The 144,179-nt window shown below is 34.9% G+C and overlaps 7 protein-coding genes across 9 annotated transcripts in view; 2 read left to right on the top strand and 5 right to left on the bottom strand.

Moving 5' to 3' along the window:
- Positions 1 to 9,305: 9,305 nt before the first annotated feature.
- LOC140014635 (uncharacterized) lies at positions 9,306 to 11,103 on the bottom strand. The gene is made up of 6 exons (XM_072065714.1): positions 11,043 to 11,103; positions 10,682 to 10,952; positions 10,447 to 10,571; positions 10,233 to 10,365; positions 9,616 to 9,708; positions 9,306 to 9,567 (listed from the first exon to the last, which is right to left on the bottom strand). The coding sequence occupies exons 1-6, from the start codon at positions 11,101 to 11,103 to the stop codon at positions 9,306 to 9,308; spliced, it is 945 nt and encodes a 314-aa protein (XP_071921815.1).
- Positions 11,104 to 26,957: 15,854 nt separating this feature from the next.
- LOC113709633 (anthocyanidin 3-O-glucosyltransferase 2-like) lies at positions 26,958 to 28,808 on the bottom strand. Its single transcript, XM_027232428.2, has one exon. It carries the CDS (start codon positions 28,683 to 28,685, stop codon positions 27,252 to 27,254), a length of 1,434 nt encoding a protein of 477 aa, XP_027088229.1. The 5' UTR covers positions 28,686 to 28,808; the 3' UTR covers positions 26,958 to 27,251.
- Positions 28,809 to 59,722: 30,914 nt separating this feature from the next.
- LOC113709934 (uncharacterized) lies at positions 59,723 to 63,191 on the bottom strand. The gene is made up of 4 exons (XM_027232777.2): positions 62,502 to 63,191; positions 61,778 to 62,419; positions 60,908 to 61,141; positions 59,723 to 60,793 (listed from the first exon to the last, which is right to left on the bottom strand). Exons 1-4 carry the CDS (start codon positions 63,189 to 63,191, stop codon positions 59,723 to 59,725), a joined length of 2,637 nt encoding a protein of 878 aa, XP_027088578.2.
- Positions 63,192 to 106,042: 42,851 nt separating this feature from the next.
- Positions 106,043 to 114,714, top strand: LOC113710373 (mediator of RNA polymerase II transcription subunit 19a). 3 transcript variants are annotated; one of them, XM_027233332.2, is made up of 4 exons: positions 106,043 to 106,182; positions 106,957 to 107,032; positions 113,640 to 113,929; positions 114,374 to 114,714. In XM_027233332.2, the coding sequence occupies exons 2-4, from the start codon at positions 107,002 to 107,004 to the stop codon at positions 114,506 to 114,508; spliced, it is 456 nt and encodes a 151-aa protein (XP_027089133.1). In that variant the 5' UTR covers positions 106,043 to 106,182; positions 106,957 to 107,001; the 3' UTR covers positions 114,509 to 114,714. The 3 variants fall into 3 exon arrangements, with proteins under 3 accessions (XP_027089133.1, XP_071921952.1, XP_027089134.1); XM_072065851.1 differs by having other exon boundaries at positions 114,013 to 114,412; XM_027233333.2 differs by having other exon boundaries at positions 106,112 to 106,243.
- A 201-nt stretch (positions 114,715 to 114,915) lies between these two features.
- On the bottom strand, positions 114,916 to 116,827 carry LOC113710372 (phospholipase A1-Igamma1, chloroplastic). Its single transcript, XM_027233331.2, has one exon. It carries the CDS (start codon positions 116,707 to 116,709, stop codon positions 115,159 to 115,161), a length of 1,551 nt encoding a protein of 516 aa, XP_027089132.1. The 5' UTR covers positions 116,710 to 116,827; the 3' UTR covers positions 114,916 to 115,158.
- A 7,300-nt stretch (positions 116,828 to 124,127) lies between these two features.
- Positions 124,128 to 130,217, bottom strand: LOC113709603 (CSC1-like protein ERD4). The gene is made up of 6 exons (XM_027232404.2): positions 129,585 to 130,217; positions 127,701 to 127,849; positions 127,264 to 127,539; positions 126,145 to 126,989; positions 125,205 to 125,460; positions 124,128 to 124,808 (listed from the first exon to the last, which is right to left on the bottom strand). Exons 1-6 carry the CDS (start codon positions 129,853 to 129,855, stop codon positions 124,431 to 124,433), a joined length of 2,175 nt encoding a protein of 724 aa, XP_027088205.1. The 5' UTR covers positions 129,856 to 130,217; the 3' UTR covers positions 124,128 to 124,430.
- A 10,050-nt stretch (positions 130,218 to 140,267) lies between these two features.
- Positions 140,268 to 144,179, top strand: part of LOC140014521 (uncharacterized) — a 4,970-nt gene continuing 1,058 nt past the window's right edge. The window contains exons 1-14 of the mRNA XM_072065460.1: positions 140,268 to 140,362; positions 140,464 to 140,550; positions 140,650 to 140,700; positions 140,878 to 140,997; positions 141,094 to 141,156; positions 141,257 to 141,319; positions 141,401 to 141,478; positions 141,963 to 142,025; positions 142,480 to 142,564; positions 142,730 to 142,777; positions 143,252 to 143,306; positions 143,427 to 143,529; positions 143,679 to 143,704; positions 143,795 to 143,857. Of these exons, the coding sequence (XP_071921561.1) occupies positions 141,274 to 141,319; positions 141,401 to 141,478; positions 141,963 to 142,025; positions 142,480 to 142,564; positions 142,730 to 142,777; positions 143,252 to 143,306; positions 143,427 to 143,529; positions 143,679 to 143,704; positions 143,795 to 143,833 (543 nt within the window). The 5' untranslated portion in view covers positions 140,268 to 140,362; positions 140,464 to 140,550; positions 140,650 to 140,700; ... (1 more) ...; positions 141,094 to 141,156; positions 141,257 to 141,273 and the 3' untranslated portion in view covers positions 143,834 to 143,857. The remainder of the gene's footprint in view (positions 140,363 to 140,463; positions 140,551 to 140,649; positions 140,701 to 140,877; positions 140,998 to 141,093; positions 141,157 to 141,256; positions 141,320 to 141,400; positions 141,479 to 141,962; positions 142,026 to 142,479; positions 142,565 to 142,729; positions 142,778 to 143,251; positions 143,307 to 143,426; positions 143,530 to 143,678; positions 143,705 to 143,794; positions 143,858 to 144,179) is intronic.

Here is a 144,179-nt window from a genome sequence, read left to right as displayed (position 1 = left end):
ATTACTGCAAACTCAAAGTGTCCATATCTCGAGTTAAAAGTAGTCTTTGGTATATCTTTCTCCAAAATCCTCAATTGATAGTAATCCTGTCTCAAATCCAACTTCAAGAATACTACCGCCCCTTGCAATTGGGCAAACAATTCATCAATGTGGGGCAACGGGTACATATTTTTAACGGTGACATCATTCAAACCTCGGTAATCTATGCACAACCTTAAACTCCCATCTTTCTTCTTAACAAATAAGACCGGGGCTCCCCACGGTGAATCACTTTCTTTTATAAAACTCCGTTCCAACAAGTCCTGCAATTGTAACTTCAATTCTTTCAACTCAGCTGGAGCTATTTTATATGGCATTTTAGAGATGGGTGCTACTCCTGGAGTCACATCAATCTTAAAAGTTATTTTCCTTTCCGGGGGTAAAGAGTCTAACTCTTCAGGAAGGACATCTGGGTACTTTTTCACTACAGGCATGTCCTCCAGATTCACTTTATCACTAGGGGTGTTGATTAGAAAAATCAAGTATCCCTGAAATCCTTCACTTAACATTTTCCTATCTCGAATCCCTGAGATAAGTGCAGATGAATCTAATCTACCCCTTACATCCAATTTCAGGATTGCCTCTCTCGGAATACACAATTCTACTATTTTCGTCTTACAGTTCAACTGGGTATTGTAACGGGCTAACCAGTCCATTCCTAAGATCACATCATATCCCTTAATCGCTAAGCCTATCAAATCGCCTAGTAGTTTCTGTTCTCCAACCCAGATCTCACAATCTCTGTATACCAAGTTAGCGATTAGACTTTGGTCCCCAGTAGGCATCCTAACATCCAAGTCATAAGGTAACTTAATTGGTTTCAAGTCTATTCTACTCATGAAATTAGGATTTACAAAAGAATGAGTCGCACCTGGATCAATTAAAACCTAACTAAGTGATGAAAAATAGGAATTGTACCTTCAACCACCTCAGTCGCATCAGGAACCTGTTGATGGTCCAGTGCATAAACCCTAGCCGGCACCTTTGGTCAGCCCCTCCAGCACTAGCATGCTTAGAAGTTGACTTTTCTGACCTTTGAGTGCTACCTCCTATCTTCATTTTATTTGGACAGTTCGCGAGTTGGTACTCGGTACTACCACAAACCAAACACTTCCCAGACTTTCTCCAACAATCATTCTCAGAGTGGTTGGGTTTACCACAGTATTCACAAGTGACTTGAGGGGTCATGGCCGAACCACTAGAAGGCACTCCCCTAACTCGAACCGGCTCACTACGACCTCCTCTGGATAAAACTCCCCTTGAAGCTCCAGGGGTCCTCACTCCTCCCATTCCTCTTTCCATTTTGGAAGGTTGTGTATTCTTACTAGCCTGTCTGGAAGTGTGACTAGAAAATTTCCTTTTTCTATTGTGAAAGTCCTTAACTTACATCCTCGCACTCTCAACCCTTTGCGCTTTCTCTAGAGTCTCAGTAAATGTAGAGATTTGGTCTACGGCCAAACCCTCCTGAATTTTCACATTAAGCCCCTGTACGAACCGTCTTATCCTTTTCAGTTCATTGATCACCAATTCAGGAGCGTACTTAGAAAGCTTAGTAAATTTTCCTTCATACTCTACTACACTAAAGGTTCCTTGTTTTAACTTGATGAATTCATTCTCCCTCTTCTCTTGGATTAAAGGTGAAAAAAATTTCTCATTAAATTTTCTCGTGAAATTCTCCCAAGTCCAAGGGGTTTGGGCTCTCTCCCACTTTTCCCTTATCACATCCCACCAAGCACGAGTCACTCCCTCAAATTGAAAAACAGCAAAATTCACTTGCCTATCTTCGGTATAGTCTAAGGCGGCGAATATGCTGGTCATCCTCTCCAACCAATTCTCCGCTACCTCAGGATCAGGTTTACCAATAAATTTAGGCGGGTTAAATTTCAAGAACCGCTCCAAGGCTCTATCCATCCCTCTATCCTGTCCCTCAACTTGGTTAAGTGGTCCAGGACCTTGTCTTTCAACCAAACATTCTAGGATATCAGTCATCCTATTAATGACAGTAGCCACTTGATTTCTCTCTATATTTTCTTGTCCCTGGGTCGGTCCAGTTGCCGATCCCTGGTCATCCCCATGAGGTTAGGCCTGTCTAGTCCCTTACCTACGGACTCGACCACTCCTTCGCCCTTCCATTATCCTGGTTGTGCCTAGTGCAAGAAATAAATCAATTATGCGGGAAAAATATCGAAAAAAAAGAATCAATCAAAAAACTTTGAAAATAACAATAATTTATATTCATTAACACTTCAAAGTTCATACAATTAGCGAGTCATGGGGGAGATCACAAAAATATAGCATGCAGGTGCCACAAGAATACCTTTAGTCACATACGACTAAAGTAAAATCAAGTAACTCAAAAGTAGGCCACACAGTCATACAAAATACAATGATTTCAGCACTAGCATCACCCCAGCTAATTCTAACTATACTAGGCAAAAGGGTCAATCACTCTGGACCTAGTCCACAGTAGGGCTACCAGGCAGAATCTCCTCCTCAGGATCCTCCTCCTGATCTGGACTCTGTATAATGTCCATCACCTTATCGACCAACCTACCAGTGTCTACTAGGATCCCAGAAGCCCAATCTCGGACCTCCTCACCTAACCTAGTAAGTCGAGCCCTAACCCTCTAGAGCTCATCACGGGTGACCTCAGCCGTAGCCACCTCACCAGTTAGTATCTCCTCAAGCTCAGCGATTCTCTCACCCTGATCACTAACCATCAGTCTCAGCTCGTCTACTTCCTCAAATAAATCTTGGTTGGTGTTCACCAATTGACGACGCTCGTCGTCCAGAGCTAGTACAAGGTGATTCGGGTAGGCAAACGTCAACCTACACGAACATCGAGGATACCTGTTAGAGGGTGAATAACGCACACGAGCTCCCCCACCTAGAGCTCGGTAATAAATAGGCCTAGGAGGCTCTATATGGCCGTTAACATGGCCATTCCCATTAGCTGCGGGGGTCCCGTTCCCATTCTCCATCCCTGCAAAATAATCACACTTTTCGGGTTATAAACTTAGTCACTAACTTGCTCAGATATCACTTAAGGTATGACTAAATCATCCTATCTCAAATCTTAAGGATAAGGTTTCTAGTATATCACCCAAATAGATCTCTAACCTAACGTTCTAATACCAACTGTGACGCCCCCACTTCTCCCTAAGGCAAACCAAAGGGTATCCGCGGAACGTCTGCTCTGCTCTCGCCAGGACTCAAGACAATTCGATTCAAGTTTAACGATATATAACAATTAATGCAAGTCTAATAAAGAAAAGTCGCTTCCATAACCGAATATCCAAATCTTACTCCCCCAGTTCAAAATACAACAGTTATCCAATTCTTACATCAAATTTTTAAAATATACAATAGCCAAAATGTCTAGTCAGTTCCATTGGAAATCCTAATACAAAAGTACATCCAAAAGGGTTCCTCCGAATCTCACTCCATGTCCATTCCTGTTAAGAAAAATAAATCTACGGGGTGAGCAATTGCTCGTGAAGCCAAGAAACACACATGCAGGAACGTTGTTCAAGTAACAATCCCAATTAACAGGAAAAATGATAATATTCGAGTAATTAACAATTCAAGTGAAATGTAAACGAAAACAATTCAAGGATATGTTAGCTCTTAGGAGCTAATTTTCACTAGTTTTGCCAATCTCATTCGTATACCTTCCTGTGATGATTCTCCGTCAACCGGGTCGATATTTTTCAATCCGTAGAACTCTACTTACTTCTCATGTCCATCCACCGTACACCGCACCGGACCCGCACGTCATTTATAAGGCGATACTCTACGAGTATGCCAAGCGAGATCTCTCCAATAGGTCAAACTTATCATGTTATTATTCTCATGACTCACTGAAGTTCCCGACCAAACAAGTGCCGGCTCGAGTTCCAAGGTCGGCCTATAAGTTTGGGCGTCTCCCATGTAACATTTGTGAGTCGAGGAGTTCACTCCAACGACGTATGCAGTCATAGCATACCATTTCATTTCATTCAGTCATTCAATCAGTTGTTTCATTTCAATCAAGTCATTCATGATTCATTCATTTCATTTCAATCAATTCAATCATGAGTCATTCATTTCAAATGAGAACGAGTGCGGTAAAGTACACACTCGACTCCATTTTCAAAATCTCCAATCATTAATAACAGTTAAACATGTATCAAATTCGCATACACTTGACACTCACCAATCAAAACAAAGAAGTAATGCCCACTTGAGGGTTCAAGCGTCCACCGTGAGATCCTCTTGAAGGTCCTCTTGAGTGCCTGAGCAATTAATAATGAACTATCACTTAGAAACCCCAATTATCACGGAAGATTGTACACCTGTACAATCTAGAAAATATCACGAAAATGAGCCTTAATTTTCTTGTAAATCGAGACTCAAAAGTGGGGTTTAAAAACACAAGAAAATTCTAATTTTCGTCTTTAAAATCATTGGACGGAAACAAGTAGGTATGAAATCGTACAAATCATTTTTCAAACGAGCGATCGAAGACGAACTTCGAAGAGCCACGTCACAATCCGGTCGAGAATTGGCCGGATATCCGGCCAGATTGTGGGCCGGATTCAAGGCAGTGAGGGATCCAAAATTTCCAACTTTCACTACCAATCCGGCCAACTATCCGGCCAGATTCTTTGAAAACTTTCCCACGCGAAAATTTTCTAAATTGGTCAAGAAATATCGAATTTGAGGGCATTTTTTGAAAAATCATAACTCACTCTCTGAAAGTCCAAAAGTGAAAAACTTGATACCGTTGGAAACAAATTTTAGAGTACTAAAAGTTCCTAGAAGATACTTTTCCATGATTCCAAATGAAAGACATTCAAATTTCAGCTTCAAGTTGCTGTTTTGGAATACGAAGACAGTTTCGAGGTTGGTTTTTGGCCAATTTTGGAAATTCGACAAAATTCACAGAATGTGAACTAGCCTCTAAAATTTGAAACTCTATTAGAGTTACAATCAAAGTTTAAAACACAATAAGCAGAACAAGAATCGGAGTTTTGAGCACCAAGATATAGCAGTTCAAAGTTGCTGAAATTTTCTCACTGAACAAGGGTTTTCTAGATTTAAAGCATGAACTTTAAGACTTTGGTTGAGCATCGAAATGGACTTAGAATGGCACCAAATTTGGTAATATTACCCTACCATATAAGGGTTATTCTTCTGTCAAATTTCATGCAAAAATTCGCACGGAAGGTCAGTTAACAAAGCCACTAAAGTTCCAAGAATTTTCAAGGCAAATCTGCCTTGCACTTCAGTTTTCCTTTTCTAACTTTTGGCCCAATGGAATCGACTTAAATCTGGTTCATTTATTAAGACAAGGTCTAAGAAACATCCAAAATATATTTGGTAGGTGGTTAACGCCAAGAATTTCAAAATAACAAGTCCCAATTCAAATTAAGGCATTCAACTAGCAAAAAAGAGGGTTTTCCATCACTAAGATAGTTTCGTAATTCGGCCACAACTCACTCAATTCAACTTGGAATTGAGCGTGGTTGATGGCTATGGAAACTACATTCATAAGGCTACAATTTCACAGAAGGAATCATTTTAAAATTCTGTCCATAACTGGCTCATATTCAAGCATTAATTCACAGTACTTAACAGACTCTCTAACACATCCGAGAAACAGGACAGGTAAATTTGAAAGGCTGGTACGGTTCACTCAAGTGGAATCAGGGGATGTATTTTATACCGTTAGAAAACTGGAAGTATCTAGTTTCTAATACTACAAACAGCACTCGATTTTGACATTGCAGTAAAAAGTTATTGTCATTTGAAATTCACTGCCAGAGCAACTCTGGACACGTTTTCCAGCCATGAAGAAATTTCGAAATCCAAACATTTACCCAACCAAATCAAGTGATTTTTGGTGAAAACTTTCCACACAACCTATACAACATATCTACATCAAAATCAAGACAATTTGACTACAAAAAAATTGCACCAAGAGGCGCGGCAAGGACAGGGCATATTCGGCACTCTTTCACAGTTGAGAAACAGAATAGGTGACTTTCATATTAAGAGTGAAAAATTGCACTTCCTTTGATTTTCTTTTCACTCTTTCAACTTAAATCCACTAGATTAACACTTAATCAACACAAATAACATCCAAACTCATCAAATCAGATCATCAAGTCCATTGTGGGATTTCATAGAGCCCACTCACATGATTTTCAACAATCCAAAGCTACGCACATGAAGCTACAAGCTTCTAAGTGTAATCTAACTTACAAAAGCTAAGATTCAAGGGTTGGATGATTAGCTAACTTCTTAGATGATAAACTCAGAAATTTTCGGTCCTTTGAGCTCCAAGAAAACCATGAGAATGAAGCTCCTCTCCTAGCCCAAGATGATCTCCAAGTTATTTGCAAGGTGTGGTAGGAATTTGAAGTGAAATGAGCAAGAGATGAAGTAAGATGATGAAGAGCTTTGGTCTTCTTCCTCCTATAGTGTTTCGGCTGCTATGAGAGAGAAAGCAGAGAGTGTTTTGTTGATGGTGAAGCTTCCTTGAGAAACTTAAGAGTTTGTGGCCAAAATTACTCCAAAAGTCAACTAGGAATAGTGCGCGTACGCGCGCGTTTCCTCTCGGGTTTTAAAAATAGTCTAAAAATAGTCCATCCATACTATTATTATTCACTCTTAATAGTCTAAAAATAAAGGTTTTAAATCCCTCAATTAATCGCGCGCGCGAAAACGCGAACTTCCGATTTGTGCGCGATAGAATGAAATTTCTAAGAAATTCTCACAACGATAGTATTACTAACTAAAACTAGAGTATTTAAACATAAAAATAACTATTTTAAAACTAATGTATGAGTCTTCAATCTCCAAGCTCACTGTACCCTCAAATCGATTATTACCTCCACACGCGCATTCACTATTTTCACTAACGAGCTTCCCAAAAATTAAATTTTGTAACAAGTCATTTTAAAAATACATGTAAGCCATAGTTCCATGTAATTGGGTCTAAGAAGGTTGGAATAAAATATTCGGAGCAAACGACCAATAAATATTTAAATAAGCTAGTAATAGGAGTTTAAAATAGGTAAATTTGCGAGTCCTCACAGCATCACTTTTCAATTTATCTTTTTTCGCCTTGGATTATCCAGTAGGAAATTTCTCAGTGACTAAATAGTTAACAATATTTGGATACTAAGGAGGGGGTGATTTAATAGAAAATAGTTGCTTTTCAATAAACGACTCCTTCAATGGAATATCCTCTTCAATGACCGGTATGCGACTCAAATGATCAGCCACCAAGTTTTTTGCTCCTTTCTTATCTTTTATTTCCAAGTCGAACTCTTGTAACAGTAGAATCCATCTTATCAGCCTTAATTTGGCCTCCTTTTTCATCAGCAAATACCGCAACGCTGCATGGTTAGAATAAATAATTACTTTAACTCCTAACAAATAAGGTCTAAATTTTTCTAAAACAAAAACGACAGCTAGAAGCTCTTTTCTATGGTAGAGTAGTTGAGTTGAGCTCTATTCAAAGCTCTTGAAGCATAATAAATTGCGTGAACAGCTTTTCCCACTCTCTGATCCAATACCGCCCCCACTGCATAATCCCTAGCGTCACACATGATCTCAAACGGGAGATCCCAGTTTGGAGGTTGAATAATGGGTGGAGTAGTTAAGTGCTCTTTCAACCTATTAAATGCCAATTTGCATTCGTCATCGAACACAAATGCCACGTCCTTTTGTAGGAGTCGGAACAGTGGTGCTCCAATTTTGGAGAAATCTTCGATAAAAATCTACATGTCCCAAAAAAGAATGCATTTCCTGCACACTTGCGGGTTAAGGTAAAGAAGATACAAGATCTATCTTGATTTTTTCGACTTCTATGCCCCTAAATGACACGACATGACCTAAAACTATTCATTGCTCAACCATAAACTGACACTTCTCCCAATTGAGTGCTAGATTAGTTTCGATGCATCTATTCAAAATTAAAATCAAATTATCGAGGCAATCATCAAAATTATCTCCATACACACTAAAATCATCCATGAACACCTCGGTTATCTTTTCTACATTCTCAAAGAAGATACTCACTATGCATCTTAGAAACGTGACGGGAGCGTTACATAGCCCAAAAGGCATCTTTCGATAAGCAAAGGTATCAAATGAGCATGTAAATGTTGCCTTCTCATGATCCTCTGGCGCTATCACTATTTAGAAGTAACTTGAAAAATCATCTCAAAAGCAATAATAAGCACACACAGACCAATCTTTCTATCATTTGATCTATAAAGGGAAGGAAAAAATTGTCTTTTTTGGTTACCGCATTTAGCTTATGGTAATCGATGCACTAGTGTCAACCCGTTGGTTCATAAATTGGAACGAACTCCCCCTCATGGTTCGCCTCCATCGTCACTCCCTCCTTCTTGGAGACCACTTGAACCGAACTCACCCACTGGCTGTCGGAGATGGCGAAAATTATGCCTACATCTAGGAGTTTGAATATCTCTTTCTTCACCACTTCTATCATCATTGGGTGCAGTCGTCTTTAAGGTTGCCTGACAAGCGTCGCATCATTTTCTAGCCTAATCCGGTGCATATACGCAGATTGACTGATTTCTTTTATATCGGCAATGATCCATCCAATGGCTTCCTTATAGTCCTTAAGCACCCGGATCAACTTATCTTCTTGACTAGGTAATAATCTTGCAGAGATTATCACAGGTAATGTCTCCTCATTACCCAAATACGCGTACTTCAAATGACTCGACAGAGGCTTTAACTTCACCTCAGGTGCCTGCACAACATAAGGTAATAGCTTTTGGTGTGTCTCAGGCACAAAAATATAAGCAAGCCCATACCTTACTGAAGTAGACATCAATAGCTGCAATACCTCAACCACACACTGCAACTCGTCATTCAACTCCACGTCACAAATTGTTTCCAACTTGAGGTGTTTGGTCAGGGTCACTTCTAACTCATCCCTGCCATTAAGTTCAAACACTTCCTGCATTATAGGGTCAATCACACTCACCGAAAAAATAGAATTAGACTCATGTAGGTATTTCAACGCATCAAAAATATTAAAGTGAGCAACTTTTCCATCAAATTCCATTGTTAGTGAACTCTTATTAACATCAATTTTGGTACTAGCAGTACTTAAGAAAGGTCGACCTAACAAAATAAGGAATGGATTTGGGGAGTGTTCGTCACCCTATCTAATACATAGAAATCAGCAGGAAAACTAACTCATTGATTTGTACTAGAACATCTTCAATTAGCCACTCAGGTTAGGCGTTAGTGCGATTAGCTAATTGAATTATAATGCCAGTTTCTTTTAGTGGTGCTAAATTTAAAGAAGCATAGATGGCATTTGGCATCACATTTATAGATGCTCCTAAATTTAGCATGGCATTTCTAATATTAGTGTTTCCTATCTTACAGGGGATAGTGAATATATCTGGATCTCCACATTTGGGTGAGAGTTTTCTTTGTAGCACTGTAGATACATTCTCCCCTACCACTATTCTCTCATCTCCCTTCAACTTTCTCCTGTTGATGCATAAATCCTTCAAAAATCTGGTATATTTTGGCACTTACTTGATTGCATCCAATAGAGGAATATTTATTTCAACCTTTTTGAACATCTCCAAGATTTCTTTCTCCTTGTCTGGTTTCCTTGGTTTCTCCAACCTATTAGGAAAAGGTGGAGTGTTAGATTTATTCTTAATAACAGAATTGAAAATTACCTTCTTAGTGTTTATATTTGCCCCTCCTTCTTCCTTAAGTTCTTCTCAATGTGCTCTTCGCTCTTATCTTTGGGAATCATTAACTTAGGTCTTTTAATCTCCTTCCAGCTCCTGAGGGTCATGACACTTACATTCCTTGGGTTAGCTTCAGGTTGAGACGGCAATTTTTCAAAAACATGAGATTCCAGACGATTGATTGCGGTTGTCATCTGACTCACATGGGTTTCCATATTTTGTATGCTTGACCTCGTCTCCTGTTGAAATTGAGCAGCACTTGTGGCCAGACTTTTGACCACATCTTCCAAAGAGCTTCCTGAATTAGAAGATAAAGGTTGAGACTTTGGCTGGTATTGGGGTTGGAACCCTTGTTGTCTATTTTGACCAAAGTTTTGCTATCGGTTCCCACCATAACTAAAGTTCGGGTGATCCCTCCAACTAAGATTGTAGGTGTTGGAATATGGATCCTACTGTCTCCATGGCGCGGGCATGTTGCCAACTATGCTGACTTGTTCAGCATTTTCCTCTTGGATCATTTGGCACATATCAGTGGAGTGTCCTATATTGGTATAGATCCCGCACACCTTGGTTTGCTGCTCATTTCCTACAGCCAATTGTCGAACAAAAGAGGTCATTTCAGATAATTGCTATTTAATTGATGAAATTTCTATCTCATTCACTCGACGAGTGGGAAGAGTATCTCGGGAGTCAAATTGTTGTGAATTTTTCACCATTCTCTCAATCAACTCCCACGCCTCTCCAGGAGTTTTGTTCACCAGTGCTCCACCACTCGCAGCATCAATAATATTCCTGTCAGACAAGTAAAGACTTTCGTAAAAATATTGAAAAATAATTGTTCACTTATATGATGTTGCGGGTATCTCGTGCACAGTTTGTTGAATCTCTCCCGGTACTCATACAAGGTCTCCCTTAGTTGCTGCTTAACACCACATATTTCCTTTCTCAAGCTTGCAACTCGGGAGGCTGGGAAATACTTCTTCAAGAACTTATTTTTCAGTTGCGCCCAAGTTATGATACTACCTGCTGGTAGATAGTATAGCCAATCTTTTGCTGAATCTTTAAGAGAAAAGGGAAACTCCCTCAACTTTATTAGTTTCTCAGTAACCCCAGGGGGCTTCATACTCGAGCATACTATATCAAATTCTTGTAGATGCTTGGGGGGCTCCTCACCTGAAAGACCATGGAAAGAAAGTAAGAGGTGAATTAATCCAAATTTTAATTCAAAATGAGTATTTTCATTTAAGTGCAAGAAAGTAATACATAGTGGCAGTTGAGTTAAATCAGGAACAGCCGACTCCCTCAATGTCCGATTGTTGGCCATAATAATTTCCTTCTCTTCAGAATCACTCGAATGATCACTTGAAGAATCCTCTGCGGATGCAACAAGTGACTATTCCTCTCTTTGTTCTCTAGTCTCCTTCCTTAGTTTATGTGCTGTCTTTTCTATTTCAGGAATATATACCAAATTTCCTGTACAAAAAGAATGAGGCATAAACTAGAAAATAAAAATGAACTCAAAAAGAAACAAATTAATCAAGCACTAATCCCGGATAACGGCGCCAAAAATTGACAAGTCGTCGAACCTATGCAATAATAAAACCTACATAACAAAAATATAAATTTTGTATATAGTGGTGAGTAGGGTCGAATCCACATGGATTGGAGATAATTTATTTCTTTCAGAGTCCAGAGTATGGGGGGTTTTTATAAAATTGAGAATAATTAAACAACTCAAACTAAAATAAATGAACGCCTGGTTAATAAAGCAATCCACAAAAGTAGGAGGAATTAAATCGATGGTAGACAAACTCCAGCCAAAGATACAACCTGGCAGACATAGTCCATTCATCCGATCATTGAGGCAAAGATGGTTTGTTCAATTCTTTAACAGGTGAGTTATAGTCGTCAACAAACTCTAGCGACCAACCTTTCCTTAGCTTATGGATGACCAAGACCGTAGGATTTAATTTTCCAGTTGCATTAAGAATTAGAAAAGTTTAACCCTAATCAATAACACACTAAGAGGGTTATTTAAATTAGATTGTACATTCCCCTAACTTGTATAAACGCTAGTTACCACTAATATTAATCGACCAAACAATTACGGATTTAGTTGATTAATTTGACAATAGATTATTAGGTCACTTCGAATATTGGGCTCTTGACATTCAGTTAACAAAATAATCTCGAGAAATTAAAAGAGAGAATGCACAAATATCAATAAATTAAAGGATTGAGTTGAGATTAGTTCGATCTCATAGATGTTCGGGACTGCGTCGTTGAGTTGGTCTTTGACTAGATTAGAAACTGAGCCACACCTCATAGAGAAATTTCCACGCGTATAAGTTGAATTCCTTGACATCAAATCTTTTCCCCTCATGATGTAATAATCGTTCGAATGAGAAAGTAAAGAGACTGAAGAAAAGCGGTCTGTTCCTCTCCTCCCTCTATCAAGAACCAAAAGAAAGATAATAACCTAATCTGTATGACTAGCCGCTAGTCTAGTCAGTTTCCTAACCGAATAAGGAAAACAAAAAGATAAGGCAACTTCTGAGATTTCCTTGTTTCTTGTTTCCTAATACTAGTAAACTACTAGTCAACAAAAGGGAAAGAATTGATTTGAGCACAACTTAGAGCCAGATTTGTCAATTTCTTAGCAGCTTCCCACGTGCACAATATCCTGAGAATCCGGTCTTTACAGCATGTTATCAAGAAAGCCTCCCTTTTTAGTATTTTTCTGCTCCACATCCTGTAATTAGATCCAAATACCAAATATAAGTATAATCCAACAATTAAAACAATATTTGGTAAGGATCAAAGGGAAATTAACCATAAATTTAATAATAAATTACACCCTATCAAACCCTAAATCATATACGATTGTATTCTTGTGTTTGGCTACATAATGAATTATATGTGACCTTCATTTGAGAGAGGTCAAAGCGGCAACCTGTTTGAGAGAACTTATCAGCTATTGTGTGGAAGACCTCACTCTTTAGGTTGCCATTGTTGATTCTATTAGCTCCCTTAAGTTCGAGCAAGTACTCTTCAAGGAAAATTGGGCTCGGCCTAGCCTCGATGAATCAACTTGATTTGCCATTGGTTTTTTTCTTTGTTATGACACATGTATTAGTATAAGTTGGTAAATGGCCTAATCATAGCTTGCCAAAGGAACCATGCATCTAGATTCACCCCATATGTAACAATTTTGGAACAATTGGAATGCAATTGTGCATAGGCTTTGTAAACAGCACATAGTTGGAAAAAGAGTAAGATAGGATGCATACCTTGAAGTAATTGCTAATGCAAAGCCATGAGTCGTTCTCTCCACACTCGAATCGGGCAGTGTGCAAAGGATCAGCAAGTATTAGTTTTCGATCTGTGTAAAAAACTAAGGTAATAAATCATCACTAACTTAAAAGGCCGACATGCATTATAGCAGGTAAGAGGCAACAATCGTAACCTCTAGAAATGAACTAAGTGCAAGAAGGCATAAACCTACCAATAAAGAGTGTTTACTTCTAAGTCAAAATACAGGGCATATTATATATACAATTCTCTAGTCGCATGAAACTCAATAAGGAATTAACCATTTGAAATAGCTTTGTCTTCACCACATTAATATAACCTTGCACATAACAATAGGATGAAGCAAGTATACACCCCTATTCAATACGACATTCCCTCTAAATTCAACATCTTTGTGTTTTTATTCATTTAATTGAAGTCAAACAGTGCAAATTACAAGAGTGTTATCATTGAGCAATTTTTACTCTATAATATCAAGATTTCACCTAAAAATGTCTAAACTTGACCACAAAGATTTTGTATTTCATTCCTCATATATAGAATAAATTAAAATACTGCACAGTCTTCTAATTATTTGAATGCAAGGGAAAAGAATTCAATTCATACATATGTAATTACTTAAGCATTTACGACTCAATGAATTAGTCCCTTGGAAAATTGTTGAAATATACAAAATTTTGGTAAGTATTGGTTCGAATCAATTTTGGTAAGTTGTACAATATTCTCCCCTTTTTTCATCGTGGGTACACAGATTTACTTTGCTTAATAGGCAGTCAAGAATCCAAGCATATGGTAAGTGAAGATATTGTATGTATTGGCTTGAAAAGTGTAGAATATCCGGTTAGTTAATGCTCTTAATCCTGTTTTCACTCAAAATAAGGACCTAATGTTCCAATAAAAGTTAACCACTTTCAAAATATCTTATTCTCCATTTCTTTAAAATCAAATGACGACTTCATCCCTAATATTTTGCCTTCTCTTTCTCTTCATCTTTGCAATTGGTAACTCCTTTAGTACTTTTTTCGACTCTTGAACAAACAAACAAACGAAACAATTGTTGTTGTAGAATTACAATGAAGGTAAAATTTACCAACGAAGGCTATTATCAGTCCATTATATTTAGGCTATTTCAGAAAATTGACACTCAAATCAGTAAAGCAATGAAGGCAATCTTCATCATTTTGACCCGTAAGCAATTTTTTTTTTAGATAGAATCATAAATTTGACCAATCCCTCCATTAATTATTAACTAAATGGAGTAATTCCCAATCACAAATTTTTTTCCTAAAAATTAGGCATAATCGGTGAACTTTTATGAGTAAGCCTAGTACTTCATTTTGTAAATTTTCCTCGGCCAAAGCAACTTGTAAGGTATGTGATAGTATGGCTGCAAATATTTTAGTTCCTGTGATTTTCACAAGCAAAGATACAAATTGCAACCATGAATTATCGTTAAAGATAGTCGAAATTGGAAAAGAATGCAACTAGTAAGGGGAGATTTCACAAATCTGGCACCTGAAATTAGCTGGGCCTTCGCAACTAAAAGAATGCAACTGGTAAGAAGAAGTTCCTGGTGTTGGAATGTATGCCCTAAAACAATGATTTTGTTTAATACATTTCTTATTATGTTTTATATTTTAATAACTTCTTCTTTATCTGTTAAATGCTAGATATAACTGATAAAGTCCTTAGAATACTTACTAATGTGATGGTGGTCACAAGTGTTGATGACTATGAGATATCAATTACATTTATAGTAATATTCTTAAATTTTCCTAGTCATAGTACTAATAAAATAGGACATCATTAGTATGGAAAGACTACTACACAATTAGTCTCTACTTAATGTAAGTAGTGGTTGTTCTCATCAACCATGGTATATAGATACCTAGAATAATGTGTAGATGATTTGTAAAGTACAAATGCATTGGAATGATCCCATTAGGATATCTATCTAGTGCCAATGATTGTATCTCTTGTGGTAAGTTATGTAAATGATCCGACGACTTGAGATCACCATAGTATCTTGAGTGTGAATCACTACATTTTGACTCTATTGCTTGTTACTCATTAAGAGTGACTTATAGAACAGAGATTGGGTGTAGTGTGAAGCACGAAAAGGTAATGAATGATCAAGATAGGATTCACCACTCCGATAGTAGGAGTTGATATCCGGATGGCCACTAATAGGAAATTTACCCTAAAAGGTCGACTACATTAGGTCAATTGAAGAATATCTTCAAGTTAACCTAATCTAGAGTTAATTCTAGAAACTAGTAAATTTAATTAGCCATTAAGGAATTGGCACTTATTCCTTATTCCTTGACTAATTGGATATCAGTGGTGAAAGGATAATAATTACATGGTAACTTCTCATGGAAAGGTTAGGTCAAAATTCCCTTGACTAATTCCGAGTACTTGGGTGGTCATTATGTGTTGCTAGACACCGCTCATGATTTATAATTATGAATTAATTAATTATTGTAATTAATGATAAAATAAAGTTGTTTATTTTATCTAATTCCTTTTGGGAATTATAAGTCATAATTATTGCCAACGTATTTGGAGCCTATTGGATCACACACATTAGAGTTTTGATTTTTGATTAAAATTATGTGTCCAAGTGAAGACTTGAAAATAAAGTATAAGATATTTTCGGGATTTAATTACAAAGAAAATAAATTCCAGACCTATTTGAATAGATAGGAGAAAATAGTTATCTCCTTTCTATCAGATAGCTGAAGGATAGAGTTTGTTATTGGATAAAAATCTATCTCTTCCTTTTTCTTTTTTTCTACGAATCTTCTCTCTATTAGAACGATGAAAAACCTATGACTCTCGAAAAGGGAAAAATAGGGTTTTGGCATGCATAGAGAGTGGAGGAAAAAAGGTGTGTAAGACATACATAGAGAGAAAATATAGACAAGGAAAAGTGAAAAGAAAGGCTGGTAACTTTCATCACTTTCACACATATATCGTAGAGACGATTCAGATATCACTCTCACGTGGATTTCGGTAGATGCAGGACATCTGGACTGCTCAAGGGGTTGTTCCTCTTCTCCATTTTGGCAGAGGAACGTCACGCGGATTAAGGTAATCCGTTTTTCCCTTTCTTCTTGAACCATACGCAAAATCTAGGGTGATCCTTGAGTGGGTTTTTGGGAAATTTTTTTTTAATTTTCGCTGTCTTTCTGTCCCAAAAACCTAACAGTGGTATTAGAGCTATCCCTAGTATTTTTCGTATGACTTTATGTGTTTTTTTGTTCATGGATTGATCTTGATTGTTGGATTTAAGAATATGCGATATTCTGGTTCAAATTTTTGGTGAGTTTTGTGTCTTTTATTAACCTATAAAACCTGGAAAAAGTTTAAGTTTTTGATGGTTAAAGATTGCACCAAAATTTGCTATTAGTTCTTTGATGCATTAGCCAAAAAATTCTTGAATGACTTGGCATGCTATAATCTGATTATAGCTTCATTATGGGTTTGATTTTATGGAGTTTTGCAGCTTCTTAGTAACCTTTAAAATCTGGAATAGTTGCAGGTTTCATCAGTTCATTATCTAATAGGAAATTGAAAGATTAATCATCACTTTGCTAGATACTTGCTATTCAAGCTGTCAAACGTGATAGTCAGGCTTTCCTTTTCTTTTTAAGATGAAACCAGACACTGAATCTCTGTTGATGATCTGCAAGAGTTGCTAGTCTCTTAGTTTTTATGAAAAGAAAAAAAATTGCAGCCAAAGTGCAGCAATTTTACTACTGCAATCTCTTGACTGTTGCAGCAAAACATTGCTACCGGCGATCTTTCAAGAGCTGCCACCAGCTGCCCCTGCTATGTGAGGCCATGGGAGGCTTCCTTGGTGGTGGTGGGAGGTTGCCATAGCTCTTGGTGGTTACTGGGTAAGCAAATCAAGAGTTTTAAGGCGCAAGAATGCATCAAAAGTGCAACAAGTTGCAGCAGCAACCTATGCAAAAAAAAATGCAGCAGGTCGCTGCAGTGGCTGAGAACCATCGTTGCCCGCGACCACTTGGAAGCTACTGCTGGGAACCGTTGCCACTGGTGGTCAGTGAAGAACCCAGTGGTGGTGGTTGGAGAGGTGGTGCTTTGTGGTGGTTGCCGGTGTTGCTAGAAAACAAATGCAAGAGTAGTTTAGGAAACTAATATTTTTGAAAATTCGAAGTTTTGAACTTTTGGAAATTTTTGAATTTGATTACAATTTTAATTGTTAAAATGTGTTATGGAATTTAATATTTCATGTTTTATTAGGTTGGGAATTAATTCAAAATTAATTTGATTAATTGGAATTATTTCCCCAATTATTTTCCTAATTTAGTTAGGAATAATGATGACCTAATAAGAGTATTTTTCACCAAAAATTTTTAGCATGTATTTAGTCCCCAAATTTGTTTGGGTGCTTGACAAATTAGATCCAAAAAATCCATGAATGAATTATTACTATATTTACATGCTTTCTTTAAAGTTGTTTAAATTGCAAGAATGCATGGTGGATGGTTGTGGATATAAAACCCAATTTGATTGTGGATTTATGATTGAATGGTTGTATTTATTTTAAATAGGGTCTGCGTACCCTGCCTCTCTTAATTTCTGGTTGTAATTTCTCTTCTTATCTAAGTCTCCCGAATATAACTCGGGGTTTCTTCTATACTATTTGTAATAAATATTAGATAGAATATAGATGTCTGCATACCCTGTCTCTCTTAATTTCTGGTTGTAATTTCTCTTCTCATCTAAGTCTCCCGAATATAACTCGGGGTTTCTTCTATACTATTTGTAATAAATATTAGATAGAATATAGATGACAGAAAATTGTATAAATAGCATAGAAATTGTAACTTGAAAATGAAGAAAATGAGCCATGCAACAAAGAGGGGATTTTCTCGTGGTTTTCGATTAAACCCTAGTCAACCACTAATTTCCCTAATGGCTGGGGAAATTAGTTTAGAAGTATCCACAACCATCCACATTTTAATTTCATACTTATATATGTTTTTGAAATGGTTATATGCATGTCTATTGATGAGACCAGCAAACAAATTTTTCAAAACTTTAATTACAAAATGTTTTGGAGAAGGAGACAAATCCCTCAAATACAATATTAAATCAATAATAAAAGTTGCCTTCCATCATTATAGTATAAAATCAGAGTAGTTATTAAGTGCTAGCTTGTTGGGATTCACCCAAGGCTGCCTTACTTACTAAATGTTTTTACTATGAGAAATGTTCTCAAGAATGATGAGTACGATTTAACTAAAATTATGGTTTGTTGGGATTCACTCAAGACCATTAATTTTAGAGGCAATGGTTGGGTTAATACATAAAGATGTAAAATCAAGAGTTGATACCTGACTGATCTAGAAATTACAATTAATTTGTAATTGGTAAAGTACCTGCCTTTCAAAATTATTTTTAATTTGTTGGGATTCACCCATGGTCAAAAAAAAATTGAGATGGGATTCTAGCCACTATGGATTTTAAGAAAATCCCGAGTCAATTTAAGAGGGTAATTGATTCGAAAAAAAATAGTGGAAATAAAATCATAATTTCAAAATTTTTATGATTTTATTAAACAAAATTTTTCTCTCTAACAAACTCTATTTCTGTTGTAGAATGAGTCACAATTTGAGCTTTCGTACCATTCTCACTGATTGTAAACTTAACGACACAAACTTTCTCGATTGGCATCGTAATGTCCTACTCGTTCTCACTCATGAAAAAATTGAATATGTGCTTGATAGGCCCATGCCCCAGGAACCTGAACCAAATGCTCCGGCTGCTGCTCGAAATGCTTACAAGAAGTATAAGGATGACAATAGGGAAGTTTCATGTATCATGGTAGCCTCCATGACTTCTCAACTTCAGCAGCAGCACATGAACATGGGGGCATATGATATTATACAACACCTGAGAGAATAGTTTGAATAACAATCAAGGACGGTGAGATATGATACCTCCAAAGAATTGTTCAGGTGCAAGATGGCAAAGGGAGCACCTGTTGCTCCACAAGTCTTAAAAATAATTGGGCTAATTGAAAAATTGGCCGAATTAGGCTTTAAGATGAACCAAGAGCTGAATGTTGATTTAGTGCTCCAATCTCTGCCAGATTCTTTTTCACAGTTTGTTATGAACTACCAGATGAATAATCTGCAACACACTTTGCCTCAATTGCTGAATGTGCTAAAAACTGCAAAGAAAGAAATAAAGAAAGGGAAGGGTCCCACTAATGTGCTTGTTGTTTCCTCCTCCAAGAAGAGGAAAAAGTAAGGAAAAGGGTTTAAGAAACCCATAAACAAGCCTGTCAAGAAGCCCAAGAAGGCCAAGGCAGACCAGTCTAAAGCAACCTGCTTCCATTGTGGACAAACTGGATATTGGAAGAGGAATTGCAAGGCATATCTGGAGAGCCTAAAGCAGAAGAAGCTTGCTGAAGCTTCATCACCTGGTACATATATGATTGAGATTAATGTATCTACTTCCGAATCAGACTCTTGGGTGTTAGATACCGGATGTGGTTCTCACATTTGCATATCTTTGCAGGGTCTAAAGGACAGTAGACAACTGGGGAAAGGTGAAATCACTCTACGTGTTGGCAATGGAGCAAAAGTTGCTGCTCTAGTTGTAGGGACTTATTATATTGCTTTAACCAGTGGACTGATTTTAGAATTATCAAATTATTATTATGTTCCAGCACTTACTACGAACATCATTCTATTTCCTGTTTGGATTTGAATGGGTTTAGGATAACCCAGGAGAATAAATGTTGTTCTTTCTTTAAAAATGATGTGTTTTATGGTTCTAGAAATTGGAATAATGGTTTATATATTCTAAATCTGGATAACCAAATTCTCAATGTGAATAAAAAGAGAACGAGATTAGATAAACTAAACAAGGCACTATAGACTTGGTTATGTAAATGAGAAACGCATTTCCAAAATTACACAAAGGTGGATACTTGGACTCATTTGAATATGAATCATATGATATATGTGAAGCTTGTTTACTTAGAAGAATGACAAAAATGCCCTTTACTGGAAAGAGAGAACGGGCTAGTGATTTACTTGGGCTAGTACATACTGATGTATGTGGTCCAATGTCAATTACAGCTAGAGGTGGATGTTCATACTTCATTACCTTCACAGATGATCATTCTAGATATGATTATGTGTATTAATGAAATACAAATCTGAATCTTTTGAAGAATTTAAAGAATTCAAAAATGAAGTAGAGAAACAAACAGGTAAAGGTGTTATGACACTACGATCCGATCGTGATGGAGAATACTTAAGTGATGAGTTTCGAGTTTATTTGAAGGATAATGGAATAGTTCCACAATAGACTCCTCCAGGTACACCACAGCTAAATGATGTGTCTGAAAGGAGAAACTAAATCCTATTAGATATGGTACAGTCCATGATGAGCCACTCGAGTGCCCCAAAATCGTTTTGGGATATGCATTGGATATTGCCTCCCATACTCTTAATCGAGTACCCACCAAGGTTGTTGACTCAACTCCATATGAAATATGGAAAGGGAAGAAACCAAATCTATCCTACATGAAAGTTTGGGGCTGCCCAGCTTATGTGAAGTTGGTAGAATCGGATAAACTTGATGCTAGATCTGATAAGTGTTTGTTTGTAGGGTATCCAAGAGAGTCTATAGGGTACTATTTCTACAACCCAATTGAGCAAAAGGTGTTTGTCTCAAAACATGTTATTTTTCTAGAAAGAGAGTTTATTCTAGAAAGAGACAGTGGGAGTAGAATAGATCTTGAAGAAATTCAAGATCATCAAACAAACATTGAGCAACCTGTTGAAGAACAACTTCAGCCACATAATGTTGGTGCGCATACAGAAGCTGTGGATATACAAGGGCCCCGTAGGTCAGTAAGGGTACGCTCAGCTCCCAAGAGATATGAATTTCTTATGAGTCAAAGCAATGATATACTAGTCATTCAAGATGACGAACCTACTACCTACCAAGAAGTGTTGGATAGTCCAGACTCCTCCAAATGGTTGGAAGCCATGAATTCCGAAATGAATTCCATGTACGACAACAAGGTATGGACCTTGGTTGATCCACCTGAAGGGATAAAACCTGTAGGGTGTAATGGGTCTTCAAAAAGAAGACAGACATGGAAGGAAATGTGATTATCTATAAAGCTAAACTGGTAGCCAAAGGCTACAAGCAGAAAGAGGGAATCGATTATGATGAAACTTTCTCACTAGTAGCAATGCTTAAGTCCATTCGGATATTGCTTGCAATTGTGGCATATCATGACTATGAGATTTGGCAGATGGATGTAAAAACTGCATTCTTTAATGGAAATTTGGAGGAAGATGTGTACATGACACAACCTGAAGGTTTTACATCTTCAAATCCTAGTCAAATATGTAAGCTACACAGGTCCATTTATGGACTTAAGCAAGCATTTAGGAGTTGGAACATCCGATTCAATGAGACAATCAAAGAGTTTGGATTTCTCAAGAATCCGGATGAACCTTGTGTATACAAGAATGCTAGTGGGAGTTCAATCGTTTTTCTTATACTATATGTGGATGACATATTAATAATGGGAAACGATATACCAATGTTACAATCCATAAAAGGCTGGTTGTCAAAGAACTTTTCCATGAAAGATTTAGGAGAAGCAACCTATATATTAGGCATTAAAATCTATAGAGATAGATATTAAAGGCTGCTTGGTCTTGCATAATCTACACACATAGATAAAGTGCTAAAGAGGTTTAGCATGGATCAGTCCAAGAAGGGCTTTGTACCTATGACTCATGGTATAAGCCTTTCTAAGAGAATGTGTCCTAAGACACAAGTTGAGACTAATAAAACGCATACTGTTCCATATGCTTCAACAATAGGATCAATTATGTATGCTATGTTGTGCACAAGACCTGATGTCTCATATGCTCTGAGTGTTACGAGCAGATGCCAGGCTAATCCAGGTGAGGGTCACTGGACAGCCGTTAAGAACATTCTTAAGTACTTGAGAAGGACTAAAGATTTGTTTTTAGTACATGGAAAAGGTGAGTTGGAGCTTAAGGGCTATTGATGCGAGTTTTCAGTCGGACAAAGATGACTATAAGTCGCAGTCAGGTTTCATTTTTACTCTTAATGGAGGTGTTGTATGTTGGAAAAGTTCTAAACAGGACACCACAGCAGATTATACAACAGAGGCTGAATACATTGCAGCCTCGGAAGCAGCTAAGGAAGCCGTTTGGATTAAAAAGTTCGTGACAGAACTTGGTGTGGTTCCAACCATTGTTGATCCAGTTACTATGTACTGTGATAACAATGGAGCTATTGCTCAAGCAAAGGAACCTAGGTTTCATCAGCGATCCAAACATGTACTTAGAAGATTTCACTTAATTAGAGAAATCATTGCCAGAAATGACGTAAAGGTAGAGAGAGTCCCCACAGAGAATAACATAGCTGATCCTCTCACTAAAGTTGAAACATGAAGGTCATGTATTATCATTTGGACTGAATGTCATGAATGAAATGTTTTAGTGCAAGTGGGAGATTGTTCGAATGTATGCCCTTAAACAATGATTTTGTTTAATACATTCCTTATTATGTTTTGTATTTTAATAATTTCTTCTTTATCTGTTAAATGCTAGATATAACTGATAAAGTCCTTAGAATACTTACTAATGTGATGGTGGTCACAAGTGTTGATGACTATGAGATATCAATCACATTTATAGTAATATTCTTAAATTTCCCTAGTCATAGTACTAATGAGATAGAACATCATTAGTATGGATAGACTAGTACACAATTAGTCTCTACTTAATGTAAGTAGTGGTTGTTCTCATCAACCATGGTATATAGATACCTAGAATAATGTGTAGATGATTTGTAAAGTACAAATGCATTGGAATGATCCGCTTAGAGATCCCATTAGGATATCTATCTAGTGCCAATGGTTGTATCTCTTGTGGTAAGTTATGTAAATGATCCTACGACTTGAGATCACCATAGTATCTTGAGTGTGAATCACTACATTTTGACTCTATTGCTTGTTACTCATTAAGAGTGACTTATAAAACAGAGATTGGGTGTAGTGTGAAGCACGGAAAGGTAATGAGTGATCAAGATGGGATTCACCACTCCGATAGTAGGAGTTGATATCCGGATGGCCACTAGTAGGAAATGAACCCTAAAAGGTCGACTACATTAGGTCAATTGAAGAATATCTTCAAGTTAACCTAATCTAGGGTTAATTCTGGAAACTAGTAAATTTAATTATCCATTAAGGAATTGGCACTTATTCCTTATTCATTGACTAATTGGATATCGGTGGTGAAAGGATAATAATTACATGGTAACTTCTCCTGGAAATGTTAGGTCAAAATTCCCTTGACTAATTCCGGGTACTTGGGTGGTCATAATGTGTTGTTAGACACCGCTCATGATTTATAATTATGAATTAATTAATTATTGTAATTAATGATAAAATAAAGTTGTTTATTTTATCTAATTCTTTTTGGGAATTATAAGTCATAATTATTGCCAATGTATTTGGAGCCTATTGGATCCCACGCATTAGAGTTTTGAATTTGGATTAAAATTATGTGTCCAAGTGAAGACTTGAAAATAAAGTATAAGATACTTTCGGGATTTAATTACAAAGAAAATAAATTCCAGACCTATTTGAGCATATAGGAGAAAATAGTTATCTCCTATCTACCAGATAGCTGAAGGATAGAGTTTGTTATTGGATAAAAAATCTATCTCTTCCTTTTTCTTTTTTCTACAAATCTTCTCTCTATTAGAAGGATGAAAAACCTATGACTCTCGAAAAGGGAAAAATAGGGTTTTGGTATACATAGAGAGTGGAGGAAAAAAGATGTGTAAGACATACATAGAGAGAAAATATAGACAAGGAAAAGTGAAAAGAAAGGCTAGCAACTTTCATCACTTTCACACATATATCGTAGAGACGATCCAGATATCACTCTCGCGTAGATTTTGGTAGAGGCAGAACATCTGGACTGTTCAAGGGGTTGTTCGTCTTCTCTAATTCGGCAGAGGATTGTCATGCGGATTAAGGTAATCCGTTTTTCCCTCTCTTCTTGAACCATACACAAAATCTAGGGTGATCCTTGAGTGGGTTTTTGGGAATTTTTTTTTAAATTTCCCGCTGCCTTTCTGTCCCAAAAACCTAACACCTGGGCAGAGCTTCGTGGAGGTGGGCAGTTTTTCTAAACCCATTCGTTTCGCCAAACGAGTTTTCTATTCTTCCTCGGACTTCTCCTTCGCCAGAGAATCAACCATCACTGTTACTCTAACAGCTTTTGCTTCCACCAGTTGTAGACAGTGTCGGTTCCCACTCCTTCCTACCGACAACCACTGCGTCTATTGGTCCCTCCTTCTCGGAATTATCCGGTCGGTCGATTTCCAAGTTCGGCAGCTAGGGCTTAATCCTTAGTGCAACAATAGCAGACAGAAAGATTGGGAGTGTTTTGCTATCTATGCTCAAAATAAAGTGGGAGACCAAAATGACATTGTTTCATTACTTGCTTCAACAGTGGCATACAAGAGTTTTTGAGGTTTTTGGGGTTCTTGTAGTTTAAGTTGTTAAAAAACTTGTAAAAAAAATACTTGGTAAAAAAACTCACTTACCAAACGAGATCCTTGGTATATCCATTAAGGCCTTGTTTGGCTCTAGGGATTCATTGAGGAAAGGAAAGTGTGAAAATGTTAATTCCTTGAAATCCCTAACCATTTCTTTTGTTTGGATGACAAATAAAAGTATTAGGGAAATGGAACAAGATTCAAAGGAAGTAATTCCTTTGAAGAAAATGGAAATGAAAAATAAAACTACAAAACACAATGCATTTCAACTAAGCAATAACCAATTACATTGAACATTCAACAATTTGGTCATTTGAGCATTTGGAAATTGAGTTACAGCTACAAAGATTTTGACTTTCTTAGTTGTTTTACCATCCCATACCAATTCTCTTACAAATTAATTTTCTAGACATCATATAAACATAAGAATTGGTATATACTCACGTACAAAAATGCATTCAGAGCAAAAATGCATTCACGTAGAAATTAATTTTCAAGATGGATGGACATACAAAAATAATTCAGTGCAAATACAGTAACGCTCAGCTTTTCAAATGCATTAATCACGTCTATTTTCTAAGTCCTTATTATTATTATTTTTTATCAAGCTCAGAAGAAGCACATGCAAATAGCAATGCCACTTGTGAAGACAAAGGAAGCTGGTTGGAGGAAGATTTGGTGCTGTCTGACTGGAGTTGGGTTGAAAAGATTAAATCAAAATACACTCTCAACAGCTCCCTGGACACTCTACGGGAACGTATATGCAGCCTACAAATCTCGTTTTACTGAATTCTTAGTAATGGTTAAAAATAGGAAAGAAATCTTCCCTTAATTAGTGAGCTTCATTTTTCGGGTATATAAGATTTCATTAATACCAAGAAAGGTATGGAATACAAGGGCATACCCCACAGCCATAAACCAATCGACAAAATCACAGATTTATCAAAAAAAAAAAAAAAAAATCACCCAATGGTAAACATCCAACACTAACAAGACTAAACATCCTACACAGTAAATAGACTCACTTATATAACATCCTCATCCACTACTAACAAATCATTGAGAAAACATAAGTTCTGGTAAAGTCTAATTCCTTTGCAGTTGCTTATTTAAGTTTGTTCTCTTGTCGTTCTGTAGGGAGGACAATTTACATCCTACCAATTCAAAGATCTCCTTATGAATAGTTACAGCATCTCTGGATTCATTCTTGCAAAGTCTGCAACTCCTCTCTCTCCAAATGCAATATACACTAGTGGCCAAAAGGACCTTGCGTTGAATCTTAGCTGAGGTAAGTCTCTTCAAATGCAATACACACTATTAGCCAAAAGGACCCTGCACTAAATCTTGGCTAAGGACTTACTTTTGAGGTTTTGTTCCAGCCCAAGAATTCAGATTTTCCCAATTGGTTTGAGGCCATTGTATGGAGCATTGGGATTTAAGGGACTCCCAAATACTATTACTAAATAACAAGTGATTATGGTCTTCAACTTGCGACTTGTGAAAAACACAGCTTATCCTTGAAACTAATCCCCAATTGAGCAGTCTATCTTGAGTCGACAATTTGTATAGAAAAGCCAACTAGAGAATGAAGGCATGCCTCAGAACAGTATTTACCCAAACAATATCAGCCCAAGGAGTAGGACAGTGACTCGTTGTCGAAAGCTCAAGATTTTTGAGATACGTTTAACAAGATAAAGGTTTTTTTTTTTCACTATTCTATTCAACTGCAACCCATTGCAAAGTCTGTGGAGAAGAATGTATCAATGATTCCACATTTGCACTTGTCTTATATTTAATTGAATTGAATTTGTTCATGTAATAATCTCCATTAACAACAATTTTAATTAGAGCTGTAAATCGAATTAAGCAACTTGGTACTCGACTTGAACCAAGTTCGTTCAAGATTGTTTGTTTAGGTATCAATCCAAACTCAAACATGATTTCAAACTCTGAATATATTAACGAACCAATCACGATCTTCACGTTGTCCGACTCAATATGTTTAGGAACATATAAGGCAAGTACATTTCATAAAAATATACTATAGTTTTCTTCTTTAACTCCACTTCATTCCTTCCCGTATATTGCTTATTTTATGAAATAGCAAGCATATAATACTTGAATCTCTTGAATAGGCATAATTGATTTTAATCACATTCCTAATTCATCGTAATAAATTTCTTGAATAGGTATAATCAACTTTAATCATATTCCTAATTCATCGTAATAGATTTCTTGAATATCATAGAGCAAAAATTAAGGGAAAAACACTAACAAATTAGTATGAAAATCTCTACATAATACAACATTCAAGTCAAGCCAACCTTTGGTTGTATGTGCTTGAATCGATACTTTGACAAGTCAAGCCAAGCTTTTAATGAACATGCATATGAAATTTCAAACCAAACTCGATTGATTTTTTTCAAAAAAATTATCAAATACAAACCAAATTTAAACATTTCTTTTAATCTTCAAATCATTTCTGAACATACCTCTGTCCGACTCATTAAGGCTTATTTTCAGCCCTAATTTTCATTGCGCCAATTAACCTCAAGACCTTGAACAAATATCTTGAATAATATTGTCCAAAGCCAAGTAAGATGATCCACCTTCCTTAGTGGTTAGTCTGCTTTTCTCGCTAAATTCTTTAACCCTCATCCTCACTTCATTCTCACAATCCATGATTTCCCTTATGCCTTTCTCTACTTGCTCGGCTTTCACAAGAGCTTGATTTTCCTTTTCTTGATTGTAGTCCAAACTAATTTCTACAGCAATTCCCAACTCTTTAACCAATTGGAACGCATTCAGCTGTTGCTCAGCTTCTATAGGCCAGGTGGCAATAGGCACCCCAAAAAAGATGCTCTCCAACATTGAATTCCAACCACAATGCGAAACAAATCCCCCAACAGCCGAATGTGATAGCACGGCCAATTGTGGAACCCAACCCACGACTTTTCCGATCGAAGCCGTTCGATCCAAGAACCCTTCGGGGAGCACAAGTTCAAGATTCTCATACTCCCTAGGAAATCCTCCTTTCTTTGTAGAGGGCCGCCTGAGAACCCATAGGAACCGATGACCACTTCTCTCAATACCATAAGCTATTTCTTGGACTTGGTCCAGATGGAAACTTCCCAAGCTGCCAAAACACAGAAAAACTACCGAGTTTTTAGGCTGACAATCCAGCCATTTCATCATTGATGAATAATCTTCACTAGATTGAGTCTGGATTTGGGAACTATTCAGAATAGGCCCAACAGGATAGATTGGTGGCAAGCTTGATTTACCATAATAAGAATTTAACGAAAATGAACTAATAGCATTAGATTCAAGATAACTGAAAGTGTTAACTATGATTCCTTTAGCCCTTCTGTAGTCACGGGTGCATTTCAAGAAGACGTTCGACCGGAATTCCTCCTTGGTTGCTAAAGTTGGGAGGACGCTGATTGGAACTGGTTTCGCAAAACTAGGGAGAACTAAATGGCTTTCCCCTTTAACCAGCTCAGATGTGTCCTGGTTTTGCTCGTCTTCAAGGGTTTGGAAATGAAACCTCAGACCAAGAAAAGCAGCACCAGAGGTGAAGAATAAGTAGGTAGGAACTCCAAGCTCGTCAGCAACATCAATCATGGTCATGTTAATCAAGTCAATCAAAAACCCGGATAATTTTTGAGTTTTTGAGGCTATTTCTCTCACATGAGGCTTCTGATATTCTAGGAGCTTAAGAATGAAGAAACGTCTGTGTGTGATGTTCCAATCAGAGGTGTCTTCTGGTGTTGAAAGGTGGTGGAAGTGGAGGCCTTCAACATTTGTGGCAGCGATGAGGGACTGAATTTTGGCTGTGCCATCGGGATCAATAGGCAGCTCCATGATCAGGGCTGTGATTGACAATTGATTGTTTCTTGCAAGCATGAGCTTGGCCAGCTCAAGAGCTTGTGTTAGGTGCCCCATTAGAGGTGAAACCATCATCATGAGCTTAAATTTCTCCATTTGCTAGTGGAGAAGAAGGTAAAGAGGGGTATGCAATTGTGGTTCTAGTGCGAGGAGGATGCACTCTGAAGTTAGTAAGTTCAGAGATTTTGCATAGAAGTTGCTTGTCAAAATTTGGATCTACACTAGTAATAGAGAGACTTCAAAAATTACCTTTGGTGGTCCCGTGTCTTGCAAAAACATGTGTTTGTATTTGTTCGGAGTAAGGTGATTCGCTGGGACGTTGGATCCAAAGGACAGTTCTGTTGGACCACATAACTTCCTGCCTACATAGTTTTTGGCCGTCTTATATTATTTCATAGAACCAACTCCCTCTAGAGGAGTTAGCCACTACATTAATTATAGAGTAGGAGATCAAGGGTTCAAACATTGTCTTCCATCAATGTGCCTCTATATGAGAATTGTTTTAAATTCATACGGGTGTGTGGTGCCCTTGGCTCAGTTGAACAACCCCCTAGAGTAGTCTCCCCCCTTCGGTATGAGTAAAAGTAGGTTAGATTAGTGTAAATGTGCCGTTAAGACAAAAAAAAAATATTATTTCATAGAAATGGAGTCAAATCAGGACATCAGAAATACATGGTTAATATCTTTACCAGCAGAGTTGTCTTTTTAAGAATCATATATTTGTGAATGGGCTTTTGTTGGCTTTGTAAATAACTCAATTTTGTACACTTTTTGTAATTAGTAGTGGAGTACGTACTTTGAACGTAAACATGATGTTTTTAGATTTTTTTAAATATTTTAATAAAGTCAATTGTTTAGAAAGAATAAATATAATTAAGACAAAAATGTGACATTTAATACTTATATTTTTCTACATATAAATATTTTTAACTTGGTTTGCTCTAACCAATAGCTATGCACAAGTAACAAAGGATTCTTTGTCCCTAAAGTACTTATTTTGTAATAACATCAATGTTCTTGTCTTTTTGTTAAATTTGGGTGACCTTAATGTTTTTTTTTTTTATGTCATTTGGGTGAAAATTTTTAGTTTTTTGAATAATTTGTTGTTCTTTAATTAGCTTTAGTGAGTTTTTTCTTTAGTTTTTTTCTATTAATGGTGGATTGTAATTGATCTATAGTGCTATTGCAATTATAACACCATTTAAATTATAGTGAAATTCTATTTCTTGCATTTGAATAGCTTAACTTTGTAGAGAAATGTTTCGATACGGTTAACCATCCAAGAAAGAAAGTAAATTGACTTTTACTGATCAAGTGATCATGTATTGTGTAATACAAATAGTGCTAGCATTGAGTCTTGGGGAGGGGAACTGAGCAAATTTAGGAGAGAAAGAGCTAATCTCTTATAAACTGCTCATTTTGTTTTCGAAGTGGAAATCCATTGTCAATTGGGATCCTCTATGCCACTACTCCGTACTAAATCCAGTACCAATCCCACTTATCACGTGATGGTAGAAGAAATTTAAATAAAAAACATATGACAAATTAAATAAATATGACACTTGACATAAATATAGAAGTGGCACTGAATTGTCACTGGAAAAGTGGCACTGAGGATCCCGTGTGATCCATTGTTGACAAACATTAAAATAATTTAAAGAGAAAAAAAGCTGGTAATATCCTAAAACCGCTCGTATTGTTCTCAAATTAGAACTGTAACTGAGAAATTTAAGTATTCTACAAAATTGGCATTTCATTAAAAAACTGGTTGAAGTCTTGGAAAGAACCCTAACCTGTCTAATAAATAAGAAAAATGCTTCTTCAAAAAACCCAAAATGATTAACAGCAGCCCATGACAAGCGTAAGCCCAAAATCCAAATGCACTTTGTTTTTGCTTTTCAAAAAAGTTTTGTTCAAATGCATTACTTCTGCATTTATTTTTTCTTAAACTTAGTTTGGTCCCAGTTACCATACCCCAAAAGATAGATTTCGAGTGTAGCAAGGGGTATCGGTTTCTAGTCATTGTGTAGATTGAGGTAGGGTACCTTAGAGCCAGTTGCACCATTAAGGTTTCACGGGCATATGACTGAATTAAACTCCATTCGTCAACAATGTGCTTTTAGGATAATAGAGTCGTTGTTTGTGCTTTGTGTTAGATTTTGTTTAAAAGATTAAAAAAATCAAAGAAAAGAAATAGAGAAACCCAATTATCTCTACAGATGAAATTTCAATTATGGAAATAAACAGTCAAACAAAAAAATGTATTTTATATGGATCAATATTTTGATTAAAAAGAACTCAATAATAAAATACAAAAAATTTTTTAGTATGCATTGTTATTCACTATGTTGGTGAATTTTATATGGATCAATATTTTGATTAAAAAGAACTCAATAATAAAATACAAAAAAATTTTTAGTATGCATTGTAATTCACTATGATTAAAAAGAACTCAATAATAAAATACAAAAAAATTTTTAGTATGCATTGTAATTCACTATGTTGGTGAATTTTATATGGATCAATATTTTGATTAAAAAGAACTCAATAATAAAATACAAAAAATTTTTTAGTATGCATTGTAATTCACTATGTTGGTGAATTTTATATTAGGGTTAATTACATTTAATCCCCTTAAGGTATACCCCATTTCTCAGTTTACCCCCTAACCTTTAATTTTGCTCACTTAACCCCCTATAGGACAAAATTACCCTTGCATTATTTTGACTTTTTATTTACCTTGTTTTCCTTTCTTTTATTTCTTTTTCTCTTTCTTCTTTATTTAATTCTTCCTCTTTCCCACAAAAATCTTCACCTTAATGATTGAAATTAAAAAAGAGGAATTGCAGAGATTTATATTCTCCTTAAATGATTAAAAAAATATTCAAATGACTTTCCTAAAATACAATTTTTTAGCCTTTCAATTCTTTTAATTTTGGGTTTTCCTCTTTCCTTTCTAGTTTCTCATTTTATTCTCAAGAAAATATCATAAGATGAAATTGTTTTCCTTTCTTTTATTTCTTTTTCTCTTTCTTCTCTCTTTCATCCTTCCCAATAGAAAATTCCATTTCAATGAAAATTTTTATTTTGAATTTGTAATTGCATATTTCTGGGTGAAGATTTAAAAGGCATCAAAAACTAATTTTGATTTTTTGTATGATGCCACGTGTCACAAATTTCAATTGATGATTATTAATCAGGTCACAATTTCATCTTAAGATATTTTTTTGGGAATAAAATGAGAAACTAGAAAGGAAAGAGGAAAATCCAAAATTAAAAGAATTGAAAGGCTAAAAAAAATGTATTTTAGGAAAGTGATTTGAACGTTTTTTTAATCATTTAAGGAAGAAGATAGATCTCTGTAATTCCTCTTTTTTAATTTCAATCATTAAGGTAAAGATTTTTGCGGGAAAGAGGAAGAATTAAATAAAGAAGAAAGAGAAAAAGAAATAAAAGAAAGGAAAACAAGGTAAATGAAAAGTCAAAATAATGCAAGGGCAATTTTGTCTTATAGGGGGTTAGGTGAGCAAAATTAAAGGTTAGGGGGTAAACTAAGTAATGGGGTATACGTTAAGGGGATTAAATGTGATTAACCCTTTATATTATCATTGATGACCATGCTTTATGATTATAAAGCTTATTTGATTAAAATATATTAAAGCTTATTTGATTACAAATTATAAATTGTTTAGGATTATTTATCATATAATAATCAAACTAATGAGGGACTTGGATATATTTTAATTCACTCTTAAAGTACTCTTTAAAATTGAATATTTGATTAAAAAAGAAAATTGATATTCGCACTCCCATTTTAGCTTCTTGCACTCCAATCTACCTACTAAATAATATGCCTCCAAGGAGTGCAAGTAGTAATTTATGAGTGCAAATATCACTTCCGAAAAAAATTGTTCTTTTGGCTTAATTCGCATTACTCAAAGGATCACTACATCTTTGTAACTGTTATTATGATTGACATTGATATATATTATATTCATTGATTGTAGTTTAATATTGGTAATTATTACAACAATATCAATATTCTTTTTACCTCTCCCTCCACCCTTCCTACAAACAATTGCTAGGCTTAGGATTCAAACGCTAAATGTACCAGCAATGAGAGCTCAAAGAACCTTCCCCCAACTACTGAGCCAACTCAAGTGGTTACAACAAAACCGATAGTAAAGTTCATTAAATATAGATTTTGTGGCAATTAAAATAAAAATTTTCTAGGATAAAATTCTGCCTACTTTTGCTCTCCATCTCCTATTATATCTTGTGTTAAAGGTTCTTACTCAATACCTGCAGGTTTAACGAATCTAATCAAACTGAACACCCTAGTGCTCAAGAATATTTGATTATTTTATTGAGTTTGAAATTGTGTTCAAGTCTGATTTTTTATCTATCAAAACAAACTCAAATGAGTTTTTATCAAACCGAACTCGAGTAGCTCGAGTTCTTTACCTATAAATTTCAATTTTATTCTTAACGAACCAAGCTTGAATTGAGTTTGAAAATTTATCAAATGTAAAATGCTAGTCAAGTTTGGTTTGATTTGTTGATGAACTAAACTCGAACAAACTTTTAATGAGTCAAGTTCAATTTGAGTATCGAATAATTTGATTCATCTTTTAGCTAATACCAACATATGCATACTAAAAAGGTGCTCTTAAGATTATTTTACTTGTATCCAAAAAATAAAAAGACTTGTGGTACTTCTTAGGAGACTCATGCTGCCAATTTATTATATTTTTTTCATGTTTGAAGTACCCTTCAAATTAGAATATTTTGTAAATAAAATTTTGTTCTTGATTTTTTTGGTCTATTTGACCATAACTCAGGAGAATATTTCATTTTTATAACTGCTAGCATAATTGATATTAATTAATAATTAAGTGCATTGCAATTTGTCCATTTATTGTAGAGGAGTATAATTTTGGCATCACAAGAACTAAGGTCAATTTTTGCTTAACTAAACTATAAGAAAATCTTGCCCCTGGAATTCTTGATGATCTAGGTAATTTATAAGTAGATAAATTTCTAATGAATTTGTCTAATCTATAAGTAGCTATATGGATCATTAATGAGGAGTATATTTTTTCTTAACTATAAATTTCAAGATCAATTTTTTCTTCTTTTTTTTCAATTTTTTTTGGCAAAACCCCGTACACAAGGATCTCATCCCTTTTGTTTTATTAATTAAACAAAAATAAAACTACAAAGAGTTCAGGATTGGGCATTATGCCCTGAATAAGCTAAAGAAAAAATAAAATAAGAAGTACTTACTCCCTTACAATTTGAGTTCGCACAAAAGGAAATGACCTACAATCTAAATTAAGGATAACTCTAATAGCCTGAGGCAGATCCTGTTCTTTTTTTTTTAAGTTTAATTCACCATAACTCAAGAAAATGTTTTTATTTTTGTAACTATTAGCATAATTGATATTAATTATTGATTAAACGCAATGAATTTGTTGTTCCTTTATTTGGTGTAGTTCACCACAACTCAAGGGAATATTTTGTTTTTATAACTAATAGCATAATTCAGATTAATTATTAAAGAAATGCAATGCAATTTGTGACAACCCCACCTTCCCCTAGAGCGTATCCAAGGGTTTGGCAGATCGTCTGCCCAACTCTCGCCAGAACTCAGTCACGTATCAAGAAATTTACGAATAAAAATCTCAATAATACAAGCGGTATCGAAAACAACCTTCAATATAGATACACTCATGGACCTCCAATGTCCACACAATCTACAATACAACCAAGAAGTCAAACTTGCAAAAATCAAACCAAACAAGCTGGCTAAACATCTATGAAGTACTCGCTCGAGCAACTAACAAACTTAGAAGAAATCGAGACCTTCCTCAATTCAACCTCTCATGTTCTCATCCCTGTAAGGAAAACAAATGGCATGGAATGAGCTAAAAGCCCAGTGAGGTTCCAAGTAACCAAGCAGGTAAAATAAGAGACAAGATAGCAAACCCAGACATCAAGAAACAAGTCAAACTCAAATAGATCATGATCTAGTATATAGTTAAGCAAGTAGCCAAATAGATCATGCAAAAGTGTACAGTAAAGAACATATTCATGGCAAAGGATATAGGTTGCTCTCAGGAACAAGTTCCACAGTAGCTTGATCAAGGTCCATTGACTTTGCCTGCTCGATTCGACCAACTAACCCTAGGTTGGACTTATAGTCCCAGATATACAGTAATTCAGGATATGACTTATAGCCCCAAGTATTCAGTAATCAGGAATGGAGTCGTTGTCTATTATCCAACGCTCACGCAGTAATAATTGGAGACGTTAGTTGTCACTTAACGTTCCGTATTCAGTAATATCAGTGTTCAAGTGATGAATTCCAGTCAAGAGTAAACGGGTTAGGAACTTTGTCCTTTACCCAAGATTTCCCAGCTTACCCAACCGCTCTGAGGCTGGTCTAAAACAAGAGATCCTACGAGGGCTCAGTTCAGCCGTTGCCGACCTACATTCACGCATACGCATGAGTAACCCTAGTTTCCACTTACCCAACATCTCGGATAAGGTCCAAGGCCCAATTCAACCACTACAAGAGAAATGTAGCCAGTCTACAATTCAACTGCTACAAGAAGAATGTAGCCGGTCTACTATTCAACCGCTACAAGAAGGATGTAGCCGGTCTACTATTCAACCGTCACAAGAGAAATGTAGCTGGTCTACAATTCAACCACTACAAGAGAAATGTAGCTGGTCTATAATTCAACCACTACAAGAGAAATGTAACTGGTCTACAATGCAATTACCACAAGAGAAATGCAGCCGGTCCACAGTTCAACCACCACAAGAGAAATGCAGCCGGTCTACAACCATGCACATAAACATGCAAGTCCACACGTAGGATCGATTAAGTCAAGTTCATGGAGGTCGAGCGCAAATAAGGCACATTCGCCTCGCCATAATCAAGTCACAAGTAATGTCCAGCAATTCACATTCTCCAGCATTCCAAGTATTTCAAGTCAATATACAAGTCACATACAAATCAAGTTACTTGCTCATGCATGAAGGAGATATCAAGTGTTTAGGCAAGTCAGGTCAATTGAGTGTTCATAAGAGCACACTCACCTAAACAGGTTCAAGTTACAAATAAGTTCAGCATATCATGTTTCAAGCATTTCAAGTATTTCAAGTCCAAACAGTTGAAAATCGGGTGGTTATGAAGCCTAATCAAACAAGAAGACTGAAGGAAAACTGCAGAAATTAGAAATTTTCTCACCAAATCCGGCCAAATATTGGCCGGATTCAAGACTGGATTGACAAGGAAGACTTAAAAGTTTGTGATGCTTACTGCCTCAAATTCGTCCGAAAATCCGGCTAGAAAGTGGCCGGATTCTGGCCAAATCTCGGTTATAATTAAATGGTCGCACATGCTTGAATAGAATATCAAAGTTTAATCGAGCTAGGTCAAGTGCGATAAAGTACACATTTGCCTATGAGACGATAAATCAAGTACCCAGCAACTTCTAGCAACAATGAGCATATAATATACAGTTGGAACACTCACCAATCAATTGCAACCCTTCACTTTAACCCTGGTTCATCCTCTTGAACTCTCTCGAGTCCTGTGGTCATATACTATATTAAAAGACTAGCAAGGCAAAGCCAAAATACATGAAGAACTTAAGGTTTCCAAAACTTCATTTCCTTTCATTTAAACCTCAATCCCACCCATAAACCAAACTCAAAATAGTTTACCAACTCCAATCCTAAAGTTGGAATTGAAAGTAGGAACAGTTCTAGGAAAATAGAATTTTTTCAATTTTACGCAATACTATTTGAAAAATCATATCTCAAGCTTCGTAAGTCCAAAATTTATAAACTTTATACTGTCAGAAAATAGACTCAAAGGGTTACAATTTCCTAGAAGACACCGTTGTAAGATTCAGTTCACAAGTTAGTCAAATTCTAGCCTCAATTTGCTGCTTCATCCAGTAGAAAGACAGAACAGGTATGCAAATACAGTCAACTTTGAAAAATCATAGATATTCATAGGAATTGAGAAAAATTATAAAATTCTCACGGTTGAAAGTACCCTAAATCTAGTTTTAAATGCAATAAACAGAACTCAATTTTGAATTTTCTACACCAAGATATAACAGATTTCCCAAAACTGCTCAAGGTTCCCTGCGGACAAATTTTCAGCAGCACTTCCTTTGTGTTTACCAATTTTTCCAGCCATTCAAGGCTTTATTCTCACCACAAAACAGCCTCAAATCAAGCATATACATACCAAACCATCAACTCACTAAATCAAAGCATATATATAGCATAAAACCATCACTTACTCATGCTAGAACATTAAACCCTAAGCTGAAATTCATAATCACAAGCTGGAATTTTCTTTAGGCAAGTCAACTAGCATATAAAAACTAGATATTTCACATAGCAAAGCTATCAAACCATGGCCAACCCTTAAGCATCATATATGGACAGAAATTTCACCATAAAAACTGAAAATTGCCATAACACTACTTCAAACCATGAAATTTTCTCATAAAACTACCAAATTTGAAACCCTAAACAACTAGTTGGCAATTATTTGAAGTAGAGGAAAGTTTCTTGCCAAAGTTACCTTGTAACCTCAAGAAAGATGGAAACTTAATGCTTCTTCCTCCAAAATCACTCCACCAACACCTTTAATCTTCCTTAGTGATCAACTTTTGCAGAGGAGTTTGCAAGATAGTTGGCTAAACTCAAGATTCAAGCAAGTTTGTGAGGCGAAAGATGAAGTTTCTTCTCTTATTTTCTCTCTCAAAATTTCGGCCAAGCAAGGAGCAAAATGAAGACATCTTTTGTCAAATTTGGTTTTAGTGAAGTTAAGTAAAGATTGGTCAAAGTCCAACTTCCAAGGGTTTCATAACACTTGGCTCTCCTAGAGTTTAATCTATCTCTTTGTCTTCCAAAACTAATCTCTCTAGCTAACCTCTAATTATCCCTTAGCACCTTAGAAAATGGCATCCCTTTATACAAAATTTCACCTAGTCATCAAAATTTATCGCACTTACCACACTAGCGGGTCTCGTGTCCATAATGCGATTCAAACTTAACATGAACTAACTTATATCAAGAAAATGATTTAAAAACTTGACTCACTTATAAAAATATCTAGGAAATTAAGGTAATAAAGTAAAGTAAAGAAAATGCGCTCAAAGAAATAAGATAAAATAAAGATAATTTTTGGATCCTCACAATTTGTCTATATACTAGTTAGGAGGGTAATTTTGATATCACAAAAGCTAAGATTAACTTTTTCTTACACTCTTAATTACCACAACTCACAATACTTTATTATAAGGGATAATTGCAGAAACCTCCCCTGAGGTTTCTGACATTTGCACTGACCTCCCCTGTGGTTTGAAAAATTACATTGACCTCCCCTGAGGTTACTAATCCTTTGCAAATTTAGTCCAAACGATTAAAATATTATTTTAGGGAGTAAAATTAGAATTTTGTACCAGATTTGCCCTTTGTGCTACATGTCCAATGAATGACAAAGTACTATAAATCAATTAACAATTAATAAACTTTAAGGAGTATAATTTATGGGCAAACACGCATTACTCATTTAAAAAATCGGATCTTTACGGGTATTTTACTTTCAAACATTTAATTTGTGATAAATATATCAATATTTGTAAGTAAAATTCAAAAAGTGTTACAGAATACTCTTGCAAAAAGGAAATCGGTAGGTTATTTATTTAATATAAATTAAATATTTTTTTAAAAAAAAAGAAATGACCCATAAAGTATTAATTTTTTATGGCTTTCATCTATTACATGAGTAAAGTATTCGCTCGTTATGTGCATTTTATTCATATAATTTATGTTAAATATATAAATGTTTGTAACTAAAATTGAAAAAGTGTTATATTAATATTTTTACGAAAGAGAGATTGGTAGGTTTTGTATTTAACAAAAATTAAATATTTGAAAGTAAATACAAATCTGTATTTGAGCGTAAATATTTGTATTAAATTAAATGTTTGAAAGTAAAATACCCGTAAAGAACCGGTACTTTAAATAGTTACCGGCTCTTTATGGGCAAACACGCATTACTCATTTAAAGTGTCGGCTTTTTACGGGTATTTTACTTTCAAACATTTAATTTATGATAAATATATCAATGTTTGTAAGTAAAATTCAAAAAGTGTTACAGTAATATTCTTGCAAAAAGGAAATCGGTAGGTTATTTATTTAATATAAATTAAATAATTTTTTTTTAAAAAAAGAAATGGCCCATAAAGTATTAATTCTTTATGGCTTTCATCCATTGCATGAGTAAAGTATTGGCTCTTTATGGGTATTTTATTTTGAATCATTTAATTTATGTTAAATACTTAAATGTTTGTAACTAAAATTGAAAAAGTGTTATATTAATATTTTTATGGAAGAGAGATTGGTAGTTTTTGTATTTAACAAAAATTAAATATTTGAAAGTAAATACAAATCAGTATTTGAGCCTAAATATTTGTATTAAATTAAATGTTTGAAAGTAAAATACCCATAAAGAGCCGGTACTTTAAATAGGTAATGTGTATTTGCCTATAAGCTATACTCCTTAATGTTTATTAATTGTTAATTGATTTGTAGTACTTTGCCATTCATTGGACATGTAGTACAAAGGAAAATTTTGGTAAAAAATTCTAATTTCACTCCCTAAAACAATATTTTAATCATTTGGACTGAATTTGCAAAGGATTAGTAACCTCAGGGGAGGTCAGTGTAATTTTTCAAACCATAGGGGAGGCCAGTGCAAATGTCAAAAACCTCAAGGGAGGTTTCTGCAATTATCCCTAAAATAAAAAATATATATAATTGAGCTCGCGAGCCAACGAGTTTAATGTTTTTGAACTCGAGTTCGACTTAATTAGCTCGAGCTTGACTCGAACTCAATATTGACCAAGCTCGAGTCGAGCTCGTACTCGAGCCGCTCGCGATCGGTTCGCAAGCGGTTCGATTCGTGAACACCTCTATTCAAACCTTACAACAGAACAAAAAAGAAAAAGAAAAAAAAAGAAGAAGAAAAGGGAGGGTTTGAGAGTGAAACCAGTAGCCCTACGATTACTTGATTGATATTCAAACCTATAACTTGGTATTTTACAAGTAGTCTCTTTCGTATCAGTTTCTCCGAAGCAAAAGAAACATATTCATTTATATTAAACCTGCAAGAGCAACTTCAGTTACTTTTTTGGGGAAGTTCAAAAACCATACACTACTTCTCTCAAGAGACAAAGCTAGTTTTGGTATAATATGAATAGGAACATTGTTTGATTTTTTTCATATGTGTAACTTTAACGAAACCAAAATCATGCAGCATGGATCAGATGCCATGGATAAGGTTACCAATTAAGTCAAGACCTAAACTTCTGGACAACATTTGAAGCATTTCCTTCCACAAAAAATTGAGTAATGCCAAGATTCCTTGCAAATTGAAGAGTTTGGAGAAATGCTATACATTCCACATGTTCAGCATTAAGAGATCCAAATATTTTCTCAGCCATCACTGGTTCCACTTGCCCCAAGTGGCTTCGTACAACCAGGCCTATACCTATAACTTTCTCAGAAAAACTTCCATCCACATTAATGTTTAGTAAATGGGATAATTGCAGAAACCTCCCCTGAGGTTTCTGACATTTGCACTGACCTCCCCTGTGGTTTGAAAAATTACACTGACCTCCCCTGAGATTACTAATTCTTTGCAAATTTAGTCCAAACGATTAAAATATTATTTTAGAGAGTGAAATTAGAATTTTGTACCAGATTTGCCCTTTGTGCTACATGTCCAATGAATGACAAAGTACTATAAATCAATTAACAATTAATAAACTTTAAGGAGTATAATTTATGGGCAAACACGCATTACTCATTTAAAATATCGGCTCTTTACGGGTATTTTACTTTCAAACATTTAATTTGTGATAAATATATCAATATTTGTACGTAAAATTCAAAAAGTGTTACAGAATACTCTTGCAAAAAGGAAATCGGTAGCTTATTTATTTAATATAAATTAAATATTTTTTTAAAAAAAGAAATGACCCATAAAGTATTAATTTTTTATGGCTTTCATCTATTACATGAATAAAGTATTCGCTCGTTATGTGCATTTTATTCATTTAATTTATGTTAAATATATAAATGTTTGTAACTAAAATTGAAAAAGTGTTATATTAATATTTTTACGAAAGAGAGATTGGTAGGTTTTGTATTTAACAAAAATTAAATATTTGAAAGTAAATACAAATCTGTATTTGAGCGTAAATATTTGTATTAAATTAAATGTTTGAAAGTGAAATACCCGTAAAGAACCGATACTTTAAATAGTTACCGGCTCTTTATGGGCAAACACGCATTACTCATTTAAAGTGTCGGCTTTTTACGGGTATTTTACTTTCAAACATTTAATTTATGATAAATATATCAATGTTTGTAAGTAAAATTCAAAAAGTGTTACAGTAATATTCTTGCAAAAAGGAAATCGGTAGGTTATTTATTTAATATAAATTAAATAATTTTTTAAAAAAAAAAAAGAAATGGCCCATAAAGTATTAATTCTTTATGGCTTTCATCCATTGCATGAGTAAAGTATTGGCTCTTTATGGGTATCTTATTTTGAATCATTTAATTTATGTTAAATACATAAATGTTTGTAACTAAAATTGAAAAAGTGTTATATTAATATTTTTATGGAAGAGAGATTGGTAGTTTTTGTATTTAACAAAAATTAAATATTTGAAAGTAAATACAAATCTGTATTTGAGCCTAAATATTTGTATTAAATTAAATGTTTGAAAGTAAAATACCCATAAAGAGCCGGTACTTTAAATAGGTAATGTGTATTTGCCTATAAGCTATACTCCTTAATGTTTATTAATTGTTAATTGATTTGTAGTACTTTGCCATTCATTGGACATGTAGTACAAAGGAAAAATTTGGTAAAAAATTCTAATTTCACTCCCTAAAACAATATTTTAATCATTTGGACTGAATTTGCAAAGGATTAGTAACCTCAGGGGAGGTCAGTGTAATTTTTCAAACCATAGGGGAGGTCAGTGCAAATGTCAGAAACCTCAAGGGAGGTTTCTGCAATTATCCCTTATTATAATAGATAGATAGATAGATAGATAATAGAAAAAAATAAGATACGAGAATACAGTTTTGTATTTCACACAGGATGCCAAAATTTAAAGAGTTGCTTATAACAAAGATAATAATGCTTGGTGTGAGGAGGATCTTATCCCTAATCTCAGGAGTAGTTGTGCTGGTCCAATCATTGCAACCATGGTCCCTTCATTTATAGAGAGTGAGCAAGTTGTCTCCTACAACTAAAGTTTATCGTTTATGGAGATCTCGGAATCAGAAAGTGTTTCAAAGCGTACGATAGTATTCAGATCACACTCCCCAGAAGATTGTGCCCGATATCAATTCAATGGTTACTAGTTGGATTGGTATTCCTAGGACCACACACAAGTGGGAGCTATGTTTGCAATGGAGCTTTGATCAGAAGATTTTTTTTTTCTTCGGTAGTGTATATTGTCAGTAGTATTTAGTTTTATTTCTGCATATGGATGGTTCTTTTGAACATTACATACGCTTCTATGCTGCCATCAATGTTTCATTTGTTCTTTCACAATATTTAGTAGGAATTATTCCTTCTTTTATACAACTTGAATCAGCTCCACTATCTATTAGAGCTACATGTGTTTCTTTGAAATCTTCTACAGTAATGGTTACTAAAGCATACCATAGAAGAACTAGGTATATCATCATAATAATCGTCTTCAGAACTTTGATCTTTTTCATTTATTAATAGGTTTATTAATTTATTTTTAATTTCTTCTTCATTAACACAGATTTCTGTAATTTTTTCCTTTAATCTACATTTGTTTGCTTTATGTCCTATTTTTCCACATTTGTAACAAACTATTTTTCTTTTAATAAATTTTCTCTTCTTTTCTGGTTTATCTTCTTTAGGTCTTTTATATTTTGTTTTCTTAGTATATTTTTTAATTTTCTTTTTGTATGCTGATGGTGATTTTATTCTTTTTATTCCAAATGCATCACAAAATGATCCTACTTCTTTTGTTTTAGAACCATATTTTATTTGTAATCTTAATTCTGAACATAACATTAATCCTTCTTTTTTGACAAATGCAAATAATTGTCCAAAAGTAATATTTTCAAATGAAATTACATCTGTTCCCATTTCTTTTTGTAAACTATCCATTATTCTTTGTGAAAATAAACTTGGTAATCCTGTTATGAATCTTTCTTTCCAAAATGAAGCATTACAATCTGGTCTTCTTAATACATTTGTTAAAAACATATCTTTATACCATCTAAAGTCTGATAATGTAGGACATCTTAAAGGATGAATCTACTTTTGATCCTTTCGGAGGACCATGCGGACAAGATCCAAATGACTTTTGAAAAAGATGTCGGCCACAAATAAAGGGTCGACTCAAAAGACAAATGAAATTCAAATGAAGATGAAATGAGAAGTCCCGAGCCTCTATAAATAGAATCAAAATTCAGAAGAAAGGCATCGGCGAATACTACGAGACTAGATCAGTGAAAAACTCTCCTTATTCTGTAATTCAACCAACCTCTTTTCAAGTTCAACCACTCTTTTGTATTCAAGCATCTTTTATATTCAATAAAGAAGATTCAAGGTTTTACAATACAAGCTTCCGTTGTCTACTCAATATTCTTGTAAGTTCATTTACATTAAATCTTATTACATTTCTATGCAATCATTCATAGATAGCAGCCTGGGTAGAAGTATTATGATGAAAGAAGAGAAAATTTATTAAAAGAAAAATAGTTTGTTACAAATGTGGAAAAATAGGACATAAAGCAAACAAATGTAGATTAAAGGAAAAAATTACAGAAATCTGTGTTAATGAAGAAGAAATTAAAAATAAATTAATAAACCTATTAATAAATGAAAAAGATCAAAGTTCTGAAGACGATTATTATGATGATATACCTAGTTCAGAAAGTGAAGAAAATTGTAATTGTATTCCAAAATATATAAATGTTATAACTAAAAAAGAAGATAAAGAATTTTTATTAGACATAATAGAAAAAATCGAAGATCCAGTAGCTAAGAAAGAATATTTAGAAAGATTAAAAAGTCTAATAATTCAAGAAGACAAAATGCCAAAGATAATAGAACCTTTTAGTATTTCAAAATTAATAGATAAATATCCAAATATAAATATAATGAAAAAAGAAACGACTAAAGATCTTCAAACAGAAATCAATAATCTTAAAACACAGATAAAACAATTACAACAAGAGATTATAGAATTAAAAACAAAGGCTTTGTTTGGATCTTCTGTTTTTGGAGTGTTTTTCAAAAACTAATTTTTCAAATACAATAAAAGTTGCAACAAAGTATTCTAAAAGATAATCTAAAAATTAGTTTAAATTTTTTTAAAATTTTACCAAATATCTCATAGTAAAGTGCCAATAAAAAATATTTCAAAATATTTTCTAAAAATATTTCAAAATATACTCTAAAAACTCTGCTACAACAAAAAGTTTTTCAAAAACACCCCAAAAAACAGCTAATCCAAACGGAGCAAAAAGATTTAGAAATAGAAGCAAAAATAACCTTAATAAATAATCAACCCTCAACTTCTAATTCCAAAACAGAAGAAATATGTATATCTGAAAAATCAGTAGATGAAGATCAATATTTAAATACAATAGAAAAAATGACATTTCAAAAATGGTATGCTTTAGTAACCATTACTGTAGAAGATTTCAAAGAAACACATGTAGCTCTAATAGATAGTGGAGCTGATTCAAGTTGTATAAAAGAAGGAATAATTCCTACTAAATATTGTGAAAGAACAAATGAAACATTGATGGCAGCAAATGGAGAAAATTTACAAGTAAAATATAAATTTACAAAAGGATCAATATGTAATAATGAATATTGTATAAGACATAATTTTATAATCGTAAAAAATATAAATCATGATATAATATTAGGAACACCTTTTTTAATTCAAATTTACCCATTTGCAGTAAACCATGAAGGAATTTCAATAAATATAATGGGAAAAACTATTATTTTTAAATTCTTAACTCCAATAAGACAAAGAGAATTACAGATATTACAAACATCTTCTATTTACAAAACGATAAATAGTATTACTAAAGTACAACAACAAATAAATTATATAAAAGAAGAAAAATCTTATTTAAGAATTGAAGAACAATTAAAAGAAGAAAGAATACAAAAAAGAATTTTAGAAATAGAAAAATTATTACAAAAAGAAATATGTGCTGATATTCCTAATGCTTTTTGGGATAGAAAACAACATATGGTAGAATTACCCTATGAAGCAGGATTTGATGAAAAAAATATTCCAACTAAAGCTAGACCAATACAAATGAATTTTGAATTATTAGAATTTTGTAAAAAAGAAATAAAAGCCCTAATAGATAAGAAATTAATAACCCCTTCAAAATCACCATGGAGTTGTGCTGCATTTTATGTTATGAATCAAGCAGAAAAAGAACGAGGAGTTCCAAGACTAGTAATAAATTATAAACCATTAAATAAAGTATTGCAATGGATTAGGTATCCAATTCCCAATAAAAAAGATTTGCTCAATAGATTATTTAAAGCAAAGATATTTTCAAAATTTGATTTAAAATCAGGATACTGGCAAATACTAATAATACCAAAAGATAGATATAAAACAGCATTCACAACACCCTTTGGACATTATGAATGGAATGTAATGCCATTTGGATTAAAAAATGCACCATCAGAATTTCAAAATATAATGAATGATATTTTTAATCCTTATAGTTCATTTAGTATAGTTTATATTGATGATGTATTAATATTTTCTGAAACACTAGAACAGCATTTTAAACATTTAAATATATTTTTAAAAATAGTCAAGAAAAATGGACTAGTAGTTTCTGCACCAAAAATGAAATTATTTCAAACAAAAATAAGATTTTTAGGACATAACATATACCAAGGAACAATAAAACCAATAAATAGAGCTTTAGAATTCACTACTAAATTTCCAGATGAAATAAAAGATAAAAATCAATTACAAAGATTTTTAGGATGCTTAAATTATATAGCAGATTTCTTCTCTAAATTAAGACAAGAATGTTCTATATTATTTAATAGATTAAAGAAAAATCCAAAGCCATGGACAGAAGAACATACTCAAAAAATAAAATATTTAAAAGAAAAAGTTAAATCTTTGCCATGTTTATGTTTACCACATCCTAAAGCATTCATGATAGTTGAAACAGATGCATCAGAATTAGGATATGGGGGAATATTAAAACAAAAATTAGAAGAGACAAAAGAAGAATTAGTTAGATTCCATTCAGGAACATGGTCAGATCCTCAAAAGAATTATTCAACAATTAAAAAAGAAATTTTATCAATAGTCTTATGTATATCAAAATTTCAGGATGATTTATACAATAAGAAATTTTTAATCAGAATAGATTGTAAATCTGCAAAAGAGATTTTACAAAAAGATGTTCAAAATATAGTTTCAAAACAAATATTTGCTAGATGGCAAGCTATTTTATCTGTTTTTGATTTTGAAATAGAATTCATCAAAGGAGAAAATAATTCATTACCAGATTTTCTTACTAGAGAATTTTTACAAGGACATGGATCAAGAAATGAGGAAGCAAAGAGCTGATCGAGAATATACAAATTATTTGAGAGCTCAAAGAGATTCTCCTAAACTCCAAAACAAAGAAAAGATTATCCAATCCAGAGGATACCAATATTTTGTTCAAACTAGCCAGGGTAGGCAAAGTATTCCAGCCTATCAAATTCCTAAACATGATACCATATATATTCAAAAAAGCCCTTATGCTACAATTACCCCACAAGAAAGAGCTTTTCTTATTCAGAGAGAGATTCAGAGAAATACTATCCGGATTCAAGTCCTGAGAAGAGTTGAAAGAAATGCAGAATTTATCCAACATTACAAACAACAAAATAAGCAATTATCTGACCAACTTAAAGATATTGTTTATTAATATTGCAGGAATATGGATTCAAAAGCAGGGAATTCCAGGCCAAAGACTCCTCAAGATTATGAGATGAGTCTAACTCCTGTAACTCAAAATAGATTCCAATTACTCTCAGACTTTCCAGCACTGACTTATAGTCAAGCTGCTTGTACTCCAACTTCTTCTCAAATAAAACCTCTTCAACAAATTCCAAAATCCACAGACAAATCCACTGAAAATACCTATTTCACTAAACCATTTACTCAACATATTACTCTAACCAGATTTCAAGAAATACCTTTATACTCTACACTCAGTCAAATAACCCAAAGAATATTTCCTCCAAAATGCTTCTGGCAACCAGATGATCCTTCAAAAAATTTGGATTATTATGAATTAATTCTCACAGATACTCAATCTGTAGAAATATTTCCTATTCCAGATAGAAAAAATCCAAATATAGTTAGCCATTCAAAATGTATAATAAAGAAAGTTTGTTCTCCAAATGAATGGACTTCTCTTTATTCCAAAAAATCCTTTTCAGTCAGATTTATTCCAGATGGATTCACATATCAAGATTACAAAATGGCATGGTATCGTGCTTTCCTTTTTAGACCATTCAACCATTCCTGGTTCTTCACATTCAAAGAAAGTTGCAGTAGAGAATTTCTAATTTGGTTCAATCATTGGTGAAAATGGTTTGGACCACAACCAGAAATTCTACCTCCAAACGTGCTCATGGGATTTCAAACCTATCTAAAAAGAGCAAAGGGGGAAGAATATACAAGACCAATTTTATTTCGTATGGAGTTCAAAGTTCCATGGATCTTTTGCTGGAGTTTCAAAATCCATCAAGAATTAGAAAAACCACTTCCAATGTCATTGGTCAGAGAATTTAAAATTAAATGGTGGACAGGATTCAATCAAGAATTTGGAGATCAAGTAAACGTCATCAGATTCTTGACCACAGGAGACAAACTCATGGTCCAATCATTGCAACCATGGTCCCTTCATTTATAGAGAGTGAGCAAGTTGTCTCCTACAACTAAAGTTTATCGTTTATGGAGATCTCGGAATCAGAAAGTGTTTCAAAGCGTACGATAGTATTCAGATCACACTCCCCAGAAGATTGTGCCCGATATCAATTCAATGGTTACTAGTTGGATTGGTATTCCTAGGACCACACACAAGTGGGAGCTATGTTTGCAATGGAGCTTTGATCAGAAGATTTTTTTTTTCTTCGGTAGTGTATATTGTCAGTAGTATTTAGTTTTATTTCTGCATATGGATGGTTCTTTTGAACATTACATACGCTTCTCCTCCATAAATAAAATGCTGGTTTAATGGAAAAACGAAAAAAAAAAATTGATGAGAATGCCACTATGAAATCCTCATATGATACGATTATATTAAGGTAAAATGAAACATGCACAATTGTTGTAATTTTTATCAGTTTATACACTCTTATTTATTGTGAGAAATTGGACTGGGACATGGTTTCAAACTCAATAACTCACATCTGAAAACGTTTCTCCTGGGACTTGCCTCGTTACTCTTCTGCTTTTGCCAGACAAAGGCTGGTGCTCTAATAGACACTCATTCAGCTTTCCAAGTCTAGTCTCTTTCCTAGTGAAATTATCTCATCTGCGTCAATGATACTTTGGCAGGTGGCTCTGCAGCCCATTTTCTCAAAACTTTATACATCTGAAAGCTGATTGTGAAAAAGTGACCGTTAAAAAATTGTAGCAACAGCTCCAGATGCACCAATATGTTGTTAAATTTCGTCGTTAAGACATAGTTTCATTTGACATGTAGTTGATATGCAACTGTACGTAATTAACAAAGGGTATCAAAATAATTAAATCTTGTAGTGAGTTGGATTGCAGGCTTAATCCTGAATACTTAAATAAAGCTGCATTAAGATTATCTTAGGCAAGTCTGGTAGCAATTCAAATTGGCATATAACCTCCCATCTTTCTTACAAGTAGTCTTTTTCTCCATTGACAGGCAAAACATGTACACTAAGGGGCAAACGCCGGCTTGAGCCAGCAAATTGAGAACAAGGACTCTGTGATAACGTATCTGTAAGAAAATCTATAGGTTAAAAAAAGAGATGAATCTTGCAACGTGATCTGCAAAATGCTGAAATGAGATTCAGCCATAAAAAAACTGAGAAAGGTAAACTACAAATTCTACTTTCTTTCAAGCTTTATGAGTTCCAGCCGGCTTCCCCCTATTTTACTCGGAAAATATCTACTTTGCTTCCATCAACACTATATTTAATCTTGTAACAAGCCACAAGATTCTTTTGGTTTCGGTTGCAGACTCGGAGACTAATTGTACATGCAAGATGTAGAGTATTTATGCTGAAAACAAATTGAGTTTGCAAGTGACAGATTGATTGTACCAAAAATACATCACGTTAATTCAATAAAAATTAGATGTTGTTATTAGGTTTACAAACATACACGATTCTACACGGATCTCACATTTCAATTTTCAGTGATGAAGGTAGGTTTTCCAAATGCTTTGTACGACATTCTCAATACTCATAGGATGATCCACCTTCCTCTATAGCTGCCTTGCATTTTTCAAACTCTTTGACCCTGTTTCTAACTTCATTCTTATCATCCATGAGTTCCCTAATTCCTTTCTCTAATTGTTGTACTCTTAACTATGGCTTGATCCTCCTTTGTATCATCATAATCCAAACTAGTTTCCACTGCCGCTCTTAACTCTCTCACCAATTGGAATGCATTTAGTTGTTGCTCAGCAAACAATGGCCATGTCGCGATCGGCATGCCGCACCATATGCTTTCCAGTATTGAGTTCCAACCACAATGCGAGACAAATCCACCCATAGCCGGATGTGACAACACAGCCAATTGTGGAACCCAACGGACTATTTTCCCTATTGAAGCCATTCGATCCAAGAATCCTTCGGGCAGAATATGTTCATGTTAGAATTATTTTCTAATTGGGACTTCTATTGATTATATTTGTTTTGTCAAAAACGGGTTAAATGAACATATGTAAAGCCCACTTCAGTATGATCCACTACAGTTGGGGTCTAGATCTGTTTCAATCATCTATTTGATATAATATGCAAGGTATATGGTATGCTATTTAAATTAGGATTACCTCTATAGAGGGTCTCACTAGAGTTATAAAAGCTTGGTCCTTCTCTCCTATTGATAATATTAGCATTGTGTTGCTAGAGTGGCTTGTCCCAGTGATAGCCATCATGCAAAACTTAGGAGACAGAAAGCGAGTCACCCATGCCAGGCAGATGAACCACAATGTGCCGATCAAACTTGTCACGCATCTCTCAATCTCTTGGTCTATCATCAGGGAATGACATATATTTATATTATAGTTGTATTCAAATATCTCTTATTAGGATTGTGAAAAATCCTACAAGTGGTACCAGAGCATCCAATATCAGATTTTGGATCATAAAGTTTAAAGTTGATGATTTGCAGTCTTTAAAGTTTATCCAAAGATTGCAAATATGTATGCTTTTCTGGCGTGCTGTGGGTATTAGATCTACCAGATCTATTGTTTCTAAACTCTGAATTTGTTGTACAAAGGAATTAAAGTTAGTGTTTTTGTTCTGAATCACTTTGTCGATTTAGTTTACATACCACAGATTTTTGCCTTCATTGTGGATTTATTTCCGATGTTGAATTACCGATACATGGCGTGATTGATCTAGTCAATTACATTGAAGGCCAAGGTAGTAACTAGTTACAAATTTGTTTTGTTGTCTTTGGTAAGATTCATGGTAATCAACTTGAGTAAAGATTCTTGGCCTTACTGACTCCACCTAAGGGATAACTTTGGCTGGAATGTTCAAGTAATATATGTAAATTAAGGCTGTCCATGATTGCTTCGTAGTTGTTGGATATTCCGGCTTTGTTTCCTTTTGAACTTTCGTATGTTGTGGTCCCATGCGTGAAGTCAATGACTCAATGTTTATGAAATTCAGCATTAATGTCACTCCGGCCCAACTTATGCTAAGCAATTCAAATGGAAAAGATAAAAGATTTGCTCAGTGCTTAGATTCCAATTAATATGTTTGGCTTTTCATGGAGTGTGAACTGGGTATAAAGTAAAATTGCAGTGAACCATTATGTGACCAAGTTCGTCTTACTAAACAAGGAAAATACATAGTTTTTCCTTGTTAATGTTTATGGACTAAAATTTACAAGAAAATATTCTCGATTTGAATGTTTGTTCCACGTGATTGATAAATGGGAAAATTTTTGGGTATAAAATATATGCAGTTCTATGGTTGTTTTGCATGCAAACAAGTTTGATAGCAGAATTTCGTAGTTTGCATAAGAAATCTAAATACTTATTGAAACTAGTTTGTGAACTAAAAATTGAATAATGTGGCTCAGTGTTTTTCAATATGCATCCTGCTATAGAATGTGATGCAAGATTAGAATTAGAAGGCAATTGTTTTGAGTCTACCGAATTCCCTTCTGTTTGACTACATGAGATTAGAGAATCATGAGATTGACATGGTATTGCAGTTGAGTTTCTCTTGTCGCGCCTCATTTTTGAAAATAAAAGAGAAATGAGTTTAAAAAAAATGATTTTTGATTTTTATAACATAAATAAAGAAAAAGGGCCTAAAATGGGATTTAGAAAATGCGACGGTTTGGGCCCGAAATTTAGTCTAAAAAGAGTTTTTAAGAAAAATAGGAATCGCCACTTAACATCGAGTTTAGGTGTACCAAATCACCCAAAAATATATTTTAAATAAAAAAATAAATAAAACCCTTTTAAATGACTCCAGAGTTTTGAAAATAAGAAAAAAGAGTTCAAGAGTTACATTTGAAGAAAGTGAAGTCAAAAATTTGATTTAAGGCACCCTTTCAACCTAACCAAAATTAGTTGCGAGGTTTAGTCGAAAATTTTTTCTAATCTAACCTATAAATTTATCACATTTGGATATTTCTATATGGATATAAATCTAGACCTAAGGGGTATCGAGAGGGACAAGATGTCTATTCAAAATTTAATTGGTGCAAATCACATTAATTATGATGCTCAAAAATGATTGTTTGAAGAGGTCACGAAAAATACGAAAGATAAGACTCAAAAAGGCAATCATGATATATAGTTAAATATACATGACCTAGAAGAGGGGAATGCAATATGACGAGTACAGGAAATTAAAATTCGTGACTCAATTTTTCTTCTTATAGAAGGGATGAAAACGTGCTAAGGCTAAAAAACCGTTCTCGTTCATTTCCCATATTTGGAGGGTGACTTTTCTAACCTAGTCAAACAAATGGGCTAATATATATCTAATTTCCTAAAATGAAATGCAATTCTAAATGAGATGATCCAAACATATAAAGAGTAAGGGAATAATAGTAAGGGAAGCATCATGCAAATAAAAATAACCTAAAAAAAATGCATGAGATGCAATAAATATCACGCGAAGGTATGAATCTAGCGCGAAAATGGGCTAAAAGATCTAGCATTGGATTAGCCTATTTTTACAAGTACTCACTAGAGTTGGAATAGTGAGAAATCGGAGAGAAAAGCCACAACTACCATTGGACTAGTATGGTGCCGTCATACATTTATTATTAATAAATATATAAAACATAATTAAGCAAATAAACTCATAACGCACATAGAGCACATAACACATCGGCATAATATCCAGATGCAAAACTCTAGAGAAAGTGAATAAACACATAAGTACACAAGCATGCAAGCAAATAAAAACTAACTATTACATTGGGAGCCCAACTATAATCTAAAAGAGGAATTTTAAAAATAATAAACTTATCTATTATATTTATCTAACTAATTACATTTTGGCAAAAATAAAATCTATCTATTACATGGTCTAACTAAATACATTTCTTGGGCACCTATCTATTACAATTTGGCATTTAAATGCCTCCCAAATCATCATCAAAATTAAATAAAATAAATGAAAACCTAAAATGAGTAAATAAAAGAAAAAGTACCCCAAAACATACAATCACATATAAAATCATATAGGAGCATATAAAAGAACTTAAAATAATAATAGAAGATACCTCCCTCAAAATAGTAGTTAAATGAGGTAGAACTTGCCCTATTTATACTCCAAAATCAACAAAATGGTCAAGACTCCAATTTAATTAACAATTTAAAAGAAAATATAAGCTTATAGCTAATTCATTTTATTATTATACAGAAATGTAAATAAACATAAAATCTCTAAAATTTACTAATTAAATACATTACATGAAGCATGATTAGTAATTAAAGAAGATAAACAAATTATACTTAAGAAGTCAAAGCTATTAGGGACCCAATTGCAAAATTTAAAAATTTTGTGGGTTTAAATTATGATTCTTACAAAGATTAGGGGGTCAAAATAAAAAAAATAAAGTTTAGGAATCAAATTACAATTAAATTAAGGATCTAATTAAAAGAATCCAAAATTTTAGGACCACAATGAAATTACTTAAAAGATCAAGCATCTAACTACAAATTCCATTTTTGGGTTCTTAAGGAAATAAGTCATTGGGCCATTTTATTCATTTTCTTGGGCCGAAACCTCCTTTGGCCCAAAGGAAAATCTAGAGAAAAAGGACGGGATGGTCCATTTTCTGGTTCAACCAAAAGCGTTAGGTTTTGGCTCCAAAACTCATGTCATAACCTAAATTAAAAAAAAAAAAACAAACAAACAAACCCATTGCCCCAAAGTCCAACAAATAACCCAAACCCATTTCCTAAATTGTTTTCAGAAACCCAAAACAAAAGAAAAGGAAATGTTTAACTAGGAATTTAAATCTAATAAAAATACTTAAGCCTTAATTATAACCTAAAATCTAGAAATAATTCACTCAAAACATATATAGGACACCTAAAGGAAAATCAATACTTGAAAAGGGGGAATTAATTCATTTTTCACAAATTTTTGGGCCTTAACACAATTGTTCAAGATGGGGGGCCAATTTGCAATTTTGGATTTTCTCCATGCAAGAACAATCGAAGCTTTCTGAACTTTTGGAAGTTCATCAAACCCAGAAACCATTCCCAAATGACTTCCAAAATTTCAGATCCAAAACACATAAGATTATGCAACCTCGTCATCAACACAAAATCGTATCACCCAAATGCAAGATTAAACACAAAAATCATGTAATGAGAATCTAAACTAGTGGCCGGCAACAAGAGTAGGGAAAACAGCAGCGAAAGGAAAAAACAATCAAGTGCAGCAAACTTCGATGGATTGGGTGAGAATCTAGGCTTATATGAAGAGGAAAGGAGTGAAATAAGCTACCTTTTAACGCTTTAGGGAGCTGAAGTAACGTGGCAAATCTCAAGCAAAACGAATCCAGATGTTGGAAGATAAAGAACAAGCTTCGTTGCATAAAGTTCAAGAGTTACGACTGCAGCGAGTTCAAGCTTTAATTCGAAGAGGTTGCAGCACTTTTTTTCAAAAATTTTCTAAATGAAACTTCTTCTACTAAGATCCTAGATTACCCATAAATCAAGATATCCCCCAACGAGGCTGTATAAAAAGAGAAAATCGAGCCGAAAGACAATGGGTCAGTCAACCTGTTTTTTTTTTTCAAAAAATTTCTGCAAAAACCCTCCTTTTTTTCTATCTCTTCTCTCTTTTTTCTCTTTTCTCCCACCTCAGATTCTTGTGCAGCCGACTTTTGCAACCCCCTCCTTGCCCTAAAGCTGCGTCTTTTTCTATTTAAATGAAATGGAAACCACAAAACCCTCACCTCAATGGTGAGGATGAGAGCTGGTTTTTGTTGGCTATTTCTTGGCCATTTGATGGCCTTTCTCCAGTAGATTCTTGATCATTCTTGTAGAGATGAGGTGGCTTCTTGTACTGGCAATGATTGGGAGGAAAGAAAAGGAGATAAAGGGAATTTGATGCCTCCAAATTCCAGCTCCTCCTCGTACCTTATTTCTAGTATGAATGGGAGCTGATGATGCCACGCGCGTGGGGAGAAACTTTTTTAAAAAAAAATCTTATTTTTTTTTGTTTTTCCTTTCTTTTCCTTTCTTTCTGATTTTTTTGTAAAAACAATCAAACAAAAATCAAATAAGATGAAATGATTTTTCTTAGAAAAAATAAAATAAAAATAAAAATAAAGATAAATAAATAATAAAATGATTTATCATAATTTTGGAGTCTACAACTTAGTTGGTGACTCCACTGGGGACTTTTAGTGAGTCCAAGCACTTGATTTAGTTGATTTTTTTCTTTTTCTAACATTTTTACATATCACATGGGAATATTTTAGGTTGCATTTTTCTTTTTCTTCTTCTTTTCCCTTTTTAGAATTGTTTGCATTTCATACATGTAATCGTTCCTCGTTATTCGTGTATGCAATGAATGATTTGTTTATTTATTTTCGTTTATTTACTTATGTATTATATCGCGCTTTGTATCTTGAGTAGGAGGTATAGTTACCCTAGAATCTCCATATATATTTAATAGTATTTAATCCCTTCCGTCGAAAGAAGCACTTCATACGTGCATGCATTACTTTTATCCTATTTTTATTTTTTCGTGGACGCCATCCCACATTTTCTTGTAGAATTAGGATTGATTTCCTTGAGTATGGGGATGGTGTGCCTTGCGTCCATAGCAGTACCTAGGGGATCATTCGAACCACCGACCAAAGGTCTTGGGATTGATGACCCTTCACCTCTTGGTCTGAAGTTTTGGAAATCTGAAACCTTATCGAATCTAGATGCATTAGTGAGTCTAACCTCATGCATCCATGTTAGAAGTCGCCTAGGATAGAGTCAACTTTACCCTATTTGAAACACTAGACACGAGGGGGGATTGACCCCTCTTTCTTTACTTTATATTTCTGTATTATTTTATTATTCCAACGTGTTATGTGTTATTTATCAATTGAACTAATCTCTCTTTGTTTTTTCTTCTCTTGCATTCACAAACCCTAGAAATAAGAGTCCTAACATGGTACTCGTTTAGGACAGACTATTTTTTGTACATAGCACATTTAAATTTTAGTTATTGCATTAATACTATGTATATGTTGCATATCATTTTAGACTTACCTCGACATCTAAATGGGGCACCTCTAGGTTATATTCCAATTATCGTATTGCATGTTTATTCGGTTTAATGAACTGTCATCATGCACCAACTATAGAGGCAATGCAGCATAGGGAATCTCATATTAGGGATAAGTTATCTTGTGTCTCGGATATGTAATCCAATGAAACTTGTATATTTATAACTTTATACTATCCTTAGGGGTAAAATCCAAAGGTAAGGTATTAAAAGTGAATTTCTGTTCAGATGGCTTGTGACAGCTCCACCTTCCCCTAAAGCGTACCAAAGGGGTTAGCGAACTGCCTGCCCAACTCTTGTCAGAACTAGTAAAACGGTTATACACAAACTAATACATCCCGAAATATATTAGCGCTCTTGAACAATTCAACAACCACGAAACGGAAAACGAAAATAAAAACTGAAGATGAATAGTGCATGCCACGTCACAATTCGGCTGGATTTTGGCCGGATTGGAGGCAGTAGCCAACTCAAAAATTTTTGAAATTTCCCCTGCATATCCGGCCAAATATCCGGCTGAAAACTGGCAGGATACTAGGCTAGATTCGATGAACAGTACCCGGCCAAAAAAATTTTCTTTCTTCGTTTAAATTCCGAACACGTCCGAAACTCTACCAAAACATATAAACTTTATCTAGTCACTAGAGATCATACATTCACAAGTATATATGCCACACCACATGAAGAAACGCTTTTATATATTCACACGTGAGTACGTTTACAAATCAAAAGTGTCATTGAAATGAGATACATTTAGGGTTCCAACTTTCGAGGAGCTATACAAAAGAACAAAAGAATATCAACTAACTCAACTCGCTTCCAAAATCATGGTTTTCAAAAGTTGATCCTGTAAGGAAAACAAAATTTACGAGGGGTGAACTTTCGCTTAATGAGGTACCAACAGGTTATATAGTCACGAATCACAGAAGTACACTTTAACAATCACATAAACCTTACTTAAATACCAAGGAACATCACATTTAAAGGATACGGATGGCACTCAAGTGCCAATTTCTCATCTTTGCATTACTTGATCTCAATTCGTTGACACTCCGCCAACATTCGAAGAAACGAACATGACCGTAGACTTCACTTTACACCAATTACCTTCTACCATACATTCCCCTTACCAGACCCAAACATCTCACAGAATCAGAAAGGGTAATACTCGAGTACACCATAAAGTCGAGGAGATAACACTCCACTCGACGAACAGTACCCCATGGTACGTTATCTCATCGACCAGGCCCTTGCCGGCTCGACTCGATTAACGACCAATGAGGTTTGAGCTCAGATATCACAGTAAAGTCGTTGGACACATGCTCCAAACGACACCAAACCATGTACAGGTAACAATTGCACAGTTATACAGTAAACAGTTATACAACTAAGAGAACGGGAGTGATAAAGTACACTCTCGTCTCAAAAACGTAATTCACAGTCATTCAGTCCAAAGATTCAAATACAACAACCATGTAAGCATCAAATCATACAACGGTACACTCACCCGTTCAAATAAAGCACGTTCACAAATTTCCATCCGACGTATGCCTCAGATCACCGGCACGCCCTATAAACAAGTAAGAAATAACAATTGAGACCCGAACACGAGTCGAATACCTATTCAAGGAACTACTAAAGCAAGACCAAAAATAACTAGAAAGGGAAATTAAGGAACATTTGGTGCTAAAAGCATAAACAACCCCAAAACATTTCATTTCTACCCAATTTCAATTCAAACTCAAAGGAACTCAATATCCTCAAATTTTGGATAGCATTTCCCCTTAATTTCATACTTTTCCATCCTACAAACAACCACCAACAACACATACAATTTATAGGCTGTTCAACACACTTAATAAATGTTACAATACCCTTCAATCTTAGCCACTTAAAGGCTCAACAACCAACCATAGCAAACCCTAAAACTGAAATTTGCCCTACAAGCGAAAATTTTCCACAAACAACCACAACTAACATACAAGAGTTTCATTTTACACCATATCAAACTACCATTCCATGTCCCAACAATAATCATCATATAAAATCAAAAAAATCATCAAAAATTCTAAAATTCATCAAACTCTACTTTAACCCATAAAATCTTCCACAAAATAACCTATTTAGCCACTATAACCCACTAATTAACCATTATTAAAGCAAAGAGAGAACTTTCTTATCCAGCTTACCTCAAAACTCAAGAAAGCTAGCAACTTAGGGCTTCCCTTTCAAAACCACTCCACCACCTTCTTGGATTCCTCCTAGCAAGGGATTTTTATGGAGTAATTTGATGTTTGGTTGGTTGATTCACAAGATTGAGCAAGAAATGGAAGGCAAAAGTTGAAGTTTCTCTCTTCTTTTCTGTCTAATGAAGCTCGGCCAAGAAGGGTTAAAATGAAGCAATGTTTTGGTCAAAATTAGTTGTAAGAAGGTAAAAATATCTTGGTCAAAAGTCCACCCTCGAATAGAAACGCGACACGTGACAGCTTTTATTTTATATCTATCCCCTTGTCTCTCCAAAGGTAATTATATCAAGATGATCTCTAATTATCTCCTAACACCTAGTAAATTACTCCCTTAATACAAAACTTAACTGAATCGTCGAAAATTTCACACTTAACGCACTAGCGGATTCCACATCCAAAATTCCCTACTATTGTCACATGAACTAACTTATACTAGAAAAATGATTTAAAAACTATATTTACTGATAAAAATATCTAGAAAATTTATATAGTAAAAGAAAATATAGAAAATGCATGCAAAGAAATAAAATAATGCCTAGAAATTAAGAAAAATTTCGGGTTCTCACACTCTCTCTCCCTTAAAGAATTTCGTCCTCGAAATTTCTTACCTTGATTCACAAATAACTCAGAGTATTTCTTTTGCATCTCTTCTTCCACCTCCCAAGTCGCCTCTTCTACCCCGTGGTTTCTCCACAAGATCTTTACTAATGGAATTTGCTTGTTTCTCAGCTCCTTAACCTTTCGGTCGAGTAACTGCACAGGTTTCTCCTCATAGGTGAGTGACTCATCTATCTCAATCTCCTCCGGTTGCAAAATATGAGTTGGATCGGAGTAATACTTTTTGAGCATCGAGACATGAAAGACGTCGTGAATCCTGGACAAACTTGATGGTAGCTCAAGTCGATATGCTACTTTTCCAACTCTTTGGAGAATCTTGAAGGGTCCTACGAATCGTGGTTGAAGTTTCTTTCCTCTACCCGCTGTGACACTTTGTAAGGGTGTAACCTTAAGGAAGACACGGTCTCCAGTTTCGAACTCCAAATCTTTCCTTCGGTTGTCCGCGTAGCTCTTTTGTCGGCTTTGAGCTGTTTGGAGTCTTTGACGTATTAAATTGACTTTTTCTTGTGTATCCTCCATCCATGGAATGGTTGTTGGATCTAGAACCTTCTTTTCGCCTATTTCATCCCAATAGATCGGTGATCGCCACTTCCTTCCGTAAAGCGCCTCGTATGGTGCCATTTGGATCGACGAGTGGTAACTATTATTGTAGGCAAACTCCACTAAGGTCATGTATTGGCCCCAACTATCCCAAAATCTAAGATGCAAGTCCTTAACATATCCTCAAGGGTTTGAATGGTTCGCTCAGATTGTCCATCTGTCTGGGGGTGATAAGTGGTACTTAGGTTGAGTTTGGTCCCCAAGGTTTCCTAAAATTTCTGCCAAAACCTAGACACGAAACGAGGATTCCTGTCTGAAACTATACTCACTGGAATTCCGTGCAATCTCACGATTTCATTCATATACAGCTGAGCCAACTTTTCCAGGGAATATTTCATGTTCACAGGCAAGAAATGGGCCGATTTGGTCAACCGATCAACGATCACCCAAACGGCATCATGTCCCTTTTGTGTCCTTGGCAAACCGGAGACAAAGTCCATCGTGATGTTCTCCCACTTCCATTCGGGTATCTCAAGAGGTTGCAGCAAATCAGAAGGTTTTTGATATTCAGCCTTAACTTGCTAGCAGACTAAACAGGATTGTACATATTGGGCAATTTTCCTCTTCATGTTATCCCACCAATACAACCTTCGCAGATCTTGGTACATCTTGTTACTTCCCAGGTGGATTGTATATTTCGATCGATGGGTTTCCTCCAAAATTTTCTTTTTTAAAGTTTCATCCTTAGGCACCACTACTCGGTTCCGATACCTCAAAATCCCTTTAGGACTCACATTGAAATCAGGTAATTCTCCCTTCTCTACATTTTCCTTCCACTTTTGTACCATCGGATCCTCCTCCTGAGTTTCTTTCATTCGACCTAGAATAGCAGATGTTACCCGGATATTCCCAAAGATCACCTTTTGATGTTCCAAATTAGGGTTCCACTCACTGACTGCTCCCAACATCTCCCATTCTTTGACCATTAGCCCAGCTATTTGAGCCTTCCGACTCAAGGCATTAGCTACTACATTCGCCTTCCCCGGATGGTAGTTAATCGTACAGTCGTAATCCTTTAAGAGTTCCATCCATCGTCGCTGCCTCATGTTCAGTTCCTTTTGGAAAAACAGGTACTTAAGGCTTTTATGGTCAGAATAAACCTCAAAGGTTACCCCGTACAGGTAGTGCCTCCACTTTTTCAGGGCAAAGACCACGGCTGCTAACTCCAAGTCGTGGGTGGGATAGTTTTGCTCGTGAGGTTTCAATTTTCTAGAAGTAAAAGATGTCACGTTCTTATTTTGCATCAACACGCACCCCAATCCTTCCCTTGAAGCATAAGTATAAACGGTGAAACTATCCTTACCATTGGACAAAGATAGAATAGGGGCCATGGTTAGCCTTCGTTTCAATTCTTGAAAACTACTCTCACACCTAGGGTCCCACAGAAAACGGCCATTCTTTTTCGTCAAATCAGTTAAAGGACTGGCAAGCTTGGAAAAATCCTTAATAAATCGACGGTAGTATCCAACCAGCCCTAGAAAGCCACGAACTTCAGTGGGAGTTTCTGGCCTCTTCCATTCAGTCACTGCCTCTACCTTTGCCGGATCAACCGTAATACCCTCCTTCGAAATCACATGCTCCAAAAAAGAAATCTTTTCCAGCCAAAATTCACACTTACTGAATTTAACATATAACTGATGATCTCTTAGGGTTTGTAAGACTAACTTCAAATGTTGCTCATGTTCCCCTCGGATTTTTGAATAGACCAAAATATCATCAATAAACACAACGACAAATCGGTCCAGGTAGAGTTTAAAAACCCGATGCATTAAGTCCATAAAAGCGGCAGGGATATTGGTCAATCCAAAGGACATGACGGTAAATTTAAAATGCCCATACCTAGAATTGAAGGCAGTCTTTGGTACATCCTCCTTCCGAATTAACAACTGATAGTACTCCTGTCGGAGGTCTAACTTCGAAAAGACTACCGCTCCTTGCAACTGGTCAAACAATTCATCAATATGGGACAGTGGGTATTTATTCTTAATGGTCACATTGTTTAACCCCCGATAGTCTATACACAATCTCAAGGTCCCATCTTTCTTCTTCACAAACAACACAGGGGCTCCCCAAGGAGATCCACTCTCACGGATAAACTCTCGTTCCAATAAATCTGGCAACTGTAACTTCAACTCCTTAAGTTCCGCAGATGCCATTCGATATGGGGTTTTAGAAATAGGTGACGTCCCCGGTAACAAATCAATCTTGAACTCTATCTCTCTATCCGGAGGTAAGGTTACTAACTCATCAGGGAATACATCCGGATATTCATTCACTACCAGTACATCCTCTACCATCAACTTATCGATGGGAGTGTTTATAAGAAAAGTTAGGAACCCTTGCGCCCCTCTACTCAGAAGTTTCCTAGCCCGAATACTCGAAATCAATGCAGATGAGGCTAGGCTACCCCTTATATCTAGCCTTAAAGTCGTCTCCCCCGGAATACGTAATTCTACCACTTTCCTCTTACAGTCAAGTTAGGTTTCATATTTAGCTAACCAGTCCATTCCCAAAATAACGTCATACCCCTGAATAGTTAAGCTTATAAGATTCCCCAATAGCTTCCTCTCTCCTACCCAAATTTCACAATCAGCATACATCATACTTGTGATCAAACATTGGTTTCCCTTAGGAGTACTAACTTCCAAGTCGTAAGGCAAGCTAACAGGTTTTATATCAATTCTGCACATAAAATCAGGGTTAACAAAGGAATGGGTGGCACCGAGGTCTATCAAAATCCTAACTAGACGATGGAAGACAGGGATCGTACCTTCCACGATCTCAGATGAGTCAGGGACTTGATGTTGTTCAAGGGAATATACCCGAGCTGGCACATTTGGTCTCGTCCCTTCCACCTTAGATTGCCCCGAGTTGGCCTTCGACGATTGCGGAGTTACTCTCGCCTCTCGAGGTAAAATTGGACAGCTTGCAATTTGATGCTCCGCACTCCCACAGCGCAAGCACTTCCTTTCCTTCCTCCAACAGTTGTCCTCCGTGTAGTTTGGTTTCCCACAAAATCCACAAGGACCCCGAGAAACAGAAGCTGAGCTCCTCTGTGAGTCACTCCTCTGTTGGTCTCGTCTAACTGGACCACCCCTGGTCGAGGTTCCTCTTGACATTCCCGAAAATCTTCCTCCTCCGGTCCCCCTTCCAACCTTGGAAGGATTACCTTTATCCCCTTGCCCAGAACTACTTCCAGGAAATCCCCGTTTCCTCACCTGGAAGTTTCTAACTTGAAGTCTTGCGTTTTCAACTCGCAATGTTTTCTACTGCCTCACTAGAAGTATTAATCTGGGTTACCGCCAGATCCTTTTGAATTTTCACATTTAACCCTTGGATAAATCGCCACACCCTCCTTTGTTCAGTTACAATAAGTTCAGGGGCAAACTTGGACAGTCTCGTAAATTGGTTCTCATACTCGGCCACCGTTTGAGTTCCCTGGCGAAACCTTATGAACTCGTCCTCCTTCTTTTCCTGAACCAAAGGCGGAAAGTACTTTGCATTGAATTCTCTCATGAAATTTACCCACGTTCTTGGTGTTTGTTCTCTTTTCCACTTCGTCCGTATCACATTCCACCAAGAACGAGCGGCCCTCTCCAATTGGAAGATAGCAAAAGTGACCTGCCTCTCCTCACTATAGTGTAAGACCGCAAATATATCTATCATTTTCTCCAACCACCTTTCGGCCATGTCTGGATCTAGCCCTCCCAGAAATTTTGGTGGGGAGAACTTTTGGAACCTTTCGAGAGCTCTGTCCTCACCCTCTAGATGATTGCCAGGGTTACCATGTTGATGAACAGGGGGTTGGCCCTGTTGTTCCACTACGTGGGCCAACAAGTCAGTCATTCGTTGAATAGCAGCGGCTACTTGGACATTAGGGTCAATTCTAGGCTCAGGATTTAGTTCAGGCATGGTTTCACGACTACCCCCTTCAGTCGCAGGTTGTCTAACTCCACGTCCACAGCCCGGACCACTACGAGTACCCTCCATCGATAATATCCAATCTAGGGTCGAAGCACAAGTATAATATTAAAGCAATATATAAACGTAAACAAATAACAAGAAATAAGCACCAAATAGAAGCATTTATACATATAACACATAGAGGTATCAAACAAGTCATACAGTAGCATACAAAAGTAATCCCATGACAGTAGCGGGGTCATCCCAAAAATACAATATACAAGGCTAGGTCAAAACACAAAAGCAGCTAACTAAGAGCTTCACTAACTATACCCCACATGGAATCAAAACATAACTCGAAGGAGCTCTAACCTAGTTCTCTATTGAGCCCACGGATTCTTCCCCATGGCTAGAACTATGTGCGTTCCCCTCTCCAGGTGCCCCAACACCCGGAGCCTCCACCTGTACGCTCGCCTCAAGCACCCCCTGAACTAGCATCTCACACTCGATAATGATGCCGCGAGACCGATCCCTAACTTCCCTAACCACATTCGTAAGACGGTTGTTGGCTACTTGGAGCTGCTCCCTAAGAGCATTCGTCCGCTCTTGCTCCATGGCTATGTCCCCCTGGAGCTCCTCACTCCGATCGGCTTGGATCCTCATGATGCCCTTCAGTCTAAGCATCTCAGTGTGATCCCTGGCGGCAGCACGTCTAAGCCTCTTTCTTTCATCTAGCACCGCTACAACAACATGGTCGACATAGGAATAGTTCTGGCAAAGACTACAACATCGAGTCCTACTAATGGTTTACCAAAGCCGGATCGGACCTCCAGCCCTCTCTTGATAATCGATGACGCGAAACCGCCTCCGTGACGGCTCACCTCCGCTCCCACAAGATCCGTCCATGACCTAGAAAGATACACATAGTTCACAGCTTAGACAAAATAACAACACCTAAGCACACCCTAACACAACTCCAAAGATTCTAAGGATCAAAGATACGGTTCGCCCAGGTTATTTCTAAACCTAGGCTCTGATACCAACTGTGACAGCCCCACCTTCCCCTAAGGCGTACCAAAGGGGTTAGCGAACTGCCTGCCCAACTCTCGCCAGGACTACTAAGACGGTTATACACAAACTAATACATCCCGAAATATATTAACGCTCTTAAACAATTCAACAACCACGAAACGGAAAACGAAAATCAAAACTGAAGATGAATAGTGCCTGCCAAGTCACAATTCGGCCGGATTGGAGGCAGTAGCCAACTCAAAAAAATTTTGAAATTTCCCCTGCATATCCGGCCAAAAACTAGCTTGATACTAGGCCGGATTCGATGAACAGTACCCGGCCAAAAATTTTTTCTTTCTTTGTTTAAATTCCGAACACGTCCGAAACTCTACCAAAACATATAAACTTTATCTAGTCACTAGAGATCATACGTTCACAAGTATATATGCCACACCACATGAAGAAACGCTTTTATATATTCACACGTGAGTACGTTTACAAATCAAAAGTGTCATTGAAATGAGATACATTTAGGGTTCCAACTTTCGAGGAGCTATACAAAAGAACAAAAGAATATCAACTAACTCAACTTGCTTCCAAAATCATGGTTTCCAAAAGTTGATCCTGTAAGGAAAACAAAATTTACGAGGGATGAGTTTTCGCTAATGAGGTAACAACAGGTTATATAGTCACTAATCACAGAAATACACTTTAACAATCACACAAACCTTACTTAAATACCAAGGAACATCACATTTAAAGGATACGGATGGCACTCAAGTGCCAATTTCCCATCTTTGCATTACTTGATCTCAACTCGTTGACACTCCGCCAATATTCGAAGAAACGAACATGATCGTAGACTTCACTTTACACCAATTACCTTCCATCATACATACCCCTTACCGGCCCCGAACACTTCACAGAATCAGAAAGGGTAATACTCGAGTATACCATAAAGTCGAGGAGATAACACTCCACTCGACGAACAGTACCCCATGGTATGTTATCTCATCGACCAGGCCCTTACCGGCTCGAATCGATTAACGACCAATGAGATTTGAGCTCAGATATCACAGCAAAGTCATTGGACACATGCTCCAAACGACACCAAATCATGTACAGGTAGCAATTGCACAGTCATACAGTAAACAGATATACAAATAAGAGGACAGGAGTGATATAGTACACTCTCGTCTCAAAAACGTAATTCACAGTCATTCAGTCCAAAGATTCAAATACAACAACCATGTAAGCATCAAATCATACAACGGTACACTCACCCGTTCAAATAAAGCACGTTCACAAATTTCCATCCGACGTATGCCTCAGATCACCGGCACGCCCTATAAACAAGTAAGAAATAACAATTAAGACCCGAACACGAGTCGAATACCTATTCAAGGAACTACTAAAGCAAGACCAAAAATAACTAGAAAGGAAAATTAAGGAACATTTGGTGCTAAAAGCATAAACAACCCCAAAACATTTCATTTCTACCCAATTTCAATTCAAACTCAAAGGAACTCAATATCCTCAAACTTTGGACAGCATTTCCCCTGAATTTCATACTTTTCCATCCTACAAACAACCACCAACAACACATACAATTTATAGGCTGTTCAACACACTTAATGAATGTTACAATACCCTTCAATCTTAGCCACTTAAAGGCTCAACAACCAACCATAGCAAACCCTAAAACTGAAATTTGCCCTACAAGCGGAAATTTTCCGCAAACAACCACAACTAACATACAAGAGCTTCATTTTACACCATATCAAACTACCATTCCATGTCCCAACAATAATCATCATATAAAATCAGAAAAATCACCAAAAATTCTAAAATTCATCAAACTCTACTTTAACCCATAAAATCTTCCACAAAATAACCTATTTAGGCACTATAACCCACTAATTAACCATTATTAAAGCAAAGAGAGAACTTTCTTATCCAACTTACCTCAAAACTCAAGAAAGCTAGCAACTTAGGGCTTCCCTTTCAAAACCACTCCACCACCTTCTGGGATTCCTCCTAGCAAGGGATTTTTATGGAGTAATTTGATGTTTGGTTGGTTGATTCACAAGATTGAGCAAGAAATGGAAGGCAAAAGTTGAAGTTTCTCTCTTCTTTTCTGTCTAATGAAGCTCGGCCAAGAAGGGTTAAAATGAAGCAATATTTTGGTCAAAATTAGTTGTAAGAAGGTAAAAATATCTTGGTCAAAAGTCCACCCTCGAATAGAAACGCGACACGTGTCACCTTTTATTTTGTACCTATCCTCTTGTCTCTCCAAAGGTAATTATATCAAGATGACCTCTAATTATCTCCTAACACCTAGTAAATTACTCCCTTAGTACAAAACTTAACCGAATGGTCGAAAATTTCACACTTAACGCACTAGCGGGTCCCACATCCAAAATTTCCTACTATTGTCACATGAACTAACTTATACTAGGAAAATGATTTAAAAACTATATTTACTGATAAAATTATGTAGAAAATTTATATAGTAAAAGAAAATAAAGAAAATGCACGCAAAAAAATAAAATAATGCCTAGAAATTAAGAAAAATTTCGAGTTCTCACATGGCTCCTTATAGAGTGCTAAATTAGATATCTCGAGAACTAACCGATTGAAAAAATAATATGTTGCATGAGGTGAAAAAATTGTTCAAGTATGTGGGATACTTGCCAAGTCTTCTCAACGTGTCCCCCAATGTTGCAATCATTCAAATTTTACTTAAGTATTGGGATCTAGAGGGTTCAGTCTTTCGATTTGAAGAATGTGAGCTGACACTGACTTTGAAAGAAATAGAAGGTCTATTGTAAGTACCAGAGAAAGGTCATCGTATGGTGTATTCAACCAGTGGAATGAGAGAGTAGTTTTGTAGATTTTTGGGATTGAGGCAAAATAGCATGGACCGACATCCGGATGCAAAGTCATGTCCGTTGGAATTTCTGTATAGATGATTTGGGAAAAGGGAATCTTATGAATAGTGCCGCGCCGATTTCTTCCTAAGTAAGGACCAATGGGAAGAGAAGCGTGTTCAAACATTTGAATTAGTTTTGATAAATCTGTTATTGTTCCCGCAAAGGTATGAAAAAGTCACGTTTTCAACTATCAACATGATTTAGAGTCTCTTTTTGGAAGTCAGCAAAAAGACGCTCACTTTGGTATCTATTATCATTGCCGACATCTTCACAACCGTTACTGAATGTCAAAGGAAAAGGAGGTTCTTCTATGCATCAAATTTGATACTCCAAATGTGGACAATAAAACATTTGGCGAAAAAAACACTCAAACCCTTGGGATCTTGTCTCCCAACAAAGAATTTGACCGAATCATACCGAGAAAGGTTCAAAAGGTATTACCGAATGGCATCTCCAAGTCAATTTGTTCAAGAGTTTGACAGCTTGACTCTGAATAAAGTACAATAGGTTTTGGATTGGACAAAAGTCAGGGATCCGACTTCCAAAACTACTTAGTACAATTTTATCCCTCTAAGAGGTACCAACAAGTTGGTCACTTATATTCTACAACGAGTCATGAGGCAATTTGAATATCCATAAAGAGTTCCGATGATACAAGAAATTGAGGATGTCAGATTCATGGTTTAGAAATTTGGGGGAATCTTCATGATTTACAGAACCTGCACTTGGATCAAGTGAACAAATTAAAACCTAAGGTCATTTTGGAATATGATGAATGGATCAAGTTGAAAATAGAACAACGAAAAGAGAAGTCACTGTCTACTCCTACAAGTTTTGAAGAATAGATAGAGAAGCTAAGAAAGGAACTAGAGGATTATCAATTACAGTTTATAATGGCCAACCATACCTTGAAAGATGCCACATCACAGTTAAAGAAAAGACAAGAAAAATTGAAAAGTTGGAGAAAGCATTGGATGTATTTGACAAAATTCGAGAAGAAATTCGGAAACTTAGTATAGAAAACCCTAGGGAGTCTCAGCGTAATAGTTTAGTAAGGCATGAGAATTTTGTAAAAATGGTTAGCCAAACCATCGATGAAGTTGTAAAAACTTATTGAACTTATCAGTGTTTTATGAGAATTTCTATTCTGATTTCTACATTCACTTATAGGTTTGAAATTGAGATTTTACCCTGAAGAAGTTGCATCATATTAGGCCAACTCTTGGAATAAAAAGGCTCCACTATAGGATATGCATCCGAATTATTTTGATATCTACTAACTCATATTTTTTCTTCTTTCTTTTCAAGCGGTTAATTGAGAACGATCTTCTAAATGGGTTTCTCTCCTAAATCCCCAAGTACTTTCAAACTTAACTACACGTAGAAATCCCATCATCATACGATCCCGCAGCAGAGTCTTGAGAAATCATGAAAACATGAGTTTTCATCTGGAGCCGTCAGAAAGATTCGCAATGATTTCCTCGTCAGACGCTGTAAATTTGGGGGCCCACTTAAGTGAGATGCTGAACAGATTCAATGAGTTAAGTGCGAAAATGGCAATGCAAAGGTGCATAATCGATCAACTTGTCTCAAACAATAGTGGCGGTGTCCAAAATGATCACATACCTGTTGACGATAATCAACACGAGTTAGAAAACCAATCACCTCACATGACACACATCCAAACCACCTTTGTCCCACCTTTTACAAATCCATTTGGGGGTACCTTTACTTACCCCATCGATAGTTTACTACACACATATTTGAACAGTATCTTAGTCAACCTGACTAGCAACCAAATTTCTCAAAATTACCCACAAATCAATCTGAACATCCCATCGAACCCTCAAGGACTCCATCACCCTGCCACAGAGTCATTTATGTTGGATGCCGCTTTTCAAGGGAAAGTAAAAATAGACAAATCCTCTGCTTCGATTGACAAGAATCTGTTGAAGAGGTTAGACCGATTTGATGAGTTTATGAAGAAAAGCCAAGGATTGAACAAGTAAATATGATGGAGTCGAAAATCCTAAAATGCATCTTAAAATATTTGCTAACAAATTTGGTAAACTTGTGGATGACGAAAACCTGCCGGTCCGATTGTTTCCTGAAAACTTGGAGGGCGACGCTCTGGATTGGTATTCTAATTTAAAACCTGAAGAGATGAAAATTTGGTTGGATCTATCTACAGCTTTCGTGAGGCAATGCGAGTACAATTGCGAGCTTGTGCCGACAACAACAATGCTTGATGGAACCAAGAGGAAACCATCAGAAGATCATAAGACATATGTTAAACGTTGGAGGAGGTTGGCCACTAAGATGGTGCCCTCAATGATTGAAGAGAAAATTATTTGCACCTTTATTAAGGCACATGATCCACCACATGATCCACCATATTTTGAGAAAAGTTTTTGCATGACTGGTAGTTCATTCGCATCTATCGTCAACAAACTCGAAGAATTCGATGAGTTTATGAAGGTGAAAAAAATTATTAATGTGTCAACTCTGAAGGTACAATTAGAGGCCCCGCAGAATCAAAATAATCCTAGAAAGAAACTTCAGTTCAAGAAAAAGGAAGGAGAAACTGCTTTTGTGTGGGATCAAGACCACTCTTTTAGATCAAAATTTCAAAACCACCTTACATACTCACCTCCTTGCCTATATTACTCAGACTCCCGACCTATTTATGATACCACTGTCAACTCTCCTCATCCCCGACCAAACTACACAAGTGCACCTGCACCACCTTTTCAAATTTCTCAACCAAACTTACAAACTCAACCCCGACCTCTTTACAATCCAAGACCCATTTTACCAAATAACCAAACCTATAACCATGCTCAAGCCAGTGGATCCCAAATCCAAAACTAGTTCCGAACCTTCACTAATCTAGATCGACCCCTCAATCAACTTACAAGCAACTTAAAAATGCTAGCAAGATTGGCGTTATACCTCTTAAGACCTATCCTAGAGGTGTTCCCATTGGTTATGATCCCCAAGCCATTTGGGCCTATCATTCTGAGAGTTCTGGTCACTTTACTATCAATTGTTGGATATTAAAGCATAAAATTCAAGACATGATTGACGCTGAAGATATAGTTTTAAGAAGAAGAGATGAACAAGGGTTGAATGTCAGTAAAAATCCTCTCCCTGAGTAAAAACCCTCATCACCAATAAGGAGGTTGAGGTGGGTTTGTCTCAATTGTTCGTCGGAACCACTTGCGAGGGTGAACCGTCGGAAGATATGGAGTTTCCAATAATTCCTGAAGGAGCCATGCAAAATTGGACAGCTGATTATCTTCCTTCTTGAAGGGAATTTCAGTAAATTTAAGGGATTGTCTCTGGTTGGAATCCGTATCTAGACGAAATCTTAGATCAGAACTACTTTGTCTTTAATTATTTGTTCCCGTTCAGTATTATGTTAATATGTGTTTTGTTTAAATGAAATCCCATTCCCACTGCACAGCTCTGGTGGGGATGCATTTTTAACTAACATTTTACTTTGCAAAATACTTGTCCTTGTTCAAGTGTCTATCTACTCTTTTAAATTCAATGAAATGAAAGATCTTTGTTCGTCTTTTCTACTTGTTCATTGTGCGCGTTTACTTTATTTTCAGATGGCCAAAAATAAAATCGTATGGCCCTTCAGATATTACCATTTTGAAATTCAATGATTGCAAACTCGATATCTCTCATCAATTTGAAATTATGAAATCCGAAATTTAAAACGGGAGTAATAGCGAGGAGGAACCTAAATCTATTTCAAAAATTCTTGAACAATATGAAGAAAAACCCAAAATCAAACTTAGAAGAGATAGAAATCATTAACATTAGCACTAAGATAGAGGTTGAGATCCCATCCTTATGCAATCTGAAGGAAACCCAGTTGGAAGAAGTTGAATGGATTAAGCAGCGACATGAACAGCTATCTCTGATTGATGAAATGCGATTAAATGCTATTTGTCACGAAAAATGCTATCAAGGGCGAATGGCTCGTACTTACAATAAGAAAGTCAAACCTCGCCTATTCGAAGAAGGAAGCAAGGTCCTGAAACGAATTCTTCCTATTCAAGAAGAAGTCAAAGGAAAATTTAATCTAAATTGGCAAAGACCTTTCATGGTTAAGAAAGTATTGCCCGGAGGGGCACTCATTCTCACGAAGATGAATGAACAAGTTTTTTCTCAACCAATCAATTCAAATATGTGCAAGAAGTTTTCATCCTGATTATATAAGTTTTCTTTTTGAGATACTGCATAAGGTGGACTAAAAGGCGGGCATTCTTCTTTTTCCTTTAAACATTTTACCCTTAGCCTTTCCCTTTGAACCTCCGGAATGATCTACTCTTTCGTTTGGTAACCCCTAAGGATCGTAAACCCCACACTGGGGCAGTTTTAAGTTTTCGTTTGGGAAAAAAAAAGGGGAGAATGAAAGCATACAAAAACAAATGAAGAATAGGAGAAAACCCAGTCAAGATTCAAACCAGGGCAAATTTTATAGGATGCGGTTCTAGAATTTTTTTTAAAACCCCTTAAAAGATTTGCTTTCAAGTCTTAACGCTTCTCAACACCCTACCTATCCCCATTACAAAAGTCAAAAAGATCCCGACTTCTGCCTTTAACAATATTTCTAATTGAAAATTTCTTAATCAAATGGCAAATGATATAAATACACTTTCACCAAATTTTACAAGGGAATGATTGTTTCACTGATGCCATCAATCTTGATTAGGGGTGGCAATTCGGGTCCAATCAGGTTGGCGGGTCGGGTCGGGTCTTGACCCGACCCGCCAAAAAATCTGTTGACTCGAACCCGACCCGTCAACCCGTGACGGGTCAGTATATTTGACACGAACCCGAAAATTTTGGGTTGGCGGGTTGACGGGTCGACCCGAAATGACCCGAAATTAATTTTAATTTATTAATTTATCACTGTAAATTCTAATAAAATCAATTTCTCACAAAATTAATTACATCATCAAGTAATAAAAATTTAAATAAATAATTTCAAATCAAATCCAAAATAAATTAAACACCGTAAAAGTGTTTTATTCCAAACCAAATATAAAATAAATTAAAATGAATTATATTATTTGTCTAAATATAATAATTTTAACTTCATACAAGGTAAATAAATTCATTTAGGATTAAGTAATTAATGCCTTTGAAAAAAAAGAATGATTTAGTTTAGTTAGATAAAATAATTTTTATGTTTATTAAATTATTTTTAATTTGTAAACTGGGTCATATCGGATCATATCAGGTCACCACGGGTTGACCCGAAATTGACCTGTTTTCTTTTCGGGTTCGACCCGATTCTGACCCGAACCCCAAAAACTTCAACCCAAACCCATTAATTTCGTGTTAGGTTCGTGTCGTGTTTTCGGGTCGTGTCAGAAATTGCCACCCCTAATCTTGATACATATTTTTGAATGGAAAAAGGCTGTCGTTAAAAGTTGTTCATTAGGTGAAAATTCGAAAGTGCGCCTTTTCAAAAAAAAAGAGAGAAAAAAATAAAGAAAAAACAAAAAAATAAAGAAAAAGAAAATAAATGGGCGGGAGCAACCGTAGTGAAATTCCGAAGGAGCACTAAGGTAGAGTTTTAAAGCACAAAGAGAGCCGTGAATGGAACAGAGAGTCAATTGTTGAATAGATGGTGACTATGATCATTTGGGTTTCTCTTCATACTGAAACTCTTTTGGTAACACTGAATTCCAGGAAACTCTTTTATGTTTATTTACATTTCTTTATAATAATAATAAAGTGAATTGGTTATAAGTTTATATTTTCTTTTAAATTGTTAATTAAATTGGAGCATTGATCATTTTGTTGATTTTGGAGTATAAATAGGGTAAGTTTTACCTCATTTAACCACTATTTCAAGGGAAGTACCTTCTATTATTATTTTAAATTCTTTTATGTGCTCCTATGTGATTTTATATGTGATTATGTGACGGCCCCACCTCCTCCTAGAGCGTACCCTAGGGTTTAGCGAGTCGCCTGCCCAACTCTCGCCAGGACTCACTCACTGATAGCTCAAGAAAAATAACGTACATCCATAGAAAATAAATAACACATCCACTTCAACTTAATATATACATTGATGCTCAAATCCAGATACAAAGTTTCTACACATCAAAATACTTCAAAGTGTTAACAATTCGAGTACAATCAACCCTAGTCGGGTATTAGCGTGAGTACAAATTCAAAATTCAAAACTAGACTACGCTAGTCTGTACCAGTCCCACTCCTCGCTCGTACCCCTGTAAGGAAAACAAATGACGTGGAATAAGTTAAAAGCCCAGTGAGGTTCCAAATAGCAAGTTGACCATTATTTAAACATGCAAGTATCACGTAGCAAAGTAATGAGCATGAAAAATTCATAAAAGTGAGCAATAACAATTCAAGTAACAAATCTCAAAAATGAGCGAGTGTAAAGTTTTCTTAATCATTCCAAAGTATAAGGATACAGATGACTCTCAGGAGCCAACTTCCCATTTGCATCACCAGAGCTTGATCAAGTAATAGTTGACTCTCCGTCAACTTTCAAGTAAGTAACCAATCCGGTAGAGCACCACTTAAACTTCTCTCCGTCCACCATCCAAACCCCCTACTGGGCCCAAAATCCTCAATAAACATTGGTGGTAATACTCGAGTATACCGATTAGTCGAGGAGATATCACTCCACTCAACAAAACAAAAGACCCAGGGTTCGTTACCCAATCGACCAAACTCTTGTCGGCTCGACTCGAGTAACTCGCCACAGGATTTCTGGAATTCCAGGAAGTGCGCACCATATACACAAATATATCAAATCTGATTGCAACAATAAACAAGTATATCTCATATTAGGGCAAGTACGATAAAGTACACTCTTGTCGGATCAAACAAATGACATATCATTAAATCACATTGGTCAAGTATTGAACACAAGTGTCCAGTTCAATCAGGTATTTGGAAGTACTCACCAAAGATCTAGTGCCTTTCAAAAGTCACGTTCAGGTCCAACACCCTGGTTGGAGTCCAAATCTGCGATAAAATATCATTTGCGAATGTAAAACTCTCTAGAGTTCGAAACATAGGAGTTTCGCTTCAAGAAAATCAAGTAAATGCAATTCGCTTAAGTAGTATTCACGATACTTATCAAATTCTGAAAAATTCATGCTCGCTCTTAAATGTGACAGCCCCACCTTCCCCTAAGACGAACCAATGGGTTCGGCGGACCGCCTGCCCAACTCTCGCCGGGACTCAGTCATACCTCAAGTAAAACCACAAGAACAAGGATAATAACAATCCAAAACTTAAAGTAAAACTTATATACATTTCTATCTCAAAAGGGAGTACAAACTCAAATATACAAAGGTTCTCAATTCTTCATACATCCAACCCGTGCCAAACGCTAGGGCTAGAATCATTACAAAAATCAAAAGAACTTGACTAAACTAGTCTATACAGATCTCTCGCCCTTGCTCGCATCCCCTGTTAAGGAAAACAAAACTAAAAGAATGAGTTAGAAGCTCAGTGAGGTTCCAGACATATAATCAAACAATAAGACCAATACATCAACCATAGATAACAAATAATTCAAGAAACATTTACAATATAAAGCGGTAATAACACATTCATTAAAAGGATACGTGCTCACATGGAGCAATTAATTAATTCATTCTCCTTTCATTTCCTTATTCCTCCAATCATTTGAAAATGCATTTTTGTAAGTAAAACCCTTCATTTACATTACCACTCGTTCATTCATTTCATTTCACCCCCTTCCGGACGTTGGCCGGACTCCATCCGACAACAATGTAATACTCGAGTATACCAAACATTCACCCAGGGTCACCAAATCGCCCGACCGAATCCGCTTCTGGCTCGAGTCGATCGGTAACGAAGGACAGGGCCCAGTTCAGCCAAAATGCTTACATTCATGCACAAGTAGCGTTGAAATCATTGAATCATTAAAAAGTTCACATTCTTTTAGGTCTAGTGCGGTAAAGTACACACTCGCCTAGTAAAACTCATTTTGGCAATCATTGAGAGTACTTAACACATTATCAAACCTCCACAACAAGCCATATAATCAATAGAAATACAACAAACTAGGAACACTCACCTATTTACGCAAAATAACGTCCAAAATATCTTTCCGGATAATACACTCAGTCACCGATGAAACCTAAGATCAAACAAGAGAGAATATTACAGTTCATCTAGCAAAATAATTAGGTGAAATCGAAGAAAATCCGACTATTTACGAGTAGAACGTATAAAGATGACTTTAAAAGTGAAAATAGGGCATTTGGATCTGAAGACGGAAATAACTAAGAGTGTCCCAAATCAAACACAAAACTAAACTCAAAAAGGTTGTAGAAAATTCCAACGGAAAACACTTGGACCGAAGACCAATCAGAATCCAGCTAGATAGGTTAAAGAAATATTATATAACAAGTAGATAGGCTCAAAATCCACATATATTCAAGTAGATATTATATAACAAGTGTCTTGATAAAAATCATGTGAAAAGGAGGACAAAATACCTTAATTTCACACTTAAAACCTCATGTGAAAGGAGTTTTCTCGTGGCCGAGAAAACTTTAACTCATACCTCTTTATTTTGGTAAGGAGTAAGTAAACATTTGAAGTTTCAAACTGAAGAGATATCATGTGTTAAAATGGTAAAACGGTCACGATATTCGCCAAGCGAAAATATATAAGTTCGAATAGAAAAGTAGCTCCTCGAATACCCTTCGAGAGAACCGATGTAGTTCTCATTGAAGTGCGTCCCACTCGACACAAAAATCACATTTCTAAATCCACTCTAACTTACTCAAATTACCAGAAAATAAACGGACAGCATTTTCCTTTAACCACTTCACTTTCACCCTACCATCAAATATCAATTCTCATAGCAATTAATTACAATTACATAGAATATATTGGAGGCTCTTAAACCCCCTTAAGTACAACCAATTGGAAGCTCAAGAACCAACCATGAGAAAGCCCCTAAATTAACCCTAAAACTAAAATTTCCGCACAACTGCTGAAATTTTCCGCAATAACCACAATTAATATGCACAAGTTTCATTTTATACCATATCAAACTATCATTCCAAAGCCAACCCATGATTATCATATAAAATCAGAAAAAACCCCAATAAATCAGAAATTGATCCAACTTTACTTAAAATCATGAAATCTTCTACAAAATAGCCTAACTAACCTCTAACAACCACCAATTAACCATTATTAAAGCAAGAGATACTTTCTTATTCTTATTCAACTTACCTCAAACTCTAGAAAGCTAGCAACTTATAGCTTCCCTTTCAAAAACAACTCCACCAAAACCTTTAATCCTCCGTAGCTAGCACTTGTACGGGGTAGTTTGTAATTCCACCGGTTAAAACTCAAGATTTGAGCAAAAATTGAAACTGGAAAATGAAGAGCTTTCTTGGTTTTTCTCTCAAGATAGCCGGTCAAGCAAGGAGCAAAAATGAAGATATTTCAGCCAAAAAGTAGAATAAGAAGGAAGAAAACAGCTGGTCAAACCTGGCTGCCGGACTTGCCACGTCACAATCCGGCCGGTTTCTGGCCAGATTTCCGGCCGGATTCCATGCAGGATTCAAGGCAGTGGCTGAACAAGTTTTTTTTTTTCAAATCCCTCAAGCAATCCGGCCAACAATCCGGCCAAGAACTGGCCGGATTTGCAGCCGGATTTGGTACAAAACATTTTCAGCAGAAATTTTCTTTCCAAGTTCACATGCCGCATTCGTCCGTACTTCCAACAAAGATATATATATAATCTCACACACATACACTTAATATACACCCCCACACGCTCACATTTATAATGAAAACCCTCCTTAGAAAACTTGGTTAACAAATTTTCATTTTGAAAGGGAAGTGAGCATAAACAAAAAAAAAATGCGGAGAATATGGGAATATTTTAGGGTTCTCACATTAAACCTTTGAAACTTTGAAGCAATTACACTTGAAATACCATTTGAGTCGAAGAAATTGAGAAAACATATTTCTATTAGTCGTAAATTTTATTTTCCCAAGGGTACAAGGTCGGCCAAGTTCTAACTTATATATCTTGATAAAAGACGATGCAAATATCTTAGATGGTTCAAGTGGTATTCGCTCTCAAGTCTTACTCGTGTCGCAAGTATATCTACCTAACCCTCGAGCGTAAATTTGGGCAGCACGCCCTTTGTATTTACCTATTTTCCAGCCATTTATGACTTCATTCTTTTCCTCAGTCAATCCCAAAGTCATACATAAAATCATCTCATTTCCATAGCCGTTCAATAGGCTCAAAGTCGTACAAGTACAAATTCAAGTTAGGAAAATGTCCGGAAATGAAATTTAAGTCAGAAAACAAAAGAAATATTTGCTGTCACTTAGCGGAACGGACACAACCGAAGCTACACTTATCGGATTGGGGTGTAATTTATACCGTTTCGAAGTTAAGACAAAGGCATACAAATTTAATGAAGACCACTTAGTCCAGTTCATAGTGTATCCAGGTCAAAATGTCAAATTACAGAACCAGAATCTCACATTCGAGCTAGTTAACCGCACTATGCGTAAACGACAATAACTCAGGCTACCAAAGTCCGATTAAGGCGTTTTCAGGGCCGTTGAAAAGCTAAGACATAGCACTACAACTTCTATGTTTCGGCCAAATGCTAATTCAGTATGGATTAGGGTGAACAGATGCGGTCAGATTGGTAAAATGTCAAAACTGGCCACAAAGCTCTACCTATGGCAGTCAGGGGTATTTTTGTCTTTTCACATGATACAGTGCTCGGATTGAGCTAAAATTTTACAACCAATTATAAAACATCATTCCCTACAACTTTCATGTTTTGTGCTAAGTCTAATTCGGCCTCCAACCGTTTCAAACAGAACCGGTCAGAACAGGGGAGGTGAAAAACTGAAATCTGGAATTTGGGGTTTCAAAGGGAAATCTCTTCATTTCTTGCTTAAATCACTACCACAACCTCTTATACAAGCTTACATATACCATATACCATCCAAACAATAGGAATTTCAAGTGAACCATTCAAAACCCTAAGTCAAAATTCATCACTACAATCATCCAAAATCACATGAATTAAGCATCACAAGCAAGATTACAAGTTACTACTCAACTTAGACAAGACTAAGGGAAATAAATGTGATGGTCAGCCCATATACCTCTCAAAAATGCTTATAACAGTTATCCATCACCTCCTCTTGTAAACCTCTTGCACACCAAGCATTCCAAGTGCTCAAAGAAGGATTTAATTGGTTTAGAATCTTATTTTTTTTCCACTCAAATGGTTCAAACTCAAGATGAATTGAAGCTGCTTTCTCTTGCTCTCTCTCTCTTATGCTCACGGCTGGTAGGAAGAAATGAGGAGCAATTGTGTGTTTTGTGATGATAAATATGGAGGAAAATTAGTTAGGCAAGAAGCCATGGATGGCCGCCACTTGTCGCCACCAAAATCCATCTCAATTTTTTTCTTTTCCTTGTATTTTTGGGTCAAAAATTTCGGCCAAGAGAGCTGAGGATGAGGGAGATATTTTGAAGCAATATCAAGGATATGTTATGGTAGGGAAGTGGTAGTCAAGTGGGGTGTTCAATCGGTAGTGAGCGATACCCGTCGGTTCGGGCCGATTTTTTTTAAATCGCGTATACTAGGGTTTTAACTTATAATTCACTAACTTATTATTATCACTTCTAATCACACACTTAATATCATCTAAAACTCACTCTTAATCACCAAATTTGATCCATACTCCGTACCGGATAGTCACACTACGAAAAGGCGTAAAAAATCCTAATTCGCGCTAACCTGAAAATGAAAAGAGAAACCCAAGATTTTATGTTCCTTTACACTTATTGTGGGATGATTGGGGAGTAAGGCTATTATAAAGTAATAATTTCCAAATAAAAGGGAATTTTAAGAAAAATATAAGAGATTTTACAAGTCCTCACAGATTACATGTTTTGGGGTGCTTTTTCTTTTATTTACTCATTTTATTCATTTTAGGTTTTTATTTATTTTATTTAATTTTGAAGATAATTTGGGAGGCATTTAAATCTCAAATTGTAATAGATAGGTGCCCAAAAAATGCATTTAGTTAGGCCATGTAATAGATAGATTTTATTTTTTGCCAAAATGTAATTAGTTAGATAAATGTAATAAATCGGTTTATTATTTTCAAATTTCCCATTTTAGATTGTCTTTAGAGCCCCCAATGTAATAGTTAGTTTTTATTTGCTTGCATGCTTGTGTGCTTGTGTATTTATGAGTTTATTTGTTTTAATTATATTTTATATACTTTATTTATTTATAATAAATACATGACGTCACCACACTAGTCCAATGTTAGTTGTGATTTTTTTCCACGATTTCTCACTAGTCCAACGCTAGTGAGGACTTATAAAAATGGGTTAGTCCAATGTTAGACCCTTTAGGCCGTTTTTCGTGCTAGATTCATACTTTTGCGTGACATTTATTGCATCTTATGCATTTTTTTGTTTTAGATTATTTTCATTTGTATGATATTTTCCCTACTATTATTCCCTTACCCCTTTATATGTTTGGACCATATCATTTAGAATTGCATTTCATTTTAGAAAATTAGAAATAGACTAGTCCATTTGCTTGATTAGATTAGAAAAGTCACCCTTTAAATATGGAAAATGAACGAGTATGGTTTCTTAATCTTAGCACGCTTTCATCCCCTCTATAAGAAGGAAAATTGAATCACGAATTTTAGTCTCTCATACCCGTCATGTTACATTCTCCTCTTCTAGGTCACGTATATTTAACTAGATATCATGATTGTCTTTTTGAGACTCATCTTTCGCATTTTTCGTAACCTCTTCAAAGAATCATTATTTAGCATCACAATTAATGTGAGTTACACCAATTAAATTTTGAAGAGACGAGACCATCCCTCTCGATACCCTTATGTCTAGATTTGCATCCATATAAAAACATTCAAATGTGATAAATTTATAGGTTAGATTAAGAAAAATTTTCGACTAAATTTTGCAACTTGCCTTGGTTAGGTTGAAAGGGTGCATTAAATCAAATCTTTGCCTTCCCTTTCATCAAATGTGACTCCCGAACTCTTTTCTCTTATTTTCAAAGATCTAAAGTCATTTAAAAGGGTTTTATTTATTTTTTCATTTAAAATATATTTTGGGTGACTTGGTACACCTAAATTCGATACCAAGTGGTGACTCCTATTTTCTTAAAAACCCTTTTTAGACTAAATTTTGGATCTAAACCGCCAGATTTTCTAAGTCCCATTTTATGCACTTTTTCTTTATTTATTTTATAAAAATAAAAAATCATTTTTCTAAACTCATTTCTCTTTTATTTTAAAAATGGGGCGCGACATCTCATATGTCAAATTCATTTTTCTCGTTAAAGTACAATTCTCATATGAAATTGTGATTAAGAGTTATGACCAAAATGAGCAAGTCAAGATGCATTCATTAGCATTATCTCAGTGCTATTATTCAATTGAATTTATTCCTAATTCAATGTATTGAGAGATAAATTAAGGTTGTGGATGCTTTTTGTGCTTAAGATTGACATATTCTATATGATGTCTTCTTAGAACTTCATGAATAAGGTGCAATTTATTTAAATTTGCTCTTCTATGAATGACATGAGAGAATTTATGTGCATAAAATCTTTGTCTCAATTAAATAATTCTTAAATTATAATGAATGGTATCATCGAAGTGACCTTTATTTATTTATAAAATTATTTAATAAGGGTCCTGAGATGTTCATGTTTTGAAGTTATATGTTAGTTTTCAACTTGGGTTTTTATTAAAAGTTGAAATTGTTACTTGAGATATGAACCTTTGGCATAATATTTGAGGTAGCCTTTTTTGTTCATGTATTTATAAAAATATGTCATATATTTTCTTTATCCAAGATTTCAATGGCATAAATAAAGATTTTAAGCAAATTAGACAAAGGATATTTAGCTTGAGCAAACAATTTTTAGTTTGCCAATGTCATAGTTAGATTTGTTATTCATTGACATAAAATATTAGCTCAATTGAATGATTTAATGGATTATTACAATTAGTACCATCGACGAGGCTATTGTTTTAATTGATAAAATTATTCGATAAGGATTCTGGGATGTTTGTCTTATAAAATTATTATCATAATTACCTGTCCAAAGGGGGTATTTATGCATATTAATTTTGGAAGGGTTAAGTGATCACCATGATACATTTATGGTCATATAATATTTATCTCATTTAAATGGTTTATTGAATTATTATAACTGGTACACCAGAATGGCCGTTTTCATAATTCATAAATTTATTTAATAAGGATCATGAGGTGTTTGTTTTTTATGATTGTATTATATGGTTATCTGCCTAAAGGTAATAATCATATATCAATTTTAAAAAGGTTGACTGTACAGTGAGTGACAGGTGTTGAGTCTGTGCAATAATAAATACCTACTCGAGAAAAATACAATTTTTGTATATAGGGTCAGCAAGGCTGAATCCACAGGGACTGAAAAAATTCGTTTCTTCTAAAGTTCAGAGTCTTGGGGAGATTTTTATAAAAATGAAAATAATTAAACAACTCGAATAAAATAAATGAGCAAATAAAACTAAATGACAATTTATTAGAATTGAATCAATAATATATAACTCTAGTCAAGAAATAACTTCGAAAATGGTTCACTTAATTGATCATTGATGCAATAGTAATTCCACTTATTAACTAATAAACAGGTTATAACTGCCAAACAGGTGATGACCATAGTTATTAAACCCGGTCCGGAAAGGAACCCGGTGAAGGAGGTGGGTCAACGAGTCACTGGTTCAACCAGTGGGTGAGTGGTTGAACCGGTGGGTCACTAAATATATTTAAATATTATATTTACATAATTTTTTAATAAGATAAATGATATAAATTGTAATAAATAATACCATAGCAAATATTCATTTAATTTAATTCACTATAGAATAATTAATTCATATAAGAATCAATAAAATATAAATTTATTTAGTAATGCACTAAACTTAAAGTGTAAAATTTTATCTATATTTAGTATAATTATCTAGCTTATTTATGAATTTTAAGTGCAAAAAATTATTAAAAACAATATTTATCTTTAAAATGAATTATATAATATGTTATTTTTGAAATCCATTTTATAACTTATAGAGTTTGGGGTGTCATAAGTTTTTATTAAAATATTTCAAATAAATTTGTTTTAGAGAAATAAAACAATAAAGATAGAATTGATAAAACATTCATATATTATAAGAAAGTTACCTCACCAACATCTCAACATATCAAGCTCGAGCTTAAAAAATAAAAAAATAATTATTTTTATTTTTATTTTTAAAAAATAAAAAATAATTATTTATTTTTAAAAATGAATAAAACAATAATTTTTTTAACAAATAATAAAATATTAGGGATATATATGTAATTTTACTATTAAAATAAAAATAAAAAATAAAAAATATATATATAATTGAGCTCGCGAGCCAACGAGTTTAATGTTTTTGAGTTCGAGCTCGAGCTCGAGATCTACTTAATTAGCTCGAGTCGAGCTCGTATTCGAGCGGCTCAATTCGCGAAACACCCCTAGCTTAAACGATCTACATGAAAACCCGGCCCGGTCCAATGATCGGTTCGCCGGGTTGACCGATCCGATCGCCGGGCCGGGTTTAATAACTATGGTGATGACAGTAAACTTCTTCTTACTTTATTGATAGTTAAGATACGACCGTTAGCCACTACCCTAATCAAGAAATAACCCTGGATACGACCTTAGAGTTGAATTTTTCAATTGCCTAAAAATTTAGAAAAGCCCTGTTCTAACTAAATAATACGCTACGAAAGTTATTTTAAATCAACCCATATATTCCCCTGACACAAAGCCAATCATGTTAGTTGCTACTAATTTAGAACAATTAAACAATTACGGATTTAATTGTCCTAATTGATTTTAGGTTATTGAATTAATCTAAATTCCAGACTCTAGATATCGAATAACATAACAACCATAAGAAAGTAAAGTAGGGAATATACGAATACCAGAAAATTAAAGAATTAAATAAAATTAATTCGATTTCACAATTTTAGATGAATCAAATCTCCGTTGTTCCTTGATTAGAAATAGAATTTTAGTTCATCTCCATTGAAGAAATCCCACGTGAATTAGTTGAATCCTTGACAAGAATATTTCCCCAAAAGTGAGGTATTGTTATTTGAAAAATGGAAAAGAAAAAGCAAAGAATGTCTTTTTCTTGAGTCTTGCGGCCAAAAAAAGAAAAGAATACCTACTGACTACTAACTAGTCTATTCGGCCCGAGAAAAAAGAAAAAATAAGCCAAAACGGTCTTGCATTTTTTCTATTTCCTACTACTAGTCAATTACTAGTATCAATTCAAATCAAATTGTTCCGACAAATCCCATCTTAACCAAAAATGAAAAGTCAACAATAATCATATCTGACTTTTGAGACTTCACTTCACAACTGGATATTACACGTCAACTCTCGAACTCCCCAGGACAAGCAGAGTTTTATTTTTGATGTGACCACGCCAAGCAGCAGGTTCAGTGAAGAACTCACGCCTTTTAATTACTTTTTATTTCAAATCTCTACAATCAACACAAATTATCAAAACTAAGTAGAATCTACCAATTAATGCGATATTTGGTCAAATAAAAGAGGGAAACAATCATAAAATTAATGACCAAATTACAATCTATCAATTTCTCCCACACCTAAACTATGCTTGTCCTCAAGCAAATCCAAACTTAGAAGCACAATCAAAATAGCAAGATTATGTAGTAATTCATACCCGTACCTGTACCCTATTGTCCCAACAAGTTCCCCAAAGTCAAAATACATTGAATTTTAACAATCCTCCCAAGAACTTTTAACAATGGCACTTGTCACTCACAAGAGTGTATAGGCATAATATATTCTCAAATCAATACTATGGAATGACTTTACCATAAGCTTGCTCAAATATCACATCTCCACCACCAATAGTAAATTAATTACAAGAATCGAAGGGACTTTTATAAGGTTATAATAGGGCTAGGGCAAAGGGCAAGCTATAAGGGTGAATCGAGGTGTAAACATGTCAAGGGGGTGTCAAGAATTCATCACATGAAAACTTTCTCAACTCAATCTTCCAATGTTTGGCAACCACTTTCATCAACTCGACAAGTGTAAATGCTTTTCAGCAATTTGCCTTTACTACTTCAACACTTACGCACAAAAGCACTTCATGGCATGCGTCTTTTTTTTTTTTTTTTGAACCATCATTTTTTTTCATTTCATTTTCAGCGTATGCAAACACATTTGGAACTACTTCACTTGTACAACTTGCTAACTTTATTCTATTGCCTAGCAATGATACACCCAATTTCATGCAATTCAATTTAGACATCCCTTTAACACAAGGTTCAAAAAGAAAGTCAAAACAAAAGGTCTTGGGGGTAACAATTGTGGTTATTAGAAAAAGAAAAGGGATAAAGGCTCAAATGGTAAACAAATGAGGGGCTGGTCCTTTAAGAAAGTTAAAAGGGATTAAATTCAAGATGCCCTTGTCACTTTCATGCATCAAATTCAACAAAAATGTGATCTCAACATGCATATAAAATGACAATACGCAGGCACGTCATAAAGTGAGAGTCTTATGATCATGATTTTGGGAAATTTCTTCCTAACACGTGACCAGAAGGCACGAGCATGTCATAAAAACTGGGAGTTTTCTACTCTTGCACCGTGAAATTTTTTCCTACACGCGACCAGAAAGCATGGGCACGTCATAAAGTGGAAAAGTTTTCTGATCATGATTTTGGAAAATTTCTTCCTAGCACGTGATCAGAAGACATGGACATAGCTTGTTGACCCCTTGACCCTTAAAATTCTGCACTTGTGAAAATGACGGACTCGTAAGTTAAGTGCAGACGTGCCTTTATTCAATTATAAAACACAAACATTAAATGGGCAAAACGAAACACAAATATAAAATGAAAAAAACACAATTGAAAAAATATCAACAAAGTTGGATTGCCTCCCAACAAGCACCTTTCTTTAACATCTTTGGTTAGACGTAGCTAAACGTCTTTAGTTTGTATAAGTTGGATCTTCAAGTTGCAACATCTCCACCTCTTCAACTGGAAATTCTTCATAATAAGGTTTGAGGTGATGCCCATTCACCACAAACTTCATGTCCATTTTCAAATTTTGAATTTTCATTGCGCCATAATGAAAAATATGAGTAACTACAAAATGACCAATCCAACGAGAACATAATTTACCTCAAAATAATTTAAATTTTAACTGATAGAGAAGAACTTTCTGACCAACCGCAAAGGTTCTTCTTGAAATTTGTTGGCCATGAAAAACTCTATTCCTCTCTTTATAAATCACGGCATTCTCATATGCTTCATTTCAGATTTTCTTTAATTCTTGTAATTGATGCTTCCTGTGAATTTCGGCCTCCTCAATGTCCATATTGCATTGCTTCACCGTCCAAAATGCTTTGTGCTCGAATTCCATTGGAAGATGGCATGACTTTCTGAATACCAACTTATAGGGAGACATATCTACAGACATCTTGTACGTGCTTCGATATGTCCAAAGTGTATCTTCTAACTTTTGGTTCCAATCCTTCCTATCAGGACGCACCATCTTCTCCAAGATAGACTTGATTTTCTTGTTGAAGACCTCTGTCTGGCCATTTCTCTGGGGGTGATAAGAGGTTGAGACCTTATGAAGGACACCATACTTCCTATGAAGTGCAGCTATCATCTTATTGCAGAAATGTGTCCCCCTATCGCTCACCATGGCTCTTGAAATTTCAAAACGTACAAAAGTATTGCACTTTATAAAATTTAAAACTACTTTTGAATCATTAGTTCGGGTGATTTTAACTTTCACCCATTTGGAAACATATTCTATTGTCAACAATATATAAAGAAAATCAAGTGATGTAGGAAAACGGTCCATAAAATCAATACTCCAAACGCCAAAAATTTTAACAAAAAATATGGGGGTTTATGGCATTTGATCTCTACGAAAAATATTACCTATTCTCTGACATCTATCACAAGATTTACAAAATAAGTATGCATTTTTGAACAGGAAAGGCTAGTAAAATCCATTTTGTAATAACCTGTGAGCCGTTTTTTTCGGTTCAAAATGATCTCCACATGCAAAAGTGTGACAAAAAGTCGGTATAGATTGAAATTCATTTTCACTTACACATCTTCTCATCACTTGATCCACACACCACTTCCATAGGTAAGAGTCGTCCCATGTAAAATATTTAGCGTCACTTTTCAACTTGTCCTTTTTCGCCTTGGACCACCCTGCAGGTAATTCATCAGTCACTAAATAATTAATAATATTAGCGTACCAAGGCAAAAGAGAATTAATTAAAAATAATTGCTTGTCAGAAATAGATTCCCTTAATGGAAATTCCTCCTCGACAACGGGTGTGCGACTCAAATGAACAGCCACTAGATTTTTTGCTTCTCTTTTATTTCTGATCTCTAGGTCGAACTCTTGTAGAAGCAATATCCACCTAATCAACCTTGGTTTTGCATCTTTCTTTGTTAGCAAGTAACGCAGAGTTGCATGATCAAAATATACGATAATTTTAGCACCTAATAAATATGACATAAATTTTTTTAAAACAAAAATAACAGTTAGGAGCTCTTTTTCGATGATAGAGTAATTAAGTTGAACTCCATTCAAGACCCTCGATGCATAGTAAATGGTGTGAGTAACTTGTCGCACTCTCTGATCCAGCATTGCTTCCACTGCATAGTCACTGGCATCGCACATGATCTTGAATAGGAGACTCCAATCAGGGGGTTGGATAATCGATTGTGAAGTTAGGAGTTCCTTCAACTTGTTAAACGCCATTTTTACACTCATCATTGAATTCAATGATCACACCTTTTTGTAAAAGTTTAAATAGAGGTGCTCCAATTTTTGAGAAGTTTTTGGTAAATCTGCGATAGAAACCTGCATGTACAAAAAAGAGCGTACTTCCCACATATTTGCAAGGTAAGGTAAAGCAGACACAATATCTACCTTGACCTTATCAATTTCGATACCTTTGGATAACACTACATGACCTAGAACTATCCCTTACTCAACCATAAAATGACATTTTTTTTCAATTGAGCACTAGGTTAGTTTCTATACATCTTGCCAAAATTAATTTAAAATTATCAAAAATATTACCATACATACTAAAATCATCCATGAACACCTCTATAATTTTCTCTACATATTCAGAAAATATATTTATCATATATCTCTGAAAAGTGACGAGAGTGTTACATAATCCGAAAGGCATTCGTATATAAGTAAAAGTTCCAAACGGGCACGTGAAGGTAGTTTTGTCCTGATCCTTCAGTACAATTGTGATCTGAAAGTAAGCTGAAGAATCATTCAAAAAATAATAATAAACTCGACATGCTAACCTTTCAATTATTTGATCAATAAAATGGAGAGGGAAGTGATTCTTTATTGTGATGGCATTTAGTCTCCGATAATCTGTACACTGACACCATCCGATGGGCTTTCGAACTGGAACTAGTTTACCCTCTTGCTTAGCTTGCACTATCACTCCAACTTTCTTCGGAACTATCTGCACTGGACTCGCCTATGGGCTATCTGATATTGCATATATAATCCTCACATCCAACAACTTGAGTATCTCCTATTTTACTATCTCCAATATCAAGGGGTTCAACCTCTTTTGAGTTTGTTTTATAGGTTGGGCACTTTTTTCGATCCTAATTTTGTGCATACACACACAAGAGTTGATCCCTTTAATATCAGCAATAGTTCACCCTATCACTTGCTTATGTTCTCTAAGAACCCAAATCAACTTATTTTCCTAGATTGATGATAATTTTATCGAAAAGATCACAAGATGAGTCTCCTTATCACAGAGATACGCGTATTTCAAGTGATTTGGCAGGAGTAATAATTTTTTGTGAGGTTCTGGCATAAAAATAGGTGCAAGTTCATATCTTGTTATTGTGGTTTCTAAAAATTGCAGTGCTCCGACCATGTGCTTTATATCATCACTTAACTTTATATTGTGAGTTGTTTCCAACTCAAGGTGTTTGGTTAAAACAACTTCTAACTCATCCCTACTATCAATTTCGAAAACTTCATGTACAACAGTATTAATGACATTCACAACAAAAAAAGAGTTAGAAGTAGAAGTAGAAAGATATTTCATGACCTCAAACAATTTTCATTTTTATCTAAGTCATATTCAAAAAGGGTCTACCTAATAGCAGAGGGGATGGGTCTGGGGAGCGATCATCATCCATATCAAGAATATAAAAATCAACTAAAACTATTAATTCATTAACCTTGACTGAAACATCTTCATTTAGCCCATCAGGGTATGCATTAGTTTGATCAGTTAATTGAATTATTATTTCAATTTCTTTCAATGGTCCTAGATTTAAAGACGCGTACATAGACTTTGACATGATGTTAATTGATGCTCCTAATCTAGCATGACATTTCTAACCAAGATACTTCCTATTTTATAGGAGATAGTAAACATATTTGGATCCCCGCATTTATGTGGGAATTTCTTTTGCAGAATTGCCAATACATTCTGCCTCACAACAACTCTCTCATCTCCTTTCAGTTTCCTTCTGTTGACGTACAAATCCTTCAAGAATTTGCATACTTCGGCACTTGTTTGATCGCGTTCAACAGGAGAATATTGATTTCCACCTTACAAAACATCTCTAGAATCTCTTTCTCCTTATTTTGCTTCTTCAATTTCTCTAACCTACTAGAAAAAAGGTGATGGATTAGATCTAACTTTAATTACAGAATCAGAAATTACCTCTGGGTTCGCGCTCCCTATGCCTTCCTCCTCAATCTCCTTTTAGATCCGCTCTTTATTCTTATCTTTTGGAGTCACGAGTTTGGATCCCTCAATTTCCTTTTCGCTTCTTAAAGTCATAGCACTTATATTCTTCGAGTTCACTTCGAGTTGAGATGGCAATTTTTTTCGAGCTTGAAATTTCAAACGGTTCATTGATATTGCCATCAAACTAATTTAATTCTATATATCCTGCATGTCAATCTCCGTCTTTTGCTGAAATTATATAATTTTAGCAGTTAATACTTTCATCATGTCTTCTAAAGACGGACCCAAATTGAAAAAAGAATGTCGTGATCAGGATTTGTATTGCTATTGGTACTCTTGCTATTTATTTGGCATGAAATTCTACTATCTGTTTCCTTCATAGCTGAGATTCGGATGGTCCTTCCAACTTAGGTTATAGATGTTGGAGTATGGATCATACTACTTTCTTGGAGCAGGCATCTGACCAGTCATGTTTACCTATTCAGCATTCTCCTTTTGAAGCATTGCACACATATCCGTAGAGTGTCCTACATTGGTACAGATCTGACACGGCTTGACTTCTGATGAGTTTCCTACGGCCAATTGTCTAACCAAAAATGTTAGTTCAGACAATTGCTATTAAATAGATAAAGTTTCTACCTCATTCACTCTACGTATTGGAACATCTTTTCGTGTACCAAATTGTTGTGAATTCTTGGTCATCCCCTCAATCAATTCCCATGCCTCTCGCGGGGTTTTGTTCACTAACGCCCTCCACTTGCAATATCAATAATTCTTCTATCTCCATAGAGTAAATCCTCGTAAAAGCACTGAATTAGTCATTGTTCACTTATCTAGTACTGAGGGCATCTAGTATACAACTTCTTAAATCTCTCCCAGTAGTCATGGAGAGACTCCTCTGGATGTTGTTTAATGCCACATATCTCCTTTCTCAGACTGGCAGCTTTGGATGCAGGAAAATATTTTTTCAGAAATTTCTTCTTTAACTGCACCCAGGTTGTGATACTACCTGCTGGCAGATAGTACAACCAATCTTTTGCTGAATCCTTGAGGAAAAAGGGAAACGCTCTCTTTTTTTTTTAACTAACATATTTTATTATAATGATAATGATCCTGAGGAGGGCATAAACCATACCTCATGCTATATATGTCTGCTAAAATTTTGATGCCCCTGTCTATCAGACCGACGTCGTATCCGAAAATATGGGTATGATAGCCTGTCGAGCTTATACTCTCCCCTAGCCAGTCTAGGTAACCCCTCCTGTCGCTCATATACACATGTCTCAAATTTTGACTTACTACACCCTTCCTTTGCCAGTATATCAGCAATCTTATTTGCTTCTCGATAGCAGTGTTGAAACTTCAAGACGTCAGACGAGAGCATTCGAATCTATTCTAACTTCCTACCAATTGACCACAGACACTGAAATTCGTTGTTCAGGATTCGTACCAGTACCATCGAGTCCGATTCAACCAATATCTGCTTGAAGCCCTGTTGGACACAAAGTTTTACCCCTACTAACAAGGCTCTGGCCTCAGCCTGCATATTAGTCCCCTTACCAAAACCAGCAGAGAAAGCGAAGATTAAACGCCCTAAGGAATCTCGTAGTATCCCCCCTCCTCCGAATATTCCTAGATTATCCTTCGAGCAATCGTCTGTATTAAGTTTTACCCAGCCTGATTGAGGCGATACCCAATGAACTTTTGCAATTTTAACAGCATCGCACCGTAGCTCCACCTGCCCCAAGAATTGTGGCCAGGACATAATCTCCTGTAGCTCACCGAACTTAATTGCATATGCGTCCTTCAGATCCTAAAAAATGGCCCGACACAACACCTGACAATCCACCTTCACTTCTTGAAAAAATGTTTCATTCCGTACCTTCCACAAGTGCAAGCAAATAAAAATAGGTAAGAGCCAAAAAATAAATTGTAGTCGTTCTGTACGTGCTGGCCTGAACCACCATTCGACTAACACTCCCCGAAGAAGATTTCCTGACTGGCGAACTCCACAATCCGAACCAAAGAACTGCCAAACCGTCCTAGCCAATTCCCCGTCCAAAAATACATGATCGATCGTTTCACACTTTGCATTTGCAGAACAAAAGCATTTGGAAGGCAATTGAATCTGGAACCTGGCCAAAACGTCATCTAGAGGAAGTATTCCCCTCAGCAACCGAAGCATAAAAAATAGACTCTTAGTGGAATCTGTGAATGCCAAATCTTGCTGCACATAAATGACGAATCTCTTACCTCCCAAACCTCCTGAAAGGCCGAACCGAGAGAAAAACTCCCCGAGGTAGAAGGAGACCAAATCATGACATCCGATATGTCTGCATCCAGAACCTCCATCTCCAAAATTGTTTGTACTATGTCCACTGGTAAACAGTATGGAGATTAAACAATTACAGTTGTGATTTCTGGTATGATAATTGGGTTGGATCTGGGGCGTTGTACTTAAAAGCTCCAAATACAAAGGGACGTGGGTTTTAGACAAATGCTACATAATAGGGGTTGGAATGGCAAGTTGTTGTCGCAAAAGGGAAATGCTCTCATTTTTATCTGTTCTTCAGTAATCCCAAGAGATTTCATACTTGTGCATACTACATCAAATTTCTGCAAGTGCTTAAGGGGTTCCTCACCAAGAAGACCATGAAAAAAAGATAAAAGATGAATTAGACCAGATTTTAATTCAAAAGGGGTATTATCATCTAAATTTAGAAAGGTAATGCATAATGGCTGCTGATTTAAGTCAGGGATAGCCAACTCCCTTAGGGTCCAAGTATTAGCCATGACGACTTCTTCATCTTCTTTAGAATCACTCGAGACGACACTCAAAGAATTCGTCGATTCGGCTTCTGAATCGAGCCTCTGGAATGCAGCAATTAACTTCTCCTCTCTGTGTTGTCTGATCTCCTTCCTTACTTTACGTGCAATTTTCTTTACTTCAAGATCGAAAATTAATTTGCCTGTACAAGAAGAACGCGACATAAACTAGAAAAATACCAAAAAAATCTAAATAAAATGAACTTGAAAAGAAACAAATTAATTAACACCAGTTCCCAACAACGGTACCAAAAAATTGACAGGTGTCGAACCTGTGCAATAATAAATATCTCCTCGAGAAAAATACAATTTTTATATATAGGGTAACAGGGTCGAATCTACAGGGATTGAAAAAATTCGTTTCTTCTAAAGTTTAGAGTCTCGGGGGATTTTTATAAAAATGAAAATAATTAAACAACTCGAATAAAATAAATGAGTAAATAAAACTAGATGATAATTTATTAGAATTGAATCAATAATATATAACTCTTACCAAGAAATAACTTCGAAAATAGTTTATTTAATTGATCATTGATGCAATAGTAATTCCACTTGTTAACTGATAAACAAGTTATAACTGCCAAACAAGTGATGACAGTCAATTTCTTCTTACTTTATCGATAGCTAAGGTACGACCATTAGCCACTGCCCTAATCAAGAAATAATCCTAAGTACGACCTTAGAGTTTAATTTTTCAATTGCCTTAAGAATTAAAGAAGCCCAATTCTAGTCAAATAACATGCTACAAGGGTTATTTTAAATTAGTCCATATATTCCCCTAACACAAATCCAATCATGCCAGTTACCACTAATTTAGAACAATTAAACAATTATGGATTTAATTGTCTTAATTAATTTTAGGTTATTGAATTAATCTAAATTTCGGACCCTGGATATTTGAATAACACAACAACCATAAGAAAGTAAAGCAGGGAATATACGAATATCAGAAAATTAAATGAATAAATAAAATTAATTCGATCTCACAATTTTAGATAAACCAAATCCTCTATTGTTCCTTAACTAGAAAGAGAATTTTAGTTCATCTCCGTTGAAGAAATTCCATGTGAATTAGTTGAATTCCTTGACATGAATATTTTCCAAAAGTGATATATTGTTATTCAAAGAACGGAAAAGAAAAAGCAAAGAACATTTTTTTCTTGTGTCTTGCAGCCGAAAAAAGAAAAGAATACCTACTGACTACTGACTAGTCTATTCGGCCCAAGAAGAAAGAAAAGATAAGGCAAAACAGTTTTGCCCTTTTTTTGTTTCCTATTACTAGTCAACTACTATTATCAATTCAAATCAAATTGTTCCAACAAATCCCATCTTAACCAAAAATGAAAAGTCAACAATAATCATCTAGTGAAACATCCATGATTCGACTTTTGAGAGTTCACTTCACAACTGGATATTACACGTCAACTCCCGAACTCCCCAGGATGAGCAGAGTTTTAATTTTGACTTAACCACACCGAGCAGCAAGTTCAGTGAAGAAATCACGCCTTTTAATTCCTTTTTACTCCAAATCTCTGCAACCAACACAAATTACCAAAAATAAATAGAATTCACCAATTAACGCAATATTTGGTAAAATAAAATAGGGAAACAATCATAAAAGTAATGACAAAATTGCAACCTATTAATGAGGGAAAATTATGATCTTGAAAGGGCCTATCTATTTGAAGTATATCAATTCTTCTAAAGTTGTCTCGCAGTTTCACTTGAGTGGAAGGTTTATACTATCTAGAGGGCACTCTTCATAAATATACTTGAACTCCTGCATGAATATTGCCATTAGTTATTCACGTCTTCTTGCACAAGTTGTGTGTTTATGTCTCCACACATAATTGTTTTAAAGTTTGCAATATTTGCGTGAACAATTGTTCAGCTGTTGATGATTTGTTTGGCAATATTGTTTTGAGGTGGAAAAGTAAAGCCGAGTATAGCACTTGACTTGGTTGATCTTGTTAGTATTATACTTCAAGTAAAGTTTTAAAGATTACAGTTTAATATAAAAAAAAAAAGGGCCTGTCGTAAGGGATAAATTAAAATATTAAGATTATGCAGAAATTTGTCCTTTAGCCTTTTTCAAATTATCATGGTAATTCAAACTGTTGATCAAAATTTTACTTGAATCCATTGATCAGCAATTTTGAGAATACGGAAGACCTAAAGTTACAGTTTCAATAGCATTAACAGACGGTGTTGTTTGTTAGATCATTGGGGAAGAACTTTTCTTATGACCATGTATAACTGCCAACCTTCTTGACAATTATAAAGTATAATTTTGTTAACCACCGAATTTAAAGGGGCCACTTTCTTTTAGTAATTTGGGGTTTAACTTTATGTTTATATTCAAGTGTCTATACTTTCAAATAAAAACAATTGTGATTGCCAAAAAATGAGCATAAAAATAAAAAAATAAAGTTTGTTTCTAGTGGAATGTTCCACAAGTGTGCTCCAACTTGCTTATTGTGATGCAATGGAGATTTATCTTGCTATATTGTATGGACAAACAACAGCAAAGAATTTTAAAAGTAAGCACATGAGAAATGTAAAACTGGTTCAGTGTTAACATAAATGATACATGTTTTGTAAAGCTCAAATATCATGATACATGTTTTGTAAAGCTCAAATATCATGCTACTACTATTACAAATGCAAAAAAAATTTCCACTGTTTCTTTTTCAAACAAGACACTATCATGTAAAAGCTTCCATCCTACAAAATTCATTACAAAACTTGTAAGAAATTCAAAGAAAATCTTGGGAGAGAAAGGGAAAAGATATTAAAGAAGAACTATCCCTGCTTAAGTTTTCATAACTCTTAAGACTAAATGCATAGCAATTGTTAGCTTACTATGATTGTAAATTTTACCGCAAGATTGAATCTATGGAAATGCAATTAAATGAAGAAATAAGCAAACCTATTAGCGCATCAAGACTATACTGTAGGCAACTTTCAGCAAATAAAATCACAAAGTAATACAAAAAAAGAAGAGGCATCGCCAATGAGAACCAATTCGATTCAACATAACAAAAAAGCAAAACCAATCTCTCCTTTAACATGACCTAGGACTATTAAGCTCTTAGGAAAGAAAGAGCGAGTACAAATAAAATTCAATTACAGCCAATGAGTTTAGAAACTTTAGCAACTTTTTGTCTTAAAGAAATAAAAAAATGTAAAGAATGTATAGGTGTTGCTCAGTTACTACTTTTATGCCATTGTAATATGTCATCGGACGTTCTCCAACCAATTCAGCAGCTAGAATTGTTATAAGCTTCTAAAGATCAACAAACTTTTTTCTACCTACATTGAAGAAAATAAAATTTCAATATTGAAACCTTCTCTTGTTAAAGGTGTTCAAAAAGTATACTTGGCCAGGACAAATGAAGATGGGTTATAGAACTACAAAATTTTGGCTAAATTTGCTTGATCTCTAACAAATTTCTTAAACCAAAAATATCTCTCTTTGTTAAACCATAATTAATCAAATAGTACATGACAAAGATAAGAAAATTTATTTTTGGAAAAGCAAAATACTATCAATTTTTTGTCAATGCAAGTGTATGTATTTGTTGCATAATTAATCAAATAAATAGGACCAAAGTAAGAAAGTTCATGCTTGAAAAGCAATATGCAACCAATTTCTGGTCAACATATCTAGTATTTCTTGTGTTTTTTCCCACTCTTATAGAATTAATAGGATCTAATTTGATGAAACTTAGTTAGTTTCGTATTTAATAGATTATTATGCTCTTTTTGTGGCGTGATTTCAAATTGGGAAGTAATACACATTGTATAATGAAAGGACATATAATTAATATACATATCAGAAGCTAAGAGTGAGGTTGAACAATTCTATCTAATGAGAAGGAAATTTTTTTAGTTAAAGAAGACTAATAAAGTATACAAATTCATTTGTCTTGTTGGGTAGCTTTCTTTAAAAAAAAAAAAAGACAAATTGGCGAATCTATGTAAGCCATGACTTATACCTACTTTATTTCTTAGACAACTAACTAATTCAATTATTTTTAGTTGGTCAATCAAAAGTTCTTATGAGAAAGGCTTTATGATATGTCAAGATCAAAAACCTAATATAAATTTATAAAGGCAAATTTGTGATCAGAAATAATAATAGTTAATCTTTTTTAAGATAAAATCATGATAATTAGACCTCTGAACAAACTAAATGCTGGAAAATGAGGTATTTTACACAATGTTCAATCAATTCTATATAGAAAGATATAACTTTTCAATTACAATCTTTCAAACCTTCCATATGATGGTTCATACTACGTAAATTGAAATGCATCTTATATAGTTACACTATCATTTTGCAATAATTCATAAAATTATAACATATGAAGTTGGAGGCTTACTTGATAATAATCTTTCTTGGGTTGTAAAGTACTAAATGGCTCCAGTTACTCTGAATCTATGAAATATTTGCAGCACATATTGATCCTATTCCATCATCTATCAAACTTCTCTTGTGGTACCTATTATATGTTGACATAGTATAAAGCAAGTTAGAAAATAGTACTCTCGCAACTGACTGTAGATTATAGTATCCTACAGCTATAGATGACATTTGCTTCTCCTTCATGTTTCATTTGTTAAAACTTGAAACAATGCATCTCTTTTTGGCTATAAGCCTTGGGGAAACAAAATCCAGTATTGTAACTTCCCAACTATTTGAAAAACATATAAGATGTAATGAGATAGTAAAAGGTGAAGGCAAAAAAATATTTTAATCAAGAGGGAAAAACAACTTTTCAATTTCTAAAGAACTATATAGAACTTGAATAAGAATTCAGAAAAAAAAAATTTTAATCAGAAGGGAAAAATGACTTTTCTATCTCTAAAAAACTATCTATGAATTTGAATAAGAATTCACATTAAAATTATTAGCAAAATACAGGAAAAATAAAGTTAACAGATCAAATGATAAAGTTTTTTACTTTTCCTTGCTTAGAAATAAAATATAGCAAACTAAAAGGCATACACTAAGTAAGAAAACACGATAAAATTTAAAGAGCATCTTGATATAATTTAAATAGTCAAGCACTCATTCTCTGATGGCACCAAGAAACTCAGGCGTCATTTGGATAGACAGAAAAGGGTAGAAAATAAAGTATATTGAAAGAAAGTATCTTCATTTCGTTCCTTTGGGAGTTATACCATGGAAAAGAAAAGAAATGAATGGATAAAAGCCCCTCTAATTGGTGAAAAATTTTCCGCCCAAAATTGGGAAGAAAAGGATGGAAACTTCATGGGTGCCAAAAGATATTTTCAATATGACAATTTTGTCCTTTAAAAGCTGATACAAAAGTTTATTATTCCTGATGTGTCCTAAAGCTAATTTGTAAAGGCATCGATGTAGAGCTCTTCGATCTCAGTCCTATACTTTCAACTAGTAACAAAATACAAAGGAGTTCACTTGGCTTTCGTTCTTCAGCCACAGTCCAATAACAAAAGGTATCTCTTTGGCTTAATCTCCTCTAGAGAATTGTAGGAAAAGTATTTCTTTTGTGTAGATTGTTGTTATTTATATTCTAAATTTTTAGTTCATTTTCTGTCATAAAATTCTTGTCAATGAACTCTTGATTTTTATATTATTGATCTATGATTATGTCCTGCATGGTTATGATACATGTAAGCATCGGTGGTGATACATGAATATGAAATTTGAATGCATACAATCTATTTGTTTATTTGCCTATAGTTGTTTTATTATAAAACCTAATAAAAGGATTGCAACTTTTGTTATTCTCCATGCCGATTTGATTTTTGCCATTCCTAATAATGTTGAATCTACAATGCTAATCGCTCTTTTTTAAACCAATGACCTTGCACGCAAAAGAACAATGTAGATTGTAAAATGATCAATCTAGAGTTCGTAAGCAGTATGCTAGCCTCTTTTATTGTAACAATGCATCTTTCTTTCAAGTGATTAAAAAGATTGTGATACTAGAAGTATTGCTTTGAATGAAGACTGATCATAAAAAACAAATTAGACCTAACAAGATAGTGGTCATATGACAATAGAATAAATCACATTTTGTCATGTTAGTTGATATCATTAGATCTCCTAGTCTATGGTAGTTCTCTTTATGGTCATAGAGGTGTCCTCGGTTGCCAGTTGAGACCAAAATGAAGACATGAAAAATCTAATGCCTGATCAACTTAATTTAGAGCAACGAAGAATTTTTCAATAAAGTTTGAGTAGACAAAATGGTATTTATATATCAATACCTTCGTTTATAAACATCTTTTATGTATTCGAAAATTGCATTATCCTGATTATTTATTGTAGATTATGTTAATGCTTTAAAAACATTACTATTAGAGAATACTTCTCTTTATATTGATGTTTAGAGTTTTGGCATTGTACCTGATAATGACTCCATAACTTTTGTAAATAAATAAAATCTGTTTTTTAATTATCCATTCATTCGTAAATTTAGTGTCCTAATAGAAACCTTTTTAGATGGATAAGGAACAAAAAGAAGTTGACGGAGAATATGACATTCAACAAAGGAAGCGACAATTAGTTGCTACTGAAATTGTTTGTTATGTAATAAAGATGATAATTGCTCGAAATCTAAGCCGTGCAAATTATTGTGGATCAATCCGTTGGATATTGGTCTGCACAATGTCATTTAGTATGAGATGAATTATTGATGCAACTTAGTACAAATGGATATTTGAATAAGGTTATCCGTATAGGGCAGAAACTTTTAGGTGCTTATGTGACTTATTGCAAACACATGGTAGTCTATAACCTACTCAAAGATCCATGGTGCAAGAATTACTTCATTTCACTTGAATTTGTTCAGGTGAACGATTCGATCAGCTATAGTATTAGAATTGTCATATCCTTCATGTGAAGTGTTTAACTATTATTTGCTTATATAGAATGCATGAACATAAAAAATCGATAGGCAATATTACTTTGTTGGACTTAATGATCTCATCAATGTTCTCAGGCCCTTGTTTTAGGCTATCTAAATAGGAAAAACAAATGGTAACAAAAGATTATCTATTGCCAAACAGAAATGCTCTAGCCTATGGCCCTATCCAAATAGGGAAAACAAATGGTGGCTTTAACTTGAATAACTTCAAAACTTTTTGTTGTATGACAGCTTCCATGAGTGCCTATGTAGAACTACTTAGCATGACATGTCCTATTGGTCATCTCACACCAATTTAAGTGCTACGGGGCCTAATTTCAGCTATTCATTTAGTTGTCCCTTATGTCTAGACATGAAGCATCTGATGAGATATGAAAGACCTAAAAATATCCATTGTATGGAAACTATATCTATGCCAGCTCTAGTTTCCCCTTTTTTAATCTTTTTTGTTTGATTTGGCTTATTTGGATAACAATGCTGATCCCATAAAGGCATGCGTATAGTGACACAAAAAAGTTTATCATGCTTGATGTATCAGAAATTTGTCTTGCACAATTTGGGAACTCAACTTGTTACTATTCATCTTGTGGGAATGTATATGCAACTGTTTTAGAAATTTGTCTTGCCCAAATTTACTATTTATTGGAACAAGAAAGCAAATCTTTGGACTTTGATTTAAAAATTGAAAGGTCAAATACATAAAGTTGTATTCTCGTAAGATCCTTTCTTTCCATATCTCTCCAACTCTCAAACAAGAGAAAGATGTTTCTTTTCTTTTCTTTCATTGAACTCCCACACGAAATGTACATTTTCCCCTTCTTTTCCTTTCTTTCCTAAGTTATCTTTTCTTCTGTTTTCACTTCCTTCATAAACTCCCAAACTAAGCCTAAAAGCCTTGAAGCAACCATGTTATTTGCAAAGGAAAAATTTCTTCGCACATATAAGGTGTTTTTTTTTCGGTTAAGCTCAGTGGATATTAACATTTCCATAACATCATCACTAAAAAGCAAGAAAATCATAAGGGCAGTACCTTAACCGGCATTGATCTATTAATTATTTTAAATTCTTGAACAGAATTTTTTTACACTGAAATCAGTTCAGTAGTCACAGGAATCAGTTGTAGCCTTATCTTTTATCTCTAGGTTGCTATCTTTGTAATTTTGTTTAAAGATTTTTTTGGATAGTGTCTTGGTAATTTTATGAGATTTATCTAATTAGGCAAATTAAAATTGTTAAGTCTTTGGATTTGTCCCAAAAAAACCTTCTTCTAATTTCTTGTGGCAAAATAATTGAATCTTGCACTTTCTTTAGTAATTCTTCGGTACTGAATTTTTGTAACCTTTTTTGGGGTTAACCTGAATTTTTGTAACCTTAATTTAATTTAAATTGCAATAGGTATAGTCTTGAAAATGTGAAAGAGACTTAACTTTTTATTAGAATGTACGTATAAATATTGTTAATAAAGCTACAAGATAGAGGTGATAACATGTCTTTAAAAGAAAGATACACAAAACCTCAAAAATTAGAATTGAATGCTACATAATAAGTAAAAATGCAGTTAATGCATAAATGATTTTTAACTTTCCAACAAAAAAAAAGCAAAAAATTGCTTGTCAAATAGCTTGCATACTAAAGAAAAAAATTCAAAACGTTGAAAAAGGAACTAAACATCAGAATTGCAAAATACCAATTTTGCATTTAAATTTAAGACAAACCTCACAAAAAGAGAACCAACTTGCAAGACCAAAATAAAGGAATGCTGAAAAAATAGTTAGAAAATAGCAATAATTATATCACAAAAGAAAGATAAACCTCTCCATGTTCAACAATAATTACTTGAAATAAATAGCAAGAAAATAATTTAGTGTAATTAGTTATAAAAAAAAAAGAAATTTGAAGGGGAAAAATGATGAAGAAAAAAGAGGGAGATAGAGGTGGCAAGAAGAAGAATGGAAGATGAAATAGGGTTTCTCGTTGAGAATAGTGATGTTTGTTTGACTTTTGACTAACCAAAGAAAATAAGGGAGTAAAAATTCAGCTAAAAAGGAAACTACCACTTGTTAGAAAAAAAGACCATACACATGGCCAAAATAGATGTTATAGTAGCCTTTCTTCCTTTTTATATACAAGGTAGAAAAATAGTTTGAAAATAGCAATAATTACCTCACCAAAGGAAGACAAACCTCCCCATGGTCAACAATAATTACCTAAAAAATAGCAATAAAATAATCTTACTGTAACTAGTTATAAAGAAGAAATTTGAAGGGGCAAAAAAGATGAAAAAAAAAAGAGGGAGATGGAGGTGGCAAGAGGAAGAATCGAAGATGAAGTGGGATTTCTCATTGAGAAGAGAAGTGTTTATTGATTTTAGGCTAACCAAAAAAAATAAAGGAGCAAAAATTGAACTAAAAAGGAAACTGCCACTTGTTAGAAAGATAAGCTATACACATGGCAAAAAAAAAAGCTTGTTACAGTAACTTCTTGTGACAGCCCCACCTTCCCCTAAGGCGAACCAAAGGGTTCGGCGGACTGTCTGTCCAACTCTCGCCAGGACTACGGAGTCGAATCACACAAACCCTAGAGTACGCATGATAGAAACCCAAGAAAACAAACCATCGGAGACTATTACATTGAAAACATGATTTCTAAACCATAAGGTACAATGATACTTCGATTAAATATTGTAACGAAAAGGAAAAGGGAAAACGAAAACAAAAAAAAATGAACAGTAACCGCCACGCACAATCCGGCCGGTTTCTGGCCGGATTGGAGGCAGTAGCTGATCCAAAATTTTTCAAAAAACCCCTGCTAATCCGGCCAGATATCTAGCCAGGAACTAACCGGATACTCGGCCGAATTCGATGAACAGTTCCCGCCAGAAAATTTTCTTTCTTCCCTCGTTCAAACGCCGCGCTCGTCCGATCTACCAACGGTTACATAGACGTTCACCAAAGTTATAAAAACATAACATCTCGAATGAATACAATTAAGAAACAAAGTTAAATACTTACTTACATATATTTACATTGAAGTCTTGAACAAATTAACTAAAGTACAAGCCAAAGTATTCTTTCTATTCAAAATACAATTAGGGTTTCGGTTGCGAAGGAGCTTAACAAAATCTCATATACATTAGCTCGACCCTTTTCCTCCAAAAACCATGAGTTCAAAGTTTGTTCCCTGTAAGGAAAACAAAGATAACGGGAAGGGGGTGAGCTTACGCTCAATGAGGTACCAAAAATAATAACAGTCAAGAACCAAGGAACTTCATGCTCAATTAATCACATAGGTGTACCAAATAAGGAGATGAGCAAACAACTTAGATAGAAAGGATACAGGTGGCTCTCAGGAGCCAAATCCCCGTTGCAGTACTTGATCCGACTACGTTGAGCCTCCGTCAACTTTCAAATAAGGAAACCAGTCCAGTAGAACACCACTTTAACGCCAAATCCTGTTCACCAATCATACCCCCTTACCGGGCCCGAACGCCAAACAAGAACGGAAATGGTAATACTCGAGTATACCGGAATCAAGAGTCTCAATACCCAAAGATTCCTAGAAATCATTCCCATGGCTTATCAATTTTCCTCGACCAAGCCCTTTGCTGGCTCAATTCAATTGACTACCAAGGAGGTTGAGCTCAGAGTTACCAGAAAGGTTGTTGGATACAACGTCCAAATGACATCAGATTAAGCATAGATAACAGAGTCAAATGTATACAGTGAATAGGCATATAGATAAGAGATCGAGTGTGATAAAGTACACCCTCGTCCCCAACAGAGTAAACAAAGAGTACAGTTATTCAAATCACCGATTGCATGTACAGCTACCAAGTTAAGCAATAATGAAGGGAGTGGTACACTCACCAGTTCAAACAAACAACTTCAAACGTTTCCTCCCGAAGTACTCGGATCACCGGCACGTCCTAAACCACCAAGGTAAAACAATTGAGACTCGATTACGAGTCATATGCCCAACCAAGTAAATTACCAATGCAACACAAGGGTATAGCTTTGGAGTGAAAAGGTAGTAGTTGGTCCTAAAAACATGAACGATCCAAAAACCCTTTGCTTCTACCCACAACCATACCTACAATGATGTACTAACTCCAAACTTAAGGTGCAAAATGAAAGTAAGAGTAATTCTAAGAAAACAGGATTTTTCAGTTTTGTACACCTCCATTTGAAAAATTATATCTCAAGATTCTTAAGTCCAAAATTGGTAAAATTTATACCGTTAGAAAATAGACACAAAGGGGTACAATTTCTCAGAAGACACATTTGTAAGATCCAGACCACAAGTTAGTCAAATTCGAGCCTCAAGTGGCTGCTTCATCCAGTGAAAGACAGAACAGGGTGCAATTTTCAGTTAACTTTGAAAAATCACCATAAATCGTACAAACAGAAACAGGGTCTGAAATTTTCACGGTTTGTAGTTCTATGAATCTAGTTTCAAACGCACAAACGAAACTCAATTTCGACATTTCTACATCAAGATATAGCAGATTTCCCGAGACTGCATAGAAGTTCCTACGAAAATTTTGACAGCACCTCCCTTGTTTTTCTTTACTTTTCCAACCTAACAATAACATCCAACCTCATCTTATTTCAGCCACAACTTCACATACAAATCATAAACCATTAAATACCCTTCATATCTCACCAAGTGAGAGCTCCAAAACCAACCACAAACAAGACCAAAGTAGAAACCCTAAAGCTGGAATTTTTGTACCCAAGCTGGAAATTTCATTAGGTAACTAGAACTAGCATATAAAAGCTCAATAATACACATCACAAAGCTATCAATCCATGGTAAATACTTAGGCATCAAATAAGGGCAGAAATTTCACTAGAAAATCTGAAATTTATCATTACACCACTTCCTTTACAAACTTTTTCCATAAAACTACACAACTTACAACTCTAAACCACTACTTACCAAATAATTGAAGTAAAAAGAAAGTTTTTAGTGAAATACCTTGAAACCTCAAGAAGAGTGATCGGTTAGTGCTTCCCTTACAAAAACAACTCCACCAACCCACTTAATCCTTCCTAGCAAGAAGTTTCTATGGAGAAATTTGAAATTTTAATGGTAGAAACTCAAGATTGAGCAAGAAAATGAAGTTGAGGTTGCAAGTTTCTCTTGTTCTTTTCCTCTAAGAGGTTCGGCCATAGCATGAAGAAAATGAGATGAATTTTGGTCAATTTTTGTGATTTAGTAATGGTAAAGAAACTTAGTCAAAGTCCATCTTCCAATAGTGTGGTGACACTTGGCTCCTTTTATGTTTTAAGCTTATCTTCTTTCTCGCAATGGTTAATCTATCTAGCTAACCTCTAATTGTCTCCTAGTATCTTGTAAAATAATATCACTTAATACAAAACTCCAACGAATTGTCAAAAATATATTGCATTTACCGCACTAGCGGGTCCCACGTCCATAATACGCTTCAAACTTAATATGAACTAACTTAACCTAGAAAAATGATTTAAAAACTCTACTCATTTATAAAATCTTTGGAAAAATCAAAATAATAGGGTATAGTGAAGAAAAATATATGCGAGGAAATAAAATAAAATAATATACACTAAGGAAAATTTACGGTCCTTACACTTCTCTTCCTTTTTATATACAAGGTAGATAGATACAATAAAAAGATAGTGCAAGTAATGTAGTAGCCCATCTCAATGTTTTAAAAACCGGACCGTTAATTAAACCGGTGAAGTGAAAGGATCGAGGTTCAACCGGTCGGACCGGTTCAACCTCGGTTCAATGAATTTTTTAAAAAATAATTTATATAAATATATATATGTACAAAATAAGACATGTAATGGACTAATTTAATATTTTATATGATGAAAAGTTTACTATTTTTTAATAACTTGGATTTTTAAAAATAAATTTTTTAAATTATAAGTTAAAACAAATAAATTTCATCTCAATTTCAATTATATCTAAATCCAACCCCAAAATATCACAATATTTTGAAATTATACAAAATTCATGTCTCTGAGAATTTAGATATTATGAATTTAAATTTAAATTTACGTTTTGGGATTTAGAGATTGCAATTTAAAAAAGAAAATTTGGAGTTCAAAGGAAATCAAGAAAATCGAAAATAGAAATGTAAACTTGATAAGAAACAAAAAATAAGATAAAAGTGAGTGGTTGTGGCATTAAATAATTTGAGTTAAAAAAATTTCTTTTTTAACTTTTTTCAATTTAATGGACAAAAACAAAATTAAAAGATGGAAGAAAACATCAATAAATTAAAAATAAAGAGGTTTGATTAAAAAGGGAGTGACAAAAGAAAAGAGGATAGAGAGAGAGAGAGAGAGAGTTGAAAATTAAAAAGAAAGAGCCATGAGGGGATGAGATTTTGTAAGAAAAATGGAAAAAAGAAATATGAGTGTTTGCTTTATATAAATAAGTTATCAAAAAAAACTAATAAGATGTGATGGTGCAACGGTTAATACATTGGTCTTTTATTACAAAGGTCTTGGGTTCGAATCTTGATTGTTGCATTTTGCAAAACTTAAAAAAAAAAAAAAAAAAAAAAAAGAGGGAGAGCTGAAAACCGGCGGTTTTCACGGTTCAACCGGTCTTTGACCGGTTTTCTAGTAAAGTCAACAATGTCATTGAACCGGACCGGTGCCATGGCCGGTTCGCGGTTCAACCGGTCGAACCGACCGATCCGGTCCGATTTTCAAAACATTGACTTTATGACAAGTGGTGAACCTCACCTTTAAGAAAGTTGTGTATTTTTAATTTTTTTCACTTTCACTGTCGTGTTGATGGCCAGCTTAATGATCTTCCATTTTTTTAACTAAAACCCACTCTATGTAAATTGTATGACCTGCACTTGCTTTTAAGCCTAGAATATTAAACCCATCTGGGTTGTTTGGTCTGATAATGTGATATTTTACAAAAATTATCCCACTAAATAGGTAATAATTCTTGGATCCAAAATACCAAATAGAATCAAGAGAATCTATTAGAAAGGTACCATAATACATATTAAGTCTAAATGTTTATGCATAATCATATTTGCAAAAAAATTCACAAAATAAGATGCTTACCTTTTCACCTCATTAGTTGTCATTATTTACATATAACGAGGATTAAAAAATCTTTTGTTATTTGTGTGATAATAATTAGTGGCTCACTTCATAGATAGAATATTTCTCCATAACAAACTTCAATAAATTTCTAGCTCTTTTTTTTGTTTCTATATGTCTGTTCATTATGTACCAAAAGAATTAAAATTTTTTAGCCAACTTCTTGGAGGGCCTAAGGTTATCAAAAACTAAGTTGGGGGCCAAATTCGGCAAAGGGCTAAAGTTCGGGCAGCACCATCGTTATTTGCCCATCCTGCAGAAGATGGCTCTTCAAGAAGCCCAAAAAAGCCCCAGTACAAAATCGCTCTGGTCATCTTTGGCCGGCCTTTGTTCTCCTCTGGTGACACATCCCTCTCTCTCTCTCTCTCTCTGTTTCTACTCTAACACGTTATTCAATCCATGTATGTGATAGATTGAAGATTTAAAAATGAAATCTTTTTTTCAATTTATTTCTTTACTACATTGCGAATTGCATTATGTGCTGTTTTACTAGGTTTTTGTTTTTTTGGGTTAAATCTTTGTCGGGATTGATTCAAGTGGCCAAATCTTCTCTGAAATACATTTTAGCATGTGCATTTGATTCGTATGCCGATTCTCATTTGCCTTTCGAGTATTTGTTTAAGGCTATATTCACCCAGAAGAATTTCCGCATTCCTAACAATTTTCTTATAAGTTTGTGTTCGTTTAAGTTTTGTAGATTTCCGGTGGTGTCCATTTGTTATAATTCTTGCGCAAAATTTCCCAATTGCTGATGTTTATTGGAATATCTTTGCTCTGTTTAGTATAATTACAGCAAAGACTGACGATGGTGTAATCTTGTGGGAAAATCACATAAAAAGAAAATAGTAGTGCGGTTAAAGTGGGTCCTTTTCACCACGTAAACAAACTGAACAAGGAATCAAGGACATCAGACCACCTTGAAGAGTCTTATTGTAGCTTCACCAAATTGTAATGCTTTTTTTTGTTTGCCATATATTCTTGGTTTTTGAAGTTGTTACTCGCGGTACGTAATATATTTCTGTAGTTAGTCGAAAAGTTCACCAACTCAATTCAATTTGATATAGGATAACGATTTGCATTTTCTCATATTTTCTTTGGTTGCTTTTTTCTGCAGTCTAAGGGTTGTTGAGGATCAACCCTCACACTTATCATAGAAGTGATGGATCTTGCAAAACCAATGTTTGGAAGAGGTAAGGTTTGCCGGACACTTTTGTGTTCTTTATTCAAATTATTTTCTCTTCCTCTGAAATCAAATTAAAGAAATGAAGTAGGGCATTCACAGGGATGCTGCTTCTTTGATTATTGACTTATCTGTATTAATGGATAGAGCATAATTAACACTATCCGAAGGAGCTTATAGTAACTGGAGTATGATTTCAACAGAAAAGGAAAAGAAAAATAAAACAAAAAAGTTTCACTGGCTTGATATGGAGTCATTGTAATTGGATAAATCGCTTATATTGGGTGGAATGGTTCACAAATTTTTCTGGTTTATGTACCCTTTCTTATGCATTGCTGCACAATGAAGTTACTCTGACTGATTATAAGTTGAGGGGATTTTATAATGTTGGTAACAAATGCAATATGATCTACTAAGAGAATCCAACTTTGGTGCACTGTAGTGGTTGTTGAGAATGCATGGTTGAATTTGGATGGCTCAATTTATGCTTTACAGTTTAGCCCAGAGGTAGTCCTATTCTGGTAGAGTTCTCTATTGTGGGGCTGAGATTGGTGTTAGATAATGTTATTAATGCTTTATGGCTCTCAGAATCCTCTCTCTGTGCCATTATCTAAAGAAAGGGTAACCTTGTTTGCACAGATTACTTTGTCTCAGTCTCCCTATTCCTCTCCTTTGTCTATATTTGAGATTAGGAAAAAAAACTACTATGATTTCAAAAGTTCTATTCTTACTTCTAAGTCAAACATTAATATAGCTAAAACTGAGGGGAGCTAATGAACTACGCAGAAGGATGTGTCTAAAGTATTGACCTCTATGCTTAGCTCGTGTCTCTGATGACAAATCATTGCAAGCTTCTTCACTAAATCATAGAGAACCTTCCTGCTGAAAAGCAAAGGAGACCATAGGCGCTTGATATAAATAAAAAAATTGGGAAGACAACAATGATCTATGGTAGAAGGGGAACTTGTATTTCCAAGAAATGTGATAAGTTGGTATTGTATGGTTGAAGCTAGTCTCAAATGTTAAGCCTCTAGGTTTTTCAGCTGTTTCAAGTATGTTTTATGCTAACTGCAATAGACTGTTCTTCTAAGGAGATGCCTGTGGGCATGATGTAGCTTGAGTTACCACGCAGACTTTAGAAAACACTTTCTTTTATGCATTTGGATGAAAAACCTGGTCCAACAGATTTGCTGATTGGTGCTCTTCACTTAAGGATTAATCTCATGGGACTGTCTGAGATGAAAAGTGGCTTTAATTTGCAAAGAACAGATCAATAGGCCTCGCCAAGTTTGGAGGAAGAGAACTTGAGGTGGCATAAGATGATCAGGAGCTTCTCTGATATCAAAGTAGTGAGATGTGGAGGTGATGTTTTAGGAGATTTACAAACAATTACCATGAAAAATAGCAACTTGTAACTCTAGAAGTCGGCAGTCAAGGACATCTAGAAGTTCAGCGAGACTAAAATTCCAAGTCAAATTCTTGATTATGTTGTCCTGCCTTTTAATACTTGCTCCACCTCTAACTTTGTCTTTGATTTGTTTTCTTGACTACATCTTATTGAAAAAAGCATGAATATATGACTGGAGAAGACAAGTATAGAATGGACTCGTCTTTGATCGCTATACACCTGAGCAAAATTGTTTGTCTGCAGCACCTGCTCCCTTAATTTTTTCCCACCTGTCCTAATTAAGGTGCCTCCTTTTCCACTACCATAGTTAAGAGAAACTCCTGTAGTCTATGCAGGTCATTCCGTCTAGTTGTCAAGTTTTCCTTCTCCTTTGCGATCAGTATGGCAGGCCATTAATAGTTGCTAAAGTTAAAGCTGCTTCTTCTGTGGCATTTATGGGTATTAGTAAGTTACCAGCTGTGTATGGGTGATTTGTCCATGCTTGAAAAGTATCCAGTACAAGAAATAGAAATTGTTTGGCTGTGGCATGTCAAATTGGATGCTTAAACACTAGTGACAAGTCCTAGGTGATATAGATAGTGGTTGCTAACCATTTGCCCTAGTCAATAAAAAATTTCAATTTGAAGTGCTGCAGATCCCATTAATATCTCATAAAAAGGAAAATCTTTCTTATTGTAGATGGAGATGGAGTCCAAATAAACCCTCACCTTTCTTGTTTTTGTGGGAAAATCATCTTCAAGAGTTTCTTGGAAAGCTTGCCCTGTGGACTTATATGTTTGAACAAGTCCAGAAATGGATTAGGGATTTGGAAATGTTTTAAGACAGTGTGTGTAGTGTTTGGATTACTTTTGGACCATATGAACAGAATAAAGGTTTTACTTCTTTCTTAGTTTTAGGCTATCATGTCTTGAAATAAAAAGCTGTAAGCAACAGAAGTAATGGAGGCTTAGTGGTTGATCATTAGTCTGCTTATCTATTGTGCACATTATTGTCATCTTTTATTCATTCATACATGTAATATGTCACTGTATATTAGAGCTTCACGATGGGAAGTTTGTCTCGTGAGGTTTAAACCAGTGATAAAGCAAGGCCAGAGTTCATGTTGATGTTTCTGATGTTGAAGCGATTATTCCGATGAAGTATTCAGCAGTAATGGCTCAAACATGGACGTACATATAGTCATGATCCTATCTGTGAATGCTTATTCATTTGGTTGTTCATAGTGGAGTATAACTCCTTATTTCATATGTATAACTATAAATCTTGCTCCCTGTTGTTTTGAGACCTTGCTTTCAATTGTGGAACACGGTAGAGGTTTGACGTTCATCTATGTGTTCAACTGTTAACATTCTCTCTTGAAGGATGAGGTAGAAATGGTTATTAATCTTTGTTTCTCACGTTGCATTTCAATGTTTCACTTTCCTGTTTGGAAGATTTATAAGACTTAAAAAGAAAAAAGATCTAGGCGGAATTAACATATAGTATTCGGAAACTCACTGTTTTCTTATGTTCAAGATGTTCGGATAATATTCTGGCTTAAGTATTTAAATTGTTCCTATATTTTATTATTTCAACATTTTCAAGTGTTCAATTGCTTCCTGAAAGCTCTTCGCTGCTGTAAAATGTCTACCAAGTTTTTCTATCATTGTGAAGCAGTGTATTGCTCTTTAGAGAGAATTTAATGTGTGTGAAATTTATTGACAAGGGGGCTCTCGCTTGATGCGCTAAATGGATTGATTAGCTGGCTCCATTGCTGGTTTATAAAGCATGACATTAGCTTGGGGAAACTACTTAATGCCGTTATTGCACTTCTGTGTCCTGCTAGTTTGTCATCTGCCATCTATGTCTAGATTAGCCCTCTTGTTCTTTGCACTTTAGCATTTGTTGTAAAGCCTTTCATATGCTGCTTCACAATCTGGAGAAGTGTGGTAAGCTTTGCATAGGTTCCTTAATTATTTTGCCATTCAGTTATGCATTATAGGTGAAGATAAGAAGCAGAGAGAGGAAATGAGTTTTGCTTTTGCTGTACAAAGAGATGTAAGGATGGAAATTCTTCACTTTTTGTGGATTGCGTCATGGAGGGATATATTTCCTACTCCATAATCTGGATTACCAAGGTTTATAGTGCAGATGACATGAATGGCTCAGATAGTTAATATATCTTTATCTCATGTTTTCTTTGTGGTATAGAACGAATTGGTAGATTTCTAAGTTAGGTGTACCATATAGGCAAAAAACACTTCTAGATGTTTTGAGTGTAACCTTGTTACTTTGTCAATTTTGTGTTTTGTTGGTTGAAGTGTGAATGTGTCCATGCATTGCCCTCTGGGACGTAATCATCTTGTTGCACAGATGTATGCCTTCGTTGCCTGGTTCTGGCACACAGGTTTATAAACATTTTACAAAACTTGCATGATTTTAGTTCTTTCAATTTCAGTGTGCAGTCAAGATAAGGTGAACCCAAGTACCACGTTCTTCGAGCTTGGCTTCAAAACGTATGCTGTTGAACTCCAGCTCAAGCTTTCTGAATTTAGATGAAGAAGCTACTTAAACAAATAAAGTACAATAGGTTCCATCTTCATTTTTTTTTTTTTTGGGGTCACTCTGAGATCATTCAACCATTTTAACTGGGTGAATCCTTCTATGGACCCAAAAAAGATTAACCTTAGTGACCACAATTAAAAAAGCCTTCCTATGCCTTTATTAATCAGAGTAATTAGCCTTAGTACGAGATAAGATTGTGTTATTGTGTGTCACTTCCCAATTCTTGACCAATGCTACAGTGCTGGGAGCCTACTTCTGCATTTGGAAGTGTCAAGAAGTTGCTTCCCATATATGCCATTGATAACGTTTTTAAGCTGAATGATGGATAGATGGTGAATAGGTGATGGGTATTCCTGCTTTGGAGGTTATTTGCAAAAGTTGTGAACTAAACTTTGGATTAAAGTGAGTGCAGTGGTTCAATGCATTAGTTTGGGCGGTCAATTTGTCCATGTTCTCTCCATTGTTTATTCATGGAGTATGAATATGGGTTAAAACAGTGTGTTGTGCATTTGTTACCAGATGAGTAGGGGGCATAAAAGTTGAGCACTGGAAGTCAGAAACTTGGTGTCTCGTATACGCAGATATTGACACATCACATGGGATGTGATGTCCATGGTCAATATAAATTTTGCTCTCTTTGTCTCTGTTATTATTGTTATGCTAGATGGCATTACATAAAACCTCTTATTCATTGTTTTTACTGTTTCTCCTGGATTTGCTGAATGATTTGTTGAAACTAATAACTTGTTGCAAAGCCTTGTGATAATATTGGATAGTAATCATCCTGGCAGTTATACTAAAAAATTGCTTTTCAATTGAATAGTCCCCGCCAATGAAATTCAAGTCCGTGTACTTTTTTCCCCCAAGAATTGTACCAATAGTAATAGATACATTTGGCTTCCTCTACAGAGGCCGATTTGAAAGTTGAGTTATAAAACTTGTGTGAAGTGATTATTATAATCTTGACCAAAAAAACTTAAATTATATGATGGGGGGAGAAAAAAAAGAAAGCAAATGCCGCTTCCAAGTCCCCTATCTTACCAATGTCACCTCATCCTGATCCTCCATGGAAGCCACCCTTCCCTCTAAGGTTGAAGAAACACTGGCTTCACTTTTGATAATGACTCAATTTCCAGCAGCAAGGTGTCAACTCATGGCTTCCTCATATTTTGCTCCACGTGGAATCTCCACCCCTTTATAGCTTTTGCTTGCACCACCTCAGAATCTCCACCAGTTCTGTCTCCCGTAGCCTCCAGCCCCAACATTCCAATATGTGCTTAGCTGCCCTTCATCTCTCACTATGGGCACATTTTGCCTCCATCCCTTTCACTATCAAAATAAAACAAAAGAAAGCGAACAAATAGCCTCCACTGGATAAGTAGCTCAACTAAGATCTCAGGCCTTATACTACATGCATATAAAGTAAGATCACTAGGTCATGAGCTTTCATCCTTGTCTGAATTTGCTTTGGTTTAAGCTACTTTAGGTGAATGTAGGCCAGGTAAGATCTCAGGTCTTATAAGCTCTATATGCATATAAAGCAAGATCAACGAGGTCACAAGTTTTCATCGTAGTTGAAGGTCAGTGAGTTTCCTGCAGTTTTTGTTCATCTGAGAGATTTCATTGTTTCCTTGTTCCCATAAAGGCTTCTGATACAGCTCAACGAGAAACTAAGTTTTCCTAATTTTCTAGCTTAATATTTCTTTTTACATATCTTCAGTTTCTATTTTTCTCTGAAGTTCCTGGGCAATTACCATGTATTTCTAAGTTTCAGCTCTTCTGGCTGACCTTTAGCAGTTTGTGTGCCTGTAAATCTGGTTATTCCCTGCAATAATCAGATTTAATGTCATAAATCATCTTAGTATGCCAGTTTAAGGTAATGTAAACAAAGGAAGTGATCAAGCTATGTGCACACTTGTTACAATGGTGCATTTTCTTGGTTCCAGGAGTGGGTGCAGAGCAGCTATATCTGCAACTTGATCCAAGAACACTTGGAAAAGAGCTGACTTCCTAAACTTTTGTACTTTTATATTAGCAAAGCTGCTAACTAATGGAAGCCAATCCTAATGTAAATTTTAGTATAGGGATCCTCTCCTCTATCTGAAAATAATATGTTTGAAGATCCTTACTCTGTACAGTTAGTATTATGACAGGTTGCTTTTTGTCTTTCATCTTGTTTAAATTTGCCTAAGATTTGTTTCTTTATATTTTTACATTTTGGTACATCGAAGGGGCAACGCCCTCTTTAATACTCTTTATAAAATGTGCACAAGCTATATTAGCTTGTAACAACTGTTATATAGCGTATGGTGGAATTCCAAATAGGAAAAGGGCTGTTATTCTTCTCTTAAGTTGGTAAGATGACTAAAACTATTTTTCCCGTGTCAAACTTAAAGTATGCCGCAATGTTACTTCTGTTCAGAAAAAATCTGCTATGCTCAATAATAAATTAGATTTACATTTTTTTTATGGTTCTGATGTCATACAGCTATATCTTGGCTTTTGTAGTACAAGTGAAACTCAGGAGTTCAAACTTTAGAAAAGTGGTTATAATGTTGATCTTGTGCTTTATTTCTTCCTTTTTCTGCCTCTCTAAATTCAATTTCCCCTCCTTCCTCCTTCCCTTCCTTACTTTCGTCCTTGATGTCTTGTTGCACACCTTCAGGACCTAGTGAACTTTGTGGGGCAGTTGATCTTATAAGTCGTTATAAACTTTGGCCCCATCATGATTATTTCTGTAAGAGGCCGCCACCTTTATCACTTTCTGAGTCTCCATACCTTAGTAATCTGGTCGGAGACCTACAGATTAGAAAAGGAGAAGGAATGGAACTTGGTCAGCTCTTGCAGGGTACATCCTGTACGGGAGATAGAAATGAGCACATGCATCGTTTTGACTTGGATATTCTTAGTGAGGCGTTTCAGATTAAGGAGACAACAGATTTCGACCTTGCCTATGTAATATATCTTTCACTGCATCTTCTTGATATTCATATCCTTACTTTCATGGTATGATGTTTATGTTGCTTTTATATGCCTAGTTGCCTGCACTACTGAATGTCATCTAAAGGATGGTAACCGCTCAGGTACGTGTGAAATTGCACTTTGGAAATCACTTTTCAAATGTCGCAGGCAAACTGAGCAAAAATAAATTCTTTTTCAAACCAACAAGATCTTTTGCTACGTATAATAGACCAGAACCCATCTCTGTTGAATACTATGACAAGTTGACTATCTATCACCTGTACTTGTTAAAGCTATTTTTCACTTGGAATCAAACGTAGACACAAGCTACATCACTCAACCCCAAACTCGTGCCAATTTGCTTGTGTAAGGCTCCTTGCACCAATGGTTATCCCAAAATTTCCAGTCTCATGATATATCTGTTTCTTCTATAAGCAGGTGGCAGCATCCAAGTTCAAATCCAAGGGTGTGAGAAAACATGAAAGACGCAAAGATATGCGTGCACAGAAGAAAAAGGACATTAAGAAGCCAAAAGGCTGTCACAATAGAACCAGCATTCAGAAAGAGGAATGACGAAATAGAATTGGGTTTGTGTTTTTCTGAAAGAGCAAGAAAACGGATTGGATAAAACTTTGCTTTTACGTTCCTACTCATCATCATCCATCATTGGAAAATTTGGGCTCTTTTTATTATCTGTTGGTTGAAGTTATATTTTGTGAAGCATATGATTACATATTGAAGTGCAAATTCCTTTTAATCTTAGGTAGCAAATTGTCTCATATGCGATTTTTGTCACCCCAAATCAAATGTGATCTAGTTGATTAAGAGCTGATGAGGACATCTGATGAACTACTTCTATAACCAATTAGGAAATGTACATAAATTCTTTGTTACAACTGCTCTGAAAGCCATACCCTTGAATTTGGCTGACTTTGAGCTTCTATTCCTGCAGTTCTTTACGAGACATTCCCATCCAGATATCTATACCAAAGAAATTTTTTGAGATATTCTCATTCCAGATATCTATGCCAAAGAATTTTCTGCTGAACATCGTTGCGCTGTTCTGGAGTTATTATACAATAGTATAAAGTTACAGCAGCATAATTAATGACTATTCAACTCTCTTTTTCTAAATACTTCTTTTCCTCTGCTCTGTTCACCTTAGAGCTACTTTATCTTAATCTATGGTCACATCTCTCTATTCAATATATGTAATTCAAACCTCAGGAAGCAAACAATGGTTCAAGTGCATAATGCGTTTGCATGTCAAATACATGGTTCTGGCTATGCAATTCCACAGTAGGTGATGGTATATCTTCAGGATCCCTTTTGGGCTTTACCCACCTCCCATGAGCATTGCATTCCAAACCTTTGTTGGCCAATTGATACCAACTGGGAGGAATTCTGAGTTCATCAATTAGCATATCACAAGCTTTGTTAACCAATGCTGCATCCCTTCTGGCATCAGATCGATATGTTGAGGTTGTGCTAAGGAATCCATCCACAAGATGAAGATATGTCTCAAGCATATGAAACCCCATCAGGTTGAACCCCCTTTTTAGGTAAGGTGAAGACCTGATATCAAGCTTCAATTCTACTCCAACATGTGTATAAATCCACTCTAAGGTCCCAGTCAAATCATCAAACCTTTGCAAGCTTTCATTAAAAACTATTCCAGGCATTCGAGGCACGAAATCTTGCCTTATTGTGACTCGTAAAGTCTTAACGCCCATTTGGTAAAGTTCATCTCTGAAAGCAATATTACCAACTCGAGGCGCACCAAAGGATATGACACTAACTGGGAGGCCTGGAAAGGAAGCTGCAGCCTCGTAGGCATTGAGGAGAGCCAATGCACCACCTAGACTGTGTCCAGTTATGGTAAGACTAACTTCTTCGCCCTTGCTTTTATAGAAATGCACGAGATTTCTCACTTCTTTCATGACTTGCTCCGATGCACTAGACTTGTTGTACCTAGTGAAATCAGACTTAGATGTGTAAATGCTAAGAAATCCATGTTCGACTTTGGCATCTCCCTCCCCTATAGGCTGCAGTTTTCGCTGAAAATCCTCGTACCACTCTGTTGCTGCTACAGTTCCACGCCAAGCCACCACAATGTCTCTTCTTCCAATTCTTTTAGACTCTTCATCATCACTTACAGCTACAAACCCCATCCAGTTTGAATCTTTGCTCCATGTATCGACCAACTGTGACCTCTCGAGCCATCGAGGCAAGTCTATCTGTGACATGGCATAAATGTATGCACTAACCTTATAGCCGCTCTTGCTAAGGCCTAACTTGTCAAAAATTTTATGACGATTATATCTACAGCTCCCGCAATACTCCGAGAAGGGATCAAAATCGAAAGCATCATACGTTGCTTGCGCGAATTCTCCGTATTTGATTATCTCCCTACGAAGCCATGGATGCAATGGATCAATGAGAGTATCCCATTCACTAGAACCATGGATTTCCTGCCATTTTTCTGATATGTCTTCCTTAGGTGACATGGTTGGTGTGTTTTGCATGTCTTCAAAGTTCACAAGATTGTTGTGTTTGTTGGAATGGCTAAGGCTCTTATGAATTGCTGTTTCAATCTGGAGCTGTAACGAACTTGACCATGATTCAGCTAGCCGAACTGCCCTGTTAGGAGGCTTTTGGCGTGGCCGGGCTTCAATCTTGAAATCTTGATAGGATTCAATTCTCAATGGAAGCCTGTAGGGGTTGGGAAGATTTGTAGCTGGGAGATTCTGATGAAGGCTGTGTATTGCTTTCATGGTTGCTCTGATGATTTGGTTCTTGATTGCCAAGCAGGTTTAAGTTCGGAGTTAGAAAGAGATTTTGAACTTTATATTTATTAGCAAAGATATTTATAGTAAGGCCTGTGGCAGGCAGGCAAGCTAATCTTACTCGGTGTGTCAATGAGAAAGGGCAGAAGTTTGGTCAAGACTTCCCAATTTTTATGGTTGAACTTTTCTCAAAGGAGATAAAGAGTCGTTCAAACTTTGAAAAGTAAAATACTAAAATATTTTGTTTCACATTGTTTAAATTAGTTTAAAAAGTTTTATGTCTATAACTTCTATCTAATATTCTATTTCAATCTAATCTTATTATCACTTTATACTTTCTCGTCATATGTAATTTCACGTGTAATGCTATTGTCGTATATTAGAATATATGTTATTGTTGTATATTGTAAACATTCACACAGTATATTCACACAGTATATTGTAAACATTTACGTTTATTCTTTGTTAGTTTTTTTTTTCTTTTTTTGAAGATACAACCACGATTGCAAAGTGATATCTTAAAACATGTTCCTTGCTCTTTTCAGCCGAATTATCAACAGAAGGGAACTTATGAATGAGAAAGAGATTTTAAAACTACTCTTTTCACGTTTCGCACGAAAATGTACCATTATGACTATTACTAAATAATAAAGAGTCACTTGGTCGCTCTAAATCTTTTCAACACTTCCAAAGTTAGATAATGGGCTTTGACTGCCGCGTGCGGACGAGTAGTCTACTGTTTGAATGACAACGGTCAAGAGCAGATCTCCTGCTGACGAAATTACTCCTTTTGGGTTTGAAATAGTCCCAAGTACGTAACCGACCGTACTTAAAATTCAAATATTATTCCACTTGCTTTAGAAATATGATTTTTAATTATCTTTTTCAAATATGTCAGTCACAAAAATTGCAACAGTATTATTTTAAATAAATTTTTTCAAATAATCTCCAAATGACACGTCATTTCGAGTTCACTATGCCGAAATACTACCTCAACCTATTGGAAATGAATCAAATTAGATCAAATTTTAGGCCGATGGGTTCGGTTTTAAATTTTGTTCCTGAACTCGAATGGTAGACAAACCTAAGATTTGAGGTTGAGTTCGATTTGCTCCTATGTTATGGGCTCGAATTCATTTAGAAAGCTCCAATTTTTTTCTTTTTAGTTTTAGTACTACTTTATAAATAATACATATATAATTTTTGTATATATCAAACTTTATTCTAGCCTTAATGAGTTGAATCTATATGAACTCTAACTTAATTCGCTAACTTTATCAAATCTTAAATATTATTGAAACTTGATTCGAACTCGTTAAACTCAAATTGAATTGAATCTTAACTATTGCTATTTCATTAAGGACTTGATTCGTTTATGCCTGGCCCCCAATAGTGTACTAAAATTTTTGGTCGTTTATGGGAGAATATTTACCCTTCTATTCTTAATTTAAAAACTATAAATTTTTAAATTACTTGCCAAATTATGCAAGTTGCCTTCTCATAGTTAACTTATACCTTCTTTAGGTGTGAAACTTGTTGCTGTGCCCTATTTTGTTTTGGTTCTAGCTGTGACTGTGAGTGGTTTGCTTGAAGTGTGTTTGTTGAATGATGAAGTGTGGAGTATTGAATATGCATGAGGTTAACCACTGAGCTGAGGGTCTTAAGTCCCTCCTTGGGTTGTAGGTGGGGGTTCAAATTTCACCTGCAGCAAAAAAAATTCAAGAATTGTGCCAAAGCAATTCCTTGATCTAGTAAAATCTGTGTACCTGCTAGTCTCAAATACAACCTCTTTCGGTTTCCCCTCTCCTGTAGTTTAGGATAAATAAATAATACAATAGTTGTCGTTTTCGGAAAAAAAAGAAAAATAATACGCATGAGGTTACACATGGTCATGTTGATGGGTAGGGTGCTGTGGTGTTGACGTTTTGGAAGGATTGGGTTTGGTGTTTTGGTTTGCATGGTGGACAGGAATACTTTAGTTAACGTGGAACATGTACAAAAATCGCTTTGAAATACAGTCTACAGAAACACCACATCAATCGACGTGCGTCAAGCTATTTTATGCAAGTACACACACTTTTCTATTGTTTGAATCTATCACATCTATGAAATTCTTTTAGACCTATACTATTCTATACTAGGAGGAGGGGACTTGAAAAGGCCTAAAAGTAATTCAAAGGGCACTGAACCATCACCGAATCAAACGGGTACACTACGCACTCATATAGATTTTTTCAAGTAAACCTGCATATTGTGGCAATTAGTGGAAGATAAGGTTTGAACCCTTGACCTCCCACCCCACCAACCCTTAATCCTTTGGTGCGGGCCACCAGCCTTTGGGCTGGTGATTCACATCTGTGAAAACCTCTTGGAATGCCAATTTATGGTAGTTGATTTCTCATGGTTAAGTTGTACCCTCCTTAGGTGTGAAATGTAATATTGCACTTGGTTGGCTAACTTTCTTTCAATCTGACAGAAAGAAGAAGTTCACCAGCTGAGGAGATTGATTTAACTATTCTCCGGGAGGGAGAAGATGTGAATTCTTCCTTGAATCAGAAGGCAATCTCTCGCACACAGCTAAAACTTTTCTATTAAAAAAAATTACAGCCATCTCTATCATCATCAATTGGAGCAATTGAAAGGGATAATTTCATAAACCTCACTTGAGATTTCTGATAATTGCAGCCACCTTCCTTTGAGATTTTAAAAATTACACTTACTTCCCTTAATAGTATGAAAAGATTATAATAATTTTGACAAGTTTACAATTCCTAAGTGGGTGTAAGAGAAAAAGAAAATCACATTTTACAAATATTTCTGTAATGCCCTGCACCTGCTAGACTGGCCTAATACCTTTTTTGAGTTGAAATCACAGGTTCAAAACGGTTAATTCCAAATTATTAGTAACCCGACGGGCCATACTTTATATACCTTCCTTTTTCCTCTTTTTCAGTCGATGTGGGACATTACACTCTCTCCACCTTTAGAACTTTGCATCATCGGAAAACCTATTACAATTCAACCATCCATATAGTCATGCACGGATTCTAGAGGTGATTCGTACGGGCTCTAGAGGTGACTCTCATCTAACGTGGCACTTAGTCCCATAGGTTCTAGAGATAACCCCCGTTGAACGTGACACTTAGTCCAACATAGCACTTAATCTTCCTTGCATAGTTGGAACTACACCACTTGGCCCCAATCTCACCCCACGTAGAAACCACGCGAGATTTGCTTTGATACCATTTGTAATGCCCCACACCCGCCAACTGGCCCAATACCTAATTGAATTAAAACCACGGGTTCAAAATGGTTAATTCAAAATTATTAGTGACTCGATAGGCTGGACGTTATACACATTTCCTTTCCCTCTTTCCCAATCAATATGGGACATTACAATTTTTTTATCCAAAAGCTCTAACCACGTCTCACCGTAACACATTATATCCAATTCATAAGTCATTTAAATGGACCTTTTTGCTTAGTTTTATAAATAGCATATTAGTTGGGATGCATTTGTTAAAAAAAAAAAAAAATTTCACAACTTACTTAGCAAAAGAAAAAAAGAAGTTCAAATATTAAAAAATGGTGTCTGGAAACATGGCCTAAATTTTTTGTTAAAAAATTAATTTCAAAAGATAAAATGAAATTTAATTGTATTAGGATTTCAAAAATATCACATAAGTGATATGTTGTACTAACATATATGTTTTTAGTCCAAATTATAAGTGATATATTCTACTAACTTTCATTATTCTTTTCTTTTACTCGAATTCTTTTCTTTCATTGTACTAACTTTCATTATAAGATTCAATACTTCCTCTACAATTTTTTTTATCCATAAGTAATTAGGACAATATGTTTAAAACTTAACATCATATACAATAAAAAAACTATTTTGAAAGAAAGCATAGACATAACAATAAGAAATAAGAGATAAGACCATTATAAATGAGTAGATTTAATGTGCAAAAAAATTTCAAAAAAAAATAGAAAAGTGCTATGCAGATTGGATCAGATATCTGTGGATCGCAAAAAATGATGTCTGAATGTAATCCTTATAACTTCTTGACTCGGATGTGATCCTTATAATAGGGTTCGTATCTAATCACTGGGTCAAGATGCACACCCGTACCGATAGGAGACTTTACCCTTAGTTGAGGACATTTCTTTAGGTGATTATGACTAGAAAGATTAGACAAAATTGAACTAACCCCACTTTACATCCCTCAACTTGTATAACTTTCTCATTTCGTATCCTAAATTTCAATTTTGAACATTTTACACCCTAAACTCTCAAGTTTGTTCAATTTAAATCTAATCAATGAATTAGCAAAATTAATGGCGTGAAAGACCCAACAAATCAATGATAACGTGCCAAAAGTGGTTAAAAGGTGCCACGGTATTGTAGCAAAATAAAACAATACATTATCATTAATTTACACCATTTTTTTATTTTGCTAATTTTGCTAATAATATTAGTGATTGAAGCCGTATAAATCAATGACAATATGTTACAAGTGGTTAAAAAAAGAGTTAAGGGGTCGCAATTAGAACAAAATAGTATATATCATTAATTTTACCGTCTTTTATCTCATTAATTTTGCGAACATAATTATTGTGTGGATTTAAATGGGACAAAGTTGAGTGTTTAGAGCATAAAGTGTTCAAAATTAGGAGTTTAGGGTGTAAAGTGTCTACGATTGAAAGGTTAAGATACAAATTGAGAAATGATAAAGTTTAAGGGTACAAAGTAGGTTTGGTCCAAAAATATTCCCAAACCACTGAATCCAGAATGGTATTTCAACAGTTTAATGCACGTTTCTTAGATTTGTATGTATGTAGCTCTAGACTTCGTCGTTTTTGTTTCAGCGTTCTTTAGTTTCTTACTAAGTGTAGTCAAGAAAATTTTTGTATATTATAAACTGCTCTTATTCTATACTCAGTAAAGAAAAAAAATATTTTCCTCATTACACCGAAATTTCTTCGCCTTTACTTTTGCCTTTAGTCTCTCTTTTAAGTTTCTTTCTTAGTGATAATTTTCTTTTCTCAAAATTCTCCACTGCAGTTGTGAGATAATTAACACAAAATGTCCAAACAAGCAATACCTTCAACTATAATGCGGTTTTATTCGTGTTAGTTGCATTGTGGAGCAAAATGCAGTCTCAGTTTGCCATGATTTTCAAATTTCTTTTGGCATAGGTATGGTGTCAGAATGAACAAAACGGGTAACAAAAAAAACTGTTATGGAAAACCGTGTCTGACCCTAATATATGTATATAGTAAAATGGGTAAAAATTGTATACGCGCGCAACATGATTTATTTAACCATGAGGGATCAAATTGATTAAGACTCCAAAGACGAGGAATTAAAATGGTGAGAGCTAAAATTCTATTTCCCATCATTGCGCAGCTTTTTTCCACCATATGAAAGATTAGGCGTAGCCGCATCTTGCAAGACAAGCTCATGTCCAAACTCAATCAACCCTGCACCTGACAAGAAATCTGGGCACTTAAGAAACGTTTTCTTTGTCATATGATCCTTATTTTTCATGTTTATTTGGACAGTGAATTATTTGCCAAAATTTGTTTTATTTGCTTACATCATCAACACTTTTTCCAATCACTTTTTTTTATCTCATCACATCAAAAAAAATATGCTACAATATTATTTTTTTTAAAAAAAATTATTCCAAATTATCTACTATCCAAAAATTATTTTCCTCAAGCTAAAACTTAATAAATTATTTTGTTCAATCCAGGGTTGGCAACATATATTATATCTGAGTGCTTTGAATAGGGGACAATACACTCTGATGGTTTATCTGTTAAAGCTTGAGTAGTCAAATGCCAGAGCTTTTATTTGTTACACCATCGAAAAAGAAAAATATTAATCGCACTCTATGCGAGAGCATCATATGATTTTTATGTTTATTAGATTATATGATAAAATAAATAGTGAGAGTACCATTATCATTTCCCATGGGATACAACATATATGGTCGCAAACTTGACAAGACCAATCACCTTAGGGGACAACTTACTTTGTTCTAGTTGGAGTAAATTGCATGCTTCCGCAGCTTTTTTTGTTACTTATTCTGGATTTACTTCTCTGCATGTGAGTTTTACGTAATGGTGATTTCACCTCTCTTTTTCTTTAGGGTTTCTTCCTGATTTTTTACATATATTATTTAATATCCTCTTTTGAAATTCTTGTCACAGAAGAAAGAAAAGTAGAAGATGATTGGCAACAACATATATCGGAAGGATTACAAATTGGTTAGGGGTCTTTTGTTACACACTAATGTGTAACACTCATGTTACACGCTCTCGTGCATAGATACGTGTCCTTTCTAAGATTTAAATCTAATTAAAGGTATTATTATGATAGTCTAAAAAGTACATATGTCAATCTATTAGAGTGTGTAACATAAGAAGTTAAGAGTCGTTTGTTACACGCTAATGTATAACACTCATATTATACACTTTTTTGCATAGATGCGTGTCCTTTCCCAGAATTAAATCTAATTAAAAATATTATTATAATACTCTAAAAGGTACATGTGTCAATCCATTAGAGTGTGTAACATGAAAAATTACACCATAACTTTTAATCTGTAACAGAAACCCATTCCCCTACGAACCATGAGATGGTCGGAATAGTTGATTATTTGATTGATTTGAGATTTTGGATGTTCATATTTGATATGGATGTTATCTCGTTTCTTCATTTTAATCACTGATTCGAGGAGCTGTGACGTAAAGATGAAGAGAGTGATTACTTCTTATCTTGAGTGTGGCTCATTAGTGCTTTGTAATTTGAGTACATTCAGGCGAAAAGACCATCTATTTTAGTTTGTTTTGTTTCTAATTTTGATGGTTTTCTGATCTATTTTTGTTTGGATCAACTAATACCCAATTAGCAATTGTTGGGTTTGGTCAATCTTCAGTTTTGGATGATAAGAGGGTAATTGATCGGATCCCCTTTTTCATGACATTATAATAAAGGCCACGGAAACAAAAATTTTCAACTTTTTTTAGAAAAAAATTTTCAAAATTTAATTGTGGCACAAAACGTTGGGTGTCATCAACTTTTATCATGGCACCTTGATTTTCTCTTGTGCTAATCCTGTAACAATGCCACAAAAGATTATGCATGGCATTTTTCTTATTTTACATGACATTTTTTCAGTGCCAACATCATAAACGGATGTGGATTTGAAATAGTGACAACTATGATTGACCACAAAGTTTAACTGAAAATCACTAAAACTAGAGTCCAATTACTTGGGATCACAATTTCAGACTCGTTAAAATAAATAAATAAATTCAAATACTAGAGTATATTGCAATCGAATAGACTCATTATACCCCTATAAATTGACTTAAAAAATTAAAATAAGTGATGCAGAAATCAGCAGCTTTAAAATTCAATCAACACAACATCTGAAATAGGTATTGGTTTCAATGTTCGTGGAAACTGACTTTTCCAGATCCATGGAGCTTTGTGTGAGAACTGAGAACATGTGGTAAAGATTTTCATAAAGCAACAAACAAGAAAAACCACTGGACTCTAATCAGCAGTTCATTAAACAAGAAAATATACACACAGCAAATTCACTAGACGCTCTCTACACTAAATGATAAAACAAGTGGATGAGTATTGGACACACAATTTACACAATCCACTGAGAATTGACTACTGTGGATCAAAGAGTGGAACCTGTTCTTGAAACTTGAGATAATGCATCTTCAAACTGATCGTCTTCCGATTTCTCGGCACTCAGACTTGGTGGAATGAAAGATCTGAAGACAGATTCCATGTTAGGAACTTCCTTCAATTCTTTGCAAGCAACCTCGAGGGCAGTCGACTGGAAGGATCTATAGAACTTTTTGTCACAAACGACGCAAAAAATGATTGATATTATTGGAAGAGGAATGAGCAGCACAGTATAGGGGAACTTCTTGACTCCAAGGAAGCCGAACATTGTAACTTGATACAAAACCAAGGCACCCATGATACGTATGAATATGTGAGGCCACATCCTCCCATAGCTCTCAAATGATGGAACATATACTTTAAGAACCTATGTCAAAGAAATTTGGCAAGAATAAGTTTAAACTTACCTGTGAAAATGGTCAAGTCCAATATATGCATGCATTCCTTAGATTAATTACTGAATGAAAACATTTTAAGTCTCAACTATATAAAAACTTCAGCTAATCTCCCACAAATACAATTAAATTGCAAGTTGACAAACCATCATTATCTTAATTCAGACACTAATCAAGATTAATGTATGAAATAATAAGCTTAAATGATTTTCCATGAAACAACCGATCTCAATTCATATGGTATAATAAAGGATAAAAACTATCCATTTGCCTAGCAAAAAACATTTGGAAGTAAAGTCACTTTCAGACACAGTTCAGTTCAGAAAACCTTTTAAAAATGAGAGCTCACAGTTAGAAGTAACAATTACCTGATTCCGTAGAAGGAGCCATCCCAAACCAAAGTACACGACTCCAAATGGAATGATTATAGGAGCTATGACAGAATAGCAAAACACAAGAGTAACAATCAGCATGTCACTAGGAAATCGAGTAGCGTATCCAAGATCTCCAGGAGCCCAAGCTTCTTTAACTTCAGCTTCAGTCTTACACAAGTACTTTTTCTTCAGATGGAATATTATCAATGGAACTATCTGGGAAAGCTCAAGCCCATAACCAACAAAGAACCTGAGAGCAACATGATTGTTTGAAATCAGTTAAACATAAACTTCTCGGACAGGAAAGGAAAAATTGTTTATCCACAAGTAAACACATCAACAGGATTATCCATGTAAATGCAGAACTTGTTCATCTATTGCATCCTTACAGGTTAAAATTAAAAGTACTCACGGGCCAGGATAAAAGAGGAGAACACAGACAAGGTCATAGAACTGGAACACCAATAAGCAATAATAAAACTATCTAGTAAAATTTGGGTCCATAAGAACGGGTCATTCCAAATGTATTGCCCTGAGAACAAATATTGGTTTGGCCAGATAACACGCAGCAACAAATTCATGCCCACCCAAAGTTAAGGGAGGATGCACTCAGTCGACTAGGTCTGCATAGGATAATGATCCATAGTAAGACACAAATTTACGAATGTTCAAAACATTCCAAACAATAGATAATTTCATGCAAGCCCAACATGCAGAAAACAAAAATGATATATGTCCAAAACGAAGAGTTACTGGAGGCATGTAGGAATAGGGGAGCAAAAATAGTGCCCAACACTGAGACCATTAGTGATAACTAACTCTCAAACTACAGGTGCACGCTAAAAAAAGAAAAAAGAAAAAGAGAAAACAAGATTCATGTAAGAAAGAAGACAACGCTGCCCAATAAGCAAAGGAAAAAGGAAGCTGCTCTTACTTCAATGCCACAAAAGTCAAGAAGAAAGTTGCACTCTTTGGAAGGCTAGTTGCTAACAGAGGAACAATACTATTTGGATCCTTCTCAATCTGCTTAAACGTACCAAAAAGGGAAGAACCCACTGTAACACCAATAAACACGTTGAGCACTGTAAAGTAAAAGTACTTCCCGGATGCAGCTCTTGTAACATGGCTTTCTGAAGGGATGCCCTCCGTCTTGGATAGAAACAAAAGAAACTTTGGTAGCAAAGCCAGGAATATGATGAGTGCAAGCTGAGGCAAGTAGGCCTCTAACACCGTACTAACCACCTTCTGCTTCACAATTGGTTTTGTAAATGGGAGAAGTTTCTCCAAATTTTCCAGAGTTGTAAATGCGGAAACAAACCCAATAGGAATCATATAAAAGAATATGGTCAAGAACACAATAATGTACACAAAATACTGACGGATTTCTCTCTCATAGTACTTCTTAGGCAGATTAGTCCATATTAGCTGGCGTGGTTCAGGAGCATCCAAGACTGTCCATGTATCCACCATTTGAGCATGTAGACTCTGTGATGCAGAAGCTGCGGTTACCCTGCTGGTGAAGAAAACCAGAGCTGAAGGTTGCTGTTTCTCTCTGAGAGTGACCTTTTGTTCAGCTTCTAATTTTGGAATTAATTCATTGATCTTCTCATTGTAATATTCTATTGAGTCTACTTTTTTACCAATTAGACCAAGAAAGCCAATTCTATTCGTTGGTCTTGTCCCTTCAGGATTTCCATTCTTCTTTGACTCTGCAAATATGGCCTCTGCACGAGCAAGCTTCTTTTTGTAACCTTCCAGCTCTTCATAAATTTTGTTAACCTGAAGAAGTCAAGATCATGAGATAAAAGGAAACTCAAACCAGTGTAGAGTCAGAAGCCATAACACAGTAATTATCAGGTAAATAATCACTAGTATTTTGGATAATAAAACTATAGCAGCCTATATCTACTGCCATTTGTAATTTTTTGCTTGTTTCTATTCTGTTTGACCCCTGTTCGCTAAAATCTTTCAGTTAAATAGCCAAAGGGATTAAAAACTAATAGAAATTACCCAAATAACCATCAAAACAGAAAAAACCAATAACACAATTCACCTTCTTGTTATTTGTGACCACCATGGATCGATAAAAAGTCTCTGGGTAGATTGCTTTAAAGTATGAGTCAACCTGTTCTTTCCTGGTTTGTCCATCAGGAGGTGGAGGTATGTCTCTTACCACAATAGCAAATTGCTCAGCTTTCACCTCGGGAGACTCCAGAGCTGCTGCTCGTAAATCAGAAACATGATTGTATGCTTTCCATAAGAGGCAATATGCAACAATAGAAACCAAATATATAGCTATCACAAATGCCCACAATCGAGGACTGTTTGCCTGAACCAATGAAAAGTAGGACAAAAAACACATCAAAAGCTGAAAAACCAAATATCACATTCATTTATCCCTTCATAAGCAAGGACAGGAAAAACCATCATTAGAATCTAATTATTGTTATCTCCCCAAGAGAAACTACACATAAATTTACTCCCACTTACTCCAATGTGGCCCATGGACAGCTTGTCAAGATCATTAAAGGCCCCTTGGCTGGTTTCATTAACAATTAAGTGCAAGCTATGATCTGTTGCCGTAACTGGTAGCAGCACTGGTAAAAGCACAAGGCCAGACAGAACCAATATTCCCAATACTGCAAATCCAAAACAAAATGTTTAAACTGAGGGCTTAGCAATTTAGTTAATTTTAGCTAACTGCAGAAGAAAATGCTTGTTTCACATAAACAAGAAACTCTTAAACAGCATAAAGAATTTTTACAGCCTAGTGCTAACATTATGGCTTGTTAAAAGGAAAAGGTTACACCTTTTTCTTGTTGATTTCTCAATATTTTCTTCTCCAAATTTGTTAAACAGGAGTCCATCAACGTGTTTCACTTTTGTAAACTCCATTCAACATCCAGACCCAGATAAAACCATGCTTTTGAAATGGCAAAACACCATGGGATATAGAAAAAGATGGACAAAAATGATGACACATTTGTGACCTGACAACTACTAAATTATCCAGCCAATTTTGATGAAAGCTTATAGCGGCATATCCAGAACTCAGGTGAATGAAATATGTTACCTGACAACAAGCCAGTTTAGTTACTTAGTCATTTGGCATCGTCTCCCTACCTTTCCATGATATCTTATGTGAGGAACTTCTAATCTGTCAAGACTTCTCATCATTTGTTCTTCATGATTGATATGCTCGAAGTATAATCCCCTTTTCTTTCCCCTTTTATTCAAAAACAGAGGAGTGAAATTCCACTTTCCATTGAACTAATCATCTTTTGTCCCCCATAAATCTACGTTCTTTCAAGTAATCATTGATCTTTGAAAGTATATATATTCTGATTTTCTAGGAAATTTGACTTGTTTCACTCATAAAGCTAAACCAATTTGAAAACTGAAAGCAAAATTTTTGACCAAAGCAAACCTTAGGTTGTACAACCATTCAACACAATTTACTGCAGATATATTGTGGGAGATCACATCCATTTTAAAATTCAGCATCCTAATGTACAATCATTTTTCTTCAGTTACCAATAGATGATTGGGACTGGCATTACATAACAAAAAAAATAAAAGCAAACAACGGATGTTTTTGTTTAAAAGAGAAGGTCAACTCAACTTGAGGCATCTTATTAGTACTTATATGTAAGATATCAAGAAATAGCATTGTCTTAAAGCTTACACTAAGAAATTTCAAATCACTTAAGGCCTGTATGGAACTTGATATTTGCTAACAGAAAGAAAGATGGATAAAAACACAATAAATCTTTGGTTTTACAGTTCAAAAAAATAGAGAGATGAATTGCAAGCATAACGAGTACAAAAATCAGGTGATATATCAAGCAAGAATTATCTTAATCTTCTTTCCTTTTTGTGGGTGGAAAGAATTATTTTAGTTTTCAAAACAGTTTATAACTACTGTAATTAAAACTTAAAGTACTGTGAGAGTGGCTAAAATTATCGGATAAAAAACAAAGCCAGTGTCTTACCAAAACTTGAATCTAATAAATTAAACTGAAAATGCCGCAACTTTACTGAATAAAATGATGAAATCACTAGCAAATTCTTATTATACATAATTTCAGATTATGGACTCCACTAACAAAGTCACAGATCCTAAAAAGGTGGTTAAGTTGGCTTCAGTCAAAAGCTGATCCATTAATCATTTCCCCACACTATTTGCACCAAATCCACCAAAAATACAAACTTTTTTTAGAAAAAAAAAAATGATAGCCATGTGAGAATTAAATTATTAAACAAGTAGTAATACCAACACAAAAGTTGAGCAATATGCTGCATAAATATGACAATATCACAAGAGAAAAATTGGAAATAAACAAAAAAAAAAGAGAGAGAAGTATTATTCCATACCAGTACTCATGAAAACAAAGTAGACAGCAGAATCAACACCAGACATTCTAATCACATCAGCTTCAGTTGAAGACAAGGCCTCCCGGATCCATGTAAACGGGTTACGGGTCCTCTTGCTACCCTCAAACGGATCCAAACCTTTGAGGATCCTGTTGGGATAATAGACCACATAATTTGCAGGCTTTCTTGAGAGCCAGGTGAACAAGAACATGAGCACCACAAATATCACGAAAGAAGTCCCTAAGGACGTCAGAAAGGCCCTAAACTCCATCCGGCCTCCTCAGAAATTTTAGTCTGTTTTCACCCCTGTTTCAGTTACCAGAGACTCTGTTCTTGTTCTGTTGATGTTTTGGAGGGAGGTTTGGTTTCTTGCCGTTTTGGGGTCGTAGAGTGGGGAGTCTAGAGGAGGTTAATGGGCATTGAAAGCAAGAAAAGTAACCGTTAGGAGTAATGGAAGAGGAAAGGACTGAAGGAAACAGGAGGTAGTTGAGTTTCTTGAGGGGTTGCTAACATGTCTGTGGAGGAAAGAAAGAAAATATCTGGATTACAGTTTGAAAATGATTGTGGAACAGTGAGATTTGTCTTAGTTGGTGCTGGGCAGTGGCCAGTGGGGTACTTAGAGGAGTCCGACTTATTCTGATTTTATAGAATTTAACAGAACACTTTTTTTTATAGAAAAAACTCATGCTATTTACACAACCGTAGAGGAAGTAATAAATAGAAAAAATAGTTCAAAACATCTCATCATATTTTGTCAAATAAATTTTTTCATCCTTCACTTTAAGAATGATAACTTTACATTCTTTACAAAATCAAATCAACAAAATTTGATCCCAACTCATGTTTTTTTTTATCACTTTTTACCTTGATTCATCAAGTAATCCACACATGATCATTTTTCTGGGGCCAAAAAGGTTAGATTTCATTTATAAATAAACAAATGATTCGATCTACATTCATTTTTGCTCTTAGAATAGTAGGATCTGATCCGAGCTATATTAATTTTTTTCCTAAAAAAGTGAAAACTAACCCAATCTATATTCATTTTTGTAATTAAAAAAGTGAGATCTAACCTTTTTTGTATATAAAAAATGATTGCATGGGGATCGATTGATGATTTCAAGCTAAAAAATAGTTGAAAATTTATGTTGGAACTAAATTTTATTAACTTGAATTTGTAAGGGGCATAAAGTTGACATTTTAAAAGTAAAGAACAAAAAAATTCATTTGATAAAATGTTAAAAACATTTTGAATGATTTTGCTTAATAAATTTATTTTGTAAGTGTTTAACTCAAAAGGTTCTTCTATCTCGTGTAAGAAGAGATCTAGGTATCACTTCTTCTTCTTCTTTTTTGAAAAAAGGATAATTTTTTTGTTTTTGGTGAAATTTTCCGCAAGCTAGATGGTAAGTTTGTTTTAGAATTTATGATGGTCCACACCTTTTTCCTGGTCTGTTAAGCTGAAAAAAAAAGGAAAGAAAAGAAAAAACATTTTCGAAATAGAAGGCGGGTAATATGTATTACCTTGGAAGATGACTATTGTAATAATTGAGATCCGCGACTTGTGGAATTGTCTATTTGCATTACATACGGTATATACTGAGACAACAATTGTATGCACTAAGGTAACAAATATGTCAATTATATACATTAAGTCAACAAATATGAATATGAAAACAATAATATCTAAAAATATAACATATTTCATCGTCCATTGAAATTTGAGCCTGTAATCTCATTCATTCAAAATTCAAATTAAACCGATATTGGCGATCAATTGTACGATGCAATTGCTATGGAGAGATCGAGAGAAAGGTATTATATTGCCACAATTCTTGTTGGTTGATTTTGTTTGTGAGAATATGGAACTTTAATATATAACTCCCTATTGAGATTTTGGATTTGGTCATGTGCTTGAGGCTTTTTTCATTAACTATACCAGATCTAACTATTAATAGTATATCTTGTAAATCGTGCATACTATTAGATCTAATAAAGTTAAATGTGAAATCAGACGGATGATCCAAAATTTATGCTTTTGATAGTTTAATGGGTAAAAGCATATTACTAATAATTGAATGACCAAATCTTGACTATTGAAAAAGTTTTGTGACTATCGGAATAATTTGCTTTAAATGCTTTTACCCTATTTTATTAAAGTTTCTTCTTTTAGTAATGGCAAGGGACTTGGTCAAAGAAAGCCAAGCGGATTAGATAGAACATCAGAGGTGGATAATAAAGTGGCGGGATTCACGATCAGTTTTGGTCAATATTGTGAGCGAAAGAAATGAAATAGATTAATGTCAAAAGCGACTCTTTTGTAAATCTATAATGGTAATTATAATTACAATTACAATTACAAAATAAGGGCAACTATTATTACAATAATGGTAGTTGCCGCTTTATTAAACCATACAGAGAAATTATTCCTTCACCTCATTAATAAGATTTGTGGCTACTCGAGCCAAATCATATGACTGCAAAGATTGAATTTTTTTTTCCCACATAGAAGAATGTGAAATGCCAAAAGAATTTATACAAAAATCTTATGTCATTCAAAACCACATCCAGAGAAGAAAATTCACTTCTAAAATAATTAGTAATCCTGTCAATGGCACATGAATTGGTTTAGTAGATACAAGAATAATTAATTAGTTTAGTAAATACACAATTTGGAGACAATATCCCTTTTTTTTTTTGGGTAGCAAATTTAGAGGCAATATCGGTGAAATTGGAATGATCCATTGTACCCTTTGTCTTTTTTGCTAAAAAGATTGATAACATATCAATAGAGCAAGACTTAATTGATTGTAATTACATAACATGGGATTGAAACTACAGCCATTTGTCTTTATGTTATGGTTTATTTTCCTCTTAATATAAGCATCTCATGCCATTACAATAAAACGTATGCTACTAGAAAGTTGCATGGATGATGCAAAAACGTCTCGAACCTTGTTTGAGTAAAATAGGCATTAACAAGCTTTAAATAACTTTAATAAGCTTTAATAACTATCTTGTTCTTCATGAGAAGTTTTATCAATTTCTATTTAGTATGAACAAGCTTTAAAAAGTAGGTTACTCAATTCAAACTCAAAAATTAACAAGCATTTTTCACATTTTAGCTTATGTAAAATAGGTATTTTTGGTCAAAATAACATGCATACACAAGACGTTATAACTACAAGGAATAGTTCGCTGGTTGGCTCTCTAGATCTTTACTTGAAGGTCATCGTTTCAATTCTTTCCTAGTTACCATGTGTACATCTTTGGGGCAAGCTCTGTACCACAACATGGGGACCAAATCTGGCGTAAGCCAGGATATCCTTGCGTCAACAAAAAAAAAAAAAGACATTATAACTACAAATAGTTTCAATTATTCTGCATAACATCATTTGGTTGTGCAATATGTCATCTTTATAAAATAATGTTTGTTTGGATAGTATATTATTTGTCAAAATTTATTTGTCTGTATCAGCAACATATTTTTTAATCACCTTTTTATTCCATATACATTACATCAAAAAAGTGTTATAAAATATTTGTTTCATTAAATTATCCCAAATAATCTACTAGCCAAACACACTTAATGATTGTTCACAGTTGCTACTCACATGACAAATTTCAACAAAAAGAATGAGAGGATGGGGAGTGGGGATAGCTTTCATTGTCAAAACGAAAGTAAATGATTGGTTAGGTTAGGTATAGGGTTTTATTTTCACTCTCTCTCTCTCTTTAAAAAAAAAAAAAAGAAATCTCAACTACTTTTGGTGTGCCCACATGAAAGAAATCTCATTCCCTCTATTTAGTGTTTATAATTTGTAATTTTGGCATATAGTATGATATTTTCGTTCTATGTATTTAATGTTTTCTAACTTGTGTTTCATGCTGTACGACTTGTTTGCGAGTGATTATGGATACCGTGTGACATGAGCTATAGCTCAAACACTTGTATGACATGTTATAGGTCCACCGAAATGGGAAGCCTTAACCGGATGTGTTGGACGCTTGTATGACACGTTATGTGGCTCATGTGGTATAAAAGATTGTCGGTTGATCATTTATTTCCACAGCATGAGATTTGGGATGTCACCTATATTTGCCTGAAAACTTGAAAATGGAAAAATAATTTCAAGAAAGAATTCAAAAATCTCAAGGTGGCACACTAATTATTTGTAGGACATCTTCTCTATTACAAGATAAAAGAGAGAATTGAAAACTTCTAATGAGAGAATTTTCTTTTTTTTTTCAATAAGGATATAAGCATAAAAATTAAAGAATATCTGTCATTTGATTCTTCAACATTAGTTTAGTTTATAAACATTTTTTAAAAACATTACAGTAGAATTCGAAATGTGGTCATGTTAAGTCCCATTATCCACTGAATTTTCTCATGTACTTTTATTTATTTATCTAAACAAAACCACACGGATACTTTTAACGTCAAGCAGCTAATATGAACTTATGAAGATCATATTGATTAGTCCGAAGTCGTTGATGTATAACCATTCCCATATGAAGTAGGTTAGTTAGTCCGATTTGCCCTTTTTTTTGTTTGGTTATAATCAATTTACGTAGGAAGCTTTGTCTATCACACATGTTGAGATGCCTTGAATTAAATTTTCGAACTTTGCTGAGCTGTTCGGGGGTCTCGCTGTTACGGTATATATTAGTTACCGTGTTTGTTTTATTTCGGGTCTTGTTTTGGACCTATTTTTGGGTCCAGTCTGTTTGGTTGTATATATATACACCTTATTTTAGTCTGTAAACTATTCCGATTACAACCCTAATAAAATCTGATTTTCCTCAAGTTATTCTTGTCTGTTCTTGTTTGTTCTTCTGTTCCGCTGCATCTGTTATAACAACACAATTATAGAGAAAGCATATTAATTACAAGAAGTCCCACGATGCCACAACCAATTGAAAGGCCACATGTATTGTTATTGCCACATCAAAAGCTAGGTACATAAAATCTTTGTGCTGTCAAGCAAAGAGTTTTTGTCTGAAAATGCAAAAATGTGGCAATGTTAGAAGGTGACTTTTAGTGTTTAATGTTTAAATGCTTATGATAATTAAAAATATTTAGGTAAACTCAATCTATACGTACACTTATAAATAAGCAGTGCAAGATCGGCCACATCATCACTGGAATTAGGTACTCAATTGTCAATAATTCTCCTCTGTTATTTAAACACCAGCCAAGTTAAATATTTTGAATCATTTGCAGAAATATGTGATTGCAATTAATTCTTGGAAAATCAGATTTTATAGGGGGCGAAAATATGTAAGTATTCCACTTTAAGTATTAGAGCGAGGATAAAAATTGAGAGTGAATGAATAGGGAGAAGAAGTTTAAACAAGTTAAACACTCTAATGTTTAAACTTGTTTGACTATTTTCACGAGTTTAAATTTTTGTTTAAATTTGACTTGTTTACTTCTCGATCTGAGCTGGAACGAGCTTTTATCGAGGTAAACCTGAGTCGAGTTCGAGTAGTTTGCATTTTTTATATGTAAATTTCACTTATGTGTTAATCAATTGAGTTCAAACCGAATTTAAAAGTTCATCAAACACAAATTGTTATTCAAGTTTGGTTTAATTAATTGGTGAATTAAACTTAAACGAACTCTTATCAAACTAACTTCAATTTAAATACCGAATAGTTCGATTCATTTTTCAACCGTACAGGACCTACATGCACTAAGAACACATAAAAAAAAGGGGAGGGAAATTAAAGAGGATTGCATGAATGAATACAAATTAGTAAGTTTGGTCCGTACTATTAATACTACGCCTTCTCCTGTTGCGCATTTAACATTGCTAATAGTAATAAATCCATGTAAACTGCTAATTGAAGACATCTCTAAACAAAAGGAAATATTTGTATATGTATTGGTGGCAAAATCAATGTCTGTGTAATGTCTTGCACGACATAATTTCATTAGTATATACTTTACATTATTAATGCAAGATTGTGATCCTTTAATATCATTTTCTTAAAAATGATAGTTATCTTTTTTAAGTTACATGATGATGTATGGTTATATTTAAAACCCGTGCTTAGGTAGTTAGGTAAGGAGTTGGACATTGTTATGGGAAGTTTCCTTTTTGGTAAATTATAAGTGTAAAGATAAGATTAAAGTGATAACAAAAAGTTTATACCATGCTAGATCCATGCTTAACATGTAACTAGTAAAGATTAAGATATTTCCTTCATTAAAAAAATTTAAAAAAAGGTAAAACACATGCACGCGCACACATTAAATAAATTGAGACATTTTGCAATTAAAATGAAACATTAACTTACTCTCACATCACGAAAATTGAAAAACAATAGTCTCTAGGTTCCCATGATTTCATTTCACAGAAACCAAAGTCTCTAGTTTCGCATGATTGTCGGCACCACCATGTCGACCCAATTATGTTTAGCTTTTGTGTTTGTCAATCTTCATTTGCTATGCCGAAGAGGCATTGGTTTAGTGGCAGATTGATATTCCAAAAATAAGTTTTGGACTTTAATCCTCCTACTTCCTCCTTGTTTTTCAAATTCCGCTGCTTCTCTTCTAGAAAAAGAAAATTTTTGAAAATCTTCATTTGCCACAACATCTAATGTACTTCTGGCTAGCCTAGATCTCTTGCTCATTTTTTTTAGTATGAAAAAGTTTGGACAAATCTGATTTCAATCACCATCACGGTTCAGTACATGCTTTTAAAATCATAACTCGCTTTTATAGATAACTAGTGTTGTACCCATTCGTTGAATGAGAATTGTTTAAAAATAATAAATTATTTAGTGTAGTTCATAAAAATATTTGCATAAAATACAAATTTATTGTATAATCTATTATAACCTTTCTTAAATACATTACTATGTGCACATTGTTATTCAAAAATAGTCTTATAATGTAAATTTAAACATCTAATTCAGTGATTAATAATTCAAAAATGCAAAAAAAAAAAAAATCGACAATGTGATAACATTCAAAAACTTGAAAATAGGCAAGATCAAATCTTGGCTGATCTTCTGTAAACAAAAGAATGGCCAACCCGTTACCAAAACATTAATTTTGGTACTTAATATAAATGGCTTAAAGATTAATGTGAAAAGAAAAGAAGCCGAATGAAGTATTAATGAAAGATTAGAATCCATAATCAATCAAGTCATAGGAACACAGCAACCTTCTAAATCTGTTCACGGCTAATAGAAGCAAAACGAAAACATAAGATGTACTTTGCTCTTAAGTCAAAAACATAAAAAATCTAAATAGTCTAATGTATATTGCATGATATGAACTGCTGTTTGACAATGAACTTGATGCCTTGTCATTTATGTAATCAGTGACACCTTTTTGTTCTTTAGAAGCTTTCTACCAAAGTCTAAAAAAAACATTGAAAACCACACAAATTTTTTTTAACCCCAGAAACCTAGAAAATAAAAAAAAATAGGACATTGTTGAAGACAATTAATAAATTGTCAAAGGCAATTAAAAAATCTTGTGAAAACACATAGTTTAAAAGGCCACTTTTAAATCACTAACCAAAAAGCAATATGTGTTCTACTTGAATTGAAAAGTGAATCCATAAATTGAAATAACAAATTAATTACAAAAAACCTTGCTCGAAATAAAAACCAAACTATAACTTTTGAAGATTTAGAAAATTCAAATTCAATGACCTAGCTATGAAGACGGTGTAGGAAATTACAGATCACATACAGCGAGCATAAACAAAATCCAAATATGGTCCTTGCATTGAAGTAAAAAAAAAGAAAAAACTTTCCAAAAAATTGGTGGAAAAGTGTAAACATTTTCACTGCTTGATAAAGTGATGAGTAATAGGTCGAGAACCATATATATGAGTAAAAATGTAGAGTATCTGCGATAGCGATATTCTGATAAAGATAATCTAATATTTGAATTGATATTTCGAACTTTTAAGTTGAAAATGAGAGAGAGTTAAAAACATAATTCAAATTTATTTATACTAATCCCCAAGAAATTTAGACTTGACGATTAGGGTTAAGGAAAAAAAAAGGTGAAAGAATGGAAGAGATAATTATGGAAGGATTATCTATAATTGTATAGGCAAAAGAAAAAAGAGGGATGGAATAGCGTAGGTTATTAGGGAGTTAACTCATAAAGCACGTTGTACCTACTTGCCCTGTCGTTCAGTCACGTAGAAAAGAGACAAAATAAAAGAATAAGAATGAGAATACACTTTCTTTATATATATATATATATATATATATATATGATGAGTCATCACTTCTCATTCAAGCGAAAAATACGTGGACAATTACATGTACATATCTATACTATATATCTATACTATATATAAGAAGCACTTTGTGCTTCTACTGTTGGGGATTTCGAGTGCATCCGTTTGCTTTAAGCTCTTGTACCTTGGGCTGCTGTTTTGTACGTTGAGTGGTGGGACCGCTCTTGCTAAATTGGAGCCAAGCATTTGATGTGAGTTGACTGCTCCCACTGCTGCTTCAGCTTTTGCGGTGATTTGAACATCCGACTGCTGGCTGTGCAGCTGGCTTTCATAGCTTCTGTTGTACTTCAGAGCTGTGTGGATGGAGAAGGAAAAAAGGCTTTTTCTCTTCAAATTTTAGAATCTAAAATTTATTATAAATGAATGTTTACAAGCGATTTAACGTTGAAATAGGAAAACACAGAATCCCGCTTGCGGGTTTCAGCGTTATTATGCAGTCGGGATTTTTAAATTTTTTGTTCTACTCCACAATTGTGTGGTCTTTTGCTCTTCAAATTTTAGAATCTAAAATTTATTATAAATAAATGATCCTTTATATATATAAGAAGCACTTGGCCCTTCTACTGTTGCTGGGATTTCGAGTGCATCGGGTGCTTCGGGCTCTTGTACGTTGCAATGCTGGTTTGTACGTTGGACTGAAGCACTTGGTGTTTCTACCGTTGCTCGGATTTCGACGCTATCCCCCTGCTCCAGGCTATTGTACGTTGCAGTGCTGGTTTGTACATTGACTCATTGAGTGCTCCCACTCCTGCTTCAGTGCATTTGGACTGCTGGTTTATTGGCTGTGGGCTGTGGACCCCGCCTTGATTATTATTTGTATAGATAGATGGCTTCTGTTGTACTCCAGAGCTGTGCCGATGGGAAAGAAAAAAATGCCTCTTCTCTTGAAATTATAACTTCACTTAAATGATAAATCAAGTTTAAAATGTGAAATGCGAAAAAAAAAAACCAGGAATTTTATTAAATTACTCAATTGAAATGTAAAAAAAAAAACAGGAATTTAAGTTCAGACCAGAAGTAAAATTCATAGACTTAACAATCATGGAAAAAAACCATGTTTAAAATCTGCAATATGGAAAAAAACCAGGAATTTAATCAAACTACTGAATTAAAATCCAAAAAAAAACCATCAGAATTATGATAAAACCATTAAAATCATGGAAAAAACCATTAAATTTTAGATAAAAGCCATTAAAATCATGGAAAAAATCAAGAATTATGATGGACATTAGAATTGGAGCTCATAGATGTAGAGATATTACATACATTTCTAATATGAACATGTATATTTATTAAACCATGAAAACAAATCAAGAATTATGGTTGACATAATAATTGGAGCCTATAGATTTAGAGATTAGAGAAATATTAAATAAATTTTTTATATAGAAATGTATGTAAGTGATAATATGTAGATTTAGATAATAATAAATTCTTTTTTTTTTCCCCGGAAACGTTAGAATGATAATATATAGATTCAGATATTTTTAGATTTGTGATAAACATGAGATATAGTCTACTCCTGAATCTTGACCAAGGAGCTGAATCATGTGTCATAAGGGTTAAATCAGTTGTCTGCCACTACCTTTTGTTTTTTACTGTTTTGGCCATTCAGATGCTTATTTTATGGACCAGTTTCCTCCCAAGGTTGGCTCTTTTTGTCATTTGGAATTCCTTTGCCTCGGTTTTCCATATATTTCTTGTTTCTTACTAATGGACGACGGATACATAGCAAAGACAGATTTCGTGCAAATAGTTTCCTACATTCATAGAACCAGTTTACCTGCAAATTATAGTACATCTTACAGCTTCCTTGAGATCAGCTATTGTTTTATCCTCATCCAAACTTAATTTAGATGAGCTATTCGTTTGTTTCATGATAGTGTATATTTCTTTCATCTCAATCTCTACTCAGGTGTTCGAAGTTTCTTATAATACGCAGTAGCAGAGGTGGTTCGATCAGCTTCATCTGCTCTCTCCATGGAGGTTTTGTACTCTTTCCCTTTCGTTTAACTGCTTTTCTGTTCTGCCTGAATATATTTAGTTCATAGCTCGCTCCTTCTGTACTGAGACCCTTGCCGCATTTTACGTAAATAATTTGTCCCTTACGCATCACCGGATATACCTGTTTACGCATATATATACAAAGAATATATATATCTGTCCGTATGCCTACATTCTTCTTTGTCTGTCTTTGTTTCTGCCTTCGTCTGCGCATATAAAAAACATGAGCTGCTCTAAGCTATGGATAAGGGATGATCGTAAAAGGATAACCGAAATCGTAAAAAGAGAGAAAAATTTGCTGCTCTATCTGTCCAAGAGAAAGAGGCTCGACACAAAAAGAATAGAGAGGCTTCTAATTGGAAAAAATCCTTGAATAGAGAGGATTATAATTGGAAAAAATCCTTTCCAAGTCCTTGCCACAGCAATTTCAACAGGCTTCTAACTCACCAGCTTCTGCATCTATTATACGTACCCTTCCTGCTGAACAATGTTCCTATGGTACATGCTAATCCAAAAACTCTTATTATATTCTCATAATCTGTCTCTTCATGGTCTGTTCATGATAATCTGTCTATTTCTCTTGCTTCGTTGATGGTTAGCTTTGAATAATAAAGTTACCAGACCCGTTCCTTCTCCAACCTTCAAAGACAAGGGAAACGTTCTTGGAAATATTGGTTGTAATCAAGGTTAGTGACAATATTTATTCTTCTTTGCCAACTTTTCTTACAATTTTAACCACTATGTTTACGTATACTAAACTTGGTATTTTTCTCCATGACCTTCAGCTGATTCACGCAGTCAGTTCTCATGCTCTGATTTTACAGAACACTTCAGAGGTACTATTTCTATCTACCATGAATCAATAAATCCACCTCAACTTAGCTGTATATGTTTGTTTGTTTCCTGCTACATTGTAGTGATTTAGGCTGTCCATTGTTTCTTATCCTATTTCAATTGCATTTCCTTTTTTATAATATCCATGGCACCAGTCCCAACTCTATTTATTGTAATAGGTGCTTCAAAACCTGGTATCCGAATTTCTCAGTCTCCAAACAATAGTGGTGAACTACCTTATACTGAGTCGGGTAAAAAATTGAAGGACCAGATTTCTTCATTCTCAAGCTATGAGAAAGGTACATGTCATACTTTGTTTTCAATGTATTCTTGATACTGATATTATAAACACTATTCTATTGATACAATGATCTATTTCCAACTTTCATATGCAGGGTCTACTTCTAACTCTGTGACACAAGATACATGTGTAGCCACTGATATCACACACAATGCAGGTGATTTAAGCTTTAAAATTAATCATTGATTGTTGTTCATTATATACAACCATGAACATTATTATCACCAGCTATATTAGTATTCTTCTTTGATTCTTAGATAAATCATTCATATGTATGAACTGCTACAAATTCTTGACAGAAATAGCAGAAAAAACTTCAGGTGATAAATCTTCTTTCAACTTTTTCAAAAAAGTCCTGGTACCATTGTCTCTAACAATCTGATGGACTTTATTTTTAATAGGTTTGTCAGCTCTGCTGCCAACAAACCAGGTGTATGAACTTCCTCATAATCCCTCTGCTAAAACAAGAAGAAGTGCAGGTTACTAGCTTTGATGTGAAATTACTACCTTCTGTGTAGAAGAGCTCAAATTAGCATATCACCTACTTAACAACTGTCATAAGGTTGTCATTTTATTCTCAATTTAGTTGTATACCTACAAATTTGTTATTTTTGTTCCATGCTCATAGACTCTATTTCACTCTCATGTTTTGCAATAAATCATCTGTAAACTAATTTCAGATTAACAATTGATTAAATAATCAGCTCATTGAAACATGCTAAACTCTTTAATTGCTTCTGATATGACTGAAAATGCTCCAGTATTTCCTATGGCAGGCTTTCAAAGCTGCAAAATCAGCTTCTCTGACTGGTTCATAATATCACGCTGACATGCATAAGTAATAGTTCCATTATATAATCTCAAGCCACTTCTGTTCATCCAAATACCTTGTTCATATTTGTACCACTATGTATATGAAGCTTATGGCTTCTGCTTCTGATTATATATAGTTGAATCATCCAGGCAGAAGTCATTCATCAGCAAAACAAGTGAAAGCTATTAAGAACAAAAAGAAAAAAAGCAGAGGTATACATTAGAAACTACTGGTTGTTCCTCTTCTACCTTCTTATTTTCACTTCAACCTTTAGTTTGGCTGAACTAATTGCTAATTTTATAGGTAACCAAGCTGTCGATAGAGTTCATGCACTCCAATTTATTAATGATCAGGCATATACACTATCTGCAAAAGCCTTTTGGTCAAATTGGTGGTCGCATCAATGATAGTTTTAACCTTTCAATTAGATTTGACAGCACGGTTAAATCATTGTTTGCCATTACCAAAACTTTGTTACCGTGTTGCCCTTCTAGATGCTGATTATGTGGATCCTTAATACCTGACCTTAACCATTTTTGTAATTTCATACTTGTTGGTCTTTGGACGCCACTACTTCTTGCATCTCACTGATAATGATGCATTGATGCGATAGTGTGTATTTGATAGACAAATGAAGTTTCATGCAAGTTCCTCTGTATATTCAAGGATCAAGCTACTTGCAAATTTCTGTATATATTCAAGAAGAAGAACTCCCAGGGGTTTTCCTTCGCTTGTTTAGGAGAAGAATCAGGTATTCTTTTGTTTTCCAGAAATTTTTTTCACTTCTCCTCCTGGTTTTTCTTTGCTGGTTTTTTGCTCACTTGTTTCAGGTTTATCTATTTATGTTCATGTGCAATATTTGGTATTCAGCTCTTTAATGCCCATGTGCATACTGTGTTCAACTTTCTTATCTTAGGTGCCAGTGGATTTGCTTTTGTTATCTTGGTTTGGTATATCAATGGAGGTATTCTGCTTCTTTTTACGTATAGTTCACTTTCTTCACATGCATGCTTAGTATGTTAAGTTTTGGGGATCTGGTTTTCAAAATCTGTTTTACCCTTTGATCCACATAGCCTGCAACTCTTGCTTTTGGAGTATGCGTGATCATCTCACTCGCCGAGAAACCGCTTGTCATGACTATATTCACAAGCGACGGCTTCTTGTGCCAGAACTTGAGAAAATATTTCTGCTTTGTCTCCTGCTTCTTTGTTTTCTCTTGTGGTTCTTGGTCTTGCTCTTTTACCCCCCTTTCTTGCTATTTGTTTTGTTCAAGTAATTCTTATTGCTACATCTTTATGTATCTATTTTCCTTAGAATTTTTGTGCTTCTACTTTTCTTTCACCTTTTTTTTGTGAAGACTTCTTTGCCCAGCAATTATATTGTTATCTATTCTCATATTTTGTTCATATTTTTTCCTTGAATTTAAACTTTTGATCAGGTGGGATTCTTTCATGGAGGTTGTGGATTTTCAGCAAATATATCTATATGTGATGGTAACGCTTTTGTGTATTTTTTTTAAATATAGTGCTGACAATAGTTAGTTTTGGTACAACTCTTTAGTTTGTTCTTTGGGCTTTTAGAGATATTAGCTATGATAGTTTTCCAATTTTTAGGTCTTATTATTTTTGCAAGTGTCACGAAGCATCTTACGCCTCAACCAGGAGCTGGTGGTTTTGATACTCCCATTTCTGGATGAAAAGAAGTCCAGTGATAGAGGTAGAGGTTTTGTTGTCTTAATCTTATGTTCTAAATTAACCCTGAAATTTTTACTCCAATTTCATATGTATTTGTTAATTTTTGGGTATTCCGTGTAATTGTTGAGAAGGATGAGCATTTTCGAAAGCTAACGAAGGGAACACCTCCAGGAACAAAGCAAGGAACCACAGTTCAGGTGGTTCTTCTACTGGCCTTTTGGATGTACAACATGTGCTTATTTTTAAGCTATTAATTTGTGTCAAACAACCCGGTGAATCCCTTGCAGAAAATTTACAGAGGACTAGAGAGTGAACCAGACTTGTAATGCAGGATCCTAAGGTGATGTCATGTAAGAATAATCTGATCTACAAGTTCTGCGATGTTGTGAAATTTGTGAGGATGTAATCATAAACTACTATTTGATTAGTGCTTGGAAATTGCAGAGATTATAATCTTGTTCACGATTCCTATTTGATCATTAGGTTGAATTTGGTCTCCAAGTATATTTGCATTTACATCTATATTTGTATTCTTTCATTGTTATCTGTCAATGTCTTTTGTAGTGCTTCCATGTTTGTGCAGTATTACTAATTAGAAAGTTTGTCACCGTAGAATTTGAAGTTACCAAATGCTTCTTATCTGATATCGTTTCTCATCTTTATCATGTTGTT

This window comes from Coffea arabica, chromosome 9e, assembly GCF_036785885.1.
Source record: "Coffea arabica cultivar ET-39 chromosome 9e, Coffea Arabica ET-39 HiFi, whole genome shotgun sequence".
NCBI lineage: Eukaryota > Viridiplantae > Streptophyta > Magnoliopsida > Gentianales > Rubiaceae > Coffea > Coffea arabica.
The sequence above is the reverse complement of the archived record's forward strand: the minus strand, read 5'-3'. Positions and strand labels throughout refer to the sequence as shown.

Bases quoted from the DNA above. Each gene is read 5' to 3' on its own strand.
- LOC113709934 (XM_027232777.2), bottom strand. From the start codon at position 63,191: ATGGAGGGTACTCGTAGTGGTCCGGGCTGTGGACGTGGAGTTAGACAA. The intron at 62,420-62,501 runs GTAACCCAGATT...AGAAACTTCCAG, and splicing joins AAATTCAAAAGGATCTGGCG to GTGAGGAAACGGGGATTTCC. The intron at 61,142-61,777 runs GTAGGAGAGAGG...TTGTTTGACCAG, and splicing joins ATGCTGATTGTGAAATTTGG to TTGCAAGGAGCGGTAGTCTT.
- LOC113710373 (XM_027233332.2), top strand. From the start codon at position 107,002: ATGGATCTTGCAAAACCAATGTTTGGAAGAG. The intron at 107,033-113,639 runs GTAAGGTTTGCC...GCACACCTTCAG, and splicing joins AAAACCAATGTTTGGAAGAG to GACCTAGTGAACTTTGTGGG. The intron at 113,930-114,373 runs GTAATATATCTT...TTCTATAAGCAG, and splicing joins CAGATTTCGACCTTGCCTAT to GTGGCAGCATCCAAGTTCAA.
- LOC140014635 (XM_072065714.1), bottom strand. From the start codon at position 11,103: ATGGCCAACAATCGGACATTGAGGGAGTCGGCTGTTCCTGATTTAACT. The intron at 10,366-10,446 runs GTCGAGTGAATG...AATTGGCTGTAG, and splicing joins CCGAGATACTCTTCCCACTC to GAAATGAGCAGCAAACCAAG. The intron at 9,568-9,615 runs GTAAGTGCCAAA...ATGCATCAACAG, and splicing joins CCTCTATTGGATGCAATCAA to GAGAAAGTTGAAGGGAGATG.
- LOC113709603 (XM_027232404.2), bottom strand. From the start codon at position 129,855: ATGGAGTTTAGGGCCTTTCTGACGTCCTTAGGGACTTCTTTCGTGATA. The intron at 126,990-127,263 runs GTGAATTGTGTT...TGACTTCTTCAG, and splicing joins TGGTCACAAATAACAAGAAG to GTTAACAAAATTTATGAAGA. The intron at 125,461-126,144 runs GTAAGAGCAGCT...TGTTGCTCTCAG, and splicing joins TTGACTTTTGTGGCATTGAA to GTTCTTTGTTGGTTATGGGC.
- LOC113710372 (XM_027233331.2), bottom strand. From the start codon at position 116,709: ATGAAAGCAATACACAGCCTTCATCAGAATCTCCCAGCTACAAATCTT.
- LOC113709633 (XM_027232428.2), bottom strand. From the start codon at position 28,685: ATGGAGAAATTTAAGCTCATGATGATGGTTTCACCTCTAATGGGGCAC.